Source organism: Dermacentor albipictus, chromosome 9 (genome assembly GCF_038994185.2).
Source record: "Dermacentor albipictus isolate Rhodes 1998 colony chromosome 9, USDA_Dalb.pri_finalv2, whole genome shotgun sequence".
NCBI classification, from domain to species: domain Eukaryota; kingdom Metazoa; phylum Arthropoda; class Arachnida; order Ixodida; family Ixodidae; genus Dermacentor; species Dermacentor albipictus.
Genome location: NC_091829.1, coordinates 107,650,277 through 107,794,455, shown reverse-complemented (window position 1 = coordinate 107,794,455; position 144,179 = coordinate 107,650,277). Strand labels below are relative to the sequence as shown.

General features: G+C 47.1%; 1 protein-coding gene and 1 long non-coding RNA gene across 2 annotated transcripts; both read left to right on the top strand.

Moving 5' to 3' along the window:
• The first annotated feature begins 29,082 nt into the window (after positions 1–29,082).
• LOC139049604 (uncharacterized) lies at positions 29,083–35,109 on the top strand. The gene is made up of 3 exons (XR_011508418.1): positions 29,083–29,175; positions 29,769–29,921; positions 34,994–35,109. It is a non-coding gene; the product is annotated as an uncharacterized lncRNA (long non-coding RNA).
• Positions 35,110–35,538: 429 nt separating this feature from the next.
• LOC135907218 (cell surface glycoprotein 1-like) lies at positions 35,539–83,702 on the top strand. The gene is made up of 8 exons (XM_065438903.2): positions 35,539–36,745; positions 46,397–46,610; positions 48,706–48,859; positions 51,225–51,352; positions 63,072–63,219; positions 73,475–73,651; positions 76,679–76,801; positions 83,329–83,702. Exons 1-8 carry the CDS (start codon positions 35,539–35,541, stop codon positions 83,509–83,511), a joined length of 2,334 nt encoding a protein of 777 aa, XP_065294975.2. The 3' UTR covers positions 83,512–83,702.
• The last annotated feature ends 60,477 nt before the right edge of the window (positions 83,703–144,179 follow it).

Here is a 144,179-nt window from a genome sequence, read left to right as displayed (position 1 = left end):
CCTACCAGCTGCCTGGTTTATTGCACTAAAGGCAATATGTTCAAGACCTACCGCGGTGGCGTAGTGGCTATGAAATCGCGCTGTTGAGCACGAGGTCGTGGGATCGAATCTTGGCTGCGACGACCGCATTTCGATGGGGGCGAAATGCAAATACCATACATCGTGCATTCGAGGCACGTTAAAGGGAAGCTTTAGCTCGGGCCCAACACCGACGCGGCCTATTCAAATACATGTAAAACGCAAACAAGGTTTTCTGAGAGAGCTTTTGGACCGATCTTAATGTAATTTGTTGCATTTGAGAGAGAAAATTAAACTCTAGTGACTGTTGCAAGCGGAATTTCTATTTAGGGCCTGAATTTTGTTACAATCATTTTCAACAATTCGAAAGCTTAGAAAACATATAGAGGCACGATGTTTACAGCTTAGTTGCTCTGGATCAAGAACAGATGTCACGGTTCTGTAAACGGTATCTGTTAGAACATTCAGAGCGGACAAATTTGATATGTCAATTTGTGTCTTACGTGAATTTGTTACGTTGTGTACAAGGGCTTGGCAAAAGCTGTATTTCCATATTACAAAATTATTTGAGTTTCATGTGTAAAATTTCAATTGTGTCCGCTTTAGATGTGCTATTCGATGCAATTCACAGAATTATGGTATCGTTTTTCATGGTTGAGTTACAGAGTTGAAAACATAATAGTCTCGTTTTCTTAATATTTTTTACTTTTGCCAATTTTAAATTAAAAAATTGACGGCCTAATTCAAAATTTCGAAACCAACAGTCACTAGATTTTCAGGTTTTTTTTAAATGCAACAAAGTTCGTCAAGTTTAGTGCAGTGGTTGCCGAGAAAAACGAATTCTCCTTTTACATGTATTTAGATAGGACAAATTAGTCACGAGTCCTCCACCACGACGTGCCTGCTAATCGAACTGTGGTTTATGCACGCAAAACCCAGGAATTTAATTCAGTTCGATATATCCAGCAGGCAAGCAGCAAAACATAACAAAAGCATGACTGCGAAAAAAGAAGGAAAGGTACCGATAAAAGGCACATATTGCTAGCTACATAAAGGCAATCTTTCGGGAAGGGGTTCAATGCTATCAAACATAACGGCAACTTTGTTTACTTTCATGCTGTAGCACGGCTAATGTCATGCAGTGTGGAGCCTTCAGACCTGTACACGGGGAGTACAGGTCTGAAGATTATTCTCATGCAATTGTACGCTCATTCACTATACCCCTTTCGCAAGGTATGCCGAAAGACAAGCGTGAAATTGTGCAGATGCTCCCTGTTAGATGTTGACGCTGCGATGTCAAAACGACGTAGACGATGTATGATGCTTGTAGAAAGAAAGAAAAACATTTAGAAGTGTATACAGATATATGTACAGATAGATAGGTATATATATGATGTGTATATTTGTATATCCAATTCTCAGCACTGTTTATTTTGTCTCTCTGCAAGAATCCTACGTACATTGTCTACGTTCTTGTGACATCGCAGCGTTAAAGTCATCAGTGTTCATAACATTGTCAGGCATGCACATCACATAAGCAATAGTACCACATATCATTTAACGCCTGTTGTCGTGGCACAAGGCAAATTTATATATATATATATATATATATATATATATATATATATATATATATATATATATATATATATATATATATATATATAGGAGGTTTCTTCAACGTTCAGCACGCAGGAACGGACGTAGAATATGCAGCAACGCGAAGACGAAACCTCTAGAAGTAAGGCGTGCTTACTTACCGTTTTCGGCTGGTGGACCAGTCTTCTTCAGAGTACAGTGACAGCATACCGTATAGTACAGAGTACAGCGCTGTAGTCTGAGGAAGACACGGTCCAGTAGCCGAAAACGTCAAGTATATATATATATATATATATATATATATATATATATATATATATATATATATATATATATATATATATATATATATATATATATATATTGCTACGGGGCTCAAAACAGTCAGACGTATATTTACAGAATTTTTACAATAATCGTAGGGGCTGACAAAATGGTAGACAGCACGCGAACTCCAGAGCGTCGTCTTCTTCCGACCAAGCTGACAACATCTTCTTCATCAGCCTGTCACATGACCCCCGGTGGCGGAAGCACCGGCTCGGTGCTGGTTAGGAGGCGGGCGAGTGATACAACTAAAGACGCGAGACATGGACCACGTTGGAGCGATGCTGAGCCAAGGTTGGCTCAAGAGGGGCGATTTCGTACGTGACGTTAGTTACTTTACGCAGCACACGGTAAGGGCCAGAGTAGCGTGAAAGTACCTTCTCCAAGAGGCCAACGCGTCGCGACGGCGACCAAAGGAGAACCAGGGTGCCCGGTGTGTAATGGACGTCACGATGGCGGGCGTCATATAAGCGCCGCTGATTGTCCTGCGACTCCACACGTCGGCGTCGTGCAATATGGCGTGCTTCTTGAGTTTTGAGTATGGCTTCACGGGCGACCTCGGACGTGGAGTTCAGGCTAGCAGGCAGAATGGTGTCGAAAGGTAGCGTGGGGTCGCGGCCAAACAAGAGGAAGATTGGAGAAGCCGGCGGTATCCTGGCGAGACGAATTAGAGGCGAAAGTAACGAACGGCAGCACAACGTCCCAGTCGCGATGGTCAGCTGAGACATACATGGGCAGCATGTCAGTAAGGGTGCGGTTAAGGCGCTCGGTTAGACCGTTAGTCTGTGGATGGTAAGCAGTAGCAAGTTTGTGTTTAGTCGCGCAGCAGTGCGGAATGTCGTTGACAACTTTAGAAAGAAAGTAGCGGCCGCGGTCGTTCAGGAGCTGTCGAGGGCCGCCGTGGTGAAGGATGACGTTCTCTAGGAGTAAGTCGGCGACATCGGTTGCACAACTTGTCGGAAGAGCCCGTGTCATTGCATATCGGGTGGCGTAGTCTGTTACTACAGCAATCCACTTGTTTCCCGAATCAGACGTAGGATTAGGGCCGACAAGATCAACACCTATACGGAAGAATGGTTCCTATGGTACGTCAAGTGGTTGAAGGCCACCAGCAGTGAGTGTGGTCGGCTTTTTGCGTCGTTGACAAAGGCCACACGCAGCGTCGTAACGGCAGACGTCACGGTATAGATCAGGCCAATAGAAGCGCCGGCGAACACGGTCATAGGTCCATGACCCGCCAAGGCGACCGGCAGTCTGGACATCGTGAAACTGGGTGAGAACAGTCTGACGCACATGCTCAGGCACAACAAAGAGTCGGGCAGGGCAGTCCGGGCGCATGCTAGAGCGGTAGGATATACCATCTTGCAGTTCAAACATGCGAAGGCAAGGATCGGGCGTCGTTGAACTGAGCCGTTGAATAAGGTCTTGTAAGGACGCGTCCCGACGTTGTTCGGCTCCAATATGGCGAAACGGAGCCAGAGAGAGAACGTTGACAGGTATGCCGGCCGCAGAAACGTCAGGAGGGTCGACAGGATGGCGCGACAATCAGTCCGCATCGTGATGTAACCGGCCGGTCTTGTATACAACTGAATTGTTGTATTCTTGAAGGCGAAGAGCCCAGCGACCAAGGCGCCCTGTAGGGTCTTTGAGGAACGAAAGCCAACGCAGAGCGTGGTGATCGGTGATGACTGTGAATTAGCGTCCGTACAAATAGGGGCGGAATTTACCCACTACCCAAATGCGAGCCAGACACTCGCGTTCGGCGATGTAATAAGTGCGCTCAGCAGAGGAAAGAAGGCGGCTGGCGTTGGCATTAACACGTTCTCGCCCTTGTTGTTTCTGTGCCAAGATAGCGCCAATACCGTGGCCACTGGCATCGGTATCGACTTCTGTTGGAGATGACGCATCAAAGTGAGCGAGAATGGGCGGCAGCCCAATCAGCTCGGTGAAAGCACCAGCTTGCTCAGGGCTCCAAATGAATGCGGTGTCTTTCTTGAGGAGCTGATTGAGAGGGCGTGCATAGTTCGCAAAATTTCGGACAAACCGAAGAAGTAGGAGCAAAGGCCCAAGAAGCTGCGAACATCCTTGGCACGTGTTGGCACGGGAAAGTCTTTCACTGCCCATATTTTATCGCGATCAGGGCATACACCAGAAGAATCGACGAGATGCCCGAGCACAGAGATTTCCCGACGACCGAAGTGGCGCTTGGACGAATTTAATTGTAGCCCCGCCTGACGGAAAACAGGTACGATTGTCGATAGGCGTTCGAGGTTTGTCGCAAAAGTCGGAGAAAAAAGGATCACGTCGTCCAGGTAACAGAGACAGATGAACCACTTGAAACCATGTAGGAGGCCGTCCATAATTCGTTAAAATGTGGCCGGGCCATTACATAAACCGAAAGGCATCAATTTGAACTGATACAGGCCATCTGGAGTAACATATGCTGTCTTCTCGCGGTCCATGTCGTCGACGGCAATTTGCCAGTAGCCGGAGCGAAGAACGATGTACGAAAAATATTGTGCTCCATGCAGGCAATCCAAGGCATCGTCAATGCATGGTATCGGATAGACGTCCTTCTTGGTTACCTTGTGGAAGTGTCGATTATCCACGCAAAATCGTCAACTGTTGTCCTTCTTTTGAACTAGTACAACAGGGGATGCCCATTAGCTGCAAGAAGGTTCCATGATGTCTAGAGAAAGCATCTTGTCAACTTCATGTTGGATGATTTGTCGCTCAGTAGGTGAGACGCAGTAGGGCCGCCGATGGATCGGGCTCGCATCACCGGTGTTCATTCGATGTTTTACGTCAGATGTTTGTCTTAGAGAGCGCTCTCCAAGGTCGAATATGTCCCAGTATGAGGCAAAGAGGCAACATAGTTCATTTGCACGCTGGGGCGGAAGGTCGAGAGCAATCAATTTTGTTAGGGCGTTCAAGTCTGGAGGGACAGATGGCGAAGGAAGAGTTGAACATGAGGAGCTGTTACAAGGTAAAGTCGAAATGTTGTAGTCTCTGGCCGGCGTTATTTGCGCCAGGGATATTCTGTGCGGGAGTACTTTTGTAGAAAGTTCGAACTTCACAAGTGGAAGGCAGGACGCCTTGTCCGAAATGGTAATGACGGTGGGAGGAAAAGCGACGTTATGCGAGAGCAGGACATCTGCATTAGGGGATAAAATGTACTCACCGTCTGGTATAGGTGGAACACGGGAGACAACTATGTAGTTAACGGCACCGTGTGGGAGGCAAATATGCTCTGTGGAACATAGCCGTATCGAATCAGTATCGGGAGGGTCAACAGCAGCAGGTACAGTGAGTCGCACAACACCAGCAGAACAGTCTATCAAAGTGGAATGTGGTGACAGAAAGGCAAGGCCCAGAATGAGGTCGTAAAGGCAGTGCTCTAGAACCTAAAATAAAACAGAAGTATGATGTCCGGTGACACTCACACGAGCCGGACACATGCCAATAACGCCTGATGCTCCACCGTCGCGACTGGGACTATAGGCGACGGGGAAGGAGTAAGGACTTTCTTGAGACGATTCCGAAGCTGAGCATTCATCACAGATATGTGCGTGCCAGTGTCAATCAGAGCCGTAACAGGTACACCATCCACGTTCCCTTTAATGAGGTTCCGATGTGTGGGCAAGTTCAAAAGAGGATTTTTGCGTCGGGTCGCCTTGGCAGCGTGACCTCCAGGTGTTGCACCCGGTAGTTTTCCGGAAGGGCGCGCCGATAGGAGCTAGGGGACGGTGATCGGCGAGATGGGGGTGATCGAGAGAAGCGGCGACGTGGCGAACGAGAGCGGTTAGAGCGGGTAGGCAGAGAAGTGTCGCCAGAATATACTGGCTGCGTTTGCGGGGGGAACCGAGGAGCAGCATGCGGGCCGTGGGATGGGAGGCAGGGCCAGGGGGTCGAAATACACGAAGACCGGCAGTGACGTGAAATATGGCCGATACAGCCACAGGTGAAGCTTATAGGCTTGCCGTCTGGAGCGCGCCATTCGGCCGGATTGCGATACCGCGTTGTGGCATTCAGGCTGCGGGTGCGTATGACAGTGCTGGACGGAGTGGAGTCAGGTCGATTAACTGAGCAGACGTTGGTCAAGCCAATGTTGGCCAATTCCTGGCGCACGACGGACTGTTATCAGTGAGACGGTCGCCTGGAAATTGCCGTGGCAATAAGTTGGGGTTGTGACAGGAGAGGCGGCGTCTATTTCACGTCGGGTAATATGTAGGACGTCATCAGAGCGATCGGGCGCGGCCGGACTGCGGAGGTCTTCGTAGGTGGACGTAGCAGCCGTGTTGGGAAGGCGGGGAAATGGCTGGGCAATGCAGCGACTCTTGGCTTCTTCTACCACCGGCATTCGGTAATAATGGCTTGCACATTGGAAGAATTCTTGAAAACAAGGAGGTGGAAGGCATCTTCTGCTATGCCCTTAATGCCCTGTGCAGCTATATCAGGTTCGGACATTTTCGGATCCACTTTGTGGCACAGAGGGAGCACGTCCTGCATGTGCGTGAGGAAGGTTTCAGTGAACGTCCGGACACGCGAAGCGAAGTATTCTTTGGCGGAGCGCTTACGTCCAACAGGCTTGCCAAAAAAAATCTTTCAGCTTCTGTTTACAAATGTCCAAGCTGGCAAGTTTCTCCTCGTGGGTCTGAAACTATACGAGGTAAAATATCAAGTTAGGGAGCAGCATGGTCTGATCCCAGTGGTTGCTGGATCTAACCCGCCCATATAGTTGAAGCCAGTCTTCAACATCAGTGTCGTCGATGCCAGAAAATTTCCTGGGTCGCGGAGTTGTGCTAGAATGACGGTGGACGTGGGTGCCAACGGGCCGGAAGCATCCTCGCCATGTGCTTGCATTCTAGATGAAGCCAAGGAGCGCCCGATGCGTAAATCCGTCTTTATAATGATCCCGCAACCTCCACCAAAAAAAGTTAGGGGGTTAAAAACAGTCAGACGGATATTTATAAAATATGTACAATAATCATAGCGGCTAACAAGATGATAGACAGCGCGCGAAGTCCAGTCCAGAGCGTCGTCTTCTTCCGACCAAGCTGACAACAGCTTCGGCATCAGCGTGCCACAGTATATATATATATATATATATATATATATATATATATATATATATATATATATATATATATATATATATATATATAGATTGTTTCCTGTAGATGGAGCCCAATACTATAAACACTTTATTTACAGGGAAGCTAACGGAAGGCCAAAATGGTGACGCTATATCAATTGGGCCCACGTCGTCTTCTTCCTCCCGAATGCAGCGTCACTGTGGCGGCTGTTCCGTAGCATCACCCCCGGCGGTAGAAGCACCGTCCCAGTGCCTAATCTACATATCCGCTGTGAAAGGTGTCTGGTATGGCTTTAGTCTCGCCATGTGAACGATGTCGCAGGCGACGATGACGCTGACAGGTCGGCGGGGATGACTTCATACGAGACATCTGTCACTTGTTACACTACATGGTATGGACCAGTGTAGCGCGACAGCAGCTTTTAGGAAAGGCCCACACATCGAATGGGTGACCAGAGAAGCACCAGAGAATCCGGAGTAAAGTGCACGTCGCGATGATGGCAATCATAGAGGCGTCTCTGATGCTCCTGTGAGGCCTCGAGACGGGTGCGGGCGAGCTGGCGCGCGTGGTCGGCGTGTGCGATCGCGTCGCGGGCGTATTGGGTGATTGAACGTGTTGCCGAGGGCAACAAGGTGTCCAAGGGAAACCGGGTTCTCGGCCATATAGGTGAATACCCATATATGGTGAATACCCAGCGGTGTCGTGACGCGATTAATTATACGCGACCGTTACATATGGTAAGTGAAGATCCCAGTCTTAGTGGCTTCTACGACTATGAGCCAACAAACTCCTGCACCACTTTATCCTGCCGAGACAGTGAAGCAAAGAAAACCTACTCACTATAGTCAAAATCATTTGCACTGGTATTGAGCAGCTTGTCCTCGCAAAATATATTTGCAGTGCCTAACAAAAGCATGGAGTGGCAAAGCTATGCACTCTCACTACTACAACAATAACATGTGTTATGTTTCTAGCACAATATATGACAGAACACAGCCTACGGACTCCATAGCTTCATACACCTGTTGACGATAGCGCGATCAGGAAAACAAATGTGCATGAGCACCGAGAATAGCACCCATGCATAAGCTTCCCTATGCCTGAGCTCCATACCCCGTCAACAAAGAAAAAAGCTCCGTTTATACATGTTTGCACATCCAGTACAATTAAAATCAATCCCTAACATAAAACAAAACAAAAACTAAGTTCTTCAATGAAGCAGCTAGCCATGACAAAACTTAGCCAAAACATGCGAAATCCCTTGGGAAAGCCTCGCCGCGGAAACTTGACAGCCAACTGTCATGGTGGTGAGTGCGCTGGTCGCAACGTACTTTGAAAGCATGTCGATGATGGTTCGGTGAAGGCGATCCGTGAAGCCGTTGGTCTGTGGGTGGTAGGACGTGCTGAACTTGTGCTTTGTCCAGCAGGAGCGGAGGATGTCCTCGACAACTGCCACAGAAAGGTACGGCCACGGTCAGTGACTAATTACCGCGAAGCACCATGCACTAATATACAACAGAAATTCAGCAACGCCAGTAACACAACTTGTCGGAAGGGCTCTGTTGATTGGGTACCGTGTAGCATAATCAGTAGCGACGGCGACCGATTTATTTCCGGAGCCCGTGAGAGGAAACGGTCCAAGAAGGTCTAGACCAACACGGAAAAAGGGTTCCGGTGGGATGTCGATCGGCTGGAGACTTCCAGCTGGAGGTGTGGCGGCTTTTTCTAGCGCTGACAGGGCTCACAAGCGGCAATGTAGCGCCGCACGGAGCGGGCGAGACCCGGCCAAAAGAATCGACGCACACGGTCGTATGTGCGAGAGACTCCCAAGCGTCCAGCCATGGGAGCGTCGTGAAGTTGTTGGAGGACAGTCGAACGCAGGTGTGATGGAATTACGAGCAGAAGGTCAAGGCCGTGTGGATCTAGATTGCGGCGGTATAATGTCCCCTCCTTAAGGAGAAACATCCGGAGAGCAGCGTCGCCAGGCGTTGACTCCAGATGGTCGACGAGGGCTCGTAATGAAGGATCGCGGCGTTTCTCGCTGCTGATTTCAAGCAACTGGGACACAGAGAAAACGCAAGCGATCGCGTCCGAACAGCCGGCTCGTCAACGGGGTAGCGGGACAAACAATCGGCATCCTGGTGCAAGCGTCCCGTCTTATATACCACGGAGAAGGTATATTTTTGCAGGCGTAACGCCCAGCGAGCGAGTCATCCCGTGGGGTCCTTGAGTGAGGATAGCCAGCAGAGCGCGTGGTGATCAGTGACGACACAGAAGTACCGTCCGTACTAGTATGGACGAAACTTCGCAACAACCCACACAAGAGCGAGGCACTAGCGCTCTGTGATTGAATAATTGCGCTCAGCGGGTGATAGAAGTTGGCTGGCATAGGCTATAACGCGCATCGGAGAAGTCCAGCGGCGGCGGCAGTGGCGAGCGACGTGTCCAATGCGTCGGCAATTAAAACAGATCGGCTTGTCGTCCAGGGTACGCCATTCGGAGGAGTTGCGCTGTCCGTAAGAGGAGTAAGAAGAGCGCGGTGGGGACGTGCGTGGAGAAGGAGGTTCCGAGCGCACGGAACGAATGGATTGCTGGCCGACGTTGGACAACTCTTGACGGACTATGGCCTGCATCAACGAGATTGTCACCGGAGACTGATCAGGTGACGGGAAAGAAGGGGCCGTCGGTTGTGCCGCTTCGACCTCATGATGAATGATGCGGGTCAAGTTGTCCCATCGCGACGGCTGGTGGAAGAGGCCGTCACAGGATGACATAGCAGCTGTGTTGGGAAGTCGCGTGATGCGCAGGAATATACGGCGGCTTTTAGTCTGCTCAAGCGGCAGCACTCCTTGAGGGTCGCATTATGCTGGTGACGTTCGTAAACACCAGTAAATTGAATATGTTCCTGTGGGTGGGCAGCGCAACCCGGATGAAGGACGAAAGGAAGTACGCAACACGAGCGCAGACTAACAACTGGTTTATTATTTCAAGCAACGTACTACAATATACAGAAAATGTAAACACGTGTAAAATGATGTTTACAAGGGTGTTAGCCTATCTTGCCATTCAAAAAATCAGCTTCTTTATCCTGTAGAGTGATAGAAGGCTGGCTGACGCATGCGCCTGAGTTCACATGCATGAAGTAGGCCTCTACAATCTCGCGGTTAATTTGATGCATATTTTTATACAGTATTTCCGCTTGTTCAAACATGGGTTTGCATGAGCAAACTCTACAATGCGCGGCCAGACTCGAACCTGTTTCATTCCTGATCGCGCCTTGGTGCTCCCTAAGGTGGATGTTAAGGCAGCGTCCCTTCGTCCGGGTTGCGCTGCCCACCCACAGGAACATGTTCAATCACCAACTCACCCAGCTCGCCGTCTTAATTCAGTAAATGAAGGCGTCGTCAGCAATGCCTTTGAGGGCGTGATTAACCTCATCGTCCTCAGACATGGTCGGGTCAGTCTTGGCACAAAGGGCCAAGACGTCGAGAATGTAAGACACGTAGGACTCGGTCAACGTCTGTACACGTGTGGCAAGGGCTTTCTTGGCGTTGACTTGGCGACCAAACGGACTGGCAAAAAGGTCGCGGAACTTCTCTTTGAAGAGATCCCAGCTCGAGATCTCCTCTTCGTGAGTTAGGAACCATGCAAGTGGAGCTCCGTCGAGGTAGAAAAGAACGTTCGCAAGCATAATAGTCTGATCCCACCTGTGACTGGTGCTGACACGTTCGTATACGCGGAGCCAGTCGTCAACATCAGGACTGCCGACTCCGTTGAAAACACCAGGATCCCGAAGGGGGGAAACGGCGCCGTAGGTCGGGGCTGCAGGCGGAGACGGTTGCGTAGATGAAGTGCCACCAGCAGGAGCCAAAGTTGCACTGTCGCCGTTGCGACCGCTGCGAAGCTCCATGATGAGTACGGGGAACGTCCTCCTCCGCCAAATTAATGTTACGTGTAGCTGAAGTCCAATGCTATATGCAAGTTACTTACAGGAAAGCTAACGGTAGGCAAAAATAGCGACGCTATATCAAGCGGGCCCACGTCGTCTTCTTCCTCCTCAGTGCAGCCTCACTGTGGCGGCTTTTCTGTAGCACTATATATATATATATATATATATATATATATATATATATATATATATATATATATATATATATATATATATATATATATATATATATCTTGCTTCCCTACATCAGGCCTTGAAAATTCTGGAGTTGATTCGGTTGCCGGTTACGCGGAAGTTCATTTCCTGCTCGTGGTGGTCACATCCGGTGCATTTCATGTCTATGTGTCGTAATAAAAGCATTCGATTTCGTCTATCTTTATCCTATGTAACGTGTAAGCTGGTCCCATGCTTATGTTGTCTTGTTTTCTCAATACACACACTACCTGACGTCTCATATTTCCAAGCGTTTTCTCGTATATTGGCCTTTGAGGCACTGTAAAATTTCTGTACCCGCATTCAATGTTTGCCTCCTTAGAACGCTGTGTTATCTATCGTTGCGAATAAACAACTCTTTAGACCCCGGCAGACGTCGTCAATATCCATGTCATCACGGTTTGCTGCGGCTTGAACGTCGAGGCGGTGTCATCACATGTCTTCCTGTTTTGCATATTTTGTGGCTTACTGGGATACATTTAGCGATAAGAGTGGTTTTTGCAATATTGTAGCATGCTAACTTACTCAGACACCTCAAAATATTTTTTCTCTTCAGTGAGACGGCTACAACGCACAATCGCATAGAATACTAACAGGGATATACGCAAAGGCTCTTGTGCAAGCGCTCTTGTCTGTCGCTGTTATTGATTCTTCGTCTATTTCTGCGCTGTGTTTGCTTTAACATGCATCGCCAACTGGTCCTTGACAGCGAGTGCTGGTATAGCCTTATAGAAACTGGGCTAGACACACGGGTTTGGAGGTGCCACAACGTTGCGAACTTGTTTGTATATGTGCACCTTCTGCTCATATCGTCGTCGTCATCATTCGTCAGCCCTTTTCCTCTCCGTCCTTCAGTGTAGAGTAGTAAGTCAGAGAAAGCTATAGCTTATGCCGACCTCACTGCCTCTCTTCGAATAAATGACCAACCAACTGGCCCGTTCTTGTAACTTCTATCGGAAATGAGGAAAACGATGGCGCGCGGTGCACGGCCCCGAACTAAGGGCGCTAGTTTATGCAGTACCTCCCCAACTCGGGAAGGGTCAGACGTCCAGGTATGATCAACGTCCTTTTCGATGCACTTTACTAGAGCCGAAGCGCTCCCGGTCATCTTGCCCTGGGCCTTCGGTGATGGAGAAAGTCCGTACCAAACGCGGCTTTGTGTCGACCGCCATTGGCAAGGCACGACCTTTGCTATACGCTCCCCAATTCCTCAGTCACGTCCCCCTTTACCCTTCCCCCTTTCAATAAAGTTTATCACCACCACCACCCCAAGCACATGGTTGCCCCGTTGACTACGCTCCACCAGTACCTCAACCCCGTTGAGTAGAAGCAAACACGAGCCTCTTGACAAGACACGGTAGGGGTTACAAAGCGGGCGGGTGGATTCTTTGTTTATAAATGTGATGCTTAGCATTTGTTGTTTGACGAATCCTTGATGGCGACGAAACGCACTCCTGGTATTCCTGAAGGAAACTCTTTAGCCGTTCTTGCTTTTGTTTAAGCCATACTAATATCAACAATTGTTCGTGAGCCTCACTGAGGGTTCGACGGAATTCGAAAGGACAAGCGCATTGCTGACTGATTTAACGTTTTGGTGGCCTTGTTCAGGGACGTTTTAAATTCTTGGCTGAAGTTTATCAACAATATTTGGGCTCTTCCTCGGCGCAATTGCACGATCCTCCATGCGACGGTAATTTCACCTTCGAGCAGCTCTTACTGGTCCCCCTCGACAATTCTTTCTGTGTCTCCAGTGTCTCCTGCACGAACAGAAACCATGCTGGCTCGTGGCGGCATAGTGACTTGAACTTCAAGCACACTCAAACACGGCGACGCAGGAAACTCTGTGGTAGTATCCTTGGTCCTCAGAAAAACATACAGGCTTGGAGGTGAAATCAATGATTGCGCCGTGCTGATCGAGGAAATATTTAACGAGCAATACGTCTCGTGAATTCTGCTGCAAAATAACAAAGGTCTTAGGGTAAACCCGGTCATGAACGGTAATTCTTGCGTGCAGAATTGAGGGCCTTCGCATGCGGTCTTCATTTGCTTCTACTTGGCAGTCAATTGTTAACTGATGACAGAGTAGGCGGCTCCTGTATAAACTAGAGCGGAGACGTTGTGGCTGTTAATTAGCATGTCGAGGTCAGTGATCCTTTGTCTTGTATTGCTGTTAGATGGCGGCTTCGGGTCACGGGTGTGTCGCGTTGTTGCAGCGATGTTATGTCGTGTCATCAGGACGTCTTATGGCGGTGTTTTCTTGACCTCAAGCCTTCTTTCTGGTGGCGTCGTAGCGTCGCTATGTCGTTGAGATTTATGGTGCAGCGTCGGTGTCGGTCGCGGAGGATCTTCGGCGCATCGATGAACAACCACACCTCCATCGGTTGCTGCTTTGAGTTTTCTGGGTAGGGGTTAAAAAACGGGCACGGGTTGGGCCAGAGTACTGTGCGCTCTCTAGGGACAGGTAGCTGCCTGGCGACGTTAAACGAGAAGGTCGGCGAGGTCACCAACTAGTCGTTGCGAGGTAATCAGCGTTTTCTTGAGGTTGTTCGCCTAGTGGTGTACGGGCAACGTTGACGGTGAACCTTAGTTGTTCCACGTCGACGTGTGGGCATCGGCTTTGGACGTGCCCGCTTCACCGAATTGATAGTAAAGGGGCTGTGGTAAGAGGTGCGCCATGTGTCTGTCTCGCCCGGAGTGTTAAGCGCACTGACAGGCGGGTGGTCTGGTGGCGGCGGCAGGCAACAGAACTGCAGCGTTGTAGGGTCCTGCCGCGGAGATGGAGGGGCTACCTGGTAGTCGGTGACGGCGGCGTAGATCAGCGATTTTTGATGGGGTGGCCGCGATTCGGGCTATCCTTCGGGAACTCCAAATCACTGCTGGGTTTCATTTCGCATAACGTCAGTGATCGAGGCCACCTCAAGCTGCGACACTGGGACCTCCCTCTGTATCTCCTCGAGCTCTGATATTGCTATTGATATTGATCTCATTGTCTCGGACAAGTAGACGCTACAAATTCCATAGACCTCTTATTTCGGCGAAGCCATCTAGCGATCATATAGCCTTGTGCGCATTTCTAGCGCCTTTTCGATTTGCCGTGGCTTGCCGTGGCTTTGCCGTGGCTTGCCATTTGCCGTGGATTTGCCGTGGATTTGCCGCATCGAAATTCCGCGACTGTCTTGGCAGGAATGCTAACTAGTACGGTGAACAGCCCTTGGTTCAAAGCCCTGATCAAGAAACGAGGCTTCATCTGGCATGTCAGCCAGCCTGATGAAGCAGGGGGTAACCTATTCAGTGAAGGTAGCTACCTCTTCGCTGCTCAGCCGCTTTCGACTTTCTAGCAGAATTTCACTTATTTCTCTCCATACGGCCCTCGTAAAGGTCTGAAGGAAGCTGTTGCGAATTAGGTCTCATGACGTTACGCATGACTCACAGTTCTCGAATAATGTCCGAGTAGCGTCTTCCAAAAAGAAATGGGTATGCCGTCACTTGTCATCTGAGTTCCAGTTGTTGAACGTCGCGGCCCTTTCCTAAATATCGAGCCAAATGTCTGAGTTTTCAGTCGATGATCAGCGGAACGTCAATGATTCCCTTGGTTGCTATTGCATAACTAGTGCAGACGACGGTGCGGCGATCATTGCACCTGTTTACTTGGCCACGAGCTTCCTTGTATAAGGTAGCACTACGAACTTCAGCGGCAATCGTTGTAGTCTTTGGCTAGCTCGCCGCGCCTTGGTGATGTGGACGATGTCTTCACGACTTGGGTTTGCAGGGGGGCCCGTTAAAGAACGAAGAAGCGCCTCTACCAGATGTCACGTTATAGTTATGGTGAAGAACGAGAGTGGCACTACGAACTTCACCAAACTATTGGGCGAACCTGAGCCCAGAAAAATAAATAACACTTGCCACAATGATAGTGTAAATCCCTCTCGAAAATCGATGAAATCTAATCTGGGGGTGAAGCGCGTTGGCTTGTGGACATGACTCGTCGAAGTTTTCAGTTTATTCGTTAATGCACGCGTGCCTTCCAAAAATTACTAAACGATTCATCTTGCTCACAAAATCTCGTAACACAGGATTTGGGGACGACAGACAATGGATAGAACCAGCAACAAATTTTGACAAGCTTCGAATTGAAGAAAGCGCATCTTACAATGAACGATAAATTTTACCATTTATTAGAAGGGAACCGCGGTCACCGGTAAAAGACAAGCAAGTACTAGGGTCAATACAGTCTGTCTAGGTCCCTGCAATCTGGGCCATCACCAGCTCGCCGGTGAACGGATAAATCAGTATGCGTTGGATCAGCTCCATGGTGGCGTACCACGATTAAGCTCCAGATGAGGCCTGCACTTCTGCCGCAATATTATGAACGAGCACATCTGGTTGGCCCGTACATTTACTAGAGCACTGCCATAAGGCAAATCAATTTTTTTTATTACAAAGCTGATGGCTGTGGAAAAACATATAGCAGGACGGTTCAGAAAATGCTCAATGCCATGGCGGCGAAACTTGAGTCTTTATGCGAAATCTTCCACGTCAGTGGCTGCAGAATTGGTGAGCCGTCTCCATGGACTCATCGGGAGTAACCGCAACGCTCAGTCATGTAGATCCCCAGGCTTTTACAAGGAGATGCACGACTGACACCGGAGCTCCGCATCAGCCCCTATGGTTTGATATGACCGAGAGCGCATCGTACCTCCAGAATCTCGGGATTTCATCTTCATTTCCTGGGAACCCAAACCCCCGATACCAGCGAAAGCCGAGCCGTACAGCTTCGTAGAATGCGCATGAGTTTGATTCCATACACATAGCAGCTACATGCACCAGCGATGGTGCCTGTGTTTTCCTAAGTGACACTTGGAAACCAACACGCGCATTGACTCTGACAAGCAGGGGCAATCCGCCCGTGGCGAGCTACGGAGCTCCGTCCAGCCCTGGATAATCCTTGACGCGAGCTGGCATGGCGCTGTCCGGAACTCGTGGAGCGAATGCAGCACAGCGAAGGCGCCACAACCTCTAACAAATTGTGTCCACACACGTCCCCGCACTTGTTCTTTCCAAAGGGGTGCTACGTGCTAGCCTCAAGAGTTTGGTGACCCACCCACCCACCCACCCACCCACCCACACACACACACACACACACACACATACACACACACACACACACACACTGGAGGGATGAGCCTACCAGGAGGCCCGGAGAAGAGCCTGAGTTTCTTTGGGGCTATCAAGCGTTATTGTTTTCCCTCTCTAAACTACACAATGTAGTGCGTGATTTCAGGGTGAGAGGGAGAGAGCTCAGTTTTCTGAAGCATGGTTCAGGAGCTGAATGGTCCCAAAGTGGGAACAAGGAGCAGGCCAGATAAAGCTTACTTAGAGAATACCAGCGCTTAACAATTAGTGTGTTAAATTCAGTCGCGCAACCTTCTGCATTCTGTATTCAAAGTAACATAGCGAACTACGGCTGCAGCATGAATCATGAGCGTTCTCATCGTGCAGCCATGTCCTCCTAATGCATTCAGGATTGTGACAATATTTAGTGTAAAGAATATTCGCAATACGTCAGTTAGGGGTAACATTGCAGTACCCGTATTTGTGATCGCGTTAAGTAATTGAGTTCTCCCCAAATAATATTTGCGCTTAAATACACACTCAGTACGCATTCAGTGTACATGGTTTCAGTACAATTCATGCTATATTAAACAAAACTTGTCTAATTATTACTTTGTGATTGCACTACTGTCTACTGTATATCTCTGCTAATGAGAAGTTAAAACGGATCTGTTTGCTCACGGTTTTCATGAATGTTCTTTCCAGCTTCTGACAGGTAAGCTATATATATAGCTTAGGACTTGTTGAGTCCAAACGTTTCCTTTTTCTATGAATGCAGCTGCAGAGCACGAAAACAAGCTTGCAGTGTTTCGAACGCTGTCGTTATAATCATAGTCTGACATAATATCCATTGTAAGGTAAACATAAAGCCTTATTTCTACTTAAGTCCTAATCTTATCACACATTGCTCGAACATCAAAGTTTGCTTTAAAACCATCCCATGAAAACATTTTGAATGCACTTGAGAGAATATGCTTGCGTCGGCAGGTACTAAACGTTAGCTACTATGCTGAGAAACAACTGCACTGCGAGAATGATTTCAGTTCTTTCAATGCTGGCCTAATTTGTTCCTTTCAGAGGGATCGTCTAGTTGTATACCGACAGCTTTATCCCGGTTGTATTAATAGAGCAGGGTGGTATGGCAGTTTTCATAGAAGAACACCTCATGTATAAGAATAGAATAAGATTTGCCTCCTAGTGCCCATGCCTGAATAATTCATTTGCACTTGAACTAATCAACTTGCGATACTCATCTTAGGGTAATTTTGGTCAAATCAAAAATACATCGCTGGGCTGGTCAAATATCTCCTAGTTTAAGCCAATTTACGTCCTCTGTAGGATGAAGTCCTCCCCCAGAGATATTCAGCTACCCATGTCTTGTCCCATCGGACGCACTCTGACTTCTGCAAATCTCCTAATTTGATCACATCACGCCACTTCGTTCCCTGCCGTCTCCCACTAAGCTTCCCTTTCCATAACACCCATTCTCTAATTGTAATATAGCATCGCTTACCTTTCCCTACTCATGTCTTGCAAAATTAAACGTGCCCCTAACGTCAGAATTAATATTGGCTACCCCCTTTCCCCTCTAATCCACACCGTTGCCTACCCGCCTCTTAGCATCAAACCTATTACGTTTTGTTCCATAGCAATTAGCGCGGTCTCATAACTTCGCGTGTTTCTTTGTTAACCTCCCGCCTTTTTCTCTCATGTTACCAATGGTAGAAAGCAACGGTTGCACAGATTTCTTTTCGAGTACAATGTAAGGTCGTGGTCATGACTGAGCCATACCTAACGCATGTGCTGCAACCCATTCTTATCCTTCTAGAAGTTTGTTTCTCAAGATCAGCTGTCATGCTCGAGCAATGATCACGTCCTCATAACCGGATCCTTCCGGTTCATGAGAGCGAGAAAAAGAAAACGATTTGGGTAGTAGCACCCGCCATGACGCGCGCTCTGAGGCAGGCAGGTGAGCGCACGCCTCCTCTCTAGCCCGGCCGTGGCTACGCCAAGCTGACCGCGCGGTGACCGAGCGCGTAAACCACCCGGGCCCCATCTTGTAGGTCCTCTTCGGTGGGTGCAAAGCCTTGGCGAGCCATGATCGCAGTGAACGCATGTGCGCATTCTAGCACACGTAAAGCTAGAGATCACGTTATCTCAAATTACACAGGCGTGTTGAGGCGAGACAGAGCAGAAGCACTCGCTCCCACTCTGTATTCGCTTATCACGCCTGCAATGTGACAGCGAGTGTTCGTGCTCATCGAACAAGCTCTGTTCTTGTTTGCCTGCGCGCACGTGACACCATGCTTGGTAATTGAATCAGCGAATCTTTACTGCAATTTCTGGGACGTGTAACTAATAAAACAGCGAACCTCACTATGTGTGGTTGTCGAATACTGAGCTATTACTATCTACGCTGTGCCTTTCGAGCGAAAGCGCAAATAATTCTTTTTTTTTTAGGTTAACAGGATTTTTTGATATCACGTATATCATATAGCAGATATCTATTCATTCAGCTGGATTATGCAGACAGGTGGACAATATACTGAAAACAAAATTCATACCTGACAAATAAACAAAAATTGCACTTATCAACTCTGTGTTAATGACAAATTGAAGCCAGTGATTTCAAGGCAGACTGAATGGGTTTCGAATTTTGAAAATAGCACCGGTCTTGATATAAGCGCACACAATTTCACTATCAAGATTCAATGCTTTTCCTTTTAGTTTAAAAAAAGTGCCTTTATGCAAAAATTATTGGAACAAGAACGCATTTCATCCCACACTGTTGGAACACACATATTGAAACTGATGTCATGCCCATATTTTGTCCTAAGCATATATGACGCTTGAAGTCACCGGCTACAATTCGTGATTTGCAGTATTTGCTGAGAAGCAATTATTTTAAGTGTGAACGAGAGAAACGGGGTTATTAGATATTCATTTCGATTTCCTGGGAAGACATTGTCCTCCTCTAAGTGACCAACATCAAGAAGTGGAATTGTGCTACATTCCAAGTTTGATTTCTAAAACTTCTTTATTAATAAAAATGAAAACAAAGCCAGGAGCGGTGTAGCCTTCTAGATGTTTTTCCGTTTCACAGAGGTAACCACAGCTGGAGCGTCAGTTTGGGCCCCACCTACCCTTTCTTGGGGTGATCCGGATCACACAAGCATCTTATTATTTACTATAATTATGTTTCACATCCGTTTTTTTAATTTCTAATGCGCGATCACAACAGTTTACCGACACAGTTCATCTTTTACGGTTATACTTTGATTCGAAGCCTGACCCGGCCATTCAATCAGTTTAGGAAGAAAATATTGAAGTATTTCCGCTCAATATACGTGCGGCAAAGTTATATGTAATCCAAAAGTTACGATACAAACTCAGAATTATTAGTAAGATTTCTTTTTTTGTAACTGTGTCAGGCGGCTGACTAATGTCTTTGAAATGTACATACAAAGAATTTGTTTTCCTGGCATTGACCCGTGGTGTTATAAATGGTAGGGTAAGAAAACATGGTAACACATGGGCAACGAAAAAGCACATATCCTTATGAAAATTTCAGAAGATATTGTCACGTGGTGGTGACGTTGAATAAGACAGTAGCAATACTGTGAACAAGAGAACTAACTTTTATTGGGCGAACCTGTGCCCACAAAACAGGCTACACTTATAGCGCAACGATAGCGGCGAACACGCTCGGCGATCGTCGAAAATCTGATCAGCGAGTCAAGCGCGTCGGCTTTTATAGATCAGTCATCGAATGTTCCAGATTAACTGATGGGACCCGCGTGTCTTCCACAAAGTTCTACACCATTCGTGTCACGCGATGAAATATGATAACACAAGGTTCGGCGACAACAGACACGCGGATAGAAGCGTCGATAACTTTCCAGAAACGTCGGATACATGCAGGCGCGTCCCTCGCTCTGCGATTGCAGTTGTTAAGCGGCGAAACGTGGTTGCCCGATAAAGATAAGTACACGTGTCATTACCCCCCTCTTAAAAAGCATCGACCCGATGCTGTAAACAAACGAAAGTAACAAAGAAAAGCACTCGTATCAAAGAAAACAACAAACTAAGGAAGTTCATCAGCGTCCGTAAAATGGTTTAAGGCGCACCACGTGGACCACTTCAGATCGTGCGCGGCGCCGCTGTGAGTGCGAAATGCCGTCTGGCACGACCTCATAGTCTAGTGCGCCAATACGTCGGATGACCTTGTAGGGTCCGAAATAGCGTCGCAGCAGCTTCTCACTGAGTCCTCGCCGGCGTATCGGGGTCCATACCCAAACACGGTCGCCGGGCTGGTACTCGACGAAGCGTCGTCGGAGGTTGTAGTGTCGGCTGTCGGTACGCTGCTGGGTCTTGATACGTAAGCGGGCGAGCTGTCGGGCTTCTTCGGCGCGCTGGAGATAGCTAGCGACGTCAACATTCTCTTCGTCAGTTACATGCGGCAGCATGGCGTCAAGCGTCGTCGTCGGGTTCCTGCCGTAGACCAGCTTGAACGGCGTGATCTGTGTTGTTTCTTGTACCGCCGTGTTATAAGCGAATGTTACGTACGGCAGGACGGCATCCCAGGTCTTGTGTTCGACGTCGGCGTACATCGCTAGCATGTCGGCGAGGGTCTTATTCAGCCGCTCCGTAAGACTATTCGTCTGCGGGTGGTAGGCCGTTGTCCTCCTGTGCCTTGTCTGACTGTATTTCAGAATGGCTTGGGTGAGCTCCGCTGTAAAGGCCGTGCCTCGGTCGGTGATGACGATTTCTGGGGCGCCATGTCGCAGCAGGATGTTTTCGACAAAGAATTTCGCCACTTCGGCTGCGCTACCTTTCGGCAGTGCTTTTGTTTCAGCGAAGCGGGTGAGGTAGTCCGTCGCCACGACGATCCACTTATTTCCGGTTATTGACGTCGGAAAGGGTCCCAGCAAGTCCATCCCGATCAGCTGAAATGGTCGGCAAGGAGGCTCGATTGGCTGTAGTAATCCGGCTGGCCTTGTCGGCGGTGTCTTGCGTCGCTGACAGTCTCGGCATGTTCTGACATAACGGGCGACGTCGGCGGTCAGGCGTGGCCAATAATACTTTTCTTGTATCCTCGATAGTGTCCGGGAAAATCCGAGGTGTCCAGCGGTCGGATCGTCATGTAGGGCGTCCAATACTTCTGGACGAATTCCTGACGGGACAACAAGAAGGTAATTGGCGCGGACTGGTGAGAAGTTCTTCTTCACGAGTAGGCTGTCTTGAAGCGTGAAGGAAGATAATCCGCGCTTAAATGCCCTGGGGACAACGTCGGTGTGCCCTTCCAAATAATCGACGAGGCCTTTAAGCTCCGGGACCGCTCGTTGTTGTTCGGCGAAGTCTTCCGCGCTTATTATTCCAAGGAAGGCGTCGTCATCCTCGTCATCTTGCGGCGGCGGGTCAATGGGGGCACGTGATAGGCAATCGGCGTCTGAGTGTTTTCGTCCGGACTTGTATGTTACAGTGATGTCGTATTCTTGTAGTCTGAGGCTCCACCGTGCCAGCCGTCCAGAGGGATCCTTTAAATTCGCTAGCCAACACAAGGCGTGGTGATCGCTGACGACTTTGAATGGCCTGCCATATAGGTAAGGGCGAAATTTTGCTGTAGCCCAAACGATGGCGAGGCATTCCTTTTCGGTTGTAGAATAATTGCCTTCCGCTTTTGACAACGACCGGCTAGCGTAAGCTATCACGTGTTCATGTCCATCTTTTCTCTGGACTAGGACGGCACCGAGGCCTAGGCTACTGGCGTCAGTGTGGATTTCGGTATCGGCGTGCTCGTCGAAGTGCGCAAGTACGGGCGGCGACTGCATGCGTCGTTTGAGTTCTTGAAATGCGTCGGCCTGCGGCTTTTCCCACTTGAACCCGACGTCACATTTAGTTAGCTGCGTCAGCGGCTCAGCGATGCGCGAAAAGTTCTTGACAAATCGCCTGTAGTAGGCACACATTCCAAGAAATCTACGCACTGCTTTCTTGTCGATGGGCTGCGGGAACTTTGCTATGGCCGCTGTCTTCTGCGGGTCGGGGCGGACTCCAGATTTGCTTATGACGTGGCCTAAAAATAGAAGCTCCTCGTAAGCGAAGCGGCAATTTTCCGGCTTCAGAGTAAGTCCTGATGATCTGATGGCCTCTAGTACTGTTGCAAGCCGCCTAAGGTGAACGTCGAAATTTCCGGCGAAGACGACGACGTCATCCAAGTATACGAGACAGGTCTGCCACTTCAATCCTGCTAAAACCGTGTCCATCACGCGCTGGAACGTTGCAGGCGCCGAGCACAGTCCGAATGGCATAACCTTGAACTCGTAGAGGCCGTCTGGGGTGATGAAGGCGGTCTTTTCGCGATCTCTTTCGTCGACTTCTATTTGCCAATAGCCAGACTTGAGGTCCATGGACGAGAAGTATTTGGCGTTGCAGAGCCGATCCAATGCGTCGTCTATCCGTGGGAAGGGGTATACGTCCTTCTTTGTGATGTTGTTCAGACGACGATAATCGACGCAGAAACGCAGGGTTCCGTCCTTTTTCTTCACCAGGACAACAGGGGATGCCCACGCGCTTTTCGACGGCTGGATGATGTCGTCGCGCAGCATTTCGTCGACTTGTTCTCTTATAGCTTCGCGTTCTCGTGGCGAAACGCGGTAAGGGCTCTGACGGAGTGGTCGAGCGCATTCCTCGGTGATTATGCGATGCTTGGCGACTGGTGTTTGTCGAATCCTCGATGACGTCGAAAAGCAGCCTTTGTATCGTCGAAGCAGACTTCTGAGCTCCTGTTGCTTAATCATAGGGAGATTTGGATTAATGTCGTAGTCTGGTTCCGGAACCACAGTCGTCGGGGTAGATGCGGCGGAATCCGAGAGGACAAACGCATTACTTGTTTCCAGAATTTCCTCGATGTACGCGATCGTCGTGCCCTTGTTGATGTGCTTGAACTCCTGGCTGAAGTTTGTCAGCAACACTTCAGTTTTCCCTTCATGCAGTCGAGCGATCCCTCTTGCGACGCAAATTTCACGGTCTAGCAGTAGACGTTGGTCGCCTTCGATGACGCCTTCTACGTCAGCGGGTGTTTCGGTGCTGACCGAAATAACAATGCTGCAGCGAGGCGGGATGCTCACTTGCTCTTCGAGCACACTCAAGGCGTGGTGACTACGAGGGCTCTCCGGCGGTATCGCATGATCTTCCGACAGTGTTATTGACTTCGACTTCAGGTCGATGACTGCGCCGTGTTGGTTGAGGAAGTCCATACCAAGAATGACGTCTCGTGAACACTGTTGGAGGATAACGAAGGTGGCAGGGTAAGTCCGGTCATGAATGGTTATTCTTGCCGTGCAGATCCCAGTCGGCGTGATGAGGTGTCCTCCAGCGGTTCGAATCTGAGGGCCTTCCCATGCGGTCTTAACTTTCTTCAACTGGGCGGCGATGTGTCCACTGATTACGGAGTAATCGGCCCCTGTGTCGACTAAGGCAGTGACTGCGTGGCCGTCGAGAAGCACGTCGAGGTCGGTTGTTCTTTGTCTGGCGTTGCAGTTGGGTCTTGGCGTCGGATCACGGCTGCGTCGTGTTGAACTGAAGCTGGAACGTTGCGTCGTCAAGTCATCTTTCGTCGGTGCAGTCTTGGCTTCCCGACTTCTTCGGGACGGCGGCGTGTGGTCATTAGGTCGTCGAGATGGTCTCTTCGTCGTCTTCGTTGGCGGCGGAGGATCTTCGTCAGTTCGACGAACAGCAACCGCACCTCCATCGGTTGCTGCTTTTAGTTTTCCGGATATGGGCTCGCAGAGCGGCCCCGGGCTGGGCCGGTGTACGGTCGACGCTGCGGCGACAGGTAGCGGCCTGGTGACGGTGAACGGGACGGTCGTCGAGGGCTCCACTGAGTGGCGGCGAGGTAGTCGGCGATGTCACGTGGGCGCTCTCCAAGCTGTGGGCGCGGCGCGTTGACGGCGAAACCTCGCAGTCCCATCTCTCGGTACGGGCATCGTCGGTAGACGTGACCTGCTTCTCCGCAGTGGTAGCAGAGCGGGCAGTGGTCAGGAGCACGCCAAACGTCTGTCTTTCTCGGGTAGCTGCGCTGGGCGACGGTGGGCGTGCTGGCGGCGGCGGTGGTGGTCGACGGAATTGCGGCGTTACGGGGTCCTGGCGCGGTCGTGGAAGGGGACCTTGACGGCGGGCGACGGCGGCGTAGCTCATCGCTTGCGGCTGAGGCTGCGGCGGTTCTGGTTGCACTTGAGGAACTCCAAGCGATCGGTGCACCTCTTCTTTTACGATGTCGGCGATCGAGGCCACTTGAGGCTGCGACGAAGGCAAGACCCTCCGCAGTTCCTCGCGCACAATGGCCCTGATGGTCTCGCGCAGATCGTCCGTGGCCAGCGATTGAATTCCTGCGTAGTGGGTAGAGCCTGTACGGCGGTTGAATTGCCGGTTCCGCATTTCGAGTGTCTTCTCGATGTTCGTCGCCTCAGAAAGAAACTCTTCGACGGTCTTCGGTGGGCTTCTTACCATCCCGGCGAAAAGTTCCTCCTTTACCCCACGCATCAGTAGGCGGACTTTCTTCTCCTCGGCCATATCCGGGTCGGCGTGGCGGAACAAACGGCTCATTTCTTCCGTAAAAATGGCAACGTTCTCGTTTGGTAGCTGCACTCGGGCGTCCAGCATAGCTTCAGCCCTTTCCTTGCGCACGACGCTTGTAAAGGTGCGTAGGAAGCCGCTACGGAACAGGTCCCACGTTGTCAAGGTCGATTCCCTGTTCTCAAACCAAGTTCTGGCGGTGTCTTCTAAGGCGAAGTAGACATGCCGCAGCTTCTCGTCGGAGTCCCAGTTGTTGAATGTTGCGATTCGTTCGTAGGTCTCCAGCCATGATTCCGGGTCTTCAGTAGCTGCTCCATGGAAGGTTGGTGGGTCCCGAGGTTGTTGTAGGATAACAGGGGACGCCGGGGCAGCCATTGGCGTTGTCTTGACCACGATCTTTTTTGTCGTCTCAGGTAGAAGTCCGTGCTCTGGGGGCAGTCCTTGCAGTCTGCGGCTAGCACGCTGGTCTTCGGCGATGTTGGTTCTGTCCTCGGGCTTTGGGCTTGGGTCGCGACTTTGCGGGGGCGTTCGGTACATGAACGCACAAGCACCTCCACCAGATGTCACGTGGTGGTGACGTTGAATAAGACAGTAGCAATACTGTGAACAAGAGAACTAACTTTTATTGGGCGAACCTGTGCCCACAAAACAGGCTACACTTATAGCGCAACGATAGCGGCGAACACGCTCGGCGATCGTCGAAAACCTGATCAGCGAGTCAAGCGCGTCGGCTTTTATAGATCAGTCATCGAATGTTCCAGATTAACTGATGGGACCCGCGTGTCTTCCACAAAGTTCTACACCATTCGTGTCACGCGATGAAATCTGATAACACAAGGTTCGGCGACAACAGACACGCGGATAGAAGCGTCGATAACTTTCCAGAAACGTCGGATACATGCAGGCGCGTCCCTCGCTCTGCGATTACAGTTGTTAAGCGGCGAAACGTGGTTGCACGATAAAGATAAGTACACGTGTCAATATTGAGGGTGGAGTTGACGTCCAGGAGAATAAAAATCAATAATGGGAGAGAGTGAATAATCAAATGGCAGGCAGGAGGAGAGTCCACATTCAGGACAGCAAACAGGGGTAAACGATAACGGTTCTTTCTGCTGAGCTAAAAGAGAACCAATGAAACGCTGCGCAAATCGTTCAATGTATAGAACATATCAGATGTGTTTGAATAGAGAAACCGTAAGGAAGGGAAGCGCTGCGGTGGATAGCAGAGAATTGCGCGGTGTGATAAATTTGAAGGCACAAGACAGCGTCGACTGACAGAAGACGCAGGTATAAGAAAGAGTGACTGTGAGTGAAATTCATCCCAAAGTGTGCACGACGTATCGCTATGCGATCGCCCTTTCGACCACGGCTATGTTTATCGCCTGAAGCATCTTAGTGGAATTGTTTTTCGCGCACTGCTGATTGTGAATGCGGAAAATACCATCCAAACTTCCAGCGAGAATTCCGACCCAACTGGGATCATCTTCGGTGTCATCGGTCTATGCTGCATCGTGCTTGTTGCCGCTTGCTTCGGCTACCTGTTGCTGGGATCAGCGGATGGTAAGTGAAAAGCGAATTCGTACACGAATCGCAGTTGAATGGCAGGCAGCCATGGATGTCCATCAGAATCGCTGGTGATCGCGAATGCCTCGAAAGATTGCCACTGAAAGGAATGTATGTGTGAGAGGCTGCTTCAGTGACATTCTCAACGAAATATCTATATTTTTCCCCCTGCCCGTCACTCTCGCCTAGAGCACCATTTACCTGCGACGCCTCCGACACCATTGGCGTAGCTAATCATCATGCCAACGTTCTGTGAGACGTTTCGTTTCGTAGCTGGCGTGGCGCTGCTACTCCTATCCAGCAGCAGCTGAACGATGTGCCCCACCGGGCCGAGATGGCGCACCCGCGTGTGAAATGAAAACCATCCGGGAAGTCCAAGCATTCCGCACAACTTTGTCATTATTGCTAAACAATTACATGGACACTCCTGGCACATTTTCCCCGTCACCGTCGATGTCGCTGCGATCTTTCCCAATGCAGCCCCAAGGCGATAACACCGTCGCAGCGCGTCGTATGCTGTGTGTGCGAGTGAAAGCACGCGGGGGAAGCCGACTACCGCAGCTCAATATGGCGCGCGCAAAGGCAGAAAGCGGAGAGACAAAGCGCTGTCTTCCGTCTCGCGGAATGCCGTCGGTGGTAGCTAGGTAGGGAGGGGAGTGAGGTGTGGTGCTCCGAAAGCAAATGAGAATCGCGTTTCAATCCCACGCGCGGTATGGCAGAAGGTAGAGTGGTAGCGCGGTATGCACGGGGGAGGAGGGGGGGGAGTTCGACTTTGCAGAGAATTTCATGCTATGCATGGTCGCGTGCGCCGAACCTTGACAGGGATCTGCAGGCGGCTCATACCTTTGCGGGCGCTAGCCCTTGCGTTGGAGCGATAGACCGCAAGAAGGTCAGTTCACTCGCTACAGCTACCACTTCTGCTCACACCAGCGTTTTCATAGCGAGTGTCCGAGCCCATCGAGTGCGATGTGTTCATGTTTGCTTGTGTGTGATGAGGCCATGCTTGTTAGATAACTTAATAAGCGAATGTTTCCAAGCTCACACTGTCGATAATCCTTACTTCATATACTTGAATACTAATTCGCTATCGCAATCGATTATTCGCCTGCGCGTTCTTTCTGTCAATTCTTCGCCGTTCGAGCCAAGCTGCCAGCTTCAAATAAATTAATTAATCAAATTGCCGACGGCCGGATTTCAACAGCGGACCTCTTGCACAGAAGCCCGATATTGAAGCCATTACTTAACAGACGCTGTTCCCCTACATCGGGTTGCGTGATATTGCAGTCCCTGTTTTCTTATGCAGATCTCCGGAAATAATTTTTAAAAAATAACACATCGTCATACGTCCAACTTAGGGCCCATCCCTAAGATACCTCAGCGAAAAAATGTATAAACCGTCCAAAACTCCTCCTACTCTCCTCAGTCTAGCGGTGACGTTATAGAGTGCCGTGAGCAGTGACTCCACCCCTATTTCACCTGGAACTCCCTCAGGAAGGCAGTCTTTGATGAACTTCACCTGGAGGTTGAATCGCCTTCCAACTTCTTCTTTAGGCTGTCGCTTGTTTAGGAAACCATATTGAAAATTTCAAAATTAAAGACAACTCAATTATGATGATTACAATTACAACTCGGAGAGAAAGAAACTCGCATCACATTTGCGCAAAAAATTTTGCCGGAGATTACATTTAGGACTTACAATTTTAATATATTATGCACCGCTCTGAAATACGCCCATAATTATATGATTAGGACTTTTGAAGAACCCTCGTTAACATTGTAACAATCTCACGTAAGCTGTATATTCAGTTTTTTCTTTCAGCTTAAGATAACAGGTGCAGTCTACATAAAAGCAGCGCTTGTTTCTGGTCCAGAATTGCGCGCATCACGAGTACGCCTAATTTATCTGTCTCTCTCTATATTGCATCAAATTTGAATAAAACCGATCTAGTGGTTCTCTACTAAAACAATTTATGAGCTTTTCTTGTGTCTCAACAAAAAAAAGAAAAAAATTGGTGTTGGCTACGAGCTGAAGGTCCTTTTTAATGACCGAAGCACATGATGGCCACAATATAACGTAAACACGTGTATCGTCTGCAATCATATTTCAAACAGCACATACAGGCCGAAAGATGTCGAAAAAGAAAGCGTATACAGGGCAAGCGATTATACCGTGGACGTGTCTGGTGTCTTTCGAAGACAAGCGATTGTCCCGTGTTTAGTGGCCGTGTCTCCCGAGTACAAAAAGTTCTCCCGCGCACCTGTCCCGCGTCTTTTGAGGACAAACAATTTACCCGTGTACTTGTCCCGTGACTTACCAGGACAAGCAATTGTTGCTTATACTTCTCCCCGTGTCTTTAATATCGCGTGCGCTCTTTCAAATACCAGCATTGCACAACTCACCCAACCGTCCACTTCAGCTGCTACTGTTCTCATCTGCCTTAGACGAAGCGAAAATTGAAACGTCTTCGATGGCCTTTTTTTTAAATACAGGTAGTAACGTTACACTTAACGATGACTCGACAAAGATAGAATTTCCCATTCTCCCTCTGTGGACAGCTGAAGAGCCGGAAGGAGACGACGTTTTCGGTGGTGGCGGTGGTGGCGGTGGTGGCGGCGGTGGTGGAGGTCATGGTGGGGGTGGTGGGGATGTTGGAGGTGATGGAAGTGGTGGAGACGTCTCGCAGCCACCAGATGTGCCCTTGCCACCATTTACAGCTCGGACGCCCGGTGAGTGTTCGTCGTCTTGCGCTTCAAATTTATTCTCCCTTTTTAGATGAAGGAAAAAAACAAGCAAAAGTACTTAGACGCATATCCATAGAATGGTGGGGTGTCTAAATACTTGTAACTTACATTAGTGAAGCGAAAAACAGTCACTGACAAAACCACTTCTCGCAGAAATGAAACGGTCAGGTACAGTGATTATTTGATGTTTAGCATAGCTAGAATAAAAAGAAAGGTCGCTTTACCTGTAGATAAAACAGCAGGGCCTACCCCTGCCGCGAGCGAAATAATATACCCGAGAGATATAAATGAGGTATTTCACCACACAAAGACACTGACAAAGACTTACACATTCTTTGTGACAACGCGATTCAGCATATCTTGGCACAGGCCTATGAGAAAACAGTTGTCTAAAGAAACCGTAAAAAGAAGGCAGCTTAACTGCTCGCGTCGGTGGTGGTCATTGCAGATGTTTAAGCTGAACATGAAAGAGTATTTTAAAAGTCGTTAAACAAACAAGGCCATGTAGCGCTGTCCCCAGTTAAAGCTAGTGAGGCAGCTGAGAGCACCGAGGTTTGATGGACTCCCATCTACCGCAGGTAGTTCACCAGCCTGTCCTGAGGCACATAGAACAACGTTCTCAATAGTTGATGTTGGTGGTGATGTTGGAGGTGATGGAAGTGGTGGAGGTGGTGGAGACGTCTCGCTGCCACCAGATGTGCCCTTGCCACCACTTACAGCGCGGACGCCCGGTGAGTGTTCGTCGTCTTGCGCTTCAAATTTATCCTTCCTTTTTAGATGAAGGAAAGAAAAACGAGCAAAAGTACTTAGACGCATATCCATTGAATGATGGGTTGTCCAAATACTTGTAACTTGCAATAGTAAAGGGAAAGAAAGTCACTGACAAAACCAATTCTCGCAGAAATGAAACTGTCAGGTACAGCGATTGTTACATATTTAGCATAGCTAGAATAAAAAGAAAGGTTGCTTTACCTGTAGATAAAACAGCAGGACCTACCCCTGCCGCGAGCGAAATAACATACCCGAAAGATATAAATTAGGTGTTTCACCACACAAAGTCGCTGACAAAGACTGACACATTCTTTGTGACAACGAGATTCAGCATATCTTGGCACTGGCCTATCAGAAAGCAGTTGTCTAAAGAAACCGTAAAAAGAAGGCAGCTTAGCTGCTTGCGTCAGTGGTGGTCAATGCAGATGTTTAAGCTGAACATGAAAGAGTATTTTAAAAGTCGTTAAACAAACAAGGCCAAGTAGCGCTGTCCCCAGTTAAAGCTAGTGAGGCAGCTGAGAGCACCGAGGTTTGATGGACTCCCATCTACCGCAGGTAGTTCACCAGTCTGTCCTGAGGCACATAGAACAACGTTCTCAATAGTTCCTTTACCAATTAACCACCATACGACGGTACCTTGAGCCGAGACAAAAGCTTCTTCAATATGGACACGCTCGCTTGTTTATCCGGTGATCGCATTTCTGCCCGTTTCCGCTTCTACAACTTCAGGCTCATCTGGTATGGAGTTTACATCAGCAATACTTCATCTTTGGCGTTTCAAATGAACGCCGGCATTCATCCGGCTAACGCGCAGAAAGAAAATGTTTACAAGCTGAATCGACAAACCGTATTATCCGTAGGTGGTCATTAGCACACGTTCACTCAAAGTATGGCCAGTATCAGGACTGGCTGGCATTTTATCTCGTAAACTGCGTGTTAAAGAGAATGCACGAAACATAGTAGTAAACCACGTGACTACGTGCCAGCGCACAGCTACGACAGCGCTCTTTAGAGGGCTCGGTGGGAAATGAAAAATCTCGCCTCGAACGTGTCACCCTAAGGAGCGCGTGGCGTTTGATTAGCCGAATATTGCTGACACATACATGTTATACCCATCACCTTATCCTTATGCTTGTAATCCTTTAAATTTGTGGTGCAAGAAAGAAATATTGCGCAGATCCGAAGCACTATAGGAATGAATGTTATGACAAGAATATTGCGGTTACATAGTTACATGGCATTGTTTCGTGTTCCGTAACGTGGTATCAGGTGGACAAACAAAGTCTTTGTTAACAGAGTATGGATAGTTGGCGAGCATGCGTGTCTGTGACGACAGGAGCGCGATGACGACCCCACTAAAAACAGCCGTATGCCGGAAACACCATCATCTACGCAGGCCCTACGCGAGACTAGGGCATCGTAACTGTCAACTTCTACATAGGTAGTGGACTATGGTAAACAAGAGAAAAACAGACTGCGAGGTCATTGGTTCAACTCAGCTCAAACCACGACAGACACCACATGCGAGTTCCTTAAGACTGTTGAACTTGCTGCATGCGCGAGCTGTGACATCGCAACAGGCACAGGGGTGTTCTGAATGTCGTCACGGGCCTATAACTTGAAATTTTTCGCATTGGTGAAGACAGCTACGAAGTGTTCCGCGTTCCCGGCCCGTGCCAACAGCAGCCCATATTTTCCTCATGTACACTTTCTTGGCACCTCGGTCAGTCCATGTCTTCGTCGGAACTTGAAGTAGAAAAACTTGAGATCCCTTGGCAGCGCTTTTCTCATTGTTGCAACGCACGCTGAGCTCCAAAGCGCGAGTTTGATGATTCTCCGCAGGTGGTATTCGATTCTCTTCATCACAATTCTATTATTTTGGGCAGCGGAGACAGAACCACCATTGCGGGTTATGTCGTTATGAGTACCACGTTGGAGAGCAAAATCGAAAGCTTTGCGGTGAATTTTTAGAATCTTTTTTCGATCTCGAAAGGAATGCCCGGCCTCGCTCAATGAAGACATTGCGCGTGGGAGTGAAGCAAGGCGTTCCATTCTCCGGAAAATAAATAAACCATAACACACATGGGCTCGAACCCATTCTGTGTAGGTGGCTGGCCAACGAAGTTGCAGTATCACCTGATCCAATCGACCAATGTGACTGACGTAGCCTTGATATTGGTCCTGCCGAGTAAGAGCAGAACGCCGTTGTGCATAGTGACGTTGCTGTTGCTGCTGCCACTCATCGTTTTCACGCTTGTCTTCGGCAGTCCTATCCATGGCCTCCCCACAGCACTATCACAACACAAATAAATCATTTACTAGGCGAGTTCCTATACAGATAGGAAAATGTAGGGGCGTCAATGCCTGCTTCGTGTGCTGCCGTTTTAGCTTCTCAGCAAATGAGGCTTATGTGACCGTAGATTTTGCCAGGAAGCGCTTGCGGAGAACGCTATGCACGAAGGCGAGCGTTCAGTTCTTTCTTTTTCTTTCCCTTGCGCGGCCGGCACCATCGCTGCCGCGGATGCACGGAGGCGAGCGCCATCTGGTGGTGCTGCAAATAACCCAGCGGGGCAAGGCAGCGCGCCTTCTGCTGTGATTAGTTTTTTCTCTACGAATTCGAAGAAATCCCGGGATGTTAGTCATATGCAGCTTCGATGTAAAACACGATCTAAATGTGGCAGACCTGAAAGATGGTTGGCGAAACGAAGTGGAGATATGCTTAAATATTGAAGGCAAAATTATCAATCAAGATGTCAGCCAGTAATGATGGGGCACCGTGTATACAGTAGACACACTACTAAGGAAATAACTAGCTGGTGTCATTTGTTTCATTCGGTGAAGGTCATTAGGTTTTATTATGACTACCGCTACTCGCTCATTAATGCTGCTGAATTCGTCAATGTTGCCTGCTATATCCTGATGGATTAGGAATCGCACTCTGTACTGATTTTTATCTGGAAGTCCTCTATAGCAGATGACATGGCTATTACCAGTTCTTCAAACCTCACTAGTTTTTCCAACCTCACGAAAACCGATGATATTCCAAACATGTCTGATAGTTCCTCAAAGAGGCTTCCTAAAGTAGCTTCACTCGAAAAAGTTCGGATGTTAGATGGTCCCAAGGTCAGTTTGCATTGGCAACCTGTTCGAGTCTAGAGATCCTTAGCACCCTTCGCTGCGTTACAGGTCTGAGCGCCGCCCTGGTAAGGTGCTCTACATCGGCTGGGGACTGAGGGCCATTGGTTGATCTATTGAATAATTTTGGAGGGAGTGGCCGAATAATGCAACAGGAAGGCCGATTCCTGCTCTGGTGAGGGAGTAAAGACACTACCTTAACCAACTGTGCCTTCGCACAATTGAATCACCGTAATTAACGTCAAAGGAAATGGCTTCGACTCTCTGAAGGGTCGTGCGCTCGGGTGCCTTAATGAATTCTATATTACAGCGTTTTAATTAATTTCGCCTTATCCCCAAAGATCATGGGTTAGACTTCCGCATAAGCTCCATGGTTCGACTCCCACCGAAGGCCGTGGGTTCGAGTGCCTGAACTAACTCTATCTTAATAAGCATTGCCTTTATTTCTTTTTTCACTTAATCAGCGGCATCGGAGCCAGCTGTGTAATAAAATAACGACGAACACGCGAGCAGTAGCACCAACCCGTATCTGCGCAAAGCGACCTCACATGACTTTCTGTACCACACGCCGCGTTTTCAAGACCATCGGGACATCAGCCTTTTAAGAAGTTCAGCTTAAAAAAAACTTCTGATTAGACCTTTTGATACACGTTTCTCGTCATGCACTGACGCATGACATGCCATGATAATGCTTTTGTGTATAAGCACCACGTGGGAAACGTGTATGGATGGTATTATTACCGGCGTAGATAAAAAGTCTACAAAGTCAATGCCTAATTCAAAGTCTTGCGTGTATGCATGATACCCTAAAACTAATGATTGCTTTGCCATAGTGGCTTCAGCAACTTGTCAGTTTCGTCTGTCATGACCTCTGTGAAGTTGTTGCGATAAGTAGTCTAGCGAAACGAGTTATTCAATTTTTCAGCACTGAGTTACCACTTTGTATGTATTTACGCATGTTTCTTAACAAGGTAAGAAAAAAAAGCGATCGTCGCCTAATGATTACTGCACCGGGATGTGCTAGACGAACGAGGTTGTATTGCAGCGTTGGTCACATATTCTTTTTATTTATTACCAAGGTGAGGCAGGAACTTAACTGGCAACCATGTGCCTGCCGCAAAGTGCCAAGAATGAGGCAAATAATGGTTTGCGCTATGAAATCGCTCTTGCTTGCTCCTTCACGCTTGTCATCGCTATTCCGCGACCAGGTTCGCGCATGCGTGAGTAATCGGCGCACGCCACGTGCCTGAAATCAATCCCAAGCGCGACCTGATGTGATAGCTGATGCGCTAGAAATAGCATGTTTACTTCCGTACTCAGCTCATTAAAGAGAATTGTCATCGTTGCGCGCCGGCGCATTGTTATGTGATGCATTTTCATATTTCGCAAGATTTTCTTTAAAGCGCGGAAAGAAGAGTCGCTCAATATAGAGCGCGTCGAAACCAATTGAAACTGATCTTTTCGAAGGCGATCATACACCTAAACTGTTGTCATGTCTGCCGTAAATGTAATAATAATATGGAAGAACTAAAAAAACGATGCAGTTATTTTCATCTTCATCAAAACCGTTCCTTTCTTTTTAAGCTCGGTGCATGATAGCTGAGACATACTGTAACACCACATGTCCTTTTTCTTAAGAACTGATTTTTATATTGTCACCTGTGTTAAATACTGCAACTCGGTCACTTCAGGTAAATTATCTGAAGCAGCAGGTGTTGCTTGCGAGAAAAATCCCAATGTCCCCTTGCTCCTCCCTAAAATTACTGATTACCTTCAACTAGTTCACTTCATGGTCACACGTAGCAAATGTTAAATTTAACCATAATGTACCTAAATCCGCGTAATTCCTCTCTTCTTTGCTGACCGAAAGGGTTACAATGAAAGGTAATTTCTTCAGGAACAACGCCTGCTGGTCAAAGAACACCTGCGCAAAGAACTGGAGCCCCACCAGTTATTGGCCCACCTGCAGTACTGAGGCCTTCGCCAGCTACTGTAACCCCACCAATTATTGGCCCACCTGCCGTACTCAGTCCTACTCCAACCTCAACTCCGACGCCTATACCAAAACCTACGCCGGCTCCCACACGACGAATTACACCACCTCCCATTCCGCCCCCGACACCACCTCCCATTCTGCCACCGACCCCGAAGCCCACTCCAAGGCCGGCAGCGAGGCCTAGTCCAGCGCTGACACCACAGCCCACTCCAAGGCCCACGCGGAGGCAGACGCAGACGCCCACGGCAAAGCCGACGCCCAGGCCCACTCCGAAGCTCACGCTGAGGCCCACTGCAAGTCCCACTCCGAGTCCCACTCCCAGGCCCACGCCGAGGCCCACGCCGGGGCCCACTGCAGGTCCCACTCCGAGTCCCACTCCGAGTCCCACTCCCAGGCCCACTCCAAGGCCCACGCCGAGGCTCACGCCGAGGCCCACGCCGAAGCCGATGCCGAGGCCCACGCCAAAGCTCACGCCGACGCCCACTGCAAGTCCCACTCCGAGTCCCACTCCCAGGCCCACTGCAAGGCCCACACCGAGGCCGACGCCGAGGCCCACGCCGAAGCCGACGCCGAGGCCCACGCCGGAGCTCACGCCGAGGCCCACTGCAAGTCCCACTGCGAGTCCCACTCCCAGGCCCACTCTGACGCCCACGCAGATGCCAATGCCGAAGCCCACGCCAAAGCCCACGCCGAGGCCCACGGTGAGGCCCACTGCAAGTCCCACTCCGAGTCCCACTCCCGGGCCCACTCCAAGGCCCACGGTGAGGCCAACGCCGAGGCCCATGCCGAAGCCGATGCCGAGGCCCACGCCGAAGCGCACGCCGGGGCCCACTGCAAGTCCCACTCCGAGTCCCACCCCCAGGCCCACTCCAAGGCCCACGCCGAGGCTAACGCCGAGGCCCACGCCGAAGCCGATGCCGAGTCCCACGCCGAAGCTCACGCCGAGGCCCACTGCAAGTCCCACTGCGAGTCCTACTCCCAGGCCCACTCTGCGGCCCATGCCGAGGCCGACGCCAAAGCCCATGCCGAAGCCCACGCCGATGCCCATGCCGAGGCCCACGCCGAAGCTCACGCTGAGGCCCACTGCAAGTCCCACTCCGAGTCCCACTCCCAGGCCCACTCCAATGCCCACGCCGAGGCCCACTGCAAGTCCCACTCCGAGTCCCACTCCCGGGCCCACTCCAAGGCCCACGGTGAGGCCAACGCCGAGGCCCATGCCGAAACCGATGCCGAGGCCCACGCCGAAGCTCACGCCGGGGCCCACTGCAAGTCCCACTCCGAGTCCCACCCCTAGGCCCACTCCAAGGCCCACGCCGAGGCTAACGCCGAGGCCCACGCCGAAGCCGATGCCGAGTCCCACGCCGAAGCTCACGCCGAGGCCCACTGCAAGTCCCACTGCGAGTCCCACTCCCAGGCCCACTCCAATGCCCACGCCGAGGCCGACGCCGAGGCCCACGCCGAGGCCCACTGCAAGTCCCACTCCGAGTCCCACTCCCAGGCCCACTTCGAAGCCCACAATAATTCCCACACCAATGCCCACTCCGGGGCCGACTCTAAAGCCCACTCCAAGGCCGACTCCAAGGCCTACTCCGAGGCCTACTCCAAGGCCTAGTCCACGGCCCACGACAGTTCCTACGACAACTACGAAAGCATGTAAGAGCTGGTATTGTAAACTTTAATAGCTTTTACGCAGTCCGGTACTCCAAGAGATACGAATCTAGAGAGTCTTCATACCTATACATGCTTAAATGCTTTTCACATGGCGTAAGCGTTCATGAGAAGACTCCCATTTGAATTAATATTGCTACGGCACTACCATACGATGGTATGCTCCTGTTAGCCAAGAACACTGCTTAACGTTGAAAGCGGCTACACAGCTATGAAATGAAAAAAAAAAGCAAATTTACTAGGCGATTCAACATTCAAATGACGTAGATACAAAATGTCCTCCTTGGCGAGTTAGGGTTGAGAATGGCGCGGTGTCACTGTGCACGGCACTGTTTCACATTACGCCTGTCATGGAAGAAGTAGGAGGATCGTACGTCTGCTCAAATTTTTTCCACTGCGACTTCTTCGGGACCTTCCAACATCATTATATTTCGCACATCATTTAGATGATCTACCTTCGGGATCGGGGAATTATTTTTAGACAGTACATACCCACAGGACCGGCCGACCTAATTTGCACTGCACAGCCTATGGGATAGGCCCACTTCTTTAGACTGTACTACGTCTAGATTAGATCCGGAAAGATGCTATAAAAGGCATACCTAATACGGAAAAGGTGAACGAAGCTTTCACGAACCGGCAAGACAAATACAGGGTGTCTACCGAGTTGACATTTCCGAATTCCCTGAGTTTTCCAGGTTTTCCCTGAGTGCCTTTGCACATTTCCCTGAGTGATGCAGAACTACGTTTTATTTCAAGATGGGCTGAACCCATATCGCCTGATGCTGTCACTTTCCAGTAAGCACATGAAAAAAAATAAAAAAGCGACCTAATCCAATTTGAATGCTAAGAAGTAGTGGTTATGGTATTCAAAAAGAGAATAGAAGGCAAGGGTTAGTAAAATCCACAGCAAATAAAGTGTCTTCGAAAAAAATTGCAAATGAAGTCGCACATTCACAAATACAAATAAAAAGGAGATGCACATGGAAGCAAATATATTCGAATATGAGCTATTTCTATCAACTGATAGCAAGCTCACTGGTATGAGACCCGAATACTGTCACAATTGAGATTCTCTCTCAACCGCTCGTAAGTCAACCTCAACTGTCCTGACATACTCTCAGCCCACGCACGACACCTGAGTGCTGTGTTTCACTGCTTTAAAGAGTTTATTTTGGTTTGGATGAGGGACACCTGCATCTCGGCATCACCAAAATTTTGTTTTTTTTCCTCAAGCTCCTTCGAAACGGCGGCAGCAAGCTTCCTTTTCCGTTTATTCCTCAATGCATACATAATTTCTGTTCTAGTCCTCCTCCTGCCACTTGTTCGCCCCAAGGACCATTTGAAGCATCTTGGTCAGTTACACAGTCCACGACCGGTTTTTAGAACTCCCTAGCGGTCGGGAAAACCTTCGAAAAATCGGCCAGTTGCAAAAAAATAAATGCGTGTCATTTACTGCCCTTAGGGGCTCAAACCGCGACAGGCACGTTCGAACACGCTCTAAAGGGCTGTCGGTACACATATTAGGCATATCGGCACTCGTACTGTGACAGGAAATACCGGGTGCACGTGTGTATAATTAAGGAATGCATACTGTGTTCAGTGGCAATAGCCCCTTCCCACGCTTGTTGTGGTTCACTGCAATACTTTTGCTTATGCTTCACCATGTAACATTGCTGTACGGAGGCGAAGCTGACATTCGAGAACCGGCATTATGCAACGCATCGTGTTTTCTAAGTTCCTAAGCCAATCGCGAGGACCACAAATGCGGAGTCCGTGCCATTGCTGACAGCAGCTTATTCTTTGAATATTGAACTCGGCACCCAACGGCAAGAAGCTTCATAGAGAACGTCGAAGCAGCTAGGCCTAGCGTTGCTGCAGTGGTGGCAACGGCGGCCAGCGGATCTGCGTGCGTGAGTGTCGGTTCGAGGTGGCGAAGTAATCAAAACGGCAGCGGTGGTGCCTTTAATTATTGCTGTTTCGGGCCTGCGGTCACGGCAAAACGCCCGGAAAATCGGATGGCGAAGAGTTCTTGCGTCCGAAATTTCACACGTTCTGATACGTTGACTCTATGGGCTACGTGGCGGTGCCGCGAAGCTGTCAAATTATCGGGAATACGGAAAGTCGGTCGTTGACTGCACATTGGCAACTCCTCCACCCGATGACAGCACGTCAAAGAGGATTCATTACGATTCCTGTATGTTGCTCGAGCCAGCATTACCCCGACTTTCGACCTTTTCAATAAAATTGCCGCTAATTTTCTCTGATAGAGGCCCCGATTCCTTGGGTTTTCCCTGACTTTTTCCATACTACAAATCCCTGAGAATTCCCGGTTTTCCCGGTTGGTAGACACCCTGAAATCAGAGCGCTGTGACAAGAAACGTGCAGCGGATTTTGACGACGAGCGTCTCGCGTAACCTGCAGGTTAATGTCCTCAGGTGCCATGCCGCTCGTTGTATAGTAATGGTAATTTTTTTCGGGGGCGTTATGATCGAGCTGTCCCTACCCAGTGATACCCTGTTGTGTAGGCTCTACGCGTCGCTTTACAGAGCAGCAGCGTTAAACTTGGCGTACAAAAGCATTCGTGGCACTGGGCGCAGATAGCGAGCTTAGCACCATGCCAGGAACGCTCAGGTTGGTAGAATAACGTCACTTGCCGTCGTTGTGGGCGGCGACTTACTGTAACGGCAAACACTTTAAAGAAAATGAGCGCTGTCGTTTGATGCCTCTATGCATGGCTTCTAAGACGGGGGCACAAGAGCGGGAGAGTCGGAATGTGGCATAAAAAGAAACAGAGAAGACAAGGAACGAAAAAAGAAGACGAAAGGACAGAGGATAACATAGGAGGGTGGGGTGCTGTGAGAGCGAGAGGTTATGGAGCTTTCAAAGGTGTCATAGGCGCCGTTCGGTTGTGGTTGAAATAATAGTTTATTGGAAACTGTGCCCCACTATGTCTACACACACAAGTTACGCTCCAATAGCATACAAGCCATGAGCGCACTGAATTGTTGTATAACCAATTGTTGAAGTGCATTTGCTGAAACCATACTTGTCGTGTCCTTCCGCGTTCTCTCTTTTATTTGCGTTATTTCGTTGCAGCATGTTTCCATGGTCGCCTTCTTACAAGATCAGTAATTCGCATTTCATACATCTTTGGCTACGGCAAGAACCCAGGCACTCACCGGTTGTAGTATATTCCACAATTTCAAGTGGCCGCATTTTTCAGCCAGCAACCTTGAAATGACATCCGCACCTTTACCGAAGAATTTTGTCACTAAGCACAAAATTCTAATGCAATGTGCTGGAAACGTCAACTTTAGATTCTAATGTAAGACACGTTTAGGCAGACATGATCATGTGGGAGTCATGAAAATTTCTCAGTTTATAAATGCTAAAAGAAAGACTAATTCACTGTCTTCGGGGCGAGACACCTACCACCCATTGTTCTTGCAAGTTGGTCATTCCACTGCTGCTTGCGTTAGCGCCAGTTCGTCGGTATTCAGGTGCATAAGCTTCTTAAGCATTACCACCACGTTACACACGTCAGACAAAAAGCGACATGTGGAGCAAAGCGAGCGAATGGAATGTGACTGCTTCGTTACACAACTCACTCCTGACGTTTTATTACAGCGAAGATTTCTGAGCCTATTGAGCCTCGTCCTCCAGTTTCCATGCATAATCTAACTGCTATCGACTATGCAGGTGCGCACCAACGTTAAACGCACCACTCAATCTGTGTCTACAGGGCGTTCCAGCAAACAGTTCCAACATTTTTGAAACAATGTCCTTTGGCAGATTGCGCAATTCTAGTTCACGAGCTTGTCTGCTCAAAGATGCATGTGAAAAAAATTGAAATGCACAATTATTTATTACTAAACTTCAGATTAAGTGTCTAATTAGCTTATGGCGCATATTGCAATTTACAAATTCTAGCAGGTGAGACTGCAAGGCACAGCCAGTTTAAAATAATTGTGCCGATGAAACCATTAGCAGATAATCATGATCATCATCATCATCATCATCAGCAGCAGCAGCAGCAGCAGCAGCCTGGTTACGCACACTGCAGGCCAAAGGCCTCTTCCATACTTATCCAACTACCCCGGTCAAGTAGTAATTGTGGCCATGTTGTCCCGGCAAACTTTATCTCATCCGCCCACCTAACTTTCTGGCGCCCCATGATACGCTTCCCTTCCCTTGGAATCCGGTCCGTAACCCTTAATGACCATCGGTTATCTTCTCTCCTCATTACATGTCCCCATGCATTTTTTTATTTTTCTTGATTTCCACTAAGATGTCATTACCTCAGGTTTGTGTCCTGACCCAATCTGGTATTTTCTTATCCCTAAACGTTGCACCCATCATACTTCTTTCCATAGCTCGTTGCGTCGTTATCAATTTAAGTAGAACCGTTTTTGTAAGCCTCCAGGCTTTTGCCCCGTACGTGAGTACTGGTAAGACACAGCTTTTAAACACCTTTCTCTTGAGGGATAATGGCAACCTGCTGTTCATGATCTGAGAATTCCTGCCAAATGCACCCCAGCCCATTCTTATTCTTCTGATTGTTTCAGTTTTGTGATCAGTATCCGCGGTCACTACCTGTCCTAAGTAGATGTACTCCTTTACCACTTCCACTGTCTCGCTACCTATCGTAAACGGATGTTCTCTTCGGAGAATGTTAAACATTACTTTAGTTTTCTGCAGATTAATTTTTAGACCCACCCTTCTGCTGTGCCTCTCCAGTTCAGTGAGCATGCATCGCAATGGGTCCTCCGAGTTACTAAGCAAGGCATTATCATCAGCGAATCGGAAGTCACCAAATTAGTAAGGTACTCTTATCCCCAATTCTTCGCAATCGAGGTCTCTGAATACCTCCTGTAAACACGCTGTGAATAGCGCTGCAGAGATCGTATCTCTCTGCCTGACGCCTTTCTTCATTGGGATTTTGTTGATTTCCTTATGGAGAGCTACAGTGGCTGTGGGGCCGCAATAGATATTTTTCAGTATTTTTACATACGGCTCGTCTACACCCTGTTTTCGTAATGCCTCCATGACTGCTGAGGTTTCGACTAATTCAAACGCTTTCTCGTAATCAATGAAAGCCATATTTAAGGGTTCGTGCTATTCCGCGCATGATATCACCTGATTGATAGTGTGAATATAGTCTATTGTTGAGTAGCTTTACGAAATCCTGCCTGGTCTTTTGGTTGACAGAAGTCTAATGTGCTCCTGATTCTATTTGCGATTACCTTAGTAAATACTTTGTAGGCAACGGACACTAAGCTGATCGGTCTATAATTTTGCAAGTCTTTGGCATCCCCTTTCTTAAGGATTAGGATCACGTTAGCATTCTTCCCAGATTCTGGTATTCTCAAAGCCATGAGGCATGGCGTATACAGGGTGGCCAGTTTTTCTACAACAATATGTCCACAATCATTCAACAAAACTGCTTTTACCTGATCCTCCCCAACTGTCTTCCCCCTTTCCATAGCTGCCAAGGCTTTCTTTACTTCTTCCGGCATTGCTTGTGGGATTTCAATTTCCTTTAGAACTTTCTCTCTTCCATTTTCGTCGTGGGTGCCACTGGTACTGTATCAATTTCTATAGAACTCCTCAGCCACTTGATATATCTCATCCATATTAGTAATGTCATTGCCGGCTTTGTTTCTTAACGCATACATCTGATTTTTGCCTATTCCTAGTTTCGTCTTCACTGCTTTTAGGGTTCCTCCGTTAATGAGAGCCTGTTCAATTCTATTCACATTATAGTTCCTTATGTCAGCTGTCTTACGCTTGTTGATTAACTTAGAAAGTTCTCCCATTTCTATTCTAGCTGTAGGGTTGGAGAAATTCATACATTGGCGTTTCATGATCAGATTTTGCGTCTCCTGCGATAGCTTACTGGTCTTCTGTCTAACGGCGTTACCACCGACTTCTATTGCGCACTCCTTAATGATGCCCATAAGATTGTCGTTCATTGCTTCAACACTAAGGTCTTCTTCCCGAGTTACAGCCAAACAACTTTTCTGTAGCTTGATCCGCAATTCCTGTAGTTTCCCTTTTACAGCTAACTCATTTGTTGGCTTCTTATGTACCAGTTTCTTGCGTTCCCTCATCAAGTCAAGGCTAATTCGAGTTCTACCATCCTATGGTCCCTGCAGCGCACCTTGCCGAGCACGTCTACCTCTTGTATGATGCCACGGTTCCCGCAGAGCATGAAGTCGATTTCATTTCTAGTCTCGCCATTCGGGCTGCTCCCCGTCCACTTTCGGCTAACCCGTTTGCGGAAAAAGTATTCATTATCCGCATATTATTCTGTTCTGCAAACACTACTAATAACACTCCCCTGATATTCCTAGAGCCGGTTCCATATTCCCCCACTTACTTGTCTCCACCCTGCTTCTTCCGTACCCTTGCGTTGAAGGGACCCATCAGTGCAGTATATTTTGTTTTGACTTTTCTCATTGCGGATTCCACGTCTCCATAGAAACTTTCGAATTCCTGTTCAACATGACTGGATGTAGGGGCGTAGACCTGTACGACCATCAATTTGTACCTCTTATTTAGTTTCACCACAACACCTGCCACCCTCTCATTAATGCTATAGAATTCGTGTATATCACCAGCTATATCCTTCCACCTAACTTTCTGCCGCCCGCTGCTACGCCTCCTTTCCCTTGGAATCTAGTACGTAACCCTTAATGACCGTCGGTTATCTTCCCTCCTCATTACATGTCCTGCTCATGCCCATCTATTTTTCTTGATTTCAACTAAGATATCAATAACTCGCCTTTGTTCCCTTACCCAATCTTCTCTTTCCTTATTCCTTAATTATCCTTAATAATCAAGAATCCGACTGCTAGTTCTCGTCTCTCCACTAAGCCTCAGTTGCACAGGACGGGCCCGTTTTTCAGCACTGTATATGCTTCTTTCATCCTCCTAACTACACTGAGCCCTATTATATTCCATTTGCTGCCCTTTAATAGCACTGCTAGACTCTCCTCACTAGATAACATTGTAGCGTTAAACGTTGCCAGATTCAGATTCCCATGGCCATGGCCATGGCCCATTCCCATTCCCATGGCCTGTCCGGAACCAGGGATTCTTAGCACCCTCGGCTGCGTTATAGCTCTGACCGCCACCGTGGTCATTTGCTTCGCAGCTGCTGGGGACTGAGGGCCGGGGTTTGATTGTTGTGTTCATATAGGAAGTTGTGGCCAAGTATTGCACCAGGGTGGCCAATCCTGACTTACAGATACAAATTTGAGGTGCAGAATTCTATCGGATAAAAAAAGAACTCTTCATGGAGTAGTCTAAGTATGCGCAAGCATCGTGCAACTTCCTCATTTCCATGCCGCCCGGTGTCATTATCAATGTTAGGAAACTTGATCCGACCACTACAAAGTTTGTCAACCCATAGCAGTCGTTATCAGTTTTATCGGACTAGCTCATACCCTTATCCACCTTGACCGGTTACCTTATCAGACTCGATCCGACCTTTATCAAACCTCATTTGTCCTTATCAGTGATATCAGACATACCAGACATAATCGGGCCTTTCCACACTCTTATCGGTCCTTATCTACGTTATCGAGCCTGATTCACCCCTTATCAATAATAATCAGAATTAACTGATGATGTGTATTGATTTGCTAACATTATCAAAATTGATCCTACCATTATAAGCCCTTATCCTTCTTTAGAACGTCATCCATCAGCGTCGAACCATTCTCAATGTGATGAGACCCATATAACTCCTCACCGCTCCTTAAAACCTTTATCAAGTCACTGACTGCTGTCTGTGATGGGCGACGTGAAGCGGGTGAACCCTCATAGATTCGTGTCATTTCGGTTGGTGAAGGAACGCGCCAGCGGAAGGCGCATCCTGCGACCACGAAAACGCAACGGTTACGCGGCGGTTTGGCATTGAATTTTCACAAAATAGGAAATTAACTGGTGTATTCAACACACCAAGTCATTTCTACATGTGGTTGTAGAGACGGCTTTTATTCCACGAACATCATATCTTCCAACAAAGCCTTGGCAGAAACTGGTGTTTTATACATTACTTTCTTTATAGCAATTCGTCTTACGTGACGGACAGGATTCCTCGGTGGGTAGGCAGAAGAATGTTCACGCTGTGACGAAGAAGATCGGCAGGCTGAAAAGCCCCGTTGCCATCGTGTGTCTCGTACCCAGTTCGATCGCTGGCTGCGCCCTACCTGCTGTTGCCGCGTTGGTCGCTGCGGCTCTACGAGCCGAATAAACACCCTTTACAATTGGTGGAGGTGCTGGGTACAACCGGAATCCTGCAACTTCGCAACCGGACACTGCAGCCTGTCTTCATTACGCCGGAAGAAGGACCACCGCAACCACAACCCGCTGCCCCAATGAATACCGTGGTCTGCCCCGGCCCGTTGCGTCAACACCCATCTTCAGCGGTACCGAAGACCATAAGTCGAAGACTGGCTCGCTGACTGGCTCGCTTTTCGCGGTCGTTATACGAAATTATACGAAACACCACGTCTTTAATGTATACAGGAAATGCTTACGCATCGTTTGGATAACTCCTAGAAAAGTTCTGAGAGAATGTTTTTTTTGCTTTGTACTTTATAACATTTACCTTTTATCGGCTTTGGCTCATTTTCATTTTCCAGTTCTTGCTCTGCGGCTTCAATTCGATGTCACATTCGTAAATCCAAGTTTATTTGCCCACGACGACCGTTTGCAAGAATTGATGCCCGCCGTCTAATGTTTTCGATTCACACAACATTCTTTTCACCGCGCATGTTGCTCAGGTGTCAGCAGTTTCGGCACAAACCTCTCTCACTTCAAAAATTCCAGTCAAAATCCGACGAACGGACGACTTCGCATAAACCAAGTGTTTCTGCTATCCTAACAGTCGCTGGGCGGCCACAGTCGGTTCGTCCTTCTGCATTTCAAAACAGACTAAAAATGTGTTTCTCCGAAGGTGTGCCCATAAGTTTCGGTCTTGCCACACACCACCATTGAGCGTACTAGACACAAACCGCGTCAGTTGCAGTAAAGAGCTTTAAAACTGAAAGATGCTCTTGATTATCACCGCTTCTGCAATTTATTACTTTTACGTATTATGGGCTGCAGGGCGAGTCGAATAATGTAAGGGGTGGGATATAATTAATAGTGTATATACAAATAACAGTGAGTCTGGTGTAATATTGCACAATTATTGGCAACAAGAAAGGGTTACGTATACCCAATATGCACAACGTAAACCCTAGGGATATAATTATTAGTTTGTACACAAATAACAGTGATTCATGTTTAGTATTGCAGTATTACTGGCAAAAAGAAGGGTTACTTATACATAATATGTACAAAGTAGTTCCTAGTTGCTTTACACTTCTCAATTTGCTCCACGAAACGCTGGGAAAATAGAGCTTAGGATGTGACGGCAATATTCTTGAATATCAAACGGACACCGCGAAACGAGGAAGCATATTTCGTCCCAAGTATTAATCTGCATTGAGGGATTCACGCAGTGTCCCAGCATTTAAACTTTCTTTAACTAGATCTACATCGGCCGTGAAATTCGGATGAAGCAGGTTAGGCACTTCTCTTTCCCACCCGAACCCATTCTTCTTCACGCCCTGTTTGCAGTCTCTGTAGACGAGCTCATCTGCACGGTGGGCGGAAAGGCCATCTTCCCCGAAATGATCCCGACTGACGGGCTGTGCGATTACATCTACTATGCCAACGTCGCCGTGGTTCACGGCGTCATGCACGGCATCGAAACCGAAGAAAGCTGGGTAACGTTCAAGATGATAATGAAGACCCTCACAAAGACTTCGGGTGGCATCGGATTCGATATCCGGTTAGTGATTTACAGTTATCTCATTATGCCAAACAAAGAAGTGCCGCGGATAGGAACTGCTGAATTTTTTTAATGGGAAAACGTAAAACACTTGGCGCCGAGAAATATCCAATTTCAGGCGTGTGATAGCTTAGTGGCTTTAGCCTGCGTACAGGGTTAGGCGAAATCTTTGTCACTGCCAACTCATTTATAACGCTTCTTTTTCTAGCCACGACAGGAGCTAGCAGAATAATTCAGTCGCCTCCTTAGAGAAAATTTCTGAAGCGAAAGAAAATTTCACGCAAAAGCATTAAAACGTAAAATAGGCATTTTCGTAAGAGAGAGCAAGAGGTGAAATGGCGACGCCATGGTGGATGGCTTCGGATTCACCACATGGGCTTCTTCACCGGACGTCCGACGGTCCGCAGGACATCGCCTAGGTCCAACGAACATGGCCATGGTCGCTGGACCAAGCCATGGACTCTTAGGCGATGGTCCTGCGACCATGGCCTAAGAGTCGGTCCGCATGACCGAGTCGTGCGGACCGACTCTTAGCCATGGATTCTATACTCGGCAAACTGAAAGACCCGACGACCAAGATGTATACCTGTATTTACTCAAGTATGTTCACCCACTCTTCACAACGCTGAACAAGGAATTGCAGGCGGAAGGAGCGAGACTCCACATGCAGAGTGACCACATTTGCACTGTCTTTAAATAATTGCTGAAGCATATCGCAACGCCGATACCTCCGTGACACGCTGCTCGATCGATTGCGTTACAAAGACCGAACCAAGTTCGTCCCACTCGAGAAAGTCTACTTTGGTGGCATGGTAACGTCAGGGTTATCTATACTAATTGACGCTGACCCTACAGCTGTGCACAAGTTCCGCCTGAAATGTTTGGAATTTTATATTGAAGGCGATGTAAATAATCAAAAGACTTCCTCTAGGCAATTTATCGATGAAGCGGCTTCAGGCAATCGATCCCGTGTCTGTGGTGGAGAAATGTGTTGCTTCGATTGCTCCTCTTGCTTCTTCGTTCCCTTGATTGTTTACGGTAGAGAACATCAACAAGCTCGACAATGAATAGAGGCATCTTCGAAAACACGGACCCAGGTTTACCTGCAGATGTGTGTGGGGAGCGTTTTCGGAAGTGCGTGCGACAAACCACTCAAGGTGACGTGTCCCTATGTTTCCAACACTGAGTGAGTTCGTGAGCAAACTCTTGTGGCCGGCCTCATTGCAGTGCTACCATGGAGAGAGTTTCCTTTCAAATTAACCTTGTCAAGGCAAACACAAGCAACAAACTGGAAGCAGCAACCTTGCAGGCGACCCTTGATGCCAAGCAAGATTTGTTAGGAGCGCACTGTTACGATTTGTCTATGCACCAACGGCACATGCTTCTCATGCGAAAAGACATGTACAATTTGGTGTGAACGATCTGTCGACCATTGAAACATTTTTTTTTTGCAACATCTTACATGACACACGAGTGGGAACGGTCGTGTGCCTCCAGCCGGGCCGTAGAGTCTTCTATGATTTTAGCATTTATTGTGTTTTTCCTTGATGTATGCATGTGTTTTAACATTTGAATAATTTTACTCCTACGTTTGACAATGTCGAGGCTGTGAGCGAATAAATTGCCGTTGCCAGCATTGCAATTTGCACTGGTCACATCATTTTAGCTTAAGCACAGTGACTTGAATTAATCCTTACAAACGATTACATAAATAAGTAATTAAACTAAAGTCTACAATATATTTGCACAGCACGAACGCTGCTTATCTTACAGAGAACTCACAAAACACCCGCATTTTCCCTATATCTACAGAAATATATGGAATTTTTTTCTATCTGAATTAGGGGGAAACCTACTTTGGAGGTTGGCAACATTGAGTGTGAGCCATTCGGCAAGACAGCAGCAGCAGCACCCAGCCAACAGACACGGTGAAGAAAGTTCGGAAGGGCTCGCGAAAAAGGCTGCGCTTACCGAGCCTACTCAGGCGTCTAAAGCGGACGTTACTATTGTTACATTCCGCCGTGGAAACTACCGCTATGTTTTAGGATCTCTGCAAAACGCTCAACAACATTTCACTACGTTCATTCGTTCTCAGGTACTCAGCCCCGACTAGTATGAACGCAACGACCGAACAGGAACTGCAAAATCATTCTAGGCACAGCAACCTCAAGCACTACGGTGTGTTGAACGTGTTGCACACAACAACGAAAGTAAAGGGTCTATACGACAAGGCGAAAGTGCTTCTTGCAGTAAGTACATCGTTACTCCTGGTCCGTATGTCAAAGCGCAATCTAATGCTTTTTGTCGGTGCGCTTGCTCTGTTCCCTAAAATGAGCGTTTTGACAGGCGTTGGTCGGATGAGAATTGTGGTTTACCAGCCAAACCGATTTATCAAGGCCGCTGCAAGGACAGAATAAAAGACACGTGCAGTGGATGGCTACATAATACCTATACGTGTGAATGTTCGCACAGGAACATCACCCTTTGGAGTACTTGGTACAACTAACACTCTGGTCTTACCCACCCTCGTTTGTAACGAGCACCCGGTTTCAACACACAAATTTAAAAATAAAGCGATCTTCCGCAATTCTAAGACGTTTCTGAAGTTTCGTACTTCGAGAAATCGTAAATTTTAGGCCTTTGCTGTTTCACTGACCAGTTTTCTACGGTATGAGCGCCAGTAAGTGCGATTTCGTGTCATGTGGACAAACAAAAGGTTTACTGTGCGCAAACTCCAGTGCACCAGTGTCACTAGCCATCGCGTTATCACGTCACCATGGTGGCTTGAGGTGGGGAGTGCTACGCTCACCCGAGGCGTCAGCTGCTCATGTCGGTCCACGGTGCAAGTGCATGTGACTGGTATCGCTGCCCCTGAAAGATGCGATGGCGAGCGGCTACGAGCGAGGCTCGATGCGACGCTCCCTTGGGTGTTGTCGCCGCTGTCACCGGCGGCACGATTCCGCCGCGACCGAGGGCCCGCTCTCTTCGTTTGTGGAGCGAAACCGTGAGAAGGAAGGCACAGTGCCGCGCGAGACAGGCTATTTGGCGACGATGGCTACGACATGGCTTCAGAGTAGCATGCTTCATCAGTATGGAAACAATGCATGCTACTCGCAGTGTTTTCTTATTATTACAAACCGCGTGCCTTAATAATCATAATACCAAGTATTTACACGAGAAATGAAAACACGTATAGAGCTTCGCTAAAGATTACCAATAGGGAGTATCGCAATTGTCGGTGTTTCTGGTTGTTGTTGTTGTTGTGGTTAACAGTGTGTGTAACGAAGCCGAGCGAGAGAAGTCAAGGGTCGGGAATGAAGCACGGTATAGGTAACGCAAACAGACAACTAAGAAAATGAACGGCACGTAGTGCAGCTGCCGGAATAAAGCAAGAGTGAAAATAAGCAAAAGCAGAAAACAGCAATCCCGTTATTCTCTTCCCATGCGTTATAAGGATGCGAGTAAACAGGTGGTAAATGCGTTCTGCGCTCCACCAGGATGCTTTTCGAAATGAAACTTTAACCACCACCACCACCACACACACACACAAAAAAACAGAAGGGTGTTTATAGCTGCGCGATATAAGGTCCGGGCGCACTGAAAGCTGTGAATCTATGCATATACCTTAGGCTGGCGTTGATAGCTTGAAGAGACCGCCAAATTTGTCCGTATCATCACGGGTTTGGTTTAAGACATGATCTTTAAACAGCTCTAACTTTATTACTTATAGCGTATCCAAATATTCGCAAACCACAACACAAACAATACAGCAACCGTAGAACCAAAAGGCGAATGTAGAGTTTTCGAATGTAGAGGTTTCGCTATTTAGTAACTGTAGTTTGTAGACATCGTGCAATGCTGCGTGCTGTCAGGAAATCTGACATTTCAACTAGCTTCCCGAAGAAGGCTAACTGTCCTCGGGTAGCTAAAAAAAGAACAAAAGATCACCAATCCGCACCAACGCGAAGCATTGATGACTACAGAAATGTATTAGGTAACTATGCAAACAATAGGTTGCTTTTCAGACCGCATATACTGGAGCAAACACGTCGCTTAATATTTAAATTAACAAACGTGGTTTCACACCGGCACAGGCGAACTCACTCGATGACCGCGAACACACGCTGTGTCGACACTGGCGGGATGAGCGCAAACAGAAAGAAGCAAACGCTTCCGCTGCCTCTCGCTTCAGCACGTCTCCGAAACGTGAGATTACGCGACCAGCAGAACTAGGCGCATGGGTTCATAGCGCACATGCAGGCATTAGCCATCTCGGCTCGCTTAACGTTTGCACCCGCCACGGATAACGCTTACGGGCAGCATACGCGCACAACTACGTGTGACTGCATGAACAGCCACGGCCGAGCTAGAGGAGATGCGTGTCCGCCTGCCCTCCTGCCCGCCCTAAATACGCGCTGGAACAAGGCACCTCGTGATGAAATGCCCCTGATTTCTTTATGTCAACGAAAAACGCAAACAGGAGAAATAAACACGCCTATAAAAGAAGCGATCATTATGAATTGTATGTTTTTCTTGCCATTTTCGCTTTTTAGATTTACCACTGACCCACGCAATCATTTCGTCTTTTCTTTCAATTTTCTTTTGATTTCTCAGAATCTGAAGGCTCTACAAGTGTCAACAAACGCCGTCAACTCGAAAACATTAATTGCTCTCGGCATATTCAATTATCGCCGCGATAACGCGATGGGCGTCCTCAGCGATATGTTCAACGACGCTGTCACGTAAGTATAGAATGTCTGAACATATCATTTCCCATCGTGTATTACAGCAAAGCTTTTAATGAAGCTAGAAGCACTTCAAAACTTTATATCCATGTTTTTTACAGTATTCTAACAAAAAAATAATATCACTCACGAAGTTTATACTGTGAGAAAATGTGTGGAAGCTGAAGGGCAGTGCACAGGAAAATTGTGTCAGTTAACCAGAGGGTAAATAAAAATTTATAAGCCCTCATTTTCGTCGTCTTTAGAGGCGTTATATGACACGCTGACTGAGTTTCCCCGCTTCTTCGGGAGGACCAAAAATGGTTGAAATTTCATATTACCAGGAAATGAGGGCCACTCTCTTCCAAATGGCTATCGAAAGCATGAAGTGCTTATGCTAATATTGCGCTCTAATATAATCAGTCCAGCTCTCCCAATTTATTATGCCGTATAAAAAAAATTGCCTTTTCGCGGTCTTCTGAGTGAATTACGCAAGGCACCTCATTCTATTTCGTTGAAGCAGCAAATATGTTGTGATCAACGAACAACAAATTATGCAGTGTAAGTGTAAGTTAATAACAAATTTTGGAGAAGACGCAAGTTTTACAGGGCGTCACAGTACGGTTATCCACAAAGTTTCTCGCAGCCATAAAATGACTGTGAAAGGCATAATTTCTGATTCAGTTAAAATAAATGTAACGTTAAGAGAAATTTCTGGCGAAACCACCAGAACCTTGGCCTAAATAAGAGCGTTGCCAATAATTTGTAAACCAGAGCCTTTCTCCAATGTCATGCCTCAAACATGGTTCGTAGTTGCTCTTAACGCTGTGCTAGCTGAACTAAACAAGGACCCTTGTTTTTAATTAGCGAAATTAGTGCCATGGGGTGTTCCATTCGCAGTTGCGCACGTCGTGGTACTTAACCAAAACAGTGGCACAGACGACAGAATTTACACCTAAAATGTCTCTCATACCTCGTGAGCCAGTTCACATTGGATTTCCGCTGCAAATTTCAATATTATGTGCCAAGTGTTTTAGTAAAAAGCGTGGGAAAACAGACGGCTGAATGTTTCCTCTTAGCGCCCCTATGCCGACGTGTAGTATCGCACTGAGTACGAGCTGCAGCTACGTGCAAGCGCACGACAAAGCGGTCGGGCGTTCCGGCTTATACTGAGCACGATATTACGTAGTTGCCTTGGTTCGTTGTTCCTTCAGAATATTTTACGTTAGACATCATTTTCATGTGGCTGCATGAATGCTTTGGGGATGGAGTGAAGAAAAAATACTTGATGCTGTCATGTTTGATTTTCCCGTTGGCATACCTCGCATAAAAACTGCATTTTGTAAACCTGACAAAGCGGACCGAAGAAACAAAAAATCCTAATGAGTACTGAAACTAAGCTTTTTGTGTTTTTAAAGATAAAAAAAATCTGAAGTTTCACTTGCCGACACCACGATTTGATTATGAGGTGCGCCGTAGTGGGGAACTCCGGAATAATTTCGACCACCTGGGCTTCTTTACCGGGCACGTAAATCCAAGTACACGGGTGTTTTCTTATTTAGTCTCATGATTTCGTCCCGGGATTCAATCCCGGGATCTCGTGCCTGGCAGCTCAACGTGGATTTGTAGATGGAAGGAATCTCATGCAATTAAATTTTTGACGAGCCGAATCAGCGCCTAGAGGTGTAAGCTGCACGCTATAGGTAATGTGTAGGCAAACATCAATCCGTGTGGGTGAGTTGTGCTTTCTGCATTAAATGTAGTAAATGCAGTAAATGCCTGCGCAAATCTATTCTCCCTGCCCTGCCAAATAACTACAAACACCACGGAGTCAAACCTAAATAACCTGAATAATATGGAAGATAAGTGCATGAGCTCAAATGCATGAGCATAAACTGTGACGTTTGTAAAACATTCGCTAGGGAGATTTATAATATTGTTTCTCACCTTACGTACGTTAAACGCGAACACATTTGCGGGACATTAAGGTGCGCGCCCTCTCAAGACATTTAGTTTGACGTACGTCAAATGTGATCCACTCGGTTGCTGCTATGCACCACTCGGTTGCTGTATGCGCACGCCTCTCGTTTGTACTACGGGTGCAGTAATCGCAAGACGATCTCAGAAATCGGATACGTTACGCACTTATAACTAACATTTCAGGTTACTTGAGAGAAAGCGAAAGCTCATTTCAATAGCTATTCACGATCAACGGTAGTCCAAGAGCAGCCATCACCAGAGAATTCCCTCTGAAGTGGGAGCCATGGGTGCCGCCATGTTCGACAACGCTACTTCATAGCATCCGTAAGCTCCATAATAGCATCCGTAACCGTAGCATCCGTAATAAAGTACGCTATCATAGCGCACGCAAACCGCAGAAAGCGAACGACGGTCGGAGCACGCGCAGTCAGGATGACGCTATCATTTTAAGTACGTAATGCGTTTACGTTTGGTTGCAAACGCTATTCCGTAATTCTGTATTGTTGTCCCATTTCGTTATAGTTCCCTCTATTCCGGGGGAACTCCTCGTGTATATTTTGAGAAAATAAGGGGAAGGCTACAGGTTGTGCATAGGCGAAGTATAAAGCGTGAGGCGAAGTAGCGGCTTTCGCCATAAATTACGTATATGAGTGCTCCGAATCTTCATAAGATCCAGCCTGCTGCTGTGGCATAACTACCAATGCCTCTAACTTTATATTCGTTGAGCACGGGAGGAAAGCCTTGGAAATTGTGTGTGCAAATTTAGATGTACGTGAAACAAATGCAGCCTTTGTAAACAATTACTTTCGAAAGGTCTTAAAGCGACCTGGGGCCATCTTTAGTTGTGTCCCAGTGTTTCTAGGGAACTCTTCATTTCAGAAAGCTTATACTTGACGAAAGCAAACGCGACATTATGCGCTATGTTTATGCGAAGTTGGAAATGTTTTTGGTTAACACCACCTGCGTAATAAATTACGAATCGAAGCACCCCAAAGCGTGAATGACTAAATTTTACGAGTGGCAGGAGATGTATCCAGATGCTCAGGCAGAAGTACAAATGCCATCAACATCAAATTTACCGAACGTATTGGGGAATTCCATTGCAAATGTGTGGGCGAACTTCAGTTTACGTGTATCAAATACAGCTTTTCAGAAACGTTCCTTTCTGAGGATCTTCAAAGCGCTGTAGGGTCATCGCAAGGTCGGTATAACGACGCACCCGATCGAGCTCCTTGCTAGACACAATTTATATTTGGCGAAAACAAGGGGCAATGTTATGAGTCGTGTGTAGACAGAACTTGAGTTTTTGTCAGTGGCGGAAAGCATGCAACTTGGCGCTGACAAATGCCAGCAAGATCACATTGGGTGAATTAAAAATGCCGGACCGCTATGATAAATCTGTGGGCGAAATTTCAATGCGCTTCAACGAAATTCAGCTTTGGTAGAGCATTTCGAAACGAGTGTCACACGTCCGTTATCAGCTATATTTCGGTTTCCCGAGGAATCCCTGAGCGCCAGCAACTTGATACTTTACAGCAATGGGCAGCATTTAAAGCCTTTTGTATGGCGCAGTTTCAACGCGTCTTCCCTAATTAGCCGCGTTACAAATCATTATTATACCCGTTCATCGGTACCTGCATGCGTTGTACAGTGAAAGCTCGTTAATTCTAACTTCAATAATTCGAATTTATGGATAATTCGAACTGTACGATTTAGTCCGGCCAAGCTCCACAGAAGTCTATGTATAAAAAAGTCCGTTAATTCGAACGCGAGAAGATTCCCTCATGGATAATTCGAACTTCGCTCGCCTGGCACACGGCCAGAGAAACGCGCCTACTGCCTACACACAAGCCTGTATTGCCTCCGAAACGGGGAGAACGGCGAGAGAAGGCAAAATCGGAAAAAATCTAACCGACGCGGGCTCAGTCAGAAGGCAGCGGCGGCTGCCGCCTCTCCGTTCTACGTAATCTCCGAGACTTCTTGCCCGTCGCGAATCTCGGAGGCTTTGAAAATCTTGTACAGCTGCTAATGTTGTGCGGAGATGGCACGGCAAGCACCAAAACACAGCGAATCAAGTACGTCGCAGCTGCGCTTGCAATCGAGAACGAACGAATCAGGGCCTTTGCCACCTTCACATGTTCGGCGTCTTTGTCTCGGCAGTCTTCATCGGTTGTGTACCTCTGTTTTCAGCTTAGAAGGTATCGGCCGTCGCGATTCATTGTGGTGGTGTTAAGCCTCGGCTAACGTTCGTTTCGGTAGACATCGGTGGTGTGGCACAGTCAGACCTAGAGCTTCGACTTGAAGATGGCGTGTGCCCGCGGCACACGCCATCACTTTCTGACTCACCAAATTTCTGACATTCCCTACTGCTTCCAAATCGCAGTGTACTGTTGCTCTCCTTCACTTTCGTTAGTAAGAACTTTCGTTAATTCTAACGCAAGCGGCTTCCCCTTGCGGTTCGAATTAACGAGCTTTTACTGTACTACAAGGTTTACCTGGTGACTTCAGTGCACTAGTTGAGGCGGCTTGTTTATGTTTGGTGAATTTAAGAGCTGGATCATAGGTAGCGTTTAGGTAGAGGTGATCGCAGGTGGGTTTCTCACGTTATGTCCATTAAATTACGCTCGCCAACCTTCCGGAGATTGAAAGGTGTCTTAAAAACCGTCTAATTTTACCCTATTTCTCTGCCAGTGCTCTACATCCTACCGATATCAAAGTTATCGAAAATGGCGCGAAAGCTATGTCACACCTGTGAGCAAAGGTACTTGCACGTTGATCGAGTATAGCCTTTGAGAACAATTTCTTGGCCAAGTACGCGATGGCGTTGCATATGGCCCGTCTACGCTCACTTCCCAGCGTCGAGGAGGGGAAAGTGCGTGCCCCAAAGTTTGTATTAGACGAGAACAATGGGTAGGGTGTGGGTTACGTGTAGGCAAAATTTAAAAGTGTTTTCGTGGATTAGGAGCTGCGCATTAAATTGCATAATCATGTACTTCAACGCGTGCATGACTGAATTTCATGAGCACCAGAAAAATTCGCGAAAAGTTTTATAAGAACTACAGACAACTTTCTTTAAATTCCGCAATGTAGTAATTACTCAATAGAAGTTTTCACAATAGATCGAAGGAAACTGCTTCGCTCGAGATTGTGCTGTGATTCTGCAAGGTCGCACAAGTCCCCTGCCATATTTTGGAGCATTCGAAAAAAAATAAGACTAAATTAGTATTCATCTTTTTAGTTCTTTGAGAATGTCAGTTTTGTATAATACAATTTAGAACAAGGGAACGAATATACAGAGGGTTACAGTGAAGCCGATCTCATACTTGCAGTATAAGGTGACCTCTACTTGTGCTTGACGAATCTCACTGCCCTGTTAGCTGCTCTGACATTTTGACACTGACCCTTGCAATAATGGGCGAGGCTGTATACATTGTTTAGGATACGCCTTAAATTCTGTCACAAGGTTTACGCCAAGTATTTACCCTGCGAATAAAAGAACTATCAGGAAATGCTACGTGAGAAATTCACCCGACATATAAGCAATCCAACGTAAAACATTTTAATGGAAGTATCCGCTCTTAGCCTTTATCTTACACTTATCACGGCCCGCAAGGCATCCCCAGAAGAATTTTGTTACACGATCGCATCAGGGATCCTTTCAGGGCCGGCATGCTAATCTGATGCCTCGCTTTCAAGAATAGGAAACACGCAGAAGTCCATTGGATTTAGTTAAGGGCAGCCCTCCGGCCACTGTTCAGCTGGAATGAAGTCGGTCACGAGAGTGCGACATCGGCGACATGGTGCAGATTCGTTCGTGGATTGTTTTGCTGGGGCGCCGTCCTACTGCTAACTCCAAGACTATTCCCAGAGGTGGGAAAGGGATCGGTGCAGGAAAAGGAGATCCAGAACATATTGAAGGTATACGCGCCAGTCTCGATGTTTGCGCATTTTGTCACAAAACGAGGAGGAATGTAGGACAAGGGTGGTTACCCAAGCTCCAACCGTGACCCACATCGCACGGGAGTTTCGAACAGCTCTACGAATGGCTCCATCAGCAAGCCCTGACGAGTTTTGTGACGGGCCACTAACGTGAGAATACGATAATCGGTGAAGGCAGTTGCCCACTGCTTCCCTTTTCCTACCCGTGCCTTGTGCAGAAGGCATTTTCCTCATCATTTTGTCTGCACTTCGGTCAGGTCACGTCTGCTCTGGAACTGGTAGTGGAACAGGTTGAGATGCCGTGCTTGACGAAGCACTTGCCGCCTTAATGAAGCACTGGAACCCTTGGCGAGACTCCAGGCTAGTACGGGACGTCTCCTGAACTTTGTGCGTTCGATATATATATATATATATATATATATATATATATATATATATATATATATATATATATATACATATATATATATATATATATATATATATATATATATATATTGTTACGGTGAAGTGGAGGAAGACGTTGAATTGGACTAGAGAAAGACGAAGTCTGGCGGTTGCCTGAACGCCATATCCATCATTTGTAAATATAAGTTATTTTACACTCGTAGGCCTGCTTTCTTCCCGCAACATTTTGGTGGAAGGTGCGGGGTACCACCACGGAACTTCGCAGCGGACGTCATCTACCTGCTGCCACAATGGCAAATCAACCGACACAAGCGACAACGCCTCGGCAGCCCGTGCCCACGGTCATCCTCACTCACCCACGGGACCCGGGAACATTTTGTGGCACGGACAACGTCGACGTCGAGGACTGGCTTACGATGTACGAGCGAGTGTGCGACAACAACAGGTGGGATCCTACAATGATGCTTGCAAACGTAATATTTTATCTGAAGGGAACTGCGAAGCAATGGTATGACACACATGAAGCTGACCTAACGAGCTGGGATGTTTGCAAAGAAAAAATGCGAGACCTGTTCGGCAGACCTGTCGGTCGTCAGCTGGCAGCTAAAAAAGAACTTGCGTGCCGCGCTCAGACGTCCACAGAATCCTATGTCGTGTACATACAGGATGTGCTGGCCCTCTGTCGCAAGGCTGATGACAACATGACCGAGGCAGACAAGATTGGCCATATATTGAAAGGTATTGCAGACGATGCCTTCAATCTCTTGATGTGTAAGGATTGTGCCACTGTGGATGCAATTATTAAGGAGTGCCGGCGCTTCGAACAAGCGAAGGGCCGCCGCGTCACTCAAACTTTCGACCGGTTGCCCAATACCGCCGCGACATCTTCTTGCGAAGACCCGCCGCGGTTCGTTCAGCCCGCAGGATCGGAAGAAATAACGCGCATCGTTCGCCGTGAGCTTGAGGCCATGGCCCCGGCTCCCGTTCGTTCAGACTGTCGGGAAAGCGTACCCGCTATCTCCCTTATACAAGCGGTCGTTCGGGAGGAAATAGCAAGTTTGGGTATTCCATCTCTCTGCTCAGTCCGCCATACCAACACCTACCAAATTTCTCCGACCGCTCGCTCCCGGACGCAAAGCTTTCCACCACTCCGTCGCAACCCAGCTGAATGGCGCACAGCGGATGATAAACCCATCTGTTTTAATTGTTCCGGTATTGGACACATCGCCCGTCATTGCCGCAACCACTGGTCGTCGCCTCCTCGGTGGTCGTCTCCGAGTCACTACAGCCAAGTACCCGACAATCGCACTTTCTCGCCCTATACGCCGACTAGGAACATCAACGCCGACAGTGCTCCACCAAGATCCAGCCGATCCCCGTCTCCGCAAGGTCGTAGGTCCCGTTCGCCTCTCGTTCACCGCTCTTCGTCCCCTTCTGCAACCGGTCGCTTCGCTTCGGGAAACTAGGCGGTGCAGCTCCCGGAGGTGAAGCTGCAACTCCGACCCGGCCCACAAATCCTCTATTGACCCTGCCTACATGTGGAAACCTGCTGGACATTGAAGTCGATGGCGTTCCTGTTAGATCTCTCGTTGATACAGGAGCGCAGCTTTCAGTTATGAGCGCTGCTCTCCGCCGCCGGCTCAAAAAGGTTCTGACCCCCGCCGTACCGTGCACCGTGCGAGTCGCCGATGGGAGTACGTCACCTGTCCTTGGAATGTGCACAGCACGTGTGACCATTGGGGGCCATTATACCGTTGTTCTATTTATCGTCCTTGAACACTGCCCACACGACCTAATTCTCGGCCTCGACTTCCTTTCGAAACACTCTGCCCAAATTGACTGCTCCGCAGGTGTTGTACAGTTGGACCTGCCGCTTCCTGCCGACGCAACCACTTGTGCTCCACACCGCTTATGTGCTGCTGAATTTGCAAGGCTGTCTCCACAGGCTGCTACAAATGTCCTGCTGACGCCCTGTCCTCCCGTACCTGATGGCGAGTACGTCCTGTCGCCGCTTACTGACGTGGTTTTGTCGCGTAATATTGCCCTACCGAGCACCTTAATTCGGATCCGCGAAAACTGCGCTCGCGTGCCCATCCTCAATTTTGGGTTCTCGTCACATGTTTTGCCACACGGTATCGCCATAGCGCATATCACTCCTTTGGAAGAATTTCAGATTTCTTTTTTGACCTCTGAATCCTTCCTCAGTACGAACGGACCTTTGTCATCCACTCCTTCGTACTCGACGCCTGCGGACGATGTTTCTAAGATGATCGCCCCCGACCTTCCTTCCGAGCAAACAACAGCTCTTCGTCATCTCCTGTCATCTTATCGGGACATCTTTGATTTGGACGACCGTCCACTTGGCCAGACATCTGTTGTCACGCATCGCATCAACACCGGTGACGCCAGCCCCATTCATAGGCGGCCATATCGTGTCTCGGCAACAGAAAGGGCCATCATACAGAAAGAAGTAGACAGGATGATGGACAAGGACATCATTGAACCCTCCAGTAGCCCGTGGGCATCACCGGTTGTCTTAGTAAAGAAAAAAGATAACTCGTGGCGCTTCTGCGTTGACTACCGTCACCTCAACCGGATAACAAAGAAGGATGTTTATCCCTTGCCTCGCATTGATGACGCTCTTGACTGCCTTCACGGATCCCAATACTTTTCATCAATTGACCTCCGCTCCGGCTATTGGCAGATTAGCGTCGATGAGATGGACCGCGAGAAAACCGCCTTTGTCACACCGGACGGTCTGTACCAATTTAAAGTCATGCCCTTTGGATTATGCAATGCGCCAGCTACATTCGAGCGCATGATGGACTCTCTCTTGCGCGGCTTGAAGTGGTCTACATGCCTGTGTTACCTCGACGATGTGATTGTGTTTTCGCCGAACTTTGAGAGCCACCTGCGGCGCCTCACAACCATACTCTCCGTGTTTCGCAGGGCTGGCCTTCAGCTAAACTCCTCCAAGTGCCATTTCGGTCGCCGTGAAATTAACATGCTTGGTCATCTCGTCAACGCCGCCGGAATCCAACCTGATCCACAGAAAGTTCACGCCGTGCGAAATTTTCCTGTACCTTGTTCAACGAACGATGTCCGTAGTTTTCTGGGCTTATGCTCTTATTTTCGGCGATTTGTGAAAAATTTTGCGGACATCGCTCACCCTCTCACTGACCTTCTTAAGAAAGACGCCTCTTTCTCTTGGGGACCGCTACAGGAGAAAGCCTTCTCTACCCTGATTGAGCGGCTTACCACTTCCCCGATTCTCTCCCACTTTGACCCTTCTGCGCCCACTGAAGTACGAACTGACGCGAGTGGTCATGGCATCGGCGCTGTCCTCGCTCAGCGTCAACAGGGCCAAGACCGTGTCATCGCTTACGCTAGCCGCCGCCTTTCCACGCCCGAGCGAAATTACTCCATTACTGAGAGAGAATGTCTCGCGCTCGTATGGGCGGTCGCGAAATTTCGCCCGTACCTTTTCGGTCGGAGCTTCTGCGTTGTCACCGACCATCACGCCCTCTGCTGGCTCTCCTCTTTGAAGGACCCAACTGGACGACTTGCACGTTGGGCATTGCGCCTACAAGAATATACATTTTCTATTATATATAAGTCAGGACGCCTGCATAAAGACGCTGACTGCCTGTCCCGCAATCCCGTGGATCAACCGGACGATACCGATGCAGACTCGGACATCAGTATTCTGTCCCTCTCCGGCTTCCTCCACATTGGCGACGAGCAGCGCAAGGATCCTGTTCTTCGAACACTTATGGAACGCCTAAGCTCCTCGCCCAATGACCCGTCCCTTCGGATGTTCACCTTGCGCGATGGAACTTTATACCGTCGTAGCGTTCGTCCTGACGGCCCGGAGCTCCTCCTAGTCGTCCCCAAGCACCTTCGACTCACCGTGCTCCAGCAACTTCATGACGCTCCTACTGCTGGACATCTGGGCGTCACTCGTACTTACGACCACCTGCGGCGCCGCTTCTTCTGGCCTGGCATTTATCGCTCTGTGCGCCGTTATGTCGCTTCTTGCGACCTGTGTCAGCGCCGGAAGACGCCTGCTATGCCTCCCGCTGGTTTGCTTCAACCCATTGATATACCTACAGAGCCCTTCTTCCGTGTGGGCCTCGACCTCCTTGGTCCGTTTCCAATTTCCATCAAAGGAAACAAATGGATTGCTGTAGCAACCGATTATGCCACTAGATATGCCATCGCACGAGCCCTGCCAACCAGCTGCGCTACAGATGTCGCCGACTTCTTACTAAAAGACGTCATCCTGCACCACGGCGCCCCTCGCCAGTTGCTGACGGATCGCGGCCGCTACTTTCTATCGAAGGTCGTTGATGATCTCCTCCGCTCCTGTTCTACAGAACATCGGATTGCTACCGCGTACCACCCTCAAACGAACGGCCTCACCGAGCGACTCAACCGCACACTCACTGAAATGCTCGCCATGTACGTTTCCAACGATCACCGCGACTGGGACGTCGCTTTACCATACGTCACTTTCGCATACAACTCGTCCCGTCACGACACTGCCGGATTTTCACCATTTTTCCTTTTGTACGGCCGCGACCCCACCTTGCCTTTTGACACGTTGCTACCTTCCGCAGTACAGTCACCCAGCACTGCTTACGCTCGCGATGCTATTGACTTAGCCGCCCAGGCCCGAGATGTCGCCCGTCATCGCCTCACAGTCTCGCAAGCTTCTCAAAAGCGACGCTACGACCTTCGGCACCGAGACCACCATTTTTCACCTGGTTCCCTTGTCCTTCTCTGGACGCCTTCACGTCGTGTCGGCTTGTCGGAAAAATTACTGTCCCGTTTTTCTGGTCCGTACCAGATCTTACGCCAACTGTCCGACGTGACCTACGAGATCGCCCCACTCGGTCAGCCTTCCGTGCCTCCCAACTTAACCAGTGATGTTGTTCACGTCACCAGGCTCAAGCCCTATGTCCCCCCAATAAGTGAGGCTGTTTAACTTGCACCGGGACGGAGCTCCCCCACCGGGAGGGTGATGTTACGGTGAAGTGGAGGAAGACGTTGAATTGGACTAGAGAAAGACGAAGTCTGGCGGTTGCCTGAACGCCATATCCATCATTTGTAAATATAAGTTATTTTACACTCGTAGGCCTGCTTTCTTCCCGCAACAATATATATATATATATATATATATATATATATATATCAACGATATATATATCGATATATGTGTGTGTGTGTGTGCGAGCACCTCGTGCACGCACACACACACACACACACACGCACACACACGCATATATATATATATGCGTGTGTGTGCGTGTGTGTGTGTGTGTGTGCGTGCACGAGGTGCTTTGCTAGCGAACAAAGCTTGTATGCCTGCGTTTGCTGAACGAGGGGCATCGTGCATCACTCGCTGCAGCAACCACGTTGCGGATACGGTCATCGTCTACTCCTCTGTGGGCTGGATCGAGCGAGAGAGCGAATGCTACAGCCACCCGCCATCTGTATTTCAAAGAAGCGACCTGAAAGGGGTGGATCGCTATTATGCCGACCGGGCACCAGATATCGTGAGTAAACCCGCGTGGTTCAATGCTCTTGCATTAACACTTCGACACATGGCGCTCCACTACGGATATCCCTTGAGACGAGCACTTCACTAAAATAACAATCAAATAACAAACGAAGGTTTAGAACTGCTTCATTTGCATAAACCCAAAGCGAGAGGGCCGTGACAAAAAACACGAGGATACCTAACAAATTTCTTACGAGTTGTGAATGCGAAGGTTGCAATGTGGGCTTGAAGATTGTGAATGCGAAAGCATTAATGTCCAATACAACGCCGCTGAGCTGTCCTTGGAGTAATGAACCTCCAGGCAAGCAACAGCATTGAAACGCTTGACACGTTTCGATTTGGCCTTACCGAGGCGCAGTTAGAATACTGGCGTTAACTAGCGCTCTCAAGGAACGTGCGGATAAGACAAGCTTGAAAGTAATTGGGCGTCGAGGCGATGTCCTCTCCCCTCACACAACACCTGGTGTGCTACTGCGGCAGCAAGTGTCAGCTTTGCCACGCTCCGCTCCATCGAGGCGCGTTCGTGCCTTGGCATCTCAGCTAATGGAAACTCCATCGAGTCGTGCACGTCACGTGGCGTGGCAGCCAACGGGATTTTAGCTGCCGTTTCGCTGCTACAGACGCCGGACGTCGGAATGAGGCATTTGATGCGAACCAGCAGTTTCCAAGAGCTCAATTTCACGCCCCTTAACAGATGGATGACGTTTCACTGCACAGTTCATGTACTTGCCGTGTCCCGATACCAATTCCGATACCGGCGCGAAAGAGCGCTGATGTTTTAGTGGGCACGCGCAAATCGCATCACTTGCTGATCCGGCGCGTCTGTTTTTACATGCGCATAGGAAATGGCTCGGGCTCGGTGAACCTACACCGTGCAGTCGGGCTGACTCAGCCTGACTCGACGCTATGGCGATGCAACCCACGTAAACGATTAAAGATCAGTGGTTAAATAATCAATTTTTCTAGTTATTGCAGACTCAAAGATGGCCTCGCAACGCATATGTAATCGGACTGGTGAATAAAGAATGATTCAGCAATCTCCCCAAAAAAAATTTCTTTGTGTCTTGTCAGTACCTTGGTTTCATTCGGTGCAAGGTGAAAGAGTTAGCAGACATAGAAGCAACACCTGCCGCAACGAGCCCGAGATCAGAAACGAGACGGAGCTATTCTGTGCCCGATATATCCCATTTCAGTTTACTTTCTGCCCAGACCAATCGTACAAGCGTCATTGATGAATGTAATGTGATGTTGCGCAAAGGCCAAGTATGGCCAAAGAGCGCCAGGTCAGTGTTAATAATTTGGAGCAATGAATTACGAGAGGTATACAGCCGTCCTATCTGAGAGTGCAGTGCTCCACTTCGTTACCCCGTTAATTCGTTTGCTTGTGTAGTTGCGTTGGTCATTGAAATGAAGAAAAACATGCTAACTTGCACTGCGTGCTTCAATGTGCACTTTAAGAAGTTTAGTCAGAAGGAAGCGCAGACATAAAAGCACATTGTCCTGTACAAGTTTGTGCCGCTGTGGAGAAAAGGACGCTGTGAGGTGACCCTCGGCGTCTGTCCCCCCTCTCTGAACCATATCGTGTTGGCCTTCCAAATCGGGGACGCACAACTAGCCGCTCGCTCTCGCTGCAACGCCGTCAGTCCCGTTCGCCTACACCTCGACATCTCTCGTCCACGTCCTTCGTGGGTCGCTTCTTGGGAAACTAAGCAATGCAGCCCCCGGAGGTGAGGCTGCATTGACGACTCAGACTGCAAAACCTCTGCTGACCCTTACTGCTCGACCAAACTTTGTTGAAATTTTTGTTCGTTATGTACCCGTTCAAGCCGTCATCGATACTGGCACTCAGGTGTCGGTTATGCAATGAGATCTTCGTAGCCGTCTCCGTAATGTCCTGACACCTGCCGAGTCACCTGCCGTCCCAGTAGCTAATAGCAGTACAACAGCCGTGGTGGGAATCTGCGCCACCCGTGTTACCATTGCCGGCGGTCCAGTGTTCGTCCTGTTCACTGTATCAGCCGAGTGTCCCCACGACGTGATTCTTGGAACCGCCTTAATCTGACTGCGCATTCAGCAATTATTGGCTTTGCAACCGCCACCCTTCGCCTTGAACTGCCCCATTACTTTGTCAACCCGACCAACGACCACAAGTCCCGACTTCGTTCCCGACGTACGTACGGAATTTGTTCGACTGTAACCTGATGCTGCGACTTACGTCCTCATGTCGCCTTCTCCAGCACTTCGAGATTGTCCATGCGTGGTGTTCCCACTTTGCCACGTCCTCCTGGCCCATCAAATAACACTACCAAGCTCCATTGTAGCTCTTGTCGACAATCAAGCATGACTTTCTCTTCTGAACTTTGAGTCATGTCTGCAAGTGCGTCCTGGGGATGTATATCTCGCTGTGCTGTCCCCATTCCAGCCTGACCAGCAGACTCAATCCGCTGCTGACGGGTTCATATTGTTACGCGAAGCACGAGTCAGTAAGACGAGCAACGTCCTGTGCATACTGCATTGCTGCGATGGCGAGACAGATATTATGAGAGTATGAGGAGTCCGTAGGACAGAACGAAACGCGAGAACTATTCAAAAGAGAAAAAAAAAGAACTGCATGATGGCTGCTATGTAATTGTTCAGTGCGAGACACGCCTAGTGTACATGAAGATGGTGTTAGACTAAGGCCTCAGTATCGGTTACAGACCACGTGACCTTTGCACGGTGATAAGGAATCGGTCGGAATAGTGTACACAAAGTAGGTCACAACCGGCGACATTATAAAAAAGCGTGCCATCGAAAGCACGGTTGAAGTGCCGCAGTGGTACGGTGGACATTGAGGCGTTCGTTGACAAGCGTGGTAAGAACTTCCGGAAGCAAAAAAGGTTTACGGTCAGGTTCACACTGGCGAATACGGCTTCGAGGCGAACGGAATTCTCCTGCCACCAAAATTCACGGCGTTGGCACCGCTTGCATACCGAGTCGCCCGAACGCGATATAGGCGACATCTGCCGCGTAAAGCGCTCATCTCCAAGCAAGCGCGTGATATGGCCGGTTGATGAGACGTTCAATTTAGGGATCACCATCCGTTTGTGCGCAGGCGCAAGTAAGAGTAGGTACGACAGAGAAAATTTGGGGGCTTTTGCTCCTTGAATAGTTGACTCGGTCTAGGCACTGCGGAGGAGGTTTCTGGACGAGCACATCATAATTGGATATCTCCGCTCTTTCTGCGCATGCGCGAGGAGCAGCGGTTGCGAGAGAGAAATGTGGGGACTTTCGGTCCTTGAGATTTCTCTTCGCCTAGGTACTACGGGGAAGAAAGTTGTTACCTCCGTCCGAGGTGAATTTGTTGCTATTTTGTTGCGACTGTAGCATATAAAATTTTTATAGTTGCAGGGGGATATGTTTGGATGTGACTGGTCTTCTCGGATGACTTTGGTGGCAAAGCATTACATCGCGCCCATGCAATTCATTAGTGTAGTTGAACAAAATCTGCATACCCCACAGTAAATTCAGGAGATTCGCGGGAACTGAAACAGTTTATGAATTTGACTGCCATGCGATGCGAGTTCGTTGCGTTTTTCTTTCTTTTTCTTTTTTGCGGTGGTAGCATATAAATTCTGATAGTCGCAGTGGGATACGTTTGGACGTGAGGCGTTTTCTCGGATGACTTCAATGGCAGAACATTAGGTCATGCCGATGCATTGTTCATTAGTGTCGTTGAGCATACCACACACTTCGGGCGAATCGTGGGAAAGGAAACAGTTTATGAATTCAACTGCCGTGCCGATGCATTAGTTAATGAAACTGAGCGTACAACACGCTTGGAGATTCGTGAGAATTTAACATTTTGTACTCTGCGTAGCCATGCAATCTGCGCCGTAAATCGTTGTGAGAGCTGTACAGCCACACTGGCAAAACACTACGCCCTGCGGATGAATACGCAACAAATGTGTGCTAAAGAAACATGGTTGTCTTGGAATTTCATAGCAGTAGACTCTCGTGAAAGCTGTACAGTAACCCTCAAATTGGCTACGTGGTGCAGATTCGCAGCGATTCGGAGGTGCTTGCGCGCAAGGGTAATTAATGAAGGAGCGCCTACTACTAATCCCGGCTGTTACGATTTCTAGCTCATATACGGGGCGCTCTGTCTGGGCGAAACAAGGGCTCAGATCGCTACGACCGCGTGCTAAATAGCTCTGAAGGCCTGTCAGTACACTTTTTCGGCGTTTCCGTGCTTGTAATGCGACAGGAGACGTCACGGCAGGTGCGCACGTATATCATACTATATCTTCTGACAGTGGCCGCTTTCCACTTTTGGTGCACTTCGCCGCAATACACTACGTATGCTTGATTGCGCGACACTGTTGCATTGCGAAGAAGCAGACCTAAGGCAAACGGCTTTATGCAATCCTCGAGCCGTCTTGTCTGTCACTGCGTATAGAAAACGCATGCATGTTTTGAGCTGCATCATTTTTTAGATGTTTACCTTCTTTACTAACAAAAGAGGATAACGTACGCTGTGTGGGTGATTGAAAAAATCGACAAAAAGCCTGGTAACCTATGTGCAGTCAGTCAAAAAAGACTATTTATGCAGGTGCCCACGTTCCTCTAAAAAAAATGCAATTCAGTGATGACCCTCTGGAGGTTGATCTGCACCTATGTAAGCACCACCGGCTCAGCAGTTTGAAAGTAGGAGCTGAAGACAACTTTTTAATGTTCATTTTACGGCATTGACAGCGATTAATTTGTGGTCATCCAGTGACAAACGCATTGCACTAAACAGTGAGACTTCGTCTTAATCCGCTATTCTTGTGTAGCGAACACGAGCGCAAAAGGTGAAAACAATGTTTTCACACAATGCAAGTCGTCCATGTAGTGGAGTTGCGTTTATCGTGGGTGTAATGTTGACGCACTTACTTTCTGAAGTCCAACTTTTACTGCAACTTAGTTTACGTTAGTGCAGGTGCCTCTACTGGAAACATCCAAACTATGATTTATCAAATCAGGCTGCCGTCTTGTAGTTTTAGAAATTTTTCTCTGGTCTTCAGTCTTTGCAGAATCTGGATGAGCTGGCTGCTTGCACAAACCACGTAGCCAATATCAGTGTTACTTTACAGCTTTCACAAGGGTCTACTGCTATGAAATTCGATGACAACCATTTTTCTATAGCACACATTTGTTCCGTATTCATCCGCAGGGCATAGTGTTTTTCTAGTGTGGCTGAACAGGTCCCACAACGATCTACGTCTCAGATTGCATGGCGACGCAACTTTTAGTACTTTCACATACAGAGTACAAAATGTTCCATTCCCACGAATGTCCAAGTGTGTGGTATGCTCAACGACACTAATGAACAAATCCATCGGCACGATGTAATGCTTTGCCTCTAAAGTTATCCGAGAAGACACCTCACTTCCAAACGTATCCCCCTGCGACTATAAAAAATTTAATATGCTACCTCGCAACAAGAAAGCAACAAACTCACCTTGGACACGGCTTCTTCGCCTTGCCGGCTACGCCACAAAATGCCTGCCACGCATTCTGTCGATCATGCTGCGAGCTCGGCTATGGAAGAACGGAGCTAACAACTTTATTCCCCGTAGTACCTAGGCGAAGAGAAATCTCAAGGACCGAAAGTCGCCGCATTTCTCTCTCACAACCACTGCTCCTCGCGCATACGCAGAAAGAGCGGAGAAATCCATTTATGATGTGCTCGAGGTTTCCTGTAGGAGTTTGTCCCTAGGCGTGCAGGCATTCCGAAGTGGGGTCGAGTTAGCGCTCGGACACTGGCTGCCAGCGCGGTTCAATAGGTGAAGGCAGAGGGCATTGACGCCCGATTTGGCGACCGCCGGACCTATACTACGGCCCCTACTGTACCCCCGGGAAACGCAGCCGGTTTTTTAAAAGGTATAGCGCCGTAAAAAGCAAGAAAGGTTTAATCCTTCATGACTGACTCAGCACCAGGGCCGCAGGCACGAGAAAGTCTTTCCAACGTACTTTCAGAGGCAAAGTTCTGACTGGTGTTGCTGAAGTTGCGGGGTGCGGTGGTGCTGAACTTAGCGCTGGTTGGTGGCTGGACGTAACGATATTTATTCAACTCTCTTTTTTACTTATTGCAACAACGTGTCATTATTTTGCATTATCGCCGGCGCCTCGTGGACACAAAAGCAGCAACAGCGAGAGCAAAGCTAGAACAGCGCGTGCCACGGAAGTATAAAATCGGCTGTCTGCTGTCGCGGAGCACCAATATTTTATGCGAACACCCCGTGGCAGGCACGCTTCGGCCTCCGCGGCTGCAGCCCACGGGCCATCCTGATTCCAGCTTTGATCCTCCCCCCGCTCCCCCCCCCCCCCCCCGCCATCCCTTGGGTGCCTTGGAGATCATGCGCCACCTTGCTTTCCTGAGGCCTCCGTTTGTCGGTTACATGTGCCCTCCTGGAGCAGTGCTCGTAAAATAATCCACTCTATTGTCATGACGAAAAAGGCAACCCGAGACTTATGCAACAGCAGTCAGAACCTTTCCCCTTCTGACACAGCGATCACGAAATGGGGCGTCCGTGCCCACTGCCTCGCCGCGCGGGCAGCCAGCGTCGGAGCGTAAACAAACTCTACCGCACTCAGAAATACCGGCATGAATGGGGACAAACGAATACAACGCTCGTTAAGAAACCTGCTCCATAGTGCCTAGGCAATGCCATGAATTGAAGGAGCAAAAGCCCCCACATTTTTGCTCTCGCGCCCGCTCTTACTCGCGCCGGCGCACAAACAGCCGGCGATTCCTCAAATGAACGCCTCGCGGCCGGCTTGGCATCACGGTTGTTCCCGAGGCTCGAAACTGCGCAGTTGTCTCAGCTCGTGTAGCGTTCGCGTGTTTTCAATTTGCGTCTCATCATCACTTCTCGCAACGACGATAATAAATCCTGAGCAAGAAGAGGTACTACTGCTACAGCCTGCTGGTGAGCACCTTTCTGAAGATGCATGACGCGCAGAAGAAGCGTTCACCGAAGAAACGTTGCCAGTGGCGTGTTCGCGACCGACCTTATTCCCCAGGCCATTCTTTAGCACGTTGTCCTTGTACTTTACGTGGCGCTCGTCGAAAAGAACGAGGTGTTTACGCACCAGTTAGGTTAGCATTTCCGATGTCGCAGCGCACTTAGGGACTGCGACAGAACTAGCGCATCGGACTTCGGCTCCATCTTTGTAATTCTTTACTCGCGCCTGATTGGTCCGCGGTGAGGGAATCCAGCGCCAACTAAAGATGGCTCCGGGACCGATCGGCGCGGAAAGCGATATACCGGTGGATATCGCCTCCGCCGAAATTGATTCCACGCCGCTACAGACGGCAAATGTAGGAGTGTGAACACGGCTTCGCTCAGTTTTCGAGGCGCAGCGCGGCAAAAAGAAAATCAATAGTTATAAAACAAAGGAACCAACGCAGATCACTGGCTGCGACGGCTGACAAGGCAGTGGATTTCGCATAGCGTGACCGGTGGTTGATGGCCACAGTAAATGAGCTCTTGCCGGAAGCAGCCCCGCGACCAAATTAAATCCCCGTGGTGTTCACTGCAGCCAGAAAATTTTGTAGGCCTGGCTGAAAGTGGCGTCCATATTTGAGTTACGCATTGTGCATGTTTCGGAAACAAAAATGAACCGTTTACAATTAAAAAAAGACCGTTTTACGAATTGTACTACGATGGTGGCTGTCCTCACGTTAACTTTCTTGGGTGTTAAAGCGACCCTGAAACGATATTGACGATTTTCTAGAAACGTACTGAGTCGTTAGAGTAGGTTCTTCTGATCAGTATTTGACACAACTAAGTGGTCCGCGTAAAGCGTGTAGTTTATTATTAGGTTTTAAAATGCACATCGCTGCCGATCCCAGCACACTTCTCGGCGGAATTTTAAGCCGCCCCGACCCATATGACGGAAATCGCCCATATGACGTCAGTGGGGCGAGCTGTCCGATTGGCTATCTGCGTGATCGATAATTTTTCCAAATTTATGGTAAACAAATGATGTTTGTAATAGTTGGAATGTTAGTTAATTTGTTTTTATAAAAAACAAAGTACCATGAAGAGAATGCACAAGAAAAATTTTTCAGTACACTTAAGCGCTTCCGGCACACTGAAAGTGTCGTCTGCTTATGTTACAACGTGCTCCGTCTTTGACGAGAGCTCCGCAGTAAGTGGCGGTCTGCCTTTTCGCGAGCGCTATGATTCGACTTTGTTGCGTCGTGGACTGCAAAGGTAAACGTAAACTGCAAACGTAACGACGCAGAACCAGGACACGATATCGTGTCCTTCTGCAAGCCAGTAGACGAGAGCACTGGCTGCAGCGCATTGGACAGCCGCTATCCGATTGGCGCCAGGATTTGCGCTATTTCGGCCGTCACTTTACACCAGCAGACTACTAACGCAATAGCGTTTCGCGAGTCCGGTGTTAGGGTAAACGCAAGCGCGAGGGGATGGGGCCTGGCCGTGTCCCCTTGCTTGTCGTTTCAGGAAATGAAAAGAATCGCCAATGGGAACGGTCTGCACGGTGCAGCCACCTGGTGGCATAGAGCTCAACCAGACACCGTAGCAGTAACAAAATGTATTCTTCTTTGCTGCTAGTGTAAATTTTTCGCAGAAGTGTAATCGTTAACACGTTGTTTTTGTAAATGTTTAAAATGTTTTACACTTGGTTAGAGCAATATTAGCTTTTTATTTGGCTGGTAAAGCTCTGCGGCAACGGTTGGCTGGACCGTGGAGACCGATGAGGCAGCTCACGTACGTCTACGCTGAACTTCCTTAATCAGCTAAAGTTCCTTCATCAGCTTGAGCGAAACGTTCTGCTAGTGTGTGATTACCGGAATACCAGACACGTTCAGCGCTACGACAGTATGCTCGTAACGCACGCTGCTTCGATAGCTCTCGCTTGGGGTCGATGGCCAAGCCGCTAGAGGATACGTTTCGCGGGGGCGGGCTACAAAACAGCCGGAAGTGGACGATGTGACGTCGCATCGTGACGCAGAACCAGTGAAGGTGGAGCTTAGCCCAGATCGCTCGGCGAACGAGTTGAGGAGGAAAAGCATGGTTAGAGAGGAGGGTAACTTCTAATCGCTTTTAGCTCCACTAATACGTAACGCTTCACTTAAATTGTGGTGCGAATGTTCTGCTTAAGCTGTACTCTACACGTCTACGAAATTTGTCCGAACCATTTCAGGGGCCCTTTAATGCATGCGTATCTCCGGGTGCGCGAGCCAGTGGCACTGATGGCCATCGTGACGTCACATGGCCATCGTTACGTCATGTGGCCATCGTGGCGCATGCAGAACATCCCTTTGCGATGTTTGCTGATCCTGCAGTTCACGTATCGTGTCGCATCATCGGCCAAAATGGCAGACGTGTGACGTCAACAGACAGTTAAAAATAGGAAAGCGTAGAGTAAATTATCACTGATCGCAGGCCTTGATTTAGAACACGCGTAATATTGAACAAGAGTGGATGAGAAAACGGCGCTGGGGTAGCTCGGTTACGCACGCGAAATCCGTAGATCGCGGTTGCGGCTCCCAACGCCGACGAGTTACCGTATCGCCCACTTTCACTTCCCTTTCCTCAAGTTCTACAATGCAGTTTCAACCACGGGTATTTTCCCCGATGCTTTCCTTGGCTTCATTGTATCTTGACATTATATGGCCATAATTGACAAAATCGAGCCACTCGATTTCCGATGTCTCTAATATATATATATATATATATATATATATATATATATATATATATATATATATATATATATATATATATATATATATATGAAGTCAGATGTGTCCTTGAACCCAGGCATTTAGTATGCTCTAATGAATTGACGCAGGAGACTATATCGATCGTATTTTTCCAATGTTCCGGCCGTGTATATATATATATATATATATATATATATATATATATATATATATATATATATATATATATAACGAAGGTGCACACTTACGAAAATTGCATCTTTAGTGTTTTTAGCATTTCAGCCATGGCGTGGCCTTCGACAGAATAAACACAGATATGTACTTCCTTTTTCGTTTATAATTTGCCAGTGTACACGTGCGTGTACTGCTATATATATATATAACTGATACGACCTGGCAATATACATGTATATATATATATATATATATATATATATATTGCCAGGTCGGTATGTGTCGTTTAAAGAACCGCCTCCTGCATTACTTGCTTAGCAATTTTTATTTTATTTCTGCACCCTGCGCGTAGAAAAGTATAACAAGGCTCATGACGAGAGACAAGCCGTTCCCCTCCCACACCAAGGTGGGGCTATCTTTCGAGCTGGGCACCCTCGTGTACACCGTAAAGGTCGCAAATAAAGGTGTCCTCTCAGAATTGGTCAACATTGCCTGCAAGAGCCTCTACGTCACAAACTTCGACGTCGCGGTAAGCTTTTCCTATTCTTTTTCGCGGCCACATGCTCATTTTGCTTGGCATGTTACTTGGCAATCCGAACGCTATTTCCAATCGCCTCAGGCGGGGCTTTGCTTGCACCTGCGCAACAGCTAGGCAATACATGTAGGCAACAGTAGTCGTAGAATTGTGTGATCTAAATTGGTTTTCACTTCAAAAGAGGGGAAAGAAACATGTCGAGGACCACCACAATGTCGCCGAATTCGCGTGCTTACAAGCGCGAAATTCGTAGACCGAGTTGTAATACTGCACGGTAAAACTGTGTACAAGCCTAAATGTGAATAAGGGCGTAGATTGGTTTAGAAATCGCACCTTTGCACCAAAAAAGGGTGTTCTTGCTCCGATGCTGGAGCCTGTGAGACCAAATGACGTGACGTGAATAAAGAAGCGAGTGAGTGAGTGAGTGAGTGAGTGAGTGAGTGAGTGAGTGAGTGAGTGAGTGAGTGAGTGAGTGAGTGAGTGAGTGAGTGAGTGAGTGAGTGAGTGAGTGAGTGAGTGAGTGAGTGAGTGAGTGAGTGAGTGAGTGAGTGAGTGAGTGAGTGAGTGAGTGAGTGAGTGAGTGAGTGAGTGAGTGAGTGAGCGAGCGAGCGAGCGAGTGAGTGAGTGAGTGAGTGAAACAACTTTATTCGGTCCACTATAGACGTAAGCAAACTCAACGTCACCTGACTAGGCCCACTCGGGGACCATCAGGTGAAACCTGACGGCCCTCCCCCGAGCCCTCACGACTGCCAGGATTTGAGAGGTCTGATCCTGGGCCTTAATTATCCTCATCATTTACTCTTGGGTGAAAAGGGGACCGGCAGAGGCACAGCCCTACAGGACATGTTCAAAGTCTGCATAATCAACACACACAGGGCAGTCCGGGCTTGGAAACCGTTCGGGGTACATTGTGTGCAGCGCCGCGGGGCTCGGGTAAGTGCTTGGTGCAGAAGTCTGAGAGTGACTGCATGGGCCCTGCATAGCGAGGAGTGCCGCGAAGGCAGGAATCTTCTTGACATATAATTATGTTCGCTAATTTCGTTGTACGAGCAGAGAGGCTCGGGTGGCCCAGGAGAGGACGCGTTACCCAGCGCACGGTCAGTCAAACCTCGTGCAGCCGAGTGCGCCTCCCCGTTGGGGTTATTCGAGGCACCCTCAATGGTTCCAAAGTGCGCAGGGAACCAGGCCAACGAGTGATGTTTCATGTCTTTAGCACTTTGGATGATACGTAGAGCCTTGAAAGCCACCACTGTCATCTGAAAGGCCCTAACAGCGGCCTTGGAATCTGAATAAGTCGTGTCATGCACACTGTCCGTCAATGCAAGAGCAATACCAACTTTCTCTGCAATGCTGGGATTAGAAGTGCGGATGGTGGCGCAGCTAAGGATTTTAGAATCACAGTCGATGACCATTGAGGAGAAGGCCTTTCTTGAACGTACGAAGCAGCGTCTACGAAGCATGTTCGGTCCTTGTTCAAGCGGGCACTGGCGAGCGGAGCTTTACCCCTAGCTCGTCTTCGTCCTTCGTTGTAGGTGGGATGCATATTGCATGGCATCCGGTGTATGTAAATCTTGGATCTTTCGTTGCTCGGCAGCTTCACAGCGTCGAGACTGACGACCATGGGTTTAAGTCCAATCTTGCCAAGTATGGGTCGGCCCGCTGGGTTATCGGGGAGTCTGACAAACTGGGAACGTTCTTGGGCTTCAATGACTTCTTCCAACGTGTTGGGAATTCCCAAATTAAGGAGGTCTTTTGTGTGCGTTCGGTTCGGAAAGCCGAGGGCAAGCTTGAATACCCTTCTGATTAGGGCATTATTCTTGTTGCACTCCGATACGAGCCAGTTGAGCATAGCCCCTGAATAAGCGTGGTGGCATAGCATGAAGGCGTGGATAATCCGGATCAGAATGTCCTCCCTGATTTCGCGGTACCTGTTGGCGATTCTTCGGATCAGGCCCAGGGCGCATTCAGTCTTCGATCAAATGCGTTTGAGGGCTGCTCCATTGGCCCCGTTCGACTCGATAAACATTCCTAAGACCCTGATAGTGTCTACCCGCGGTACTGGCGAGCCCTTACTGGTGAATAACGTAATGTGGCTCTATGTTGCTGGCTTCCAGGACCGGTGAGAACCGCCTCTGGGCCGCTTCTTGTAGAGCAAGAGCTCGGATTTAGCGGGGGAGCACCTTAGCCCGGTGGGGATAAGATACCACTGTCACATCGATGGCCTCTAGCAAAACACCCTCGACCTGACCCTCACATCCACTGGAGCACCAGATGGCGACGTCATCCGCGTAGATCGTGTGGTTAATGTTCGGTATTTTGTTCAAGGCCGTCGACAGGTTCATCAGGGAGATGTTGAACAGCCTGGGGGAGATCACCATCCCCTGAGGTGTTCCCTTTGGCCCAAGCCCAATTTCGTGGGTCAAAAACTCGTCGAAGCGAGTAACAGAACAGTTTTACAAAGCCATTCATTTTTAAGGGCGTAAATAATTTTAGAGTATGATTCCGTGACGTCACGTGTCGTACGAGGTCTTTGTTGCATGATATTTCAAAGCTTTATTATGTGCACGTAAACGACTTCCAGTTTACTGTAATTTGTAACTCACATTTACGAATACAGTTGTATTCTTTTGCTCCAGAGTTGAAGTGCGATGCGCATGACGCCGTAGAGATTAGTAGGTCCGCCTAGCACAACGAAAATATATTCATAAATTCATCAATTCGGCATGCAGCAGCTAAAAGGTTTACCATTTAGAGGAGAGAACTGATCCCCCTATCGGTTCTACGTATGATGGTATGAAGGGTCTACGTATGCAGCAGCAAATCGTAACAGCGAACAAGTGCCCCCGTGCCGGGCGGCGTCTATTTTCTGCTGTGATACGCTTTAACCCCTCGCCTCCTACAACTCTCTGTAGGGGTACGAAGAACGAGCGCTCGTTCTTCGTGCGGTCTCAGAAGATCGTGTTCTTTTTTTTTGCGCTACCTCTTGTTACAAAGATATGCTATTCCGCTCTTATTTTCTAGCCTTGCCTAGGAAACGTCCAGTCCAACCGAGCCATAATATTTGAAGGCGTGGAGGTGGCCCAATCACAGGCTGATATAATGCAGGTCATACTTTTCGAGAGCAACAATACTATCTTCTACAAGGTGAGTTACCTGCGCACCTAAAGCGCGCATCCCGAATATATTTCTGCACGCGCGCGCCCCGTGTTGCGCGCCTCAATTAAAACGCCGCGCGATGTTACAGCACTGCGGAACACGTGTTGCCGAGTGCGAAAGGTGCTAGTAGATCACATGACGTGTGTACGACGTTCAAATGCAGACGGACACGTGCTATTTGTGAGGGACAGCGAAGTGTGAGCCGCACACACATAGCGCATTTCAGATGATGGGGCATTTGCAGGACAAGGCCTGATGTGCATTGGCCAGGCACGATATTTCGCCGTACTGTTATCTCCTCTCCCAAAGCAGCAGTCGATGAAATTGACTGGGACAATTCGTCGTGCCTCTTGTTTGCTTGATGCGCCATGTTCATTTCACAATGTCAAGGAAGCCAGCAATATGGGTCGAGAGGCAGTCGGGCAAAAATACTTTCTCCGTTATTTGACGTGGTTGCAATTTTTACCAATTAAATCGCCACTACAGCTTCTTGGGGAACTACAAGACAATTTACAGCTTTATTACAGAGCTATACCAATGCTGCGAAGATAGCTTCACATCGTAATAAAATGTGTTGCATTGTTTCCCTGGCTTTAGCGCCGCAAGTACGTGGCTAGGCTGAAAGGCAATAAGATTGCACGCAGTAGAGTGTACTCATATTCTCTGTATCCGGACAGGCCGCCAACTGAAACTGACCCTGTCAACTTTCAACACCTCAACTCTGTCGAGTAAGCATAGCTTAGCAGGACTCTTTCAGGAACTATCAGACATTGTTTTGGATATCATCGACTTTAGTGATATTAGTAGAACAGGTGAGGCTTATACATTGCTGAATAATGGCCACGTCCTCTGCTATAGAGGTCTCCCAGATAAAAAGCAATACAAAGTGGGATTCCTAATTCATAAGGACATAGCGGGCAACAGTGACGAATTCTACATCATTAGTGAGAGTGTAGAAGTAGTCGCAGTCAGACATAATAAGACGTATAGAATAACGGTGCTACAAGCTTACCTACGCTCCAACATCTACCTCTCGATGGTGATGAAGTAGATCAGTTTTATGGAGATGATGAATTAGCAATGAGAGAAATTCAAACTCAGTGTACTGCAGTAATGGACCACTTCAATGCAAAAGTGGCGGAAAAGCAGGCTGGTGAACAAGCAATTGGCAACAACGGAGTCGATTCTAGGAACCCTTGAACAGAGATGCTGGTGGAGTTCGCAGAAAGGAATTAGCTGCGAACGATGAACACCTTCTTCATTAGCGAAGCAACACAAAGCGTACCTGGAAGAGCCCTACTGGTGAAACAAGGCATGAAATTTTTTTCGTACTTTCTGCCCATCTCAGCATAGGGCATGATGTAGAAGTGATAGATAGGGTGAATTTCAGGGATCATGAGTTAGCGAGGGCTAGGATTCACCTCAATTTGAACAGAGAAAGAATAAAATAAATGGAGAAGAAGCAGGTCAACTTAGAGGCAGTAAGCGTAATATGCAGCCTTAGAACAGAGAGATGATGATGACATAGAGGTAATGAATGAAACCGTAACGAGGCTGGCTTCAGAGGCAATAATGGAAGTGGGAGCCTAGGCACCAAGGCAACCAGTAGGCAAGCTCTGCCAAGTAACAAAGGACGTAATAAAGAAACGACAAAGCACGAAAGTGTCCAACTCAAGAGATAAGACAGAATTCGTGGAACTGTCAAAACTCTTCAACAATGCGAAAATAAGTGATGTTCGAAACTATAACGTGATGAAGACTGAAGAAGGCGTAACGAATGGACACAGCCTGAAATTAGTCACAAGGAAACTTCGCACAGGACAAACCAAGAGGTGTGAACTGAAAGATAAGCAGGGTAATATCATGAGTATAGTTGAAGGTATAGTACAAGCAGCGGAAGCATTCTATACTGACCTGTGCAGCACCCAGAGGAGCCACGTTACCTCCATTCGAAGCAGTAATGAACAGGTTGCACACTCTCCTCCTATAACTAACGATGAGGTCAGAAGGGCCTTGCAAAACATGAAACGGGAAAAAGCGGCAGGAGAAGATTTAATAACAGTCGATTTAATCAAAGATGAAGGAACATAATAATTGAAAAACTGGTGGCTCTCTACACGAAGTGTCTATCGACGTTCAAGGGTTCTAGAAAACTGAAAGAATGCAAACATATTACTGATCCAGACAAAGGGAGACATTATATAATTGAAACATTATAGGTCCATTAGCTTACTCCGATTATTATATAAAATATTCAGCAAGATTATTTGCAATACAATAAAGGAAACACTGCAATAGTCAACCAATGGAAAACGCTGGCTTCAGGAAGGGATACTCTGCAATCGACCACATCCATGTCATCAGGTCATCGAGCAATCCGCAGAGTACAATCAGCTTCTCTATATGGCTTTCAAAGATTACGAAAAGGCATTTTATTCAGTAGAGATAGCAGCAGTCATAATGGCATTGCGCAGCTAATCTTACAGCCTGATTGTATAAATTTCTTGGAAAATATTTACAGAGTTTCCACAGCTACCTTAATTCAACACAACAAAAGTAGGAAGATGCCTGTAAAGAAAGGGGTACGACGAAGAGACACTCTCTCCAGTTCGATTCACTGCCTGTTTGGAAGAAGTATTCAAGCAAACAAACTGAGAAGGCTTAGGTGCAAGGATCGGTGGCGAATATCCTGAAGCCTTCGGTTTCAAGGTGACATTGTTCTGTTCAGTAACACCAGAGACGAGTTACAAGAAATGAATGAGGACCTTAACAGGGAGAGTGTAAAAGGGGGGTTGAAGAATAATATGCAGAAGACAAAGATAATCATGAATATCCGGGCAAGGGAACAAGAGTTCAAGATCGCCAGTCAGCCTCTATAGTCTCTAAAGGGGTATGTTTACCTAGGTCTATCAATCACGTGAAACCCGTACCGTGAGAAGGAAATTCACAGAAGAATAAAATGGGCTGCATCGCACACGGCAGACACTGTCAGCTCCTGACTGGAAGCTAGCCATTAACATTTAAAAGGAAGGTGTACAATCAGTGCCTTTCAGTGGTGCTGACATACAGGGCAGAAACTTGGAGACTGACAAAGCAGCTCGAGAACAAGTTAAAGCCCGCACAAACTGCGATAGAACGAATAATGCTAGGTATAATGGTAAAAGACAGAAGGCGGTTCGAAACAGAGAGCAACCGGGTATAATCGATATTCTAATTGTCATTAAGAGAAAAAAATGGAGATGTGAAGGTCATGTAATGCGCAGATTAGGTAACCCGTGGACGATTAGGGTTACAGAACGGGTGCCAACGGAAGGGAAGCGCCGTCGAGGATGGCAAAATACTAGGCGAGGTGATGAAATTAGGAAATTCCCGGGCGCTAGTGGGAACCGGTTCGCACCGGACAGGCGTTATTGGAGATCGCAGGGAGAGGCCTTGGTCCTGCAGTGGACGTAAAATATGATAATGATGATGATGCTAATGTACCTTGGTATGCAATATACCTGGTAGCGAAGTTTCATAGAAGTCCCCCCGTTCAGAACATGCCGGTTTATTCGCGGATGGAATGTTCGATGGATGGATGCTATGAGCACCCCTTTCAAACGGAGTGGTGGGTTGCACCACCAAGCTCTTGTTCTTATTTGGCCTAATCTCCTACCAATCTTTTTGAAACACACACAGACACAAAGAATTCCCAGCATCAAACTTTCTGAACCACAACTAGGAATTTTGTGTTTGTACACCTTTATTTTACGTCTCTCTACTTTTTGGCCACCGAACACCCAAGCGCTTCTTACTAATCTCTTTTGCGGAAATGTTTACCCCTGCTATATCGGAACCCAAAGGCTTCAAGAGGCCAGAGAAGCCTAAACTCCCAGCTGGGTAGATAATTTCACTTTAGTATAATATGTGTTGCATTGTTTCCCAAGCTTAACCGCAGCAATCACATGGCTATGCTGAAGGGCACTACTGAAATAGTATTTATTAACATCTTGGGTGACTCTTCAGCTTCGCCTTCGCGAATGGAACGCAATCAGGCCGGTGGTCTCTAGTTCTCGTTGCTGCTCCTCGGATTAGCGTCTCAGTCGCTTGGCTTGGGCCTCCTTTGCTTGATATTCCGGCTTCCCGGCCCGCTTATTCCGCATTGCCTCCGCCTCTCTCGCCCTATATTCTGAATCCTATAGGAAACTATTTTGGCGCATCGCGGCAGGGTGCCCAGCCTTCATCTCCGCCTTCCCCGCTTCAGTCTGGCGTGGCCGACCTCGCTGCCGAGCAAGAGTAGGCGTTCCATCAGAACTCGTAGAAGAAGAGTCAAAAGAGCACCACGCACTGAAATACATCACCGCACCCATCGCACACGTGTTTTCTCATGGAGGCCAAGAGCGGGCACAGCCTGCACTTAATGAGCATACCCATTCCCCACAGGCGAACAGTAATTTCAGGATGGCAACGCCGCTTGGCCGACTCCTGGGCCGACAATGAAAAGTTTCCATCGGTCCACTACTCTGGACCGACGAGTCCTATAGCGTCAAATTATCGCGTCATCACGCGGAGACCAACTCGGCGGCCCCTTGGCTAGTTTATACTGCTCCCTGTTCCTACCTTACACAGGTGATCATGTATTCGCGTAAACATCACCTGTCGCGTTCCGTAGAAAGACACACCGTGACTCGCATTCACGGCCCTATCGATCAATCAGGATTTTCACGTCACAAGGCCACCAGCGCCGACATTTCCGCGACAAGAGCTCCTAAGGCGGTCCGGTTGAAGAATCGAAGATTCGATCGATCTTCCCATCGGGTGACAAACCTAAATGATGTCGGAAGCACAATTGTGGCTAACGTGCATGCGATGTAATGCCGCTTCCATTGTAGCCTTGAAGTCCCGAATCGGCAGCTTTATATTAATTAGCCATCTAGTGATGCGCCTGCGAGGCACATACACGACCGAGTACAGGAACAGCTGCATCCAGGGATTGACCTGTACGTCGATAAAATTCCTGCACAAACCCATAATTCGCCATGAGTGCGAAGGTCTCTGTCTCTCTGACGGCGTCCCCTGTCGTGGTTTTGTATAATTTAGGTGTATGTGTGCCACTATCATTCGACGTTGTCTTTTTTGAGCGCATCAACTTTATTTCTTATTTTCCTGCCTCTCGTTTCACGCCTAACAGGACACCTTTATTCAGGATAGCAAGTTCTATTTTGGTATTGTAAGCGTTGGAAACGATTTGTGCAACCTCTTATGTCACGTGCGCCTCCGAGACAAACGTCGGAGGCTGAAGTAGTCGTTTCCCCGACTGTCTACCAGATGGCGCCACATGCGGGTTCACCCACTCTCACCTGAATTATCGACGATCAAGACGACACAATTTGATGACACCGTTTGCAAGGTAGACCTGAAGATGCACGTGAAATTGCGTGTACCTGCTGCACCAGGTGTCTTAATTAATTTTTTCTGCTTGGAACATAAGATTGTTGACGCGAGTACTTCAGTTTACTAGCAGAAAGGCCAAAGGGTTAAAATCTGTTCCTGATGTTTGTGACGAAATAACGGCTGCATAGACGTCGTGAAGTCTCGTTTCTCTTGCCCCTGCACCGTTCTCAGTTTTTTGAACGCAGCAATCATTAATATTTATTTGCATTACATCGGGCGCAGCTACATCGAAACCTTTATTGGATGACGAATTTTCCGAGCGCTTTTTCGAGGCGTCACTTCACGCACGAAAGGCCGGAGTCTGTGCACACGAGAGAAAAACTTGAGGTTTCTTAACCCTGACTAATCACTTCTAGATTATTATGGGAGCGAATTTCATAAAATGGGACAACTGTATTCGGCCCGAGTATAACGCGAAGTAACAAAGGACATGCGTGCGGGTGTCACAATGAAAAAAAAATGTTCGCACGCTTTATTTCTGCGTAACTCAGGGCCGTGTCTTATTTGTGGGTTCGGGCTACATTTAGAGTACCGAATAATTCACCATAATAAATTGTTGTTGCGCACAAGCTGAATGACGAAGGCCAGGGATTTGCTGAACACAAGCGCAATTGTTCGCTTGTGTTCGTCAAAATCCCTCTCTGTCGTCATTCAGTTTGTGCACAGCAAGTATTTATTATGGACGGCTACCTGCTCGCCCAAACAATTGCACTTCTCAAAAAAATTAGCGTCGCTCTGCAATCAGCTAGCGTGCTGCGTAGATAGAACTCAAAGCAAAGTACACGGAAAGGCCTTGTTCGCGGGTTCCATCCCCTTACCAGGACAAATTCTCCTTGCGCAGAAATATTTTTTTTTCCTGAAATATACGAGGTACTTCGCGGCGCTTTGCCGATCTCTGCTCAATAAGTTTCCTTTTCTTTCTGTTGCGTTGAAACGTTGCAGAAAGCGTCTTGTCCGTACACTGTGAAAACCTGTCTGAGGCATCTTCTATATTGACTGAGACGAGCGCAAGCTGTTCTCCAAAAGTCAACTCGATCCGTAAAACAAAACAAAAAAAAACGCCTTTCTGCTTGCACGTGCAGATCAAAAAGCTGGCCGAGAATTCCACCTTCCTGCGGCCGGGTATGTCACTGCTGCTGCTCAACGCCCACCTCGGGGACTTCAGGAGCCCCGGAGAGAACCCGTGTACCCGGTACCGCGAAAAAGACCGAACCGACCCGTTCTACCGAATCAGATTATTTAGGGCATGGCTCGGGTTGCCCTAAAGCCGAACCGAGGCAGCTTGGGGAAGAGTGGTCGTCGGACTGTGGAGTGGTGTGTGTGGCGGTAGTGACAAGCTTGTGCCTTGGCCTTCACCTGGTGTTGTGCTTTCATAAAGCGCGACACCCGACAGGATGACTGCGTTTCCTCAATAGTCGTCCCTTTGCGTAGTTCAACAATATCAGCGTAACTCTTATTCTTGTGTTTGGCGTTGTTCTAAGCGGGAGCTCCAGACCGACTGTTTGATTACGACCAGCCGCGGTTATCTAAAGAAAGTAAAGAAACCGCAGAGCGGCACGAATTTTCTGATACTCCATTCATTATGAGTGAACTACATGACACCCGCCCTTGTTGCTCAGCGGCCATGGTGTTGGGCTGCTGAGTACGAGGTCGCGGAATCGAATCCCGGCCACAGCGGCCGCATTTCGATGGAGGCGAAATGCCAAAACACCCGTGTACTTAGATTTAGGCGCACGTTAAAGAACCCCAGGTGGTCAAATTTTCCGGAGTCCTCCACTACGGCTTGCCTCATAATGTTGCGTACTCCATGGTAGCGTATCGTACTGCTGCCGAGTAGTAGTGGCGCCTGCCTATCGAAGCTCGACCGACGTTACTTCTTGAGTAGCGTGGCTTTGTCGGCGGGCTGCAGGCATCCGGTAGACCATGTCGACCAAGCAAGGGCGAGACGATTTTCTTGTGCGATACTTGCACGCTTTATTCAAAGGAAGATGATGATGAGGTGCAGCGGTGGCGTAGAGGTAGAAGACCCGCCTCGCGTGCAAGATGTCCGTGGTTCGAATCCCGGTGCCGGCAATTTTCCACCGGATTACAAAAAAAAAAAATCCGCGTGTTGATAAAATTTCACAAACAGGCCTGGAGTGTGGCCTGATCCCGGTGACCACAACCGGCAACGCACTCCCTCACCAGAGCAAGATTGGCCACCCTGGTGCAGTACTTGGCCACAACCTCCTATATGAACACAACAACCAAACCCCGGCCCTCAGTCCCCAGCAGCTGCGCAGCAACTGACCACGGCGGCGGTCAGACCTGCGATGCAGCAGAGGGTGCTAAGAATCACTGGCTCCGAACAGGCCGCCATTGGAATATGAACCTGGCAACGTTTAACGCTAGAACGTTATCTAGTGAAGCGAGTCTAGCAGTGCTATTGGAGGAATTAGAGGGGAGTAAATGGGATATAATAGGGCTCAGTGAAGTTAGGAGGCCAAAAGAAGCATATACATTGCTAAAAACCGGGCACGTCCTGTGCTACCGCGGTTTAGCGGAGAGAAGAGAACTAGGAGTCGGATTCCTGATTAATAAGAATATAGCTCGTAACATACACGAATTCTATAGCATTAACGAGAGGGTGGCAGGTCTTGTTGTGAAACTTAATAAGAGGTACAAAATGAAGTTTGTACAGGTCTACGCCTCTACATCCAGTCATGATGACCAGGAAGTCGAAAGCTTCTATGAAGACGTGGAATCGGCGATGGGTAGAGCGAAAACCAAATACACTATACTAATGGGCGACTTTAATGCCAAGGTAGGCAGGAAGCAGGCTGGAGACAAAGTAGTGGGGGAATATGGCATAGGCACTAGGAATAGCTGGGGAGAGTTATTTGTAGAGTTTGCGGCACAGAATAATATGAGGATAATGAATACCTTCTTCCTCAAGCGGGGTAGCCGAAAGTGGATGTGGAGGAGCCCGAACGGCGAGACTAGAAATGAAATAGACTTCATACTCTGCGCTAACCCTGGCATCATACACGATGTGGACGTGTTCGGCAAGGTGCGCTGCAGTGACCACAGGATGGTAAGAACTCGAATTAGCCTAGACCTGAGAAGGGAACGGAAGAAACTGGTACATAAGAAGCCGATCAATGAATTAGCGGTAAGAGGGAAAATAGAGGAATTCCAGATCAAACTACAGAACTGGTACTCGGCTTTAACTCAGGAAGAGGAACTTAGTGTTGAAGCAATGAACGACAATCTTGTGGGCATCATTAAGGAGTGTGCAATGGAAGTCGGTGGCAACTCCGTTAGGCAGGATACCAGTAAAATATCACAGGAGACGAAAGATCTGATCAAGAAACGTCAATGTGTGAAAGCCTCTAACCCTACAGTTAGAATAGAACTGGCAGAACTTTCGAAGTTAATCAACAAGCGTAAGAAAGCTGACATCAGGAAGTATAATATGGATAGAATTGAACATGCTCTCAGGAACGGAGGAAGCCTAAAAACAGTGAAGAAGAAACTAGGAATTGGCAAGAATCAGATATATGCGTTAAGAGACAAAGCCGGCAATATCATTACTAATATGGATGAGATAGTTGAAGTGGCTGAGGAGTTCTATAGAGATTTATACAGTATCAGTGGCACCCACGACGATAATGGAAGGGAAAATAGTCTAGAGGAATTTGAAATCCCAAAGGTAACGCCGGAAGAAGTCAAGAAAGCCTTGGGAGATATGGAAAGGGGGAAGGCAGCTGGGGAGGATCAGGTAACAGCAGATTTGTTGAAGGATGGTGGACAGATTGTTCTAGAGAAACTGGCCACCCTGTATACGCAATGCCTCATGACCTCGAGCGTACCGGAATCTTGGAAGAACGCTAACATAATCCTAATCCATAAGAAAGGGGACGCCAAAGACTTGAAAAACTATAGACCGATCAGCTTACTGTCCGTTGCCTACAAACTATTTATTAAGGTAATCGCAAATGGAATCAGGAACACCTTAGACTTCTGTCAACCAAAGGAACAGGCAGGATTCCGTAAAGGATACTCAACAATAGATCATATTCACACTATCAATCAGGTGATAGAGAAATGTGCAGAATATAACCAACCCTTATATATAGCTTTCATTGATTACGAGAAAGCGTTTGATTCTGTCGAAACCTCAGCAGTCATGGAGGCATTACGGAATCAGGGTGTAGACGAGCCGTATGTAAAAATACTGAGAGATATCTATAGCGGCTCCACGGCTACCGTAGTCCTCCATAAAGAAAGCAACAAAATCCCAATAAAGAAAGGCGTCAGACAGGGAGATACGATCTCTACAATGCTATTCACAACGTGTTTACAAGAGGTATTCAGAGACCTGGATTGGGAAGAATTTGGGATAAAAGTTAATGGAGAATACCTTAGTAACTTGCGATTCGCAGATGATATTGCCTTGCTTAGTAACTCAGGGGGCCAATTGCAATCGATGCTCACTGACCTGGAGAGTCAAATCAGAAGAGTGGGTTTAAAAATTAATCTGCAGAAAACTAAAGTAATGTTTAACAGTCTCGGAAGAGAACAGCAATTTACAATAGGCAGCGAGACACTGGAAGTAGTAAGGGAATTCATCTACTTAGGGCAGGTAGTGACGGCAGATCCGGATCATGAGACAGAAATAATCAGAAGAATAAGAATGGGCTGGGGTGCGTTTGGCAGGCATTCTCAGATCATGAACAGCAGGTTGCCATTATCCCTCAAGAGGAAAGTGTATAATAGCTGCGTCTTACCAGTGCTCACCTACGGGGCAAAAACCTGGAGGCTTACGAAAAGGGTTCTATTCAAATTGAGGACGACGCAACGAGCTATGGAAAGAAGAATGATAGGTGTAACGTTAAGGGATAAGAAAAGAGCCGATTGGGTGAGGGAACAAACGCGAGTGAATGACATCTTAGTTGAAATCAAGAAAAAGAAATGGGCATGAGCAGGGCATGTAATGAGCAGGGAGGATAACCGATGTTCATTAAGGGTTACGGACTGGATCCCAAGGCAAGGGAAGCGTAGCAGGGGGCGGCAGAAAGTTAGGTGGGCGGATGAGATTAAGAAGTTTGCAGGGACGGCAAGGCCACATTTAGTACATGACTGGGGTTGTTGTAGAAGTATGGGAGAGGCCTTTGCCCTGCACTGGGGGTAACCAGGCTGATCATGATGATGATGATGATGAAAATGAGAAGAGCATGAAGTGATTAAAAGTACATTTCGGAGCCCCTTAAATAGGCTCTCTACAATCGTGGTCCGGATCTTGCTTCCGTCGATGTCAGGTGACCGGCACGGAAAGAGGGTCCCTCTTGCTCTGGTTATAGCGAGCCTGCTGAAAGGAACAAGTCTTCCCGCCTCCCAAAATCGTAGACGCGTGTCAGCCTGTTCTGCGCTTTGCGGGTTCGTGGAAGTTTTCTTCTAGGTCCCATTCAAAGAAACGGCCTCTCTCAACTCGCACACACACACACACACACACACACACACACACACACACACACACACACATACACACACACACACACACACACACACACACACACACACACACAAACAAAAGAGGCTGTACACTGCGGGGCTTCCGGCAGACAGGCACACTCGAAACGGTCATGGCGAATTAGAAATTCACGCTTCATTTCGACGAGGCCTGGTAAAAGGTCCGGCGAGAGAAAGTTCTTTCTGCACGTGGATCAGGACGCCCACAACAGCAGGCGAAGTCACGCCACATTTCGACGAGGCAGGTTGAGAAGTCGGTTGAAATTCCTTTCGCCACGTGGTCTCATACGCCAACCCTAGCAGTAATCAGAAATTCGTTTTGGCACGCAAAGCCCCACATTTTAATTTAAATTTAACTACAGGGCATCTCGGCTAACATTAGCCAGTGTTTTAAAAGTATGTGAATGCCGCGTAGCTGCACAGAAGTGAGTCAGTATTGTTTTCCGTCGCTCGGAGATACTCAGATCATTCTTTTTTTTTTTCATTCCGTCTCATTACTTATTTGTCTTCATTAATTAATCATCTACTCAAACATTACAATTCAATGGAAGCGTAAGTGACAAAACTCTAAAGCAACGTGGAAAACTCCCGATACAGCTCAATGGGATTGCTACATGCTACGTGAGATTGTTTTTCCGAGTGTGAAAGAAGCTTGCGAATACACGCAAGGCGCCTCGAGCGGCCTGTCGCGTGGCTGTTTTGCGAGTTCAGTAACTGCTTAAGAATATGGTAGTGGTTACTACACGGAGTGTCACGATATTCCTATCATTCAACTATTCAACTATTCAATTCAACTATATTCCAAGGCGGAATGCAAGAAATAATCTGAGCATCCCCAAGCGAGGGCAAACATTACCTTGGTTCTGTCCATCTACGTAGCATTTGCAGATATCTAAAGTTTGGCTCAATTTGAGTGAAACAACCTGTAATTGCCCAACATGTTTGTACTTATTATATAATGCACATTAATGTACATGGTATATGAGGATATATTGACAATCACAGTGTAAATTGGAAGATGAAAGATGATGCAGGGTAAACAACGTTTCCAAAGCTCTGCTATCCCTTAAAAGAAAAAGAAGTGGAGCTCACAACAACAACCTGCACTGGGAGACGTGTCACGAATAGCATGGACATATCACTTTCAGAACGTTCTGTGCATTTAAGAATTCCATTATGGTTTTGGTATTTAAGGTGATGCGTTTCTGTGGCACATGCGGTGGCACATACTCATTCTGTACGATTGGTGAGAAAAACGGCACAGTGGTTTGATGGACAGGGGAAACGCAGGAGACCTGCACATGCTATATATATATATATATCTATATATATATATATATATATATATATATATATATATATATATATATATATATATATATATATATATATATATATGTATGTATATATATATGTAGTGATATGTGTGTGTGTGTGTGTGTATCCATTCTGTGCCCACGCGAATAACTTGAGATGCATTCAGTTGTCACCGTCTTCTCGACGGTCACGCGCATCGCTGTTGCTTCGTTAGTTCAACCTGCTTTGTTTAGACTTATCCAGGGACCGGGAAATGGATTCGGTTCGTGGTCAGCTGGTCTGTATGGACGTGGAAAGAGTTGCGGCCAGAGAGAACGCCAATTGCGTTTAATTTGTCCTTTTACTTCACTATTTTCTCGAGTAACGGCCAGCCACAGCGCTCACACATTCTCGGAACCATATACGCGCGATGTCGCTTAGATAAGATGGAAAATAAATAAATATAAGACAGTATCTATCATAAACCCTGCAATAACCCTTAAACTCATAAACAATATGACTGTCACCCGTTAACTCGTGCAGATCTCCCCCTATTGTAGAGCTCTTTTCTTGCATAATTGCCAACTCGAAACAAGAGTCGCAAGGAATTGAGAAATGAGGCGTTCTACTAATGGAGAAAGCCAAGGCAATAGGCAGGCAGGAAGGAAAAGCGACAATTAACAAATTTAAACGTTGTTTATGAAAATACTTATCGATCAATATATTTTTTATATAAAAAGGAAGAAGAACAGAAAAAGGAAGTGGAGAACAATTTCTTGTGCTCTGAATGAAAGTTCTACAGTTATCATTCGAGCCGCCTAACGTAGCCACTTCTCATTTGTGCTTATGTAGGTGCTTTTCTAACCTTCTGCGGTGGGCGTAGTGCGTCTGGAATCGCAGTGTCCTGCGCACTACGCGGTTGTACGGGAGTTGTAGCCACGCATCGTTACGTAACTTCCCAAATAAAAATACGAGTTGGTTGTGGCACTTCACTTCGTAAAGCATTAACGAGGGATCCAAAGTAACTGTGATTGTTCCCAAAATATATATTTCTCCATAATTCTGCCAGATCTAATTCATACAAAAAACGCTACTATAGTCGGATGCGAATTAAGTCTGCAGTGAAGCCACTCCCACGCCCTCATAACCGCCAGCCACTGTTTCTCCGCAAGGCTGCAAATAATTCGTACTTCAAACTTTTTCCTGTTACCCAAATACGGCAGCAACCGCAAAAATAAATGTATTAGTGCCTAATTTTATACCTTTCGCCTCACCTGTTATAGTGGAACTGCCAAAGCCTCTTTCTTTATTGAACTGAAATAACATGTTTGCTTTGTTGTAACTATTTATTGTCAAGTTGAACTTCAGTTGGAAGTGAAGTTTCATGAGTAAAACGGGTTCATCAGTGAAATGAACCTGCCCCGCAGACTTTTGAAGAGTGAAATGCTCAGACTCTATACACTTTGTCTATGTCTGTTGCACACCTCAGTGCTTCCGCCGATGAAAAGACCCTTCAAGGACAGCAGACGTTTGAAAAGCCATTTTGAAAAGGCCGCATGACGACGATTTTGTTTGCTTCTGCGATTGGCTGGCGAAGTAACACAACCCCGCGCGGTTTGTGTGCCTTGGTTGCCAACTGCTCTATCCATTTAAGTTGAATTCTACCGAAGTTATTCTTATTTTACACTTTGGCTTCTTTACTTGCTCTTGGCAGTATTCTTCCCGCGCTTCTTTCCTGTGCAAATCCATTTGACGTAGTTACTTGTCTGCCAAGTAAAGGTGAGGTGTATACACAGCCCTCCCCCCCCTCCCCCTTCTTGTAAAATGCACCTTATTTCATTTCTCCTTTGTGGGTTTACACGTGGTTGTTAGTTACATTTGTACTAGTACTAGTACTAGACGGAGACGCGACCACTCAGCCATGAGTTCTATGCTTCAAAGCGGGAGAAAAGCGCCTCTAGTGAATGCGGTGTTGCCTTAGAAAAGTGCCGTAGAAAGTTATGCTGCGGTGTATATCGGTAATTATGAGTATGTCAATTACAAAAGTCGCAGTTAAATGCGTAACGAAGTCCGTTTCCGCTACATTTCTGCGCTTGTCGCACACGCAGAGCCATCCTGCGGCAAATACAGAAGCCCCTTTCTCGCAATGTACGGAGCTACCCCGACAGCTGGCGCGCCACTCGCCCGCTTCTAGAGGACGATCCCATCGAGGCGTCAGCCCCATGATCATGTCCGCCTTCATGGCGCGTTGCGGCCCGAGTGTCCGTGCCGATCACAACGTTTGGCTCGCGTCGATCGTTTCTCCCTCCGAGGCACCGAGTTCTATGGTTCGTTGCGCTTGCTCAGGCGCACGTTTCGTCTTTGTGGGCGGTGCCAACGAATGAGTGGGCGGTGCGAACGGGGTGCGATAACGCTATCGCATTCTACTCTTGAAGGCGAAGCTTAAGCGTCCTCCAATTCTTTCTTACCGTCCGGACGAATACATTTCTTCATTAATCATGAGTTAACCTAAAGGTCCTTCACTGCAGGCGAAAATATTAAAGATGTCTTAAGTAGCTGTGACTGTTTCTCTCTCGCCTTCGCTCCCCTCCCTCCCCAAGACCGCTCTCTCCTACTTGCGGGCACTGTGCACATCAGTGTCGATAACGCCCGTTGGGGGTCTCTTCTATGAATTCCACGCTTTATGGTCGCAGGCTGTGGGCCCTCCCTGCACACGCAGTCGAAAGCTCAGTAAAATCAAGGTGAAATTGGTGTATTGGGGCCAACCACAAAGAATCAGTTGCCAATAGATTTTCGGCGTCGGAGCCGGTCAGCGTCAGGTGGCGTCGGCCAACGTCAGCTGGGTTTCGTGCTTTGCTGGCCGCTTCAGCTGTCGGCGCCGTGATCTACGACGGGCAGACTTCGACGTCGTGCGAGCGTCATGTCCGCGTCGCTTTCTTCTCGACTCCGCCGCCTCACGACGCTGGCTGACGGCCAATATGGGTCGCCAACTTGTTCCTTATGGTTGAGGCTTAACTAGAGGCGAGCAAGAAGACGAAGACGAGCATAGCCTGCGATAGCACGATGAAGGCGAGATAGGAGAGAGTTCGGAACAATTCACCATCGTCCACGAACAACAGACAGCGTTTGCCCTGGTGACGCCACGCACATGACCCCCGTTAGCGTCACGACCTGCGAAGAACGTGCCAAAAAGCCACCAGAGCACACTATTACTATATTTGTTAATTATTATAGGTGGTTCACGGGCACATTCAGAACGGAGATTTAATCTGGCATTACTTCCGCATATGGCAACTTTCCGCATTTGGAAACCATAATAGGCTGGTTTCCGAAGCAGAAATTGAAGTGGGTTGTAACCAGTATACAAAGCAACCAGTATAGGTAAGCTGTTCCACGTAACAAAGGAACTAATAAAGAAATGACAAAGAATGATAGTGTCCAACTCAAGAGATCAGATGGAAGAAGATAAGAGATATTCGAAATTATAACGTAAGAGAGCCTGAGGAAGGAGTAAAAAATGGACACAGCCTGAAATCGGTCAGACTAAACCTGACATTGGACAAGCCAAGACGTATGCACTGAAAGATAAGCAGGGTAACGTCATAAGCAATTTCGAAGATATAGTAAAAGCAGCGGAAGAATTCTATACTGACCTATGCAGTACCCTGAGCAGCTACGATGCTTAATTGGAAGCAAAAATGAACTGGTTACAGAGGCTCCTTCTGTAATAAGCGGTGAAGTTAGTAGGGCCTTAAGACATGAAATGGGGGAAAGCGGCAGGAGAAGATAGAATAACAGTTGATTTAATCAAAGATGGAGGAAACATCATGCTGGAAAAGCTGGCGGCCCTTTATACGAACTGTTTCACGGCTTCAAGGATTCCAGAGCACTGGAAGAATGTCAACACTATACTAATCCACAAAAAGGGAGACGTTAAAGAATTCGAAAATTCTACGCCCATTAGCTTACTTCCAGTACTGTGTAAAATATTCACCAAGGTAATTTCCAACAGAATAAAGGCAACACTGGACTTCAGTCAACCAAGAAAATACGCTGGTTTTAGGAAGGGATGCTTTAGGATGGAGCACATCTGTACTGGAGCGCAGTATCGTGCCTGGAAGACAACCAGCGCGCATGTGCATCACGCCCACTACTTATCGCAGTGCTCCTTATTTACTCTTCTGCGTTTCGGAATAAAGTGCTTTTTGTTACCTACTACTTGTCTGGCTTACAACATCCACGTCATCAATCAGGCAATAGCGAAATCCACAGACATGGATCAGCATATTTATATGGCTGTTATAGACTACGAACAGGTATTTAATTCAGTAGAGATACCAGCCGTCAAACAGACATTACGTAATAAAGAAGCAGGAGAGGCTTTCGTAAATATCTTGAAAAACATCTGTAGATATCCCACAGCTACCTTAATTCTCCACAAGAAAGGTAGGAAGATACCTATAAAGAAAGGGGCCAGACAAGGAGACACAATCTCGCCAATACTAATCGCTGCATGCTTGGATGGAGTATTCAAGCTGTTAAACTGGGAAGGCTTAGGGGAAAATATCAATGGTGAATTTGATGACATTGTCCACGTCAGAAACACTGGGGACGACTTGCGACAAATCATTGAGGACCTTAACAGCGAGAGTGTAAAATTGCGGTTAAATATGATTATGCAGAAGACAAAGATAATTATCAACAGCCTGGCAAGGGAACAAATGTTCAAAATCGCCAGTCAGCCTCTAGAGTCTGCGAAGGAGTGCGCTTACCTAGGTCAATTACTCACAGGGAACCCTGATCATAAGAAGGAAATCTACTGAAGAATAAAAATTAGTTAGAGCGAAAAAAGCAGATATCTTCGGATGAAGCTTACTATTGTGATTGAAAATCAAATTACAAGTGAAATTACAATACGATGCTATGGTGTGTAGGTTGTAAGTTGTTCTTAACAATTTTTCTTCGTATTTTCGCTTCAGAAATTCAATTAGTTTGAAACCTTCCTTGCACCACAAGGACAGCCTGGGCATGGGTGGTTCGAAAATCTTTTTAATGAAATGACGTCCGGCGCTGGACGCCGACGCGGGACGCCAGATTTTCTGCGGCACGCCGCCCTTAACGCATTCGCGTTAAAACGAAGCAGCCGATTGTGGAGGTCAACTGCAACACTTGGAAACCAAGACGTCTTTCATACTCACGTTCAACGTCCAGTTTATTCGCTCGCGCCACCAGCATCGAAGGTTGTCACGTGATGCCCTAAACGGGTATTATCGCACTGTGGGAGATTTGTGCAGTTCCGCGGCCGATCGCCAATTTTCTGTGAGTCTGTCAGTGGGCTCGAAATTACGAGAAGCGTTCTGACGTGGCATTTAAAAGAACGGGGTTTCGACGCATCCAGCATTTAACCAGGTGACGTCGCTGCCACATGATATCGGGACCGTGTGCTACATCCCACACCGTGTGCGACAAGTGCGTCGAATTATGGGGTTTTACGTGCCGAAACTGCGATATGATTATGAGGCACGCCGTAGTGCGGGACTCCGGAGATTTGAACCACCCGGGGCTCTTTAACGCGCACCTTAACCTAAGTACACGGGCGTCTTCGCGTGTCACCCCCATCGAAATGCGGCCGCCGTCGCCGGGATTAGATCCCGCGACCTCGTACTTCCCAGCCCAACACCATAGCCATCAAGCAACCACTGCGAGGGACCACAGCTTTGTGCGGGTGAAGTGCGAAGACATGGATATCGCGTACGCCGCCCATTTATATCAGCGCGTCGGCAGCGAAAACTTCCTACTCTTCCTTGTCTTGGTCTTCACGCGTTGCGGAGCCGTAGCAGCGATCCCCGGCTGTGACAACAGCCACGACAAGACAACGTCGATCGACGAAAGCCTGGAAACCGGTGGTTATAAATCTTGAAGTGTGACGCCTTCGGTGCACGTCTTGTCGGCCAGTTGTCGCCACACCCATGTCGACAACTGGTCGTGCGACTGACCACACTGGAGGTATGGACGCGGTGAACGTTCCTCGTCGCACCGGGTTTTTGTCGACGCACCCGCCGCGTGTCGTCGTTGCGCCAAGTTTGCAAGGACACCCAGAAAGAAGCAGAACGGACTCGGCAAGACGCATTGAACGAATTTAATTGGTGCGTCGCCTCCATTCGCCAGATGACGTCCGCGCACAACCGTTTGAAAGAGCTCTAGTTGAAGTAACTTGCACTGATGATTACGAAATCTTCAATGTCTGAAACCTCATATCATAAGGAAATTGTCCGGGGAATGAGGGCAGTGGCATGCAAAGAAAAAGGCCACGAGATACGTGCTTTTTTATCAGAAAGTAACAAGTAATCATAAAATATAAGCTTCGCGGTACGTTCAATTCTATCAAGACATCGAACGTGGTTGGTAAAACTTCGAACGTGGTTGGCAAAGTACGCTTCTAGAGCTTTCAAGCTCTGGTACAAAAAGTGCATTGACTCTACCCAGTCTGACCTACGACCGTTGAGGTCCTTCATATGTAGCAATTACAGTAGCGGTTTAGGGAACTTATTCTCCATAGGCCAACGCCTATGCGTTTTTCTGATGTTCTCGTACCTCCTTGGCTGGCCCTATAATTCTGTATCGAATCACTGAGCATTTTCACACGTACGTTCGTGCCATGCGTGCATCTTGTATTTGCTGCTACTACTTAGACATTTTTCCTTCCAGGGCTACTGCTATTCTGCAATTATTGATCATTTATTTAAATATGTGTCTAAATCACCACAATCGTTTCCAGCGATTGGTCCACTACGCGGGTTAAACCACTTATAATCCAAAATACTGCCCGATTAAAGCAGATTTCGAAAGTTGATGATGATTGATGTTGAATGGCGCAAGGACATCTAAGGCCAAAGAGCGCCAGGACATGTGTTTTTGTTTAGTAAAATTGTGGGTTTAATGCTATGACTTTAAAAAAGAGGCTGTATAGAGGCCTGCACGTAACACAAATCTATAAATACTAGTGAATTAATTCTACAATTAAGAAGAGAAATATAAAGTCTTAAATGAATTGGTTATAGGCACACATGGTAAATTGTTGCGGATTGATTGAGTCCCTTGCTGTACAATTCTTGCTCACGCAAAAAGTGCAAGAGAGCTCTGACATACTTATGTGCATCAGATTGTGCTTCATCTGTGAGGCACAATCTGATGGTTAGCATGGAATGAGATGATATCTAGTAAGTCAGCTTGAGCAAGATAATTAAACACTCTTTTAAAGTTAAAAAGAGCCTCCTCTGATAAGAACATCGAGGGATGGGGTGGTTTATGGTGTATGTAGAGTTCCTTAAAATGAGCTACTCGCTCTCCGTGAAGTTCGGGACATTGAATGAGGACATGTAGGAGGGTTAAGTTCTCACCGCAGCGTGTGCACGTCGGTGGGTCAGTTGCAGTCAATAGGTGTTTGTGTGGGCCATAAGTGTGTCCTATTCTGAGTCGTGCTAGGGTGACTTCGGTGTGCCTGTCATGCTTCAGTGGGAAATGTTTGCTTAATCGCGGTTTAAGCAGGTGCAGCTTATTTTCCACTTGCTTGTCCCACTCAGCTTGCCAATGGTTATGAAGCACCTTTCGTACAGCAGGTTTCATATCTACACCAGGTACCCAGCTTACACCAATAATATCCCTATGAGCCGCTTGTCCAGCATTCTTGTCTGCCATTTCATTGCATGCGATCCCAGAGTGTCCTGGCACCCAGCATACAACAAGAGCTAGGTTTTGTTTATATGCTAGGTGAATGTGTTTAAGGAGCTTGTTTAATACCCGGTTTCGGCTTGTTTTGCCACAGGACAGGGCTGTGACAACACTTAAGGAATCTGTATATTATGGACTTTTGTATCTTGTGCTGCACTATGTATTCAACAGTGATCAGGATACCGTACGCTTCGGCTGTAAAAATGCTGCTATGGTTATGTAAGGTTTTAGCGTTGGAGAAGTTTGGGCCATGGGCTGCACATGCTACCGAAGTTGCCGACTTCGAAGCATCAGTGACAAATGCCGTTGATCTATACTTGTCTTCAAGAGCCAAGAAATGTTGCTGGATGAGAGCACTTGGACAACTCTTTTTGTTCAGTTCTCTAAAGGACAAGTCACAGGTAACTACATTGTTCCCAGGATGGAATCGGTTCAGCATTGTCGCTTTCCTGTAGATCTGTGAAAAGTACTCCGAGTTCTTCCGCAACAGATATTACTGCCAACTGGAACGGTGGGGCGTGTGAAGGCCTGTTTAAGTACAACTGGTTTGTGGACTGATCACTTATGAGTGCTTTGCATGGGTGGTGTTTTAGTGACATGATTCTTATTGCATAGCTGACTCCCAGATATGTACGTTGATAATGCAGCGGCCTCTGATCCGATTCTGCGTATAGACTTTGGACAGGGCTCGTCCTAAAGGCACCAAGAGCTAGTCGGATACCTAAGTGATAGACAGGATCGAGTACTCTAAGTGTTGTCCTTTAAGGCGACTGGTATACAATACATCCATGGTCTATGCGGGACAACACAAGGCTTTTAAAAAGAGACAGGAGGCGATACCTATCGGTTCCCCATGACTGATTGGATAAGATCTTTAAAAGGTTCATGGTTTTAAGACAATTCAGTTTCAACTGTTTTATATGCTGCATGAAGGTCACCTTACTATCGAAGATTACACCTAGGAATTTTTGTTCTTTTCTATTTATCAGGTTTCTCCCATGCATCGTAATGCAAGGGTCAGGAGATATCCATCTACGTCTGGAGAACAGCACACAGGAAGTCTTTTCTGCACTGAATGTAAGCCCGTTTTCGTCTGCCCATTTCGTGAGCCGGTTAACACTCAACTGTATCTGGCGTTCACATATGGACAGGTTGCAAGATTTAAAGCTGATGTGGATGTCGTTCACATAGACAGAATAAGACACCATTGATGGTATAACAGAGCGGAGAGATTTCATTTTGATTATAAAAAGTGTGCAACTTAGCACTCCTCCCTGTGGTACACCGTTTTCTTGAATAAAAGTGTGCGATAGTACATTGCCAATTCTAACGCGGAATTTTCTTTCAGATAAGTAATTTTGCAAAATATTTAGCATACTACCACAAATTCCATAGGAAGACAGGTCTTGCAGAATACCGTATCGCCCGGCAGTATCATATGCCTTCTCAAGATCAACGAATACAGACAGACAATATTGGCTATGTACAAATGCATCACGTATATATGATTCAAGGAGAACTAGATTATCGGTAGTAGACCTCGCTCTTCGGAAGCCAGATTGGCGAGGGTCCAATATACCATTATATTCCAAAAAGAAGACAAAGCGTCGGTTCATCACCTTTTCAAGTACTTTGAGTAAGCAGCTAGTGAGTGCAATTGTTCTGTAACTGTTAACTAAGGAAGGGTCTTTGCCGTGTTTGAGTATTGGTAGGACTATTGCTTCTTTCCAAGATGCAGGTATATGACCAATAGCAAATATCTTATTGTAAAGGACTAAAAGGCAGTTTAGTGTCTCATAAGGCAGATTGTTGATTATTTCATAAGCTATTGCATAAGAACCTGGAGCCGAGCAACCACAAGAGCCTAGGGCAAGCTTGAGTTGATGGAACGTTAATGGTCTATTGTACCCTTCTGATGACTTTTTTGGACGCAGAGGAATATTTACAGCTATACTTTTATGGTTTAAGAAATTTTCGGAATAATTTTCTGAACTTGATACTCTCTCAAAGTGCTCGCCAAAAGTGTTTGCTTGATCTTCTACTGAATCACCAGAACCAGTGACGAGAGGAAAAGGATTTGGACGTTGTCCTTTCAGTATGCGTACTCTGTTATATACTTTGCTAACAGCCGTGTATGAGTTTATTGAGGATATGTAGCGCGTCCAGCTTTCTCTTTTGGATATTCGGCGGATACGGCGTCCATTTGCTTTGCAGCGCTTAAATTCTATTAGATTTTCTGTGGTTGGGTAGCGTGAAAATCTACTCCATGCTTTGTTCTGGCGTTTCTTTGCAGTTTCGCAGTCTTTGTTCCACCATGGCTTTGGATTGACTTTATGTGTACAGGACTGAGGGATGCAGTGTTTAGAAGAACAGAGAATATGTTCAGTAATGTAGCTGGCCAGTTCCTCTACGCCTAGGTGGTCCACATCTTCCAGGCACAGTTTACATGTGTTTCTGAATTTCGACCAGTCTGCACTATGAATTTTCCACTTTTTGGGGTAAGCTGGTCCTGCGTGCCACTTTGTTGTTTCTAGGAGTGTAGGGAAATGATCGCTCCCGTATGGATTACTGATAACTCTCCATTCCAGGTATGGAAGAAGTGACGCTGACCCTATTGCTAAATCTATACATGAATACGTGTTGTGTGTGGAACTGTAAAAGGTTGGCTCTGCCTTGTTAAATAGGCAGGCTCCAGAAGAAAGAAGGAAGTTCTCTATTGCCCGTCCTCTCGCATCACATCTTGAGTCACCCCAGAATGTGCTGTGAGCATTGAAGTCTCCGATTATAATATAGGGTTCGGGAAGCTGGTCAATCAGCTTTTCACATTCTGCAATGTCAAACCGTTCATCAGGCGGTAAATATATAGAGCAGATAGGTATAAGTTGGTTGAACAACTAGTTGGTTGAACAAGCCCGAGCAGGCACTGCTTCAAATGAACTTTGGAGGGATACATGCTGGCATGCAACTGACTTTTGGGCTATGATTACCACACCACCTGAAGAAGAATTGCCATTATTTTTATCTTTACGGAAAATTATGTACTGTTTTAAAAAGTTCTGGTGTGTAGACTTTAAATGTGTTTCTTGAACACAGAACAGTCGTGGTTGATATTCCTTTAGTATATCTTTGACATCATCTAAATAGCAAAAGCGGCCCCTGGCATTCCACTGAATTATTTGTGTAGCCATTTTGAGGAAGATTTTTGTTGACTGTGTTCAAGAGTACGTGGTAAATATAGATGGATATGTGTACAAGAGCGGTAACCGTTTAGGTTACCGGTCCCTTTTTTTGTGCAGTTACAGGTATTTTCTCTCTTTTAGCGCGCTCTTGGGAGCGCTGATCTTTCGGCGTCGATGACGCCAAGGATTTCTGATCGACCTCCATAACCTTCTCGGAGGCGCTGGAGGATCGTGAACTAGGCGCTGAAACTCGCGTCCCAGGCTGTGGAGTTCGGTTTAGCTTTGGAGCCTGCGGAACCGAAGTCTGCAGTCCCACCTTCGATGTCGATGGAGAAGCATCTGCTGCTGCCACCAGAGGGGCAGGCGGAGTGATTACCGGACCACTATTAGAGACCGCGGTAGACTCCCGAGGTATTTGTGACGCTGCCCCCCGTCGCGCCACCTCGGAATAGCTTGTGTGATCTAAGTACGAAAGACGTTTCCTTGCTTCGTGAAATGTAATGTTTTCTTTGACCTTTATTGCAATGATTTCTTTTTCTTTCTTCCATTTAGGGCACGTTCTAGAGTAGGCTGGATGGCTTCCATCGCAGTTCCCGCAGTGTGGAGATGAGTCGCAAGTGTCTGTTGGATGATCGTTCGAGCTGCATTTCGAGCAAGTCTTCCTTCCTCGGCATGTCTGGGATCCATGTCCATACCTCTGGCACTTAAAGCACCGTCGAGGATTTGGAATGTACGGCCTAACACGAACTTTGATATAGCCTGCATCCACTGTACTAGGCAACACACTGGTACCAAAGGTTAGTACAATGTGCTTTGTTCGAAGTTGTTCGTTATTCCTGCCGATTAGAATTCGTTCTACCTTGATGACATTTTGATCCTGAAAACCTTCAAGCAGCTCTTCATTACTAAGGTCCATGAAGTCGTGTTCAGAGATTACTCCACGGCTCGTGTTCATGGTTCGATGTGCGGACACAGTGACCGCTACATCGCCTATGCATTTCAGGTCATTCATTTTCTCATATTGGATTTTATCTTTCAATTCAAGGAGTAGCTGTCCACTAGACATCTTTGTGGCTTTATAGCCAGGTCCTATCGTGCTTGCAAGGTATTTCGCCACCAAGAAGGGGGAGAATTTGCGCACGCTTGTGTTGCTTTCACTGTGTATGACATGGTACTTAGGGAAATGTTCCTCATTGCTCTTCAAAAAGAATTGGAAGCTTGCATCGGTGCGCCCTCTTTTCAGAGGGCGATCAAGGGATAGTGGTTTACTTGAAGCCATATAGGGGTCTTGAGTTCGGCAGCAGCGCCAACCGCCCACCACCGAGCCCAACATGGAGACGGAGCAGATCCTATGTGTAAGACAAGCCCTCGCCAGTTGTACGGTGCTGCTATAACCCAATCTGGAGTACCCAAGGTTGGCCACCCACACAAGATTAACCCTCGCTGCCAGGAAATTCGGAAGTAAACAGAAGAGACGACAAGACAGGAAAGATTGAAAGGAAGAGAAAAAGACGCAGAATGGAGAGGGGGATAGGAAAAGGCAACTGCCGATTTCCTCCGGGTGGGTCAGTCCGGGGGTGCCGTCTATCTGCCGAGGCCAAAGGGGTGTGTTGCCTCCGCCGGGGGGCCTTCAAGGTCCAAACACCCAGCATCGGCTCAACCCCCAGGATACCCTTTTCCCCAGACACGGCTAAGCCGCGCACGGCTACACGCGGGAGGGTCCAACACTCGTGTGCTCGGGTACGTGGTTTCGCAACACACCAAACGCCTGCTGACGCAGACGCCCCTGCGGGAGCGGGATGACCTTGGACCGATGTCGCCTTTATGAGCCGGTGTCACGAGTGTAATGGCATTGTGATGTCAAGGCCGGGTTGAGCAGGCGTTGCCGCCACCTATGTTGATTTAATATGTTGCGTCGTTTTCTTTCTGTATTGCGTTGCTATAGTAACACGTGAAAACAAATCCGATCAAAGATGTTGCATTTTGAGTGCACGAACAGTTCTGAAACACGCCTGCAGCTGCTTAGGCCTTTTACTTCAATCGTCGTTTTTCATCGCGGACTCGCTAGATAGAAGGATAGACGGGATACGCGCCTTCTGTAGGTAACAGTGCATAGAGTGACCAGAAATGTAAACGCGATACCCGAAGGGCATGCTCGCCGGCGCTTTTTGCATCGACTGTAACTCCTGTAGACACCGAGCTGAGGCATCGTGGTATACAATGAAAGCGAGTATCTTTGTGACGCAGTGTGAATTAATTTGGTTCCACGCAGATCACACAGAGCTGACCTGTAGCGCAAAAAAAATAAATAAAGGAAAAAACTGTGGCATCCGTGCGCTCCAACTATGTGTTTCAATAGCTCTGACGCTGCTTTGCTATGGCCTTGTAGTTCTAACATTAATAAAAGAGCCGTTCATGTGGAAGGGCTTCGTGTCCCGTGAGAATGAGCTGTCTTTGCCTACGCATCTGTAAAGGCTCCGAAGCATGGGCTACGAAGCCGAACACTCAAATGTGTAGTCGCAGCTTTGCCGTCTTATCTGTGCATCAGTCTTCCTTTTGAGGTATATTCTCTTTCGCCGTGCTTCCGAGCTCTAGTTGCGTCCGGCATAGGACTGTTTGCTGTGCATCGATGGCGAACGCAGTGGCGTGTTCCCACTTGGCGCCAACGACCGCTGTCGTCGCTCTCTCTCTCTCTGTATCTTGATAGGCTCGTACCAGACAGTCTGCGGCAGAGCAGATAGATTTTTTTTAATGGTAAGGACGAAAAGCAGTTCATTCGTACGGAACGGTGACTAATTAATCATTAACATACACGTTAACAATGCACACCATTATACAAAAACTGGAAGCATGAACAGAACAAAATGGTATATTGGGAGAACTACAAGAAGGCTTTAGAATAGGTAGGCGTTTGGAATGATAAGATTTATTCTCGGTGCATTGAAACATACAGGGTAGAAAGAGGACCATTACGTGTAATTTTTTTCGACATTACCAGTGCGCATGACAACGTAGACCACAACACTTATGTTATATTCTGTAAGGAGAAGATTTAGGTGACGGCTGTATTCAGCTTTTCCGGGAGATGTGCGGATACCGTTTGCGTTGAGTAGAAAGGTACGAAGAGTGAGGTGGATGTTGATGTCACCAAGGTACTGAGACAGAGGTGCCCTCAATCATGGCCGCTTTTCACAATGTCATCATCATCATCAGCGGCAGCAGCAGCCTGGTTACGCCCAGTGCAGGGCAAAGGCCTCTCCCATACTTCTCCTACAACCCCGGTCATGTACTAATTGCGGCCATGCCGTCCCTGCAAACTTCTTAATCTCATCCGCCCACCTAACTTACTGCCGCGCCCTGCTACGCTCCCCTTCCCTGGGAATCCAGTCCGTAACCCTTAATGACCATCGGTTATCTTCCCCCTTCATTACATATCCTGTCATGCCCATTTCTTTTTCTTGATTTCAACTAAGGTGTCATTAACTCGCGTTTGTTCCCTCACCCAATCTGCTCTTTTCTTATCCCTTAACGCTACACCCATCATTCTTCTTTCCATAGCTCGTTGCGTCGTCCTCAATTTAAGTAGACCCCTTTTCGCAAGCCGCCAGGTTTCTGCCCCGTAGGTGAGTACTGGTAAGACACAGCTATTATACACTTTTCTCTTCTTCCGTCTTCATTTTTTTCATGATGTACACTCGGCGAACAGATTAAAATGGACCACGACGAAGGTGGCCGAAACGACTGCAGGGCCGACGCTGATATCACGCTCACGTGCTCACGACGAGAGTACCCCCAGGGACGTCAAACTTCTCCATACCCTCGCCCTTAGGCTGGTGCTTGTCATGCTTAATAAATATCAAGTGCAACTTTCGGCAGCTCTGCTGCTGATGGCTGGGACGAAGGGGCGTGTGAATCGCAAGTAGTTCACCACTTTGCGCTGTCGCGCAGTAGCGGACGGCCGCAGGCCATCAAAGCGCCGCACAGTGAAGGAACCAAAACTCGATGTTTTTTTTTTTTTCTCGGCGACTTGCAGTCACAGACACAATAAAATGAAGCATGGCTTCGGTTAAAAAGCGCGCACCAGTGTCAACTAGTGAAAAAGGCGCCTGGTGTCGATACATCTGTTTTTGCATGCGCGTCACTCCAGACCTGTTCAGTTATACTTGGAGCACGGGTTCTGCACTTCGAAAGCCAGTTTTTGCTGATAGCGCTTTTTGCGGAAGGTTATTGCAAACAAATGCAACCGCACAAAGGTTTTATCGGAAAAGCGCAAATGCATCTCGCTTCCACAGATCAACAGAAAGGAACTGAAAACCTTGAACAACCTTGAACTTTAATGCATGCGGATGCAGGTACTTGACAAGCTTTTAGCGAGGTAACTAGATGAGTAGATAATTCATATAGTCAGCATGCGTGACAGCTACCTGTAGGCTACAGTAAACTTTCACTTCCGTTGCCAGTGGCTATCGATATGAAACGACGCCAACACACGTGACAATTTTCTTTCCGTACGCAGCCAGCAGCGTTGGTCCTACAAGTGCATCAAAGGATGCTGGATATATTCGTGTACGTTTCCCCCTCCACAAGCAATTGCAATGGAAGTAGATCAAAGAATACGTACGTACATTCTGCGAAACAGTCGCAAACAACTATTGGAACCGCAACGAATGATTTCGGCTATGGGAGACACACAACCAGAATATGACGTCATGTGTAAAGCGTTTCTAGCTGCTATCGGGGAACCATAGAGCAATGCAGTGAGAATTTCCACTCCCTCTGTAAAGACAGTGCAAAACAATTTCTAGTCTTCAGTGGCAACCTGCACCTGTAGTTTTAAGCAATTCGTGCAAATGTGAATAAAAATAACTGTTTTTAAACATCCCGTTGAGCTCAGCGAAGCAGAAAGCTGCTTGTTGCGCCCATGCGTCAAATATAGGAATAGTTTCTCTTTGTACGTTCTTTTTTTTTTCAAATTGAAAAGCAGTAATTGAAAATTTCTTCTGATCAGTATTAAACGGTCTCATTAAATTAGTAATCCTATACGTGAGAGGCTACTTAGATCTGTTGCACAATCACCCAGCTTTTAAGTTATGGGTACTAGGGCTAGTTTTGCGTAGATTTTGCAAGATAAATATTTTAATTCCTAATATTTCGTATCATTTTGATGAAGTTTACCTAGCACTATTAGCTAAGCCACCACTCTGACGCGGTAATTGAAATCCCATGGAAAATGCCTTTGCTTCTGCCAAGAGTGTTGTAATTGAGGCGGAATAACGTTTCTGATGTCTGAGGATTATTTTGGGCGGCAAATTACTTTGTTAGATGGTTTGCAGTGACTCCGGGTCAATAAATATACCACAGACGCTAGATGTAGGTGTCTGTTAAGAAGCAGCCTGCCATTTAAAATGAAATCTGCCTTCTGCACACTTCATCGTCGTTTTTGGGGCTTTCCTATTTCGCGCGCATGGTAATGTTCTTGTTCGGGTATCTCTCACTGCTTGATGTTTTGTTCTTTCTTTCGTGATCGGCACACTGGTTTCCCTTTCATTAAAGTAGGCTCCTTTCCCGCCTGTGCGTATTTCACTCCAACCTCCTTGCCACGACCATCGCTTTCTACATAAGAAGAGGCCATCATACAACTTCATAGTCTTCAAGAACTCTAGGTCGTACCAAAGGCAACGTCCGCAGTTTTGTTTCTAAATTATGAGGTGGAAGTCATTTGGACGCAACGTACTTTATGCGTGTTTTGAGCTACTGCCTAAACGGAAAGGGGTGGGTGGGGTGTAGTTGACTGCTAACGGTGTGTGGTATGATTGAAATGTAGAGTGTAATGTTGATCGTCCAACGTATGCGTGGCCTATCTGCTTAGAAGGCTCCTATCATACATTATTAAATCTGCCTCCACACCAGTTCTAGACCCTGAGTGACGACTAAGCATATCCTAAGCAATCCAAGTATAGCGTGTCTTACAGATGGAAGAAAGTGACCTTTTGTCACATGCCTTTGGTGAACAAGTCTGTTTTGTAAACACTACACGATTTGGGAATGTGCTGGTCGTAATCGGATTATGCTATCCATAACAACGAAATGCGATGCTCTTGTGCCCGTGAGTGGAGCATATCACTATGTCGAAGTAAGTGAAATGTAAACAGTAAGATTCGGTTACTAACATTTCGTCTTACAGTCCCAGGTGAAAAAAATGCAAATGCAAGCCAATGTCCGCCAGACAGCGTCATCCAGGTGACGAAATAATATGACAGGATGAAAACCAGAGCGTGTTGACGTTGGAGCTAACGTCTACGCTGACGTGTAGCAGGTGCCACCAGTCGCCGCCTCATTCCGAACTATATCCGGTGCTTGTTTCCCTATGTTCGATACTGGCCGATTGGGAGTCTGAATTATTGATTTGTTTATGTATTAAAAAGGCCTTACATGCCCAAAGGGCACTGATTAAGGGGGATTAAGTTATTACAACGCAAGCACAAGCAAATTAGTTACGCAGGGTTACGAAGAATGTGAACATAGAGAAGCAACGTAACAAAGTAAAATGCACAATACAAAAAAGGTTCCAACTCATTCGATGCGGTGTGTGTGTGTGTGTGTGTTTTAAATAAATGTTTTTGAAGGAGAGCTCAACATCAAGGGTGAAGCCCGTTAGGTTTTCTTTCTTAGGCAAAGTGTAGAAACAAAGAGCGGCCTGTTAGAACAAACAAAAGAGTAAAAACATTCACCCACGGTTAAGATACTCCCTACTGATCAATTTGAGTGCAGCTGTGTACGTGTTTTCATTTCCCTACATATTCAGGCATCGCACCGTTCACCGCAACGAACGGCAGAGCTTCTACGCGTGGCGGTATATATAGGGTGTTCTACGGATCATTAGCCAAACTTTAAAAAATATGCAAACGTGAGGTATCTGGCAGAACAAAGGTAATGTTGTTTGCCGTCGTTTGAAGATGCTCAGATTATTTTTTCATTGCGCCTAATCTGAAAATTTGTCTTCATAATAAATTTCTCAAATGCTATAACTAGATGAAAAGCGTAAATGAGAACATTGTAGAGCGACATGAAAAACTCCCGATACAGCTTTCTGTTGTTCAATACGTGCTGCATAAGTGTTTTTGCGAGCGTGAAAGAAGCCCACAAAGGCACGCAAATTTGTAGCGCGACTGGCTGCTCGAGGCACTTTGCGCGTACTCTGTGCTTTGTGTTTGCCCTAGGTTAATATTATGCCAGTAAAATATTTCCCTCACTTCGAAAATACGGAAATATCCAGTAGGGCTCCCGCGTAGTGTATTCGTTGAACGCTGCCAGCCAAACCTATGAGGAGCGCACCGCGTTATCTTCCGATATATGGCGGCTCCATACGCCTTCGTCCCCGACAGCCGTCTGCGCAGCTCAGTTTGTTTCTCTAGGACTTCGCTAAATGCTCATAGGCGCATAGTAGTTCCGCTGCGCGAAGCAGTCATGTGTTGTGAATAAATACAATGTTCTTGCCAGAATAAAAGACATGCCAAGCCATCGAAAGGTTACACTTCCTACGCACGACATACCATATGTGTGCTGTCATTGCTTAAATGCTCTACAAGTAAATACACTATGTACAACTCTGTTTTTCATTGATTACGAAACTACGTGTTAGAATGCAATGCAATGTTTATCTTTACGCACTACACCACTTGGAAGGTAAACCGAAATGCTAACTTAGTTACATTTCGGCTAGAAACACAGGTGGTAGTTTGCATTGACAATTTTTTTTATTCTTCAAGGAGAGGTCTTCTTGGCTACTTACCCCCCCCCCCCCCTTATCCACATGGGGTACGTGTGTTTCAAACTGCTTTCATGGGCCTATCTCCGATATACGGCACTTCCAGTTAGACTTGTACGCAGTCACATGAACGTAATTACTGGTCAACAATTGGGTATTTCGATAATTTTGTAATTTAACAAATATTTTGTTTGCTAGGTAACGCTCATGGCAATTCAGTTACGTTTCTCAGTCATGAATTACATGTGTCAAGTTACATATTCTAGAAAAAGTCTACAACACTTCGCCTGCCAGAAAATTGGGGTAAGCGAAGCTTGTTGCGCGTGCACGTGACCTTTGGTACCGTTAAGTAACCCACAGGTAACGCTGTCGCATTAGTTCGGCATCCCGCTACCTCAGCTCAGGATCTTCTCATTGCATTTGAATTGCCAGGGGCTCGGGCCCCTTTAAAGGTGCGTTTATATACCGAGGCTATCGGCGCGCGGGCGAGCGTCGGTGGGCGTTGGCCGCGTCTGGTTACGTTGGCGGTGCCAGTTCGTCGAATCATCGAACTATAGACGCCATTGTTCTTGCCGAAGTGACGTATCTTGTGCGCGTGTTCACGCTAAATCGCGCCTTAACGGGTGGGCCAGCGTGCTGCCAGCCAGCCCTTTCACAGGCGAGCTGTCGCCGCTGCTCGTCGAACGCTGCCACATCCTCGGGAGAACGCACAACATGTGGTCGTGCCATCACTTTTGCGAGAATTAACTGAACGAAAACGAAACCGGCATAGCGCGCGAGAACTTTGTCTGCTGCAATTCACTTCTTACCTGTATTTTTGCTAATATACTAATATATATTACAATTTACAGCTAATTTTACTAACTTGCTAGTTGAAGAAGCTTCCGCTTGGTGGAGGGCCTGGAGGAATGACCGCATATGCTACACATACGCATACGTGTGTGCGCGTGTGGCGTACGTCGCGTGTGGTGGCGGTGCTTGTGCAACTTCGTGTAACTTCGGCTGTGCTTGTCTAACATCGGCAACCGCTTGTTATGCATCCACTTTCAGTGTTGGGATGTAGGCACAATTTTTCTGATGCCTTAACCCCCGCTCACAGGAAGAATGTTTAATTTCCTTTATAATTCAGCCACAATTATTCCGAAATCAACTCTCAAAGCAAGCAAGCCTTTGTTTATGGTATCATCCACTGCACGTTAACAAAATTCCCTGTTCTTGTGAGTATATCTTCTTTCCCGTCTTGGAATTGCACTTACCAGCATTCAGTTGTTATCCACTGTACACCATCCTTCGCGCTGTTCACTGTTATATAAGATGTACCTGTTTCAAGAATTAAATATTCTTTTGCTCCCTAAATTCTGCTATATATATATTTTGATAATTCACTCAAGTTTTCTTCGTATGGTCATCTCCCCAAGAAAGACGTTAGAAAACGATAGCACCTTCAGTTAACTTCGATGAACGACAATATCTTTCTGAACGAGTTTGGGTAGATTGGGATGCATGAATCAAATAATTTTTTCAAAGAGGGTCGGCGCATCCTAAAAGACAGCGTCTGTATCATGGACCAGAGGCGTAGCGTCTCATCTACAGCAACTCAAACCTGTAGTGTCATGGGAAGATTGTGGGAACATTTTCTTACTACTTTGTAGTATTGCTATTTCTTTTGAAAAGATATACACACTAGACGTGAAAGAGAAAGTGACGATCGGGCGGTAACTGCCACCGGACGGGGCACAACGCCTGCCTACTCTTCCGAGAGGAGGACACAGAAACATGGAAATTGAACAGAGGAAAGAGTCGTGCGAAGAGAAAAAAGAGCAAGATGAAAAATCTTTAGTGGTTAAGAACACACACAGGGCGGGGCACACAGAGTAGTGCCAGTCAGTGCAGGTCCAGGAAATAAATAATGTTAAAATAGAAGTAATAGTGTATGACGGCCGATGGCGGATATAGTGCCACGCTAGACGAAGCTTTATTTAGTGAAAGGCCAGCCAAGCAAGAAAGTTAGGGACCTTTCACTTCCTGAACGCGGGCTATTGGCAAAAGTACGGATGCCACGAACATGCACAGCGAGCTCCACGGCGTCGAAGCACAAAAGCAAAGGGCGCGAAAGCGACGCATCTCTTCTCCACTTCCAGGCGCCTGCCTCCTCCGGCGCGGCCTCTCCTCGCTGAGACAAACATAGATTTACCGATTTGAGAGACAGCGCATCTACACTTGCGCGTAAAATAATTCGGTGGAGACACTTAAGACTGCCGACTGGTTGGAAAGTGGAAGCACTCCAGACCGTTTGGTGAAATTATATTTAGTCCGATTAAACTCTGGGCTACGTTCTAATTGTGCCTCTGTGAGGCGAAATCGAAACGCGCCAAGCGTCGCAAAGCACTCGTTTACCCACGAGCAGATCATACATGGAAGGCTCGTTCCACGGCGTTCAGTTGTGCTAAAATTTTTTGGAATTTTATACATTCATTTTATACACTCATGATGTGACGCCACCTCCTTTCCATTGGCTGCGCCCACACGGGCCCAACGAAAGGCGCACTAGGCCATACGTATATTCATCTAGATGCCTTCTACATGAATTATGCAATATTGCACGCAATAGGCCAGCCATTAGTCAAACAGAACCTTAGAGCCGCCGTGGCGCCGCACGCAGGGCCGGGTTCGCTTCACGTCCATAGCAGTTAACCTCATTTTATTTTCAAAGGCATTAATTAGTTTATAGGATCATCCCAAAAAACTTGACGTCAGTCGAAGCATTTCTGTGTTTCACTCTTGGCGCCCACCGCCGTGTTTGGTAGCTTGATTAGGTCACGCCGCCAAGCACGACGGATTTTGGCGTAGTGAGGCACGTTATGCTTTCGCACTATTAAACCACTGTCTGTCCTAACACCTTTTCGTTCTAAAGAAACAAACCACAGATCAGGCCGTTTTCGGCACTCGGAGACCGATATAGCATAGATAGTTCATGTCCTCTTCACTTGTGGACAGCTTTGCGGCACGCATGCTAATCGAATGATTTGCTTATGTGAGTAGTGCATGTCAGGTGGAGGCTGAAGCATCTGGCGTCCCTACTTGGGACGTGTTTTCGGACGGTCACTTTCGGCAATATTATCGCCTTCGCGTGACGCATTGCTCATCCAGCCGATCAGTTCTGCTCGTCCAGTCAATGAGCTTGCACTGAATGTTCTATTGCCGAAAGCGATCGCCTCAGAATATGTTTCTTGTTTGGTAAACTTTAATATGTGCTTTACAACGAGACCAATGTGGTATGGAAGACAAGAACACAAGAGCTCCTTCTGCAGGGGTAGTCATGGAGCCGAAAGCCTAATACAAAGCGCACTCTCGCTACTCTACACAAACGCCATGCTTGCCTTAGTTCCTTTACGTAACTTTCTCTTTATTTCCCCAATTGTGCAGTGCAAATACAAACTGCAATAAAATAATATTTATGTAAAATATCCGCAGCGTTTGTCTTTACATGCATATTTTCTTATGTACTATTGAAGAACGGTACTCATATCCTTTTTATTCGTATACTTCGCTATCCACAACGTAGCTTGACCGCGCACTAAGGTATGACAATGTAATGATTTTACCATTAAACACATTCGAGTAAACCTGGGTGAAACCAAGTGGCAAGCCATTAAAACCCGAACTATGTAACATATGCACGCGAAATACGGACTTGTGGTTTACAACACGTTTGCACACGAACAAGTTACAAACCCTTGAACATAATTTACCTAGTATCTTAAACAGGTACAAGCATACCATGGGCTTTACTGTGAAACAGCTTAAAGAATATTTCCGAAACATGTAGCTTTATATTACTGTTAACTATCAGTATACAATGGAGACTGCACAAGTGGTTTTATTTTCACTCTCGACTAAACTTGTAACCTATATTATTGTTGGAGATGGATATGCTATAAATTGTTACTGTTGGTATAGGTGTGACCTGTTGAAGTGTAAACGGTATACAATATATGTGTATGTTAGTATATATGTGGGTATTATGTGGAAGAATATGTGCATGTCACCTGCATGTATTATTATTGGCTATGTTTTATCATTATTCTGTTTTATCTCCTGAATGTGACCTCTGCTAAAAGTTTCCAGTTTTCTCGGGCCCAGTCAACCTGTCAAAAACAACTTTCTGCCCAGGCATCCCTATAAGAAATGTATACTTTTTTTCTGGAAAATCAAACTGAAATAAAATGAATGAATGAATCACCAAGTGGCCACAATTTTCTATTTGCGCAGGCGCGTGCATACAACCGCGCTCTTGCGTGTGCGTGCGCGTGCGTGTGTGTGTGTGTGTGTGTATGTGTGTCGTGATGGGGTACAGTGTTGTGCCTCGAAGCGATCTCTTCATGTCGCCATCGCTACTTATAGGTAGCGGTAAAAATGCTTGTGGGTGAAAGGTCTGTGCCACGTTTTCGTTCTCGCTCTTTTTTGAGATTCAATGGTTCGCCCTTCCATCGCTTTCTTTCATTAAAAAATTTTCATATTCGGTTTCCAATTTTACAAGTTTCTCGGAACAATTCAAGGGGTGCTGCTAGGCGAATGAAGACGCTCAACTGGCAGGTCAACAGGTCGACCAGCTGTATGATCTAACACATTTTCGCGTAAAAAGTAATGTCTACGCAGCTTGGACACCTGCGTCACTCCTTTCACCTGTCACCCATTTTCTGTTTCCGCAAGCTAGTCTTTGAAGTACGTGACACGGGTAGCTTCGCCAAGTGCGCAAACTTTGTATAACATGACTCTGTAGAACGTGGAAAGAGATGGCAATTGTTGGCGAGTACTATTGTACGGATTAAGAACGAAACCTCTAGGTTAAATACTTTAAATTTGGGGCATCAGGATGAACCCAAAGCATTGGTGAGGCGTGTTTGCCATAGTATCCATGCCCTGAGCATTTTCTAGTAGGAACTAGCTGTGGCATTTTTCTATTTTCAACAGTAAGCACTCTCCCTAATTCTTCAAGCTTGTATTTAACGATAATCATCATATTTTAGCATGCCTCCACTTGACATTTATGTGCTCGCAAATGCAGAGCAAAACACGAACATGCCAAAACATAGGTTATTAAAGTGATTTTCATAAAAAAAGAAAAAAAAAACACCTAGAGACCCAAAGAAATAATTATGGCATAGATGAGGGCCTTATATGACAGTACTCGTACAGAAATATGAACCTGCTGCAGGGCTTCTTAAGTCTGAGCTCTTTCGCACCAACAGAGATAACGCAGAAAGCTTAAGCGATTCTGTTTTCGGACTGCTGCCAAATATGCACGCATGAATCAATGAACTAATCTCCATTATATTGTTATAGCTAAAACGATGACCCAACTGCGTATACATATGCGTAGGATCATAGGGCTTTGTAGATGATAGATTAATAAAAAATCACGATGAATGGATTGGCATGGTTATTGGCATGATGTTGGTGCTGTCACAAGAATAGTTCTAGCTAAAGTCTTGCGCCTTCGCTTGCAAGCCCGTGCTCTGAAAGTTTCGGTGTCTGCATGACAAAAGACAAGTTTTGCACATGTCAAGAAAGGCGGCACAGCGGGCAGCGTGAGGGGAGTCCGTCGAGGTAAAAACGGTGGACGATGAGAAGGGAGACGAAATTGAGTCTATTGGCAGAACTTGCGATGTAGGTGCTAGACGAAAAAAAAATGGACGATGTCCAGGATGAGTTTGTGAAATGGATCGAAGGGCTGAAACATCAGTAACCTTGTCTTGTGATGCATGGAAGGTGGTTGAAGAAAGACTCCAAGCAGCCGATGAGAAACTGAACAGGGTCATCATCACGAACGAAAGTGGTAGTGACGATGGAAAGCCGGTTCCCGGAATGACAGGACCGGAAGTGCCGTCAAAGCGCTTAGAATGCGCGGAACACGCACCTTAGGCAGCAGGATAAATGAACACCTACATTAAAGCTACCACAAAGGGAAAACAGCAAAGCAGGGGTCCATGTGCCGTATCAAGTCCGCATCACACAGAAAAGGTTGACGAAGGCAACCAGAGAGAGGCCTCGTCAGTAAGAAAGAGTGAAAATGTGATGGTCACAGGTGCCTTCATTTTGTCTAGGTGTTCCGAGGAATATGTTGAGCGGGTGAAACGCGAGAAAAGACTAGCGCTAGGGACGTTTCTCGCGCGGAAATTGTTTTATGTCACAGAGCGACCTAGAGAAAAGCTGGCGGAGAATGCACAGGGACGAAACGGGGTAACAGCTACGAGTGATGAGCATGATGGGGTAAAAAGTAAAGCGCCGGAACTAGTTCAGCGTTTGGCGAATGTTGTGGGCAGTTTGCGTGATATGTTCCCTCGGGTGCACATTGTGGGGTCCAGGGTGCCGGAGGTACCTGCACGTGACACTAACGTACCAAAAGCAGTCGCGGCCACTAATGAGGAGATTTGGCTATGGAGGCGAGTGAAGTGTTTCGAGATTGTGGAAGCCAACAGGGAAGTGTGAAGGTAGGGCTGTTTTCAGTGTAAGTAGTAATGAACAAAGCGCCCTAGAGGAATCTTACACTAGTATGACAGGCCACAACAGAAAAAGGAGAAAAAGTTTAGAAAGAAAATAGCTCGCCGTATAATATCGTAGACTTGCAAGGCGGCAGACCAAATGAAAAGTGGTTAGATATTGAGAAGCATTGAGTTAAAGAAGAAATACGTATGTATTCGGTTACAGAAATGCACCGTGGAAACTGACAAGATCCACCAATGATCGATAATTTTCTTTGGGAACGGTGTAATAGAACAAAATTGGAAAAAGAGAGGAGGGGGGGGCAGTCAGAATGCTTATACATCCCGGAGTCAAACAGAAAGAGTAAATTCAAAGTGTCAAGAGCATCTCTGATTATCAGGCAGACTCAACGAAAAAAAAAGCTGGCCGAGCGTGACGCATTTATGGACGCGTAAAGATTGCCAAGAACCAAGAGTTAGTTGAATGCTTAAACGGGGATATTAGGAGTTTCGGGAATGATACCGAAAGAGTGACATTAGTGCGTACCGACAGGATCTACACGGTTATTCCGACAACAAAGGGAAGGCAATGCGAGATCTCTGTGTGCAAAGTAACCTCGTTATTGAGAATACGGGGCCTAAATGTGACGGCCTTATCACGTGATATGGCGCAAATTGGCATACAGACTTCCATTACTGTCTGATCGCCAAAGTAATTCATGATGAAAGAAATTGTCGTTGGGCAGGAAGCCTTAAGGAGTGTCCATAAACGCATGATTTTAAATATGGCCTATGTAGTAGGGAAAGGGAGAAAGCAACGAAGAATGGCTAGTTCAAATTTGAACGCTGAGCTAAAAAATATAGTAAGAAGGCGGGACGTAAACTTCCGAAATGACCCAGCAATGAGTAGGAATACTGACTATAGAAGTATACGGACGAGAGAAATTAGGACTGACTGGCAACATGCTTGTTGGAAAGGAAAAAAAGAAACCAAGAAGCTGGTGGAAAAGGAAGATAAGGGTAGCGATGGACGAAAGACATAAGGCATCACGAGAGCATAGGGAGGCAAAGGACGCACAGTTCCCGCAAGATGAAACAGACAGTACATGATAAATGTGTCGGGTGAAAAAACCTCTGGTTTAAACAGTGGTTCACGTGAAATTAAAGGTTAATGTGAAAGTTGGTTGTGAGAAAACCGCAAGAAATAAGACGCCGCACATGGAATATTTCGTAAACATTTTAACTTATTAGCGAGAACGTCGGGTACTGTGCAACCTATGCTACACGAAGATGGACACACATTAGGAGGGAATGCAGCATTGGATTACGTTCGGAAAATAACAGCCCAATAGCTTCAAGGACATGGTGAGGTGGTTTCTGAGGAAAGATCATGAACGACTATCAGACAGAAAAGGTGCTGGTGCTGAAAAATTTCAACTGGAAGGAAGGTGAAGAGAATATTGCTAAACGCAAAGCCACTGATTTAGGCGAGGTTTCCGTCAGGCTGAAAGGCTCTGTTGAAAGCGGTAGAAAAAAAGCTTGCTTGAAAGAACCGCGACATCCCATCACAGGTGGCCCATGCCCAGCTGACTAAACTGCTGGCTCTCAATAGAGTTCATTCTCTCTCTCTCTCTCTCTCTCTCTCGTGATAGACGCGTACAAGACAGTTTGCGGCAGAGCATATTGAATGTGCTTTTTAAAGGTATGGGCAAAAAACAATTCACTCATACAGAAAGGTGACCATTACATCGGTAACATACACGTGAACAATGAGTGAGTGAGTGAAGGAACTTTATTGCAGGTCCGGCGAAGAGGCGAGCTCGTCGCGCATCCGGCTAGTCCCACGTTGGGACTGGCAGGGACCCGCGAATGGGCTAGCCCACTAGCCCAGTCGCGGGATGCTGGACAGCCATGATTCGCTCTTCCAGAGTGGGGCTACGCAGAAACGAGTCTCACTCCTCCTTGATGAACTCGCGGTACGTCGACCCGCACTCCCAGAGCATGTGCGCTAGAGTGGAGGTCTGCCCATACGACGGGCAGGTGTTGTCGCGATACACGTCGGGGTAAGCCTCGTGAACATTAGATAGACACGCTTATGTGCTGGTCTGTAGAAGTCTAAGCGAAACGGCTTGCGCCCTATTCAACTTGCGGTGAGGAAGTGGAAAGACCCTTCTCGACATGTAGAAGAATTTATTAACCTCGTTGTGAGTAGCGGGAGCGTCCCTGTGGTCGTAGGGAGGAGGGGAATCGGCACTCCTTGCAGAGGGAGCGCACTCGCTGAGGTCACGCGCAGCCTCGTCAGCAGACTCATTAAGGTTCGGGGAAAACCCTCGACCGAGCCTACGTGAGGGGGAAACCAGTGGATTGAATGATGCGCATATGTACTCGAGCTGCAAAGAAGCGGAGCAGATTGCTTGTCGACTCCGGCATTTGAATTGCGAATGGTGGTGCTGCTGGAAAGCTTGCCACTGGCGTAGACCACAACGACGGCATAGGTTTTGCCATCGCTGTACTCCGTGGCACCGACCAAGCTTGCTATAATGTCTCGTTGCTTTATCTGTTTGAGAATATCTCCTGCTATGGCCTTGCGTCTGCCCTCGTGGACGCGATAGGCGTTTCGGGGCACAGGGGCCACTTCGAACTTGTCTAGAACGCACCTAAGAATCGGGATACTGACCATCGGGAATCCCGCAGAGTGGTTACTCAGCTCTTCGAGGTTACGTTTACCTTCCGCTGTGGTGCTCAGGGAAGTGAGTAGCGCGCGTTCTTGGGCATTGGCGATCTCCTCGGCGGTGTTATGCACCCCCAGCTTGAGAAAATCCTCGCTATGAGTCCTAATGAGTAGCCCGAGAGCCCTCTTCCTTACTTTGTGGATGAGAGCATTGAGCTTGTCTTGCTCCGGTCTGAGCCAGTTGTGTGTAGAAATCGTGTACTTGAAGTGACATAGAACGAAGTCATTCATCAGCCCGTGGAGATTGTTTTCCTTCATACCCTGGTGCCGGTTTAAATTCTGCGAACGAGGCGGAAAGCGTTGTCCGTCTTTGCGATGATCTTGCGGAGAGCCGTTGCGTTCCCACCGATGAATTCGACAAACATGCCCATGACCCAAATAACGTCGACCTTGGGTACCACACACCCTCCCTCCCCCTGTCCCAAGTGCGAAGACTGATGCTGCTTTCGGAGACTTGCTTTTAATCTTTGGGTCTGACTCCCTTCTCTTTTCTGTAAAGCACAAGCTCCGATTTGGCGGGGAAGCAATGAAGTCCAGTTGGGCGGAGATACTCCTCGGCCACGTCGATCGCCTCCTGTATGGTTTTTTCGACTGTGCCCTCGCAGCCGCCGGAGCCCCATGAAGTGATGTCGTCGGCTTAGATGGTGTGCTTGACGTCCTCGTCGCATGCCAACCTCACGGAAGGACCAATCATACAGACGTTAAACTGCGTGGGGAAGATGACGGCACCCTGAGGAGTGCCCCGTCCTCCGAAGGGCACATCGTCGGAGCGGAAGTCCCCAAGGCGAAGCGTGGCCTTCCTGTCCGTTAGTAAAGAGTGGACGCAGCTGCGGAATCTCGAACCGAGCCCCACGCCTGAAATGGTCTTTACGATGAAGGTATGGAGCGCGTTGTCGAAAGTCTTCTCGAGGTCCCGACCGAGCAGAGCCTTGACGTCTCTGGAACAGCCATCCACAATCTCATGCTTAATGAGTCTCAGGGCATCCTGCATCGAGAGCGCGGCGCGGAAAGCGATCGTGTTGTACGTGTAAAGTTCGTTGTCTTCGAGGTACCCGTTGAGCCTGTTGAGGACGACGCGCTCCATGACGTTGCCGACGGAGGAGGTTAGAGAAATCGGCCTGAGGTTCTCGCTGTTCGGTGCCTTGCCACGCTTGGGAATGAGCACCATGGAGGCCATCTTGCATTCTGCAGGAACAACGCCACTCTTCCAGGGGTCGTTGACCTTGTCGGTCAGAAAGACGATCGACGTGTCGTCGAGGTTTCTCAACATTCTGTTGGTGACTCCATCCGGACCAGGCGCAGAATTGCGGTTGAGCGTGAAGATGGCCTGTGTGACCTCGGCAACGGAGAAGTCCTGCTCGTCCGTCGCGGTGGATAGGCAGGTACTACTGTATGGGTTTTGAGACGAGTTCATCGACCGTGTGAGACATGGTGGCTTAGTTACGGGTCCGGGCCAACGTATGCCTCTGATTTGGCTTCGAGCCGCTTTCGTCAAGAAGGTGCTTCAGCATGCCCCAGGATTTGCCATTGCGCATCTGTCCGTCAATGAATTCGCAGAGCTCGTCCCACTGCTGTTGGCATAGCGCCTTCAAGTGGTCATCTATCACCTTGTTGAGCTCCGAGATCTTCTTTCGGAGTCTGCGATTGAGCCTCTGATCCTTCCATCGGTAGAGCAGGGTGTTTTTGGCCTCGATGAGGTGGGCGAGTCTGCTGTCCATCGGCTCCACGTCGAGATCGGTTTCCACTTTCTTCGAAGCGTCGTTCCCGACGCCTTCGCGCCATTCGCCGACAGCGGCGGGTGCCCTGGCTCGGCCAGGTTCTTCGCGAATCTTGCGAAAATGGTCCCAATCGACGAACGTGAATTCCCTGACCCTACTCCGAGACACCTTGAAGTTCGTCTCGAGAATGTAGTGGTCGCTGCCGAACTCCATGGCGGTGTTCTCTCTGCCCACGTCCTCAACATTCCTGACGAAGGTGGGGTCGGGTGTCGAGTCCCGGGTGACGGAGTTGCCGATGCGCATAGTAAAACCCTTGTCAGTGACCAGAGCGATGTCGATATCGTTGGCGTCTTGCGACAGGTTGCGCCCCTCGGTAGTGTCGTAGACGTAACCACAGATGACGTACGGTGTGTTGAAGCCACCGACGACGACCATGGGTCGAGGGCTGGCCAAGTCGGTCGCTTTCTTAAGGATGGTCTTGCACTGCTGTCGCAAATCCCTGGTGTTGCTGTATATATTGAGGACGAACACGCTGTTTCAGCGCTGATTCGGCTGCGGTACGTCGAGCAGTATCTCAACTATGACATATTCGAGTCTAACAGTCACCAGCTTGAGGTCCTGGGTAGGGTGAGTCAGTCTTTTGCCGATAAAGGTACAAATCCCTCGCCCCTCGGGCCGACCCGACACGGCCCTGTAGCAAAGCGACGGAGACTAATGTTTCCTGGAGAGCAATGACCTGAAGTTTGACAGCGAAAGAACTGAAAACTGCTGCAGAGGTGTTTTTTCGTCAGAATACCCCGTGCAGTGCCATTGCTAAATCTGAAAACTTTCTTTGGATCTATCCATGATGGAAGACCGGAAGGACTACCACCTAACGGGGCAGTTAGGGCTGCGCATAGGCTGAGACCTCCTGTCGACGCGCTGGTGGGATACTTAAAACAAGCTTCCTTTATTATGGCGGGAACGGTTAGCAGTTGTACGACGGAGGCGGACGAAGCCATTCGCGCCTCAATGACGTTGATGCAATCTGCGAGACGTCCGAAGCCCCTGTTGGGGGTCTCTGAGCGCAGCCTGAATTTGGCGAACTTTATAGGTGAGGCAACTGACGCTAGCGGTGACCTTTTGAGGCTGTCTTCCAGTACAATTAAAGTTTGCCTGATGACGCTGACTTCTGCGGACAACGCTTTCAATACACCTGTTTAACTACTGCCCTGCGTAAGAGCTGGGATTGGAGTCTATGTGGCCCTGCCTGAAGCACCGTTACCTGAAACATTCGAAACGAGTTTCCCGATCTCTGCCATGTTGTTAACTAGCCTCTTGATCGTGTTCTTTGGGTCATCGCTCTCTTTGCGTAATAGAGTGACTTCCGCGTCCCTAGCTTGCTCTGGGAGGCGGGTCGTCGTGAGGTGCCGGAGCAGCCTCGGATGCTGGCTGGGTTCTGGAACCCGGGCAGGGGGATCTGGACCTGATCGGACTCGAGATCTTGACCTCGACCTGGCTCTGGCGACCGAGTGGCTCCTGGTGCGACCTCTGGAGCGGCCACGAAACCTGGATCTCCCCCTGGTCTGGGAGCGGCTGTGACCGTATTGTCAATGAGGCGATGCTTGCCGGGCTTCATTCGCACCCTCCATGGAGGGGAAATGTTCGGCGTTGTCCCGTGCCCCCGTCTGAGCCTGACGAGATACGACGTCTGAAATCTTAGCTTGCACTCCTTGGCGGCGGTAAGATGGTCGCCTCCGCACACGAGGAGAACGCACACGATTAAATAAAAACTGAAAGCATGAACAGAACAAAATGGCATATGGCACAGGAAGGCTTCAGAATCGGTAGGTGTTTGGATTGGTAACTTATTCTCCCTCAGTGTATTGAAATATACAGGATAGAAAGAAGACCATTACGTGTGTTTTTTTTTTCACATTACCGGGGCACATGACACGTAGACAGCAACACTTCGGTTGTATTCTGGAAGAAGGCGCAGGTGGCAACTGTATTCAGCTTTTCGGGGAGAATTTCTGAGAAGATGCCGTTTGCGTTGAGTATAGAGATACGACGAGGGAGGTAGGTGTTGCTGTCACCAAGGTACTGAGACAGGTGTGCCCTCTATCACCGTCGCTTTTCATGATGTACATGGACAGAATAGAAATGACGCTAGGAGGAATCACTATCGGTTTCACTTCTGATGAAAACGAAGGGGAACAATAGTTGTGCAGTAGCTTTCATGTTTATTTGATGTGGACGATATTGTAATGCTTGCTAACAAGCAAAGTGATATGCAGCGGCTGGCTGATATCTGTAAAGAAGGTGAGCACTTAGGATTAAAGTGTAGCATTAAAAAATTGGGTTTATGGTAAAAAATGAAAACATTGAACGGAAAATGTTAATACCGGGCAAGGAAATATGTCGGGCAAATTAATACAAAATCCTTGGTGTATAGATAAACGAAGGTGATAGAGAAGAAGATGAAAGGAATAGAGAAATGTGGGCATAATAAAACACAGAGCGCTAGGGGGAAACAATACGTACGAGGTGCTCCTGTATATATTGAAAGGTGTAATCGTTCCAGGACTTAGATATGGAAATGCGGTTGTTTGCATAATGTACAGGGTACATCAGAACTCCATGGCAACGAAAGGTCAGTGGGATGCCTCGAATTGGGCGCTAACGGGAAAACTACTAAAAAAGGTGTGCAGGTTGAAATGCGCCTGAGAAGTTTTGAAGGGAGTAAAACAGATTTTGGAAGAAATTAAATGGGATGTGATAGTGTTCAGATATTGGCAAAAAAGAACATTCAGCCACAGTGGTGTACATGAATTTGAAAGCTCACTTGCAAGTATGCGAGCGTTCTCGCCCGCGATATCGGAAAAAAGAAAGTCATGCACAAAGTGAGAGAGGCTTACACAATCTCGTGGGTGGCGGCAAGGGAAAAGAATCGCTCAATGAGTAACTAACTACCTCAAAGCAAAGACGAGATCAGGAAAGAAAGAATTTATGATAACACAAAGGGAAGATCTTCACTTTCCGAGGCGAGTTCAACATGGTTCAGAACACGTAGTTATAAAGAAAGGTACACCAAGGACGAAGACGCATGTGCTTGCCGTGGTAAAGCTAGGGAAACGGTAGGATATATTTTACTATACCTGGCGACAACTTTCTATGGCAGTGCAGCCGAGGCTACGGAACTGAGTCACTCTTGTTTTGCACCGATCCTGCATGTAGTTCCCTAGCGAAATAATATTTACGCTATGCTGCTTAAATAAAGATGTTACAGTAACTTGCACTTTTTTAATGCTAGGTAATATTTCAATAGTCAAGAAAACGTTGCATATCATATTGAGCGCAAATAAAGACGAGGACAGAGGGAGAGAACACATAAACAGCACGATCTCCCTCTGTCCCCGTTTTTATTTGCGGTCAATGCACTTTTAAAAAAATTTGCCTTACTTTATGGAAAATCTGCTGGTAATTTGTGACCGAACACTTTTCCATAAATAAAGAACGGTCATTTCCGTAGAACGGACAACTGTAAAAGAGAGACCGTAATACAAGATACCTGTGCTTCTGTATCTAGAAAACGGAAGGCTGTATTCTGAATCTGTACAACAACTGCTAAAGTACGGTGCTTCTCATATTTAGAAAACGGAAACACACTGTATGCTGAATCTGTACTATAACCATTTAAATAGAGGTGCTTGCCGTATTCAGAAAACGAAAGGCTCCGTATGCTGATCTGTACTATATCCGTTAAAGTATAGGTGCTTCCCGTATTTTCTCGTGCAGAGCATATCCATTGTTCGGAGAATATGCCATCGGGGACAAAATTGCCCAGGACGTGCGAGAGTCGGCCAAATTTTATTGGTGCACTATTTGCTCGGATGAGCCGTGCTAACATCTGCGTTCGGAATGTGAATACGTGACCCACTGTTTTCAGCGGTCTTGAACAGAAAGGCTGGTCGATGCTCGCACTTCCAGGGTACTTTTGTCCACGATAGTACATCTCCTTTAAGGCAAATGTCATGGAGGCTGCTCATAGCCGAAGCAGCAGGTCACCATTGAGAAAATTGTTTTGCCAACACACTGACATGGCTGCAGAGATAAAACACTTTGCACTTTGTGATATGAATGCATTGCATAGCATATATACAAAAAGGTGCAACATTTCAATCCTAAGTTCTTAGATGACAGAAGCAACTTTATTTTCTTCAATCACTCGTGGTACACTTTTTCCTGGTGAAAGTTGTTCTTGACCCCAAACGCTTGCAAGGATTAACTTGCTGCTGTTAGGAGAAACAAATAGTATTCATGAATATCCATCCGAAGGGAAGCGGCAAGAAAGTATAATCATAGAACACGACAAAGCAGTAATTTCAGTGTATGAAAAACTAACTAGTATACCAACATTGTTGGAAAAAAGGATGTTGCTGTAGCCAACTTTTCGACATGGATACTTGTCATCACGGTAGCAAATCTTTTCCTTGGCTTTGTTGTTTTTATTATGCATAGCTAACTGACTCAATGGAGAAGAAGCTGGTGCATGCAATAGGTCAAGAGAAGCCAAAGTGTTAAAATAAAGGAAGGAAGGGTGTGCATAGCAGTAGTGATTGTCGTGAAGTGGGTATGAGCACTGCTGTCCGTTCTTGCTAAGAGTAAGGGTGACCAAAACAGAAAATGATGTACACATGTAAGCAGTCAATAATCCAGTACACCTAATCTTCCCAGATGACAAAATAGGTATTAAGGTAAGCAGTTTGCACATTTGGAAGAACGAATTAAGGAAAATAAATTTTGTATCAAGATGCATCTGATTGAGATCGCTGTAAGTGGTAAATGAAGGCACATTATGAATACATATTTTGTTGATAGCAGATGAAGAATAGATATATCAACCAAATATTAAAAAACAGGGACATTAAAGTTAAACTGGGTATGACCATAAAACAGTAAAGACCAGCTTGTGAAAAAAATGGGATGGAAAATATGATAACGAGGTGCAAGATTGCAAAACGTCGAGCGCTGTTTATATTCATGCTGCTGTTGACGGCTTCAAGTTTCGGTCTTCTTGTGGAACCTTTGTCTTACTTGAACAAGGAAATGGGTCAATTTTTAAACAAGTCAGTTCAAATGCTGTTCAAAGCTTCAGCATTATTATAATGAAAGAAAATATTATGGGCAGTTCTCCTGGCTGTGCTTTCATTCACCAGTTATTTCCACAGGTGTAAGCTCAAAATTTAATGGTCTAAATGGGCCATGGTCCCCGGGCAAACCATTAGCTGGTCTTTTTTTTCAACACAGATGCCTGCACATTATATGTGTTGGCAGGAGCGCTAGCGAACTACATTACACTTGTTGCGACAACCAAAGTGAAACTTGGTAGCATTGAGTGAAAACAAAACCAGCATTCCACAATACTGATTCAAGTCATCTGGAAAAGTTGCTTAAGTTATTGTACACCCCCGAGTCCACCATAGACATAATTATACACCACACTGACTCTCATGGTGTCAACCATGCTATTATAACACTAGGCATCAAGTGAGGAGAATGAGGGGATAAGAGGGCACTATTCTTTTTGTTAGAACATCAAATGTGCTTTACAATAATGCTACATTCCAACTAACAAAGGAGCAGCCGGTTTGTGAGATAATGACTAATGCATACGAAAGCTAATGATATTCTGTGCAGCAGATTGTTGCCGATGAGGTGTTATGTGCACAAGTGCACTATTTCACACAAAATGACACCCTGCAGTCAAACCTTGCGCCAACATTAGTTTGAAAAACATCACAGTGGAAAGCAAAGAGTGCTAAGTTTGTTGAAAATTACTAAAACTTATTCGATTTTGCAGGCAGCAGACCTCTTCTCAGCTCCAGGAGAACAACAGCAACTTGCATTTCGGTAAAAGAAAAGGATTTATTAGTTATGATAAGTTACCTTGTTTTTGCTGAGTATCAATACAATTTGACTTTCATGCATATCCACTCTCCGCTTTAGTATGACAGCTGAATTAAACGTAAGATAGAGTCTATGATGATACCATTCGCTTCTCTTGTATGTCCAAATTTTTTTCGCACTGATACACTGCTTACTGCTTGCTTACTGACACGAATGCCTTGACTGCCCAGACACCATTCGAAGCAACACGTCTTGCTGCACCGCAAAAAGTTGCGCCAAGGAAACACAGCAGAGCAGCCAGAGCGAAGAACTTTTTTTGTGGTCACAATTAAAACGTGCACCAAAGCAAGAAAGTAACGATCACAGGTGGTGAGCCACTGCTATTACCTCGAACGTTTATTTCCGTATTCTAACAGAAGTCCTTGTATCGGATACAGTATGCTCTAAAGCCAATACAAGCGTCAATACAAGTGCGCAACTGAACGCAGTTTTATTCTACGCTTTTAACGCGAGTGAGAAAAGGTTAGAAGTACCACACGGAAATTGCGATGGCGCCGATCGCGCTACAACTGGAATCGATCTGAAAAGATAGGGTGATCCCTTTCCCGCCCTAAGACGTTGCATAGTGGTCTTGTGAAACAATATTTCTGTTCGCGACACCGGCTTACCACATATAATTTTAACACCTACGTTATGCAAACCAAATAAGATTAAAATGGGCTTACCTCATGAGCAAGTTACGAGCGCGCGTAAACTGTTGAACATCCCTTGATAGCAAGCAGGCTATCCGTGCCCAAGCGCATACGTGCACCCAAACACAGGACAACTTCTTCGATGCCGCATGCGCGGAGTCTTGTACACGAAGTGAAAGACATCCAGCGCAAATATCACCGCGCGATGACGGCAAATGACGAGCGTACAAGCGTACACCACACAGCCACAAATTCGGAACATTGCCAATTCGAACGTGCGGATACTCAAGCAGCGTAATCAACCATCGTTTCTCTTCTTCGCTCCGGATGCGTCAATCTCTCTTCCTTATGGTCTTCCTCCACTCTTGAGTACACATCAAGATATGTTTAAGGCAAATTAACAACATTTACAACATGACACGATAAATGCCGGGTGACTACACATCTGACGGTTCGTTCACCACTCCTAACGGAAGCGCAGCGCGCACTGCCCCCTGGTGCCGCAGTCTGTGAGCGCGGAGAACAGAACAGAATCGGTTTCGTTTTCGCATTTGTGCTCTAGTTACTAGAACTGCAGAATAATTTCTTGACAAATAATTGAATTCTAAAAGAAAAGAATGCTTTCTCTCCCACAAGTTAGTGCGTTTTATACAAAGGGAGAAAGAATGCAAGAAGCACAAAGGCAGGGAGGTCAAGGAAACCGTTCGTTCTGGGGATAGGAAACCCCTATGCTGCAATGAAGTGCGAAGCAGTGCACTGCGATGCGTCCATAAGCTGTAGTATAGTGATAATTTGGGGTGGTGAGTGCACGTAATGAGCGGTTAAATAATGAGTTATGTCATAATAGTTACCCATGTATAAAGCACATGCAACTAATGGCATTGCATTCTAGGTCAAAAAGAAATAAATCTGCATTCGGTAGAGCTCGGCACTGGGCATTCTTTCTTCCCGTCTTTTTTTCTTTCTTTTTTTTTGACAGTGCACACAGTACTAGCATGATAATAGGTCCTTCATCTTCACTCACCTTCCAGTAGTTTGCACACATGTCGGTGCATGTTCGCGTTCATTATTCTGCCGTACAAGAACGAGCGCGCTTTCCGGTCTTGTTTCAAGATGAAGCGCCAAATGTTTGCGATTACATCTTACCGCAAGAATTAACACATGAACATTGAAGATTATGCGTAACCGATTTGTCTCAATGAATGGGCAGTTATTGTCAGAGACGAGATATTTTGTAAAGATTATGGGAATGAGTTAAACCAACTACATTGCAGCTCAGCAATACTCTTTGACACTTGGGTTAATTGCTTGCCGCTTTCGAAAATTTCATCCGACCGTTGTCCTTGGATCTATAGGCCGCCAATCCCCTTCTATACCATTTGTTGCCAAATGTAAACGCAGTTACGGTCATTATACCACTCCCTGCGTTTCGGTACTGATTTATAGCGCGCACAATTTTTGGCGTAAAGAGCACCAATGTCATTCCCAGTGCGCCAGCAGCTCAGTGCCTCAAGCTTGTTTACGCATGCACATATGCCCACGGCTCTACGTCCACTTAAACATATATGCTGTATTGTTAACTACAAAGCGTTTGCGGTACACGCATATATTTGCGCATATGATCAGCGTTACAAGGCCCATATGCGCGGCCAACTGCGACCGGAATAGAAGATGCGTATATATATATTTATACGATCTGTTATTGCAGCTTTTGGTAGAAAGCTAGGTCTCACATTTTGTACGTGTCTTCATAATGCGTATGTTTGCGTTTCAATAAAATATTGTTAGCTGAAACTTTGTAAGTACGTGCGCTCATTCAGACAGCTTAAATTTTCTCACAATATACGGGTGTTCGCATAACAAAAACACGGAATTCTCTCTGTTTCGTCCAAAACAGCGTATAGCCGTTATATGATTACAGTGAAATGTCCGTAAAGCTTAAAACGGAGAGCACTTTCCGTATATTAACGGCAGATTTCGCAGTATTTTCGAAATATGACATATTTTCCGTATTTTTGCCTGCAGTTCTCCATATAATGATAAAAATGCTCCATATAATGACGGAAATTTTTTTCAGTGTAGGGAACGCTCCTTTACTGAGGAGATAAAGTAAGGAAATGCTCTACTTAAGTGTAAGGTTTGTGAAACGCCTTAAGGCAGCGAAATGCGGAAAGCAGAAGATAAGTATCAGGTTGGTTTGGGAATATGGGCCTTAAACTAATACATGCTTGAGTTTTCAAATGATGATATGTCGTAAATTATATTCTAACAGAAAGTAATGAGGCCTAGTCTTTCAGGCGCGCAAATAGCACAGTTGCGAAATCTCCAAAGTGTTCACTATACTGTTTCTTCTGTAAGTGAATAAAATATAACTCTAACGTTGTTCTTATTTGGTGACATTATAGCAAGGCCCTTGCCCTTCCAGATTGCACATGGTACAAGCAGTAATATAGAAAAATTTGTTAACAATACATGATTGGCAGTGTCTCTCCTTCTGTGAAATATAACGTTAGTAATCTTTTATTAGCTAGAGAAGCGCCAAATATGTACTAATCAATTCTCATTATTTTGAACTTGGGCTCCTGTTTCAATTGAAGAAATTTCTACGTTGAGCAGCGTCACTGCAGGTCGCATTAGTAGGAATATTGAGGCTAGCACAATTTCTGCCGCGTTCGTCGTCAAAATTTGTCTACAATTACAAAGGTGTTCCGCTTGACTTTGGCATGCATTACTGGACGCAAGCTTCTTAAATAACTCTTAAGCAGAACTCAGATTACTTCCTAGGAAAGACGGTCAGCCTCTCACCACATCTACTGGAGGTTGCCGCTTCATTTCTAATAAGTAAAAACTTATGAGTGCCGAATGTGTGTCCTATTCTGAGACGACAGAGTACCACATCTGTTCGCCGTGATTTTGTTGCTGAGGGCCAGAAACCTAACTGTGGCTTTATCAGGTACAGTTTAGCATTTGTTTCTGCTGTCCCACGTCCGTTGCCGGTGGTCTCGGAGTTTCTTTCGTAAGAAAGGTTTCAGGTCTGTGACAGGGACAGCAGTTGTAGGATTAGCAGCAAGCGATGCAACTGATGCGGCCATCTCATCCGCCAGAAGGTTACTTCGATGCTATTATAGCTATGCACCCGGCATATAATGATATGCTAATTAGATAGATACGGTTTACACAGATAGGAATAGGGTTCCGTAAGTATTGGGTTTTTGTGCTTACAAAGTGACATCACGGCCTTCACGACGCTTAGGGAGTCTGTATATATAACTGCTTTTTGGAGTGTTGATTTTCTTATATGCTTCACAGCCGACAATAGTGCATAGGCCTCAGCCGTAAAAATACTTGTTTCCGGGTGCAGTACATCGGATTCGAAAAGGATGGACCGACGGCTGCATACGAAACCCTGGCATTTGACTACGAAGCGTCTGTGTGGAACTATGTGCAGGAGTGCTTGTGCTGGAGTTAATGAAATGGATTCGCATTTCGACCTCTGCTGCGTGCTTTGTAACTTCAAGAAATGATATGTCACATTCTACCACCTGCCACTCCCAAGTAGATAACAGCTTGGTTTTATTAGGCGATGCTGGAGAAGTGGGACATGCATTTCACAGCCAAGCTCCCTCACACGCAGCGAGAAAGACTGTCTTACAAACGGACGATTACAACAAATTTTAGCTCACCTCATATCGGTAGCGGTATTAAAATATGAATGTTCTTGATTGGAGTGTATATTTAGAATATATGTGAGGATGATGCAAGTTTTCTGGAGATGGAGTGACCCTTCGTTTGATTCTGCATATAAGCTTTCAGTCGGGCTTGTCCTCAAACCGCCAGTTTCCAAGCGTGTGCCTGATGGTGGACAGGATCTAGCATCTTCAGTGCGCTAGGAACGGCAGAGTTATGTACGACGGCACCATAGTCCAATCGTGATCGAATTAGGCTCTTATAAAGATTCATCAGAAACTTCCTGTCGCTACGCCATGTTGTATGGGATAGAATTTAAGAACAATGTCCTCAGATACTTTTTTTTAATATTTAATTTGTGAAATGAAAGTAAGCCTGCAGTCAATTAAAACACCTAGAAATTTGTACTCTTTGTTGACAGGTATTTGTTGTCCACATAGTTCTACGCAAGGATCTGAAACCAGGTCTATCTTTCTTGTAAAAAGAATACAAGTGCTTTGGTTGGTTTTTTTTTAATCCGTTTTTGCCCGCCTACTTCGGCACCTTGTGCAAGCCCTACTGTACGTGTCTCTCGTATACTGTGAGGTTACAACATGTGAAGCCTATTCGAAAGTCGCCCACGTAGACGGAATAAAGAATTGCTGGTAATAACGAAGCACTAAGCGTTTTCATCTTCACAATAAAGAGAGTGAAGCTAAGCACGCCTCTCTGGGGAAGATACGATTCGACGAATAGCTTTCTATTATGTTTAGCACATTTTCACAGATGCTCTTTCCAGCCAAGTCTTGCAAGATCCCTTAACACCACGTTGTTTCTTACGCCTTCTCCATAACTAGAAATATCGATAAGAAAAACTCTTTATGTACAAATGCATTGCGGATATATACTTCAATGTACACAAAATGATCAGTTGTGAACCGCCCTTCACGGAAGCCACATTGATAGGGACGAAACATATTGGTGTGTTCAGGGAAATGTGTGAGGCTACGATTATTCATTTTTTTTTGAAAACTTACAGAGGCAACTTTTAAGAGCTATCAGGCGATAACTTGCCGCCAAGGAAGGGTCTTTACCCTGCTTCAAAACAGGGACAAAAATCACTTTTTCTCATGTGGGTGGAAGGTATTCGGCGGCGAAATAGTGTTGAAAAGTGAGAGTAGTGTAGCTTGTGTGACAGTGTGTAAGTTTTTGATCACGTCATACATGACTCTGTCAGGTCCCCGTGCTGAGCTCTTGCATGCGATCAAAGCAGCTTTGAACTCGGCAATACTGAAAGGCCGGTTTTACAGTTCGTTCTGTCAGCATGTACGTACGACTGGCTTACGTTCCTTTATTAGTTTGTGTTTAAGGAAGGATTTGAAATAATGACTTGAGCTCTATACCCGCTCAAGGTGTTCCCCAAGAGAGTCTGCCTGGTCTCGCAAGACCAGGCATTCGCGAGAGGCAACGGACGGATTCGTTGCCCTTTTAGCTTTCTTACGCGATTCCACACTTTCGCCTCTTGTGTGTAGGAATTAATACAAGGAAGGAACCTCACTCAGCTTTCTCTCTTTGTTTCACGCCATGTACACATTCCGTGATATTTCACTTTTTTTAAATTGAATTAGTTTTTCTGCATTTGACGATCTACGCAATAAGCCCCATGCCTTATTCTGCCTCGTTCACACTTCTCTACAGTCTTTATTCCGATAGGGAACACGTATTTTGAGTGAACCGCCATTCGTCTGCGGGACAAACTTTTCAGCAGCACCAATTATAAAAGCAGAAAGTATGCGACAGCATCATCTATTCTAAAATTCTTTATAAATACGGGTAATAATATTCTGATCATTTAAAATGCTCCCAGTCAGCTGATGCTGCTTTCCATTGAGGAATATTGAGAGCGCTGTCATGCCACCTTATTAAGCTAAAAGTTACAGGGAATTGGTCACTTCCAAAAGGATTGTTCGCGATATTCCATTCCAGCTCAGGTACACCTCGTCGAGCATCTTTGACGAGCATTTCAGCTGATTGGGATGGACTTGTTGGTACCCTTTCCAACGTCAACATCCGGAAATAAGTAGAACGTCGTGGCGACGGACTACCTCACCCGCTTCGCTGAAACGAAAGCTCTGCCGAAAGGTAGCGCTGCCTAAGTGGTGAAATTCATCGTCGAGAACATCCTGCTGTGACATGGAGCCCCAGAATCCTCATCACCGACAGAGCAACGGCGTTACAGCGAAGCTCACCCAAGCCATTCTGCAATACAGCCATACAAGCCACAGGTGGACAACTGCCTACCATCCTCAAACGAATGGTCTTACGGAGCGCCTGAATAAGACCCTCGCCGACATGCTAGCAATGTACGTCGACGTCGAACACACGACTTCGGATACCGTGCTGCCGTGCGTAACCTCCACTTACAACACGGTGGTGCCAGAAACAACACAGATCACGCCGTTTAAGCTGTTTTATGGCAGGAACCCGACGACGACGCTCGACGCCATGCTGCCGAACGTCACTGATTGACAGCACCTTGACGTCGCTACGTATCTCCAGCGCGCCGAAGAAGCCCGACAGCTCGCCCGCCTGCGGATCAACAACCAGCAGCGTACTGACAGCCGACACTACAACCTCCAACAACGCTACGTCGAGTACCAGCCCGGCGACCGTGTTTGCATTTGGACCCCGATAAACCGACGAGGACTCTGTGAGAAACTATTGCAACGCTATTTCGGACTGGACTATGGCCAACTATTTCGGACTGGTATTGGCGAACTGGACTATGAGGTCGGGCCAGATGGAATTTCGCATTGACAGCTCCGCATTTCGATGGGAGCGAAATGCGAAAACACCCGTGTAATTAGATTTAGGTGCACGTTAAAGAACCCCAGGTGGTCGAAATTTCCGGAGCCCCCCACTGCGGCGTGCCTCATAATCAGAAAGTGGTTTTGGCACGTAAAACCCCATATATTAAAAAAAATTATTAATTATTGACAGCTGCGCCGTGCACGATCTGAAGTGGACCACGTGGTGTGTCTTAAGCCCTTTTACGCACGCTCACAAACTTCCTCATTTTGTTGTTTCTTCGCTGCGGGTGCTCATATTTTATTACTTTCGTTTGCAGCATTGGGCCGATGCTTTTTAAGAGGGAGGAGGTGTTTTGACACGTGTACTTGTTTATCTTTTCTGGGTGACTGCTTCTAACCACCTAACAAATGTTATCGCACAGTGCAGGAAGAGCCTGCATGTAAAAGAAGTTTCTGGAAAGCTATCGATGGTTCCATCCGCTGTCTATCACCGAACCTTGTGAAATCTGATAGCATGTATGCGCGATGCGAATAATGTAGAACTTTGTGGAAGACACGCGGATCGCAGCGCTTACTCTGGACCATTCGCCGACTGATGTATAAATTCTGACACGCTTGACCCGCTGATCACATTTTCGACGATCGCTGACTGTCCTTGCCGCTTCCGTTGAGCTTTGAGTATAACCTGTTATTTTGTGCACACGTTCGCCCCATAAAGTTAGTTTCGCCATTCGCAGTTTTATTGATGCACCTTCGACCACCACTACCACGTGACAATATAAAAAATGAAAATAAGAACTGGTGCACACGGAATAAGCGCGCAGCTACCGCCGCGAAGTTGGAATGATGCCTCTAGGATTTACACTAAAATTACTTTAATTGCTTCGAGCACATAGTAATGCTCTATATCATGGGTACTCAAGCTTTATCGTCCTTGAAAAACCCACCTGCCTTTTCAATGTGCCTGGGAGCCCTTCCCTTATGTCTGGTATACGAACATTGTCTATACGTGCGTGCTCGTGCAAATGCTAGATTTTGCATATTATTCTGCTTAATTACCAGCCTCACGAAAAAGGACGTAGCAATTTGGCAGAGAATAAAGATTTATCGCTTCTTTTCGCCGAGATTTACTCTAGAGCGTCTGGCGGTAAAACCGTTACGACGTCATACCTTAATGCCTGATTAGGCTACGTAGAGGATAAGGAAACATACTTTGCACGAAACAAAGGAGGAGACCATGCAAACACATACGCTGCGGACATTTTGCGTAAATACTATTTGACCACCATTTTCATTTGCCCAGTACACTTTGGGAAAGAAAGACAAGGTTATGTAAAGATCCCAGAGCATCGACGGAGTTTCTGTAACGTAATAATGGTGGGCTTTTCTTCAGATTGCCGGCTTCATTGGCAACGATATACGCTCACGCCTTTTCGCTACCACATTTGTCTCGCCTGCAAACATGTATAAAATTTATCAAATATACCTCACAGTGTGAGCTTACTGGCTAATTTAGAACAGCTTCAGGCTATGTGGATGATATCACCGAATGTGATCGTCGGAGAAAACTACCCCACTGTGGCAAACCAGATGTTTCTGCTTATAATCTTTGACTCGTTCCGCAGGGCCTAAATAAAGTTTATTGCCTGCACTACTTACAAAAGGAAATTACTCAATTACGGAATGGGTGCCACCAAGCTATCCGTAAGTGAACAGGAAGATAACTATCAGTACGCTATAGCTTTTTAGAAGCTCCCTACGCGGCCTGATTTGTGGTCGGTTTCTTTAAAAATAAGTTTTAAGGCGCATAGCGAACAGTTCATTCGAAAGCATTGTAGGAATCGTTTCGCAAAAATGCGTCGCAGTCTGCGGCGCGACCTAACCACGTTATCAGAAATGGCCGACGACGCAGAGAGAAAAACACAAAAATATTGCTTGGATTGGCGTCAAGTTTCTAAGGGAAGATAATGTATACAGTTTTAATATAATGCCTTCTATAAGAAATTAGGTAAAATATGGTCTCAGTGAGAAAACAAGCCCGGGCTTCTGTGACGTGAGACAATCACGCTTTGCCGACGGAACAGAGGTTCCACCGTTCTGGTTGACTGAAGATTTACCTTGCGCGTGCGTCATTGCACACGTCACGTCGCGGCCATCTGGCTGACTATATGTGACGGCGGAGCCAATGAGCAGGAGGTGGCGCCATGTCATGAGAGTATCAAATGAGCGTACAAAATACAAATAATTATAGTCCACTTAAACACTGCTAAGTCATCCTTCAATGTATGAACTCCTGACGGGTTAGCTGGCGCGTTGACACGCTGAGCGCCTTCTGATTTCCCCCAACCGCGGCGTAGTAAGAACGTGGGCGAGAGCTTGTTGGAACCAGGAACGCGCGAAAAAAACATTTCACCACAGAGACTCATATGCGTCTGCCTTGCCACCCATAAGTATTCTTAAGAGCCTCCAACAAATTTTCCTGCGAGAAATCGTAGGAAAATTTCCATATTCTACCTTCTTAACAATTCGAAGTATGAAATGCTGTCGATGAGACGCTGTGCCTCAAGTCGAAGACGCGGACGCTGTAGTTTAGAATGATTGTGTCTGCAGAGATCTATCACATTCGTTTATCAAAACACCAAGGTACTTGTATTCCCTTGTCCGACGTATTTCCTGGCACTGTAGTAACACTGCCCGTTGACAGTCTTCAGTTATTACCATAAAACCTGATTTTGGACGCTAAATTTTAATCCTATTTCTCACCTTCTTGTTGACAGATGTCAGCCCAACGTAGCATATCATTTTGCTTATTAGCAAGCAACACAATGTCGGTCGCAAAGAATAAAGATGGAACCTGCTGCTCAACTATTGTTCCTGCTTATTTTCATCAGTGGGTAGTAGCGATAGCGATTGCTTCTAGCGTCCTTTGCATCATTACCATGTATACCATGAACAGCAGCGCTCATGGAGGGCGCCCCTGTCCAAGTACCTTGGTGATATAAACTTCCTGCTTGCTCCTCGTCTCTTATAATTCCGAGCAAGCGGTATTTTCTCAGTGAATCTCTCTCAAAAGCTGTATACATTCGTTGCATACACCTTCATGTTCCAGAATATAACACTGAATGTGGCGGTGTACATTACGATACGCTCCGGTAAATTAGAGAAAAATCAACATGTAATGTCTCGTTTGAACTCTAGATATGAACAGTCTTGTTTGAACTCTAGATATTTCATTACGCCGATGGAGCACAAGTAAGTTATCATGCAGACGCCAACCGATCTTCAAGCCGTCCTGTAGTTCTCTCAATACAACATTTTGTTTTGCCTGTGCTTGCAGTTTTTATTTGTTGGCCTGCATTGCCAACCTGTATATTACCGATGTAATGGTCAATGCTCTGTGTGAGTGATTTTTGTTTCGCCCTTACCTCGAAAGATTAAATTCATTCTACTTCGCCGCAAAGAGTCAGGTATTCGCCTATAATCTAAGCTTAGTTTTCTATCGCTTTCAATAAAGCTTCCTTACCTTTTGGTCCTAGCTTATTAATTAGCCGAAAGGGAAGCTCGTCTAATAAGAATTAGCCTAAAAGGAAGCTCGTGGCTGTGCGTTCAGAAATTTTCTCTTCACCTTCCTTCCAATTTGATTTTTTTTAGCACCAGCTCCTTTCACTTCTGCTTCTCGCTCATTTTCTTACTTTCCCCTCAAACCAATTCGCAATGTCCTTGAAATAATCCGGCTGTTGTTTTTCGAAAAAAAATTTTTCGGAATCCCTTTCCAGTTCATTGCCATCCAGGTCTAGGTAACGTTGTACTGCACCCGACTTTCTCACTAGTAAGTTAATGTTATTCCAAAATACCCAAGGTGCCGCATTACCTCTCTCGCGCATTTCTCACAACCAACTTCCACTTTCACCTTTATTTTTGCTTGAAATTATGTTCAAGCCATAGTCTTCTTTTATCTCGGTACATTTCTCATTTACTGTCTGTCTAATCCTGCGGCGAGTGTGCGGTCTTTGCCTCCCTATGCCCTCGTGATTTTTTCTGTCGTTCGTAGATCGCTTCCCGTATCTCCCTGTTCCGCCAACTTTAAGGTTTCTATTTTGCTTTCCAGCAAGCACGTTGCGAATCTGTCGTCATTTATCTCGTCATTACACTTCAAAGCTAACAATATTCCTACTCACTGTTTGGCTGTTTGGCAAGTTTTCCTCGGCTATTGCACCAATATTTCTTAGTTCAGCGTTCACAATTGGACTGAAAATTCTTTGTTTCTTGCTCTCTTTGCCAACAACTTGTCCAATTTTCAAAATTACGCGCCTTTGTATACTCCCTATAATGCTACATCCTTCGTCGTCAACGCTAATTTATCTCACGTGTCATGAACTCCTTCAGTCATCAGTGAGCAATCGATAGTCAACTGCCTAAATCCTCCTTCCCGTGTGACCTGGACATCACATTTAGGCTACGTATTTATGATAACGCGGTTACGTTGCCCACAAAAGCGCAGCATTATATTCACGTTGTTGTCGGTATAATCGTCTAGATCCTGTGTGTGAGCATTAATCTCAACCAACAGCATAACTTTGGTATCGATCCCGTAACACTTAATATCGCCGCTTGGGCACTGCACGAACGGCTGATCGTAGTTTTGGCAATTTTTACGCGTCCATAAATACGTCGCGGCTAGAGAAGTTTTTTTATGGGTGACTGCGCCTGATAACCAAAGATGATCTTGACTTTCTGAGGTTAGTGCTTTCCATTTGGCTTCAGGATGAATAAACATTCGAGCTCCCTCTCCCTTTCTTTCCGAATTTGTTCTCTTACAACGTGCCCAAACACGGTTATCAATCATTGGTTGCTCTTCCAGGTATCCACCGTGGCTTCTGTAGTCACATACATACCTATTTATTCTCTATTTGACTGCTCCTCAATCCCTAACCACTTTTGTTCAGCTGCCATACATGGTTGAGTAACATATTCCAAATCGAGCTCTTTTATTTATTTTCTTCTAGTTTTTCTGTTGTTGCCAGTGATGGTAGCCTGAAGTGCCCTTAGGACGCCTTCTTTATTACTACTTACACTTGCGTTCTGGGTAAGTGCCCCCCCGCCGCCCCACCTAAGAAAACAGAAGCATATGCACGACCAACAAGTTGCCAGCCCATTTCTCGTCCAAGCGTGTAACTGAAGTGCACTCGGTGTCTCTGAAAGCCGTCCTACCTTTTCACTTCCCTGTTGACTTCTACAACCTTGAAACATTCCACTTAGGTCACTTTCGAAATTTTCTGTTTAGTGGCCCAACTGCTCTTTGTGGGTTAGTGTCAAGTACACGTAACTCCGGCACTTTGCTCACCACAATCTGCGGCAGAGTGTACATCACGCCCAAGTCGTCCACACTATTCGCCAAACGCTGTTATAGCACCACCGCTTTCCTCTTTTGCACGTCATTCAGACCTCCCGCTACTACTTCAAGGAAATGTCGCTGTGCATTCCCGCAACATTTTTTCTAGCTAGCTCTCTCACATAATCCAATGTACGTCTTAGAAAGGCCCCCTTACTGCCAGTCCTTTCTCGCTTTTACACACTCTGCAACTACCTCTAATCACGTAGACATAATTGAGCCACCGGCGATAATTACCTTCTCAATCTTTCTTCTTTACGAGGCCTCTTCTTGTTCCCCATTGTCAACCGTTTCCGCATGATTCAGATTCGACATCGGGCATTGACCCTTGCGTTCCCGCTTTCATTTTGTGGTACCGTAAAAATAGGTAACCCTCCTTGCAGCTGCCCAGGGCGCATGTTCCTCGCATTTCACCTTCAAGGGGTGTATTGCAACGAACTATATCGGCACAACCGGTGTGCCATCATCACGTCCATCTTACTGCGTGATGAAGGCCCTGTTCACTTTTTCGTCGGCTGCTTGGAGCCTTTCTCTACCGCCTTCCGTGCATCACCCTTCTTGGTGAGCTCATTTTACAGCTGTTCGATCCGCTTTACAAGATCATTCTGGACGTCCTCCGTTTTCTTTATCTTAGCATTGAGATCCCAGTTTCTGCCTATTGACTCAATTTGCTCGCAATTCTCATCGTTCCCCTCGTCTGCCTTGAGGGACTCCCCGCAATCTTCACGCATGACCGCCATGCTTGTCCTATATTGAACATGGCTTTTTCTGGTGCAAACACCAAAACGTTCAAACCACCTACCTACAAGCGAAGGCCGATAACATTTATAGAACGTTTTTTAAATGGTACACGTGTTATTATTGTAAATTCTAGGCTTCGAAACGCTTCTTCAAACTCCGTGCCGTCGCTAGAGGAATCTGAGGCTATCGACCAGCTTCGAAGCTATCCAGGCACTGTCATTCATCCGGATGATAAAGGAAACGCCACGGTTTTGCTTGATTACGGTAATTGTACCAAGGCGACGCTGAAACTGGTTACTGACGCCACCACGTATACTAACCTGACGCTTGATACCACAAGAAAGCTGCAACTTTGAGCTGACGCCTCCCGTTAGGTCCCGCCCCAGCCCAAACCCTTTATTACTGACAGCTTCGCCACCACAAATAAGTTTCTGCACTTCATGGCCTACCAAAGAAACACAAGCCAGGTGTTACTATGCGATCCATGGTCGACTCTGCTCGCTCACTTCTGTAAAAAAATTAAGGTTTCGTACACCAGATTATTTCAGCCGTCGTTAGAAAACGCGCCGTCCACGTGCGCAACTCTGGCGACATTACCAAAAATGTACGACACCTGTTCCTATTCATGATGAAGTAATTGTCTGATTTGATGTTAATTCGAAACTCAAAATTTTTCCAGTAGAACTGGCTGTAAATGATTCCACCAATGACGCCGAATCTGACGGTTCCCTGCCCGACAGGTCTGACGCTTCTTCGTGAAAAGGGTCACTTCACTCTCCCTTAGTGAACCCATCGCATTCCGCACGGGTACAAAATCCGGCTGAGATATGTTCAGCAGAGCGTGGGCTAACCCCGGCGTGTTTCATTTTACCAATGCTGGCGGCTGGTTCAGGTATCCTGTGAGTCTTGCAAGCGTGAGCAAGGCTTAGTCGTTTTTACGGGCGCCTATATATACAACCCTCTAGAGTACCACGCTTTCTTCATTGCTAGTTACCACAGCAAGCGAACTTATTAAACATATTTGAATGTTTGAAGGGCTGTCTCGCTCCGCTGCTAGATGCGCTGTGGTGTGATGTCCAGCGATGTGGAAATCGGGGATGTATGTGTAATTAAAGTGTCAAAAATTAAAAGGAGCTATTGTTAGACTCGGAATTAAGGCGCAGCTGCCACAACCTAGTAGGAACATCCCCCATATCTGAATATACTGAAACTTAATTGCTTCGAGCGTACCGTAATGCTATAAATCAGAGTACGTAAGCTTTCTGGTATTTGGAAACTCCACGTGCCTTCTCAACTTGCCGTGGATATCCCCCCTCCCCCCCCTGGCTTGGGTATAGGCATCTTGACCAATCGTACCTGCTCGCATAACATTTTCGCAAAATTTGAGCATCACAAATATTAGACGTAGGAACTTGGCGGCCCCTTTGCGGTTCACACTTGTTATTCGCCGATGTATATTAAATAGGTTTAGCGATAAGATCACGACGACCTCACACTTTATTGCGCGAGCAAGCTATGTAGTGGTTAGCGAAGAATACTTTCAAAATAATAAAGAGAACACCAGCATGTTTCAATGGCAAAAAAAAAACTTTTAATATAAAGATATACGCTGCGGACGTTTTACGTAAATACGTTTTGATGAACGTTTGCACATGTGCAGCATTCTCTGAGAGTTACACATGAAGTTATGTAAATATTCCAGGCCACAAATGGAGTTTTTGTAACCTAGCACGAGTGCGAATATCATAAAGGGCTGGCTCCATTGACGTGCCCAGCACTTGCGCCCCGGTGTCTCCAGTCATTGGCGTTGGTTGAAAACAACGTGTGTCTCATGTGACAGCACGTATTAAAGCTTACGCAATTGGAAATGTGCTCTAGGATGACCGTTTCCGGCCGTACGACTTTCAGGGTAGCTTATACACTGGCCGCTGATGCCCCGATGTCTCCAGTCATTGGCGTTGGTTGAAAACAACGTGCGTCTCATGTGACAGCACGTATTAAAGCTTGCGGAATTGGAAATGTGCTCTCAGATGATCGCTTTCGGCCGTACGACTTTCAGGGGAGCTTATAGAGATAAAGTTATGTAAATATCCCAGGTCATAAATGGAGTTTTTGTAACGTAGCAGAGTGCGAATATCATACAGGGCTGGGTCCATCGACACCCTGCGAAGTTATTCCCCGGTGCCTCTAGTCATTGGCATTGGTTGAAAACTAGGTGTGTCTCATGTGACAGCACGTATTATAGGTTACCGAATTACAAATGTGCTCTCGGATTTCAGGGGAGCCTATAGGTAGCGGGTGGCCGTCGAAACGCGCCAGCTACGCGTTGGCGAACAGCAGAAGTCAGAGCACATGTATGTGAAGCAGACGACAGTGGTCACAGTATGGTATGGCATTATTCACTTTATTCACGACCTGAAGGTGAAAAATTTGGTTGACTGAGGCGGCTGCCATGTTGGGACATTAAGGTTTACACTTAACACCAGATCGTGTGCCTTCTGGACGGCCTGTACCCTGTACGATCTAAAAGAACTCGGCTTTGAAGGACTGGCCGCCAGCAGTCTCTTGCGCTCACGGTGCTTTCAGTGATTTCGCACTGCGGGTTTAAGGCCTGACGTACCGGAAAACGCACTTTCGTGTGTCTGCGTCTGACAAAGGTCCCCACTTGTACGAGGCAGACCATATTCACATTATCACGTACTATATAACAGATTTATTCAATAGCGATGCAAATGCACCCCGCCGACAGAGCTCAACGCGGTAAGCTTCGGCATGGAGAACCAAAATTTTTATTCCACGTGTTCTTTTCTTCTGCACAATAACATTCTCACGTACCTAATCGCGTAAGTAGAAAAAGTGCACAAAAGAATTTGTAGACGACGTATGAAAAATGTACAACATATATTTCACTGGTTATGTAGCCGTGAGGCCAATGGTTATGTGCCCCTGGGACAAACGTGCATCTGCCACTCTTCAGTAAACCTTTTTTGACATCTACTTGGGTTACTACAAATATCACATGACACGTACACGGGGACATTCAAGTAAAGCGATTTTTCTTGCAAATGAATGTTAGCGTCTACGGTTATTTTTTGTCGGTTCTGAAAAAGCGCGTTTTTACTAAATCTGACTTTCAACATCGCATGTGTGATCTTTAGAATCTTTATGTAGCATATATAAAAAGAGCTTTCGCTGCTACCAAAACTGTTCATAAACACTGTTCCGAATTTCTCGATAATCACGCCATAACGAAGTATTTGTCAAAAGACTACAAAAGTTACCAGAGTGGATGCATGTGGATGAGCGATACCAGATAGCATTGTGCATCTATTATTCGGCTACAATATCAGCAGAATTCGCATTCCGTACCTTTGCATATATGGTTGAATCGAACCACTGATGCCGCAGACATGGCAACGCGATGTTCAAACCGTACGTATTCATCTCTCATGCCTACGCCTACTACACTCTAGCAGCTCTATAACCCACGTCTCTTGAACAGGATGGCTAATCTAACGAAGGAGTAACTCTGTTCCTGTTCTAGTGTGAGTTATGCACTGCGACACCATTACAATGAACTGACCGTCATAACGAAGGATTCCGGAGGCCTCAAGCACTCTGTTATAAAGGCGTTCCACTGCATTAGACTTCTCTGACACCACAGGTACGTATATGTGACGTCCCACATAGCACGAGCTCGTGCAGTTGTGTGCGCTGTAGCTTCCACTGAACCACTACAACTAATGATCTCCCTTGCCCGACGAGCGGGAGCTACAAGTTTTTCCCATCCTCACCTCGTGGTAGCTAACGCTTTGGGACGCTCTGCTAAACTGCAACGACGTTTTTGGAGTTGCAGTTGCAGTGGTCGCGCATTGCCCAGTTATTTCCCCGTAGCAGAATGCTACGAAATCGCTGCGAGACGTTGAACCGCCTTCTGGTTTGGTCAAGGTTGTACCGTTCTTGTTGGGCGAAAGATTCATCAACCATTACGGTACTCCATACTGCGAAATATATGTGTGTTTTCATTTCGCAGTGCATTCGCTCGCGTGGACAATCTGTCTCGTGTGGGAAATTACAAATGGAGCGAAGTTTAGAGTAACTACCTCGCTAATCGGGAGACTGCGTGAGGCAGTGCGTGGGTGACGCCTAGGCGCGATTCAATATAGCCGCCGCATACAGAACTCCGCTCATGCAGCGCATTGTTTCCATATATGGTATCGGCGGGCGCGCTCACCGCACGCCATCAAGAAACAGACGATAGCATGCTATTTTAGAGCCATCTCATAGCCGTTGTCGCTGCCCAGTCCGTCTTGGGTAGCACTACGCTTTTCTTGCCACGCTTTTGCCATTCTATCCTCCTCTGCTTTCTGTCACATGGTTTCGTTGCACTCTCCGCCTCGCGCACTCTTCGCTGTCACCCTCTTTCATACCCTGCTGTGCTTCGCGCTGGCTCTTGTATACTTCCCTGCACTCCTTTGCTCGGTAGCGCTGATGCTGAACTCGGGAACGGGAGCGGAACAGCTCTGCACTAAAGTTAGACACAGAAGCGAGGCGTACGTCTCCCTCATTTGTTTCTTGAGCTTCTTGGCCGATCGCGCATGTGTTGGTAAACATTTACTAACACATGCGCGATCGAATCGAATCGCGCAAATGCGAATCGGATGTGCTGTAATCATTTTAATCTTTATACTTCGTAATTCCTAATGCCTTAGAAGCTAGCCGAATCTTCAGTCACGAGCCATTTCACAAAACTTAATGTGACGACAGTCGTCGGTGGCGCCAAGTGAGGACACGCCGCTGCGCTTGCATTCATCATCAATGCGCAGCAAGCAGTCATGTGCCGGACGCAACATGAGTTCGGAAGCACTGCGAAACAAAATATACCTTAAAAGGAAGCCTGCTGCACTGACAAGACGGCAAAATGCCGACTACAATCTGAGTGTTCGGCTTCGTAGCTCAAGCTTCGGAGACTTTACAGATGCGTAGGCGAAGACAGCGAATTCTCATGGGACACGAAGCTCTTCCACAAGAAGGGCTCTTTTATTAATGTTGTAACTACAAGATCATAGCAAAGCAGTGTCAGACCTATTGAAACGTAAACTCGGAGAGCACAGATGCCAACGTGTTTTTTTTTTTGCACCACAGGTGAGCTTTGCGTGATCTGCGTGAGACCAAATTAGGTCACAATCTTTCATAAAGGTTACTTCTTCGACTGTATAACACGATATATCAGCTCGGTGTCCCCACCACTTACAGTGGGTGCAAAAGCGCCGACCATCGTACCCTTCGAGTGTCGTGCCTTAATTGCTAATCGCTATACGTAATGTTAGCTACACAAGGCATGTATCCAGTCGTTCCTCCACTTCGTCTGGCGAGGCTGCGATGAAAAACAACGATTTCATTAAAAGGTCTGAGCAGCTACAGCCATGTTTCAGAAGTGCTCGTGCACCCAAACGCGCACCATATTTGATCGGATTTGTTTTCACGTGGTACTTAGGCCACGCTAAACAGAAAGAAACAACGGAACATATCAAATTATCATGGCTGGCGACAACGCCTGCTGTGCCCGGCCCAGCCGTCACAATGAAGTTACACTCCTGGCACCGCCACATAAAGGCGCAACCGGTCCAAACTCATTCTGCGCCCAGTGACTATTGAATGGTAGAGCATTGCGTCACTCGAATGCTATAATATCGCCGAAAGAGATTGTCCGGGAACAGGTCCCCATTACGGAAAGCCAGATACTTCTGGTCATGCTATATGACTTCCACTATATATATAGTCAATAAAGAAAATCACTTAGTTTCGGTGTGGTTGCCGAAAAGCTAGCCAAATATGAACAGCACGGGATCTATCCATGCTATACCTCTTACGAAGTGCCCAACCCAGCCTCATTTGTAGTTTCTCTCTATAGAAGGAAACAATATTAGGGCACACAGCGGATTATTCATGCGAAACGATTACATGTCTACTAACGCGAAGATCTGCAGTAGTGAGTGGCATGACTGACTACAACGACATCATGCCAAGAATGGCCGATGGTACAAAGAGGGAAACACACAAAAAATTATCGCATTGAGGTCGTTTCTCAGTAGGTTACTGTACCCAAATAAAATTAATGCGTTTGAAAAGGAAAATCGGTATATTTGGTTTCGGTGAGAATGAAAGCCATGTCTCCGCGATAGAAGAAGACCATGCTTTCCCGACACCACGTCGGCACCACGGTTCGCCTTAACTAAAGGTGTGCCTAGTGCGTGCGTCCTTACGCACGTCACGGCGCAATCATCAGGCTGCCTATGCGTGTAACTTAGTGGGTTTGGCGTT

Bases quoted from the DNA above. Each gene is read 5' to 3' on its own strand.
- LOC135907218 (XM_065438903.2), top strand. From the start codon at position 35,539: ATGCCGAGGCCCACGCCAAAGCTCACGCCGACGCCCACTGCAAGTCCC. The intron at 48,860-51,224 runs GTAAGTACATCG...TTGATTTCTCAG, and splicing joins AGGCGAAAGTGCTTCTTGCA to AATCTGAAGGCTCTACAAGT. The intron at 76,802-83,328 runs GTGAGTTACCTG...TTGCACGTGCAG, and splicing joins ACAATACTATCTTCTACAAG to ATCAAAAAGCTGGCCGAGAA.